The following is a 106903-nucleotide window of genomic DNA, read 5'->3' on the forward strand; positions in this document are numbered from 1 at the left end:
GACTTAGGGCAGCTGTAACTGATTGCAGTTGCCACTGCTAGTGAGATGCTAAGGTTTACTTTATAAATTAGGCAAAGGACTTATATTTGCTCCATGCCTTCAGCAGCAGCAGGCCATTCACTTTGATTTGATCCAGTTATGAAATGTCATCATTTCGACAATAAAGAAATGCTACATAAACGTTATCTTGCACGTTTTATCGAACCATCTCCGTTTCTAACTTTCAATATATTTAAAAAGAGATCTCTCTCTCATCTGCGTGCGGGGGCGGGGCCTCACAGACATGCTGCTGCGCTGTGCACACAGTTCTGCCGGTAATGAATATTAGGATACATTTTGTGAGGAAACTTTTCCACCAATAATTCCAATAAGTATTCCAAAATGTATTCACTTCAGGTTTACGAAAGTAACTGTATTCGGATTAGTTGTTTTTCAAATGTAACCCGAGCTGAATACAGTTAGGCTACTTGGTTTTTGTATTCTGATTACGTAACGCCGTTACATGTATTCAGTTACAACCCAACCCTGTGCACAGATCATCAGTCCTGTGTACAGATCAGTTCGATAAAGTCATGCCAAAACAGCGACATTTTACACGATAAATATGGGTTTAAATAGCAGCATTTGCCACGGAAGGCGAGTGGCAGCTACCGTAAACGTTATCTTACTCTGGCATCTTGTGGCAACTCCCGTTGAGCAGCGGCAGATGCCTCGGCAAGTTGTGGCATCTGTGGCATATGCCGGAAGTACTTGCCACAGCTACCACAGAGTAGCGGCCTCTGTGGCATATGCCGGAAGTACTTGCCACAGCTACCACAGAGTAGTGGCCTCTGTGGCATATGCCGGAAGGACTTGCCACTGCCTGCAGATGCCACGAAATGAGCCAGGCCCTACTGAATTTTAGTCGATACCGGTATGTATTGTTTTTGTTTTTGTTAAGCTTATTCGTCATGACCCCGCTGTGCAATGGCCTTTAAGCGGGTGTGCAGGTTCACTGGACTTTTCTTTGTGGATAAATGAGTCTGTTTTCATATTGCCTTTGTTTGGGTCCATGTGAGTCTGCAAATGTCAGGAGTTGGGTGCGTCTTTCAAAGGTATGTTCAGTGTGTATTTCATTTCAAAAGTGTGGTTGTTTATCTGTTTTTCACTGTGTGTGTGTGTGTGTGCGTGCGTGTTTTATTGTTGTTGCTGCCTCTAGCCTACATATATATCTTGTTGAGCTTTACTTCTTATCTGTATTCGTAAGTGTGGGTAGTAGATAGATGCATAGTTTTATCATGCTTTGTGTCTTTTAAAAAGTGTGTGTGTGTGTGTGTGTGTGTGAGAGAGTTAGAGAGGAGCAGCAGGAGAGTCATGGCTGCAGAAGCAGAGCAGCAGCAGCCTGATATCAGCTCCTGTTGAGTCTGATTACAACCAGCTAGAGAGGGGCAAAAAACTACTCATGAAAAGAAAGAGAAGGAGAGAGCGAGACAAGACTGAAGGGAGTCAAATGCAACAGAAAGAGTTTCGGCACGAGTGTGTGAGCTTCAGAGAGAAAATAAAACAGCTCCCTTTCACAAAGGGTGAAAGGGAGCTGTAAAAGAGGGGGGAGGGAAACACAAACGAAGAAAATCAATCAGTGCACTTACACACACTTAAGTAACTGTGTTACTGTCAGCTTTGTGCAGTAATCTGATTTCTTTGATGTCAAGTAAACAAGAAACCTGGTTTCCATAATTGGGATAAGGGGAAATTGAGAAACTTGTTTGTCTATATTTCTCCAGAAATTACTTCAGGGAAGGACAATATCAGTGACAGCACAGCAGTTATGCATCTAAGTTTGAAAATAAGGTAGTATAGTTCTACCTAAACACTAATACACGGCAGCCTGCATAAGTATACATCAGGTTTGACAGATATCTCTAAAATTCACTGTTTAAGAAAAAGTCCTCTCCACAGCGTGTAAACTATTACAAATAAATTAACCATGGTTCCAAAATAAGGTTGAGATAAGGAGAGAATACAAACTGCCAAAAAAATAAAAACAGTAACAGTGAAGAAGAAAATACATATTTTTCCGTTAATGTCAAAACAACTCAGGTCAAATTAAAGACGCCAGAGATGTTTCGCAATTTCTAACTGGACTAGAAACAGACATTTTTAGGCTTGAGAAGAGCTTTTACACCTAGTGATTAAAACATTTTGGCCACCAGTGGCTTACACTAGAAAAAAGGCTCATAAACGACTGTCATTTATTTTTGGTTCAGAGAGCAGGTGCTTTCAACATCTCAATGGCGTATGTGGAGTGCGATTAACGACAGTCGTGCTAAACAAGAGTCACGGGCAGTGCCTCTCGTAAGTTAACTTGGCTATGTGCAGGATTTTGTGTAATCATCCTGCTTGTGAATCGAGTTGACTTATCATTCTTTGAGAGTTGTTAAAAACGAGAGAAATTCCTTCTAGAAATCAGTTGGTTATAAGTTGAAAGCAAGTGCAATATTCACTCTTCCTTTAGCTCTGTTTTTGGTCTCCACCGACTCCTGGGAAAAATATTGGACTCTTTAGTTGCTTAATTCTCCACTATGTTCACCAGCGAGTTGCTTACTATGTCTGCCTGCAGTGTAATACAGAGTAGGTAGGGTCTTGGAGTGTGTTGTGGCTGAAAATGAGGGTGACGAAAGCAGCGAGAGTGATCCAAAAGTTGTGGGCTGTTAAACCAAAACAGCTGAAAGAGATACTAAACACTTGTAGAACTGAGTGGAACTGCAGTGTGGTGATAATCCCCTTTACATTTCCAACATAACCTCATTTCTTCCAGCTACCTTCTACTTTTTCTAAATGTGCTGAATGAAAGAGAGAAAAATGACAAGAGACAAAAAGAGCAAGTGAGGAAAGGCAGCAAGATATTTACAGAGTTTGAAACACAGAGGGCGAGATAAGGAAGAGAGAGATTCATGGGAAAGCAAGGGAACAGTCAGAATAAAGAAAAAAGGAGCGCGCCGGAGATGGAAGCAGGGAGAGGGGAATAAGATCAAATAAACGAGAGGCAGCGGGGGGAAAGTGAGAGTAAGAGAGAGAGGCTTGGTTGACACATAAAACAATGATGAGACACCTAGAGAGAGAGGGAGAGATAGGCGACTGTGGAGAAGAGGCTGTTGCTGGAAAGTGTAGATAGACACCTCGGAGGGAGGGAAGAAAGAAGCGACGGGATCCAGTGTGTGGAGGGGCCAGAGAGGAGGAGGAAGACAGAAGAGGGGGAAGACAGAGGAGGAGGAGGAGGAGGGGGAGCTAAAGAGGAGGGGACGAGACAAGCAAGGGAGGACCAGAGCGAGGAGAGAGAGAGAGAGAGAGGCAGATACGGAGGTCCACAGACAGCGGCGTGCAGAGCGCAGACTGGCCATTGACGCTGCAGTTGGATTGAACACACATGCACAGACACACACACCCCTGAGGAGTGTATGAGACATGCCCAGGCTGCTTTCCATGGACACACACACACTGGCAAGGCACCAGAGAGGAAATACAGCACATCCCAGAGCCTGAGGAGTCATGGAGAGCAGCATGTTTTTTGGTGAGTTTTTATTTATATGTGTTCACACGCATAATTTCATCCTCGTGTGTGTCCGCAGATTCCTCCATCTAAGAGTGTTTGTTTTGACTTGTTCTGGTTACTGAGAGCATGAACAGGAAAAGCGCTGGTTTATATTAAAGGCAAAACAGTGTGAAGTTACCCACTAGGGAGATTCTGTTATTTTGTGTATGTGTTCACTGCATGGGTTTTATAATAATAATAATAATTCCTTACATTTATTATAGCGCTTTATCAATGACTCAAAGCGTTTTACAGATACACACATTACACATATATGATACATGCAATGGTCAGATACTGTGGACAATACCCACAGGAGCAAGTTCAGGTGAAGTGTCTTGCCCAAGGACACACCGGCTTATCACAGTCAAATGCACAGTATAAGTGCACACTCCCCCCTCTCCTAGATGTAAAGGGGTTCCAGCCCGCCTGTATCTTGTTCTTGAAACTAAAAAAGATGGATGGGGGAGCCGGGTGATGTTACAGGGAAGTTGCACACTGAGGAATCCCAAAACTGTTGAATGAACCTGCTCCTCAGGTAACCCCCTTTGTGTTGCTCATGTTCTGGTTTATTGGACTGAATCCCAGGTGGTGTTGCTGCTGAGAATACAAGCTTCGGATTTCATTGTGACCAGCTGACTGTTCGTAGGAATTCAAGTCAGATCAGAGATGGCAGCACTGGGAGCCACTTGATATTCTCATCTGTATAGTATATTTACAGAAATCGAAGGAAAGGCCCCTTCCATTCGTTTTTTATGGAGGAGACTGGAGAAGGCTTAGGAAGACTTAATGCGCGAGTGGCTCCTCGTCAAGTGCTCTTCTCACGGCTGGTTTACAGTCACATTGGAGGAATAATTACACAGGGATCCGGAGCTCTGAGGGGGTGATTTGTTAAATGAAAAACAATTTTTTTCTTTTTCATCCCGGGGATTAAAGTGATCTGAAGTTACAGACTGTGGCTTGTAGTGCGAGAAGGATTTTCTCTTGTTATGCCATACACAGAGAAGGAGGGGGTTGGGGGGGGGGTGCTGGTGGCTTATAAATGAATAAGCTGTCAGGTGCAGAGACAGCTTCAGCCCTTTGAGAATCGACCGCCGACGTCAGTCAGGTGCGCAGCTTCTGGAAAGCAACGAATGGATGGGTTTGGACATTGTCCCATTTTTAACCTGAAATCAAACGAAGAGTTGGTGATGTTTCTTTTCATACGTTCTTTTGTCTGACAAAGAACCAACTTATCACCAGGGCTCAATGTGAAGCAAACAACAAGAGGAGTAAAGGTCACTGTGTTTGTGTACAGGAGCTGCATTGCTCTAACATTTATGAATCCTTAGTGCACAACCGCACTGCACTCCAGAGAGAAAATAGATGGTATCTGTTAAAAGATTAATAACACTGCTTGTTCAGCAACTCTGCATTGCTGCTACCTAATTGGAACACGTTTTTTGTTAAAGTAATTATTATCCGGTGATATATCATGAGACTCTTGACCTCGATGCCAAAATGGACAAGAATATAAACAGATCAAAAGAAAATGCTCCTCTTGCAAACATCAAAAGAAGGCCGTAAAAAGAGCCGTAACCCAGCAGGCTAATAGGTCTTTAGTTGGTGCTGCAATCATACAAGCTATTAGTGTTGTTTCGTCGAGGGCCCGGAGGAAAACGATCCGGTGTGTCTGGCTTTGTGGTCGGCGTTAAATGGCACGTAAACATATTTTTGGTTAACCTCAGATTACAGAGTACATAGGAAGTGATTTTTGGGTCTGGTTCAGAGACAGCTGTGTTTATTAGCGAGCCTCAGTCATGACAGCAGCAAAAGCTACAGTATGCTAATCTGGAGAGGAGTTATGCACCTCGGAGCAAAGTGCATGCTGTATGCCACACGCTTGTGAGATTTATGGGATTTCTTACGAACACAGAGTTTATCCTGTAAAGGTTAATTGGAAAATCAGTGAAAGTTTAGCTTAAAAGCAAAAAAAAATGCTTTAAATCTGTCATTTTTGCTCACTTTGTTCGATTTAATAGGGGTGAAATGATCTTATCCTCCTCACTGGAAGCGTGGTACTGATCTCAGAGCATGCTAAGGGCCGCAGAATACAATCAGCACACTCCAGGAAAACACAAAGGTGTTAATCACATCTGAAGCGCCATCAGCATACAAATTACTTTCAGAGAAATTCAGATTTATCTAATAATTGGATTTATGTTTGCTGAGGGAAAAGGAATTATGTGCCAGAGCAAGCTTTTTATTTGGAGGCTCTCCGGCAGTGTGGACTCTCAGTCTCTCTGGGCAGATCTTATCGGGGGAGCAGCCAGGTTCAGGACACTAAAAGGAGGCGGACGGTGGAGCAGAGCGGAGCAAGATGATTAATTATTAATGCCAGACGGCGTCCTCCAGACATCATTTTAACTCTCCCCCTCTCTCGACATGATGCCGCAGGAGTAAAAAGCGCTTCAGCCCCGATAAGGGAATCTTTCAGGAAGGGCAATGCAGAGGACAGCCGAGTCTGAAACACACCCCGATGTACAGTACACACATCCTGTCCAATGAACTGCTCGTATTGTCTTACACTGTATAAACTGCATCATTAAACACAGCCTCAAAGAGAATGGATAAACAAATGCCACTGGGTAAAAAACTTTCATCAATTTTGATCTGTTTCAAATGTTTCTGGATGTCAGATTTCATCTTTTTTTTGCATCGTTACACTTCTGGGCAAAGCAGGCAGAAAAGCAATCTTAAAAAGCCCTAGGTTCAGTTTGTGTCAACTGGTTTGTGGTAATTTAATTAAAATTGTGTTTTAGAATATACACCCCTAAAGCATTATATCATCTGACATGATAAGAGCTTTTAAAGCTGCGTTACTTTGTTTCGTTTGGCAACTCTGAGAGAAGCTGGAAAACATACGTTTAATATATTAATGCCTTATAAATTTGTTATGGGTAATGTGTTAGCAAACTGTTTACACATCCAGCAAACATCGAGGAACATTAACATTCATTTAGAGACATGTCTCTGGTGATGTGAAGACCGTAAGTGCAATTTACTTTCCTTCCAGCTCTGTTTTGTCTCTTTAGCTGCCAACATGTTTACAGGCTAGTCCCTGACTTTCACAAGTGGTGCTGGGCATAGAGTAGTTTTCGGGCTTTTTTGCTAAAAACAGCTGCCTGTGGTATCTGGAATTGATGCAGACAAGATCGGATTGAACAAAACCGTTTTTTAATATTTTAATAATATGCTTATATAGTGCATATTTAGAAATTAATTCACGTGCAATTAAATGATAATGCAGAAAAAGTAGTATTCCAGCAATGCATGCAGTACACAGAGAGGAGGGGTTGTGTGTTTAATAGGCAATCAGCTGATTCTTTCTGAAGCACACTTTCAGTTAAATCACATTTTTATGATACATTTTCTATTGGAATTCCTGGTGTTTGTTGGTTTTAAGCACTCTTTGGAGCTTTCTGTGTGGCTTTAAATAAATCTGTGGCTACAATTTACATAGGCAAACATTTCACAACCTCACATTTCACTTTTAACCACCACATACCTCCTCTCGGTCGCTGCATGAGAAGCTCATAGTGAGAAATTGTCCCTCAGATACGAGCCTGTAAAGAAATGAGTGCAGGGGGACATGGTACAGATGGGGCAATGACATATAACCAGGCTGTCATTTGAATTTATGATTTCTATTTGTTTGGCTTGAACTTGTTTTGATTACTTTGATTTGATAAATGAATGTTCCTGACTAAAAAACTGAATATAAGACTAGGCTAATGGCAAAACTGTCTTTTTTCCCACATTTCCACACTTAACTCCCAGGCTGCTCAGACAGTCTCTTTTCAGTTATTTGAATGATTGTCGCCTGCTGACCTTTCACTCTCCCGAGCCACTCTCTATGCAAAGTAGATGACAGCGCATGCCGTCGAGACTCAGGCCACACGGGGCCCTGCATCCTGTCGACGGAGTCAACATTTAGAAGCAGGCCACAGAACTCAAATATTAAAATGTTTAAGCCAAACTCAAGTCAAATATTGAAATCTCTAACAAAGTGATAATTACGGTTGCCATCTGTGCTTCTGTGCCAGAGCCTGCTGTAACAGGATTTTTCTGCATTAGTGTTGAAGCATCTTGAAGTCCGTGTGGAGACCAAGATCAGAATAGCAGCCAGGGCTAATTTCTCTGCTCTGCCTAATATTATTTTTCACAGATTTGCTGGTGATGACAGATGATCAGGCTGAAAGCGTTGAAACTGTTGCTGCAGGCTGGAATGTGACTTTTTGTTCAGGCATGTTTTTCTGGATTGCGATTGTTGCGTGTTATCTTTTACAAAGGTAGACAAAATAAAAATATGTGTGCCTTATTTTACCTCGAACGGGGGGTGGAAGGTATATGAGGTGAACGAGGTTAAATCCAGTGACAATTAAATTGAGGAAGTATAAGTATTACTCAAACACTATTTTACAACTATAGTATACTTCTCCTTCACCAACCTTCAATACTTTAAACCGCAATATTATTTGGCAACTATAGTAACTACTTGCTTTACAAATGTTGCTGTTTAGCCATGCAGCATCGTGTCTCGAAGAATGGCAATGATCAATTTCTTCTTTTCTTCGTCTGCAAGTGAGGACTTGTGATAGAAAGTTCATAAAAGTTATTCTTAGTCAGTTAGTTTTTTATCAGCCTTTTTTGGATCCTGTGGTTCAGTGGGTTCACTTCTTTTGTCCAGATGGAAATATCTCAACACGTATTGAATAGATTGTGACAACATTTGGGAAAAACTACGATGCCTTTTATATCAAAATTGTAATTTGTCCTCAAATGTGGTTTACTTCCAATCCCTGCTAAACTAATTCAGTGCTGAATAGCATATTCATTGCCCATGTGTGCTCTTGTGTCTACACATGGTGCGTTCAGGCACCGTTTTGAATGTGGGTTACCCTCATTTTAGCAGCTCTCAGAACCAAACATGGAGTCACTGTAGTTGCACATGAAATGGATGAAGTGTGTATAGTTTGCGGGAAATATAGGCAGGATTATATATGCTGGATTGTGCAAGAAACACATCTGTTCCCAGCACGGTTGTAGAATATTTTTTATTCAGAACATATGATCAACATTTAAAATGTGATGTTTTGTTAAAAATCTAACTACACACGATAAAAGAAAGTAGTTTAAATAGTTCTTCTTTGCCCAGGTACAACATTAAAAAGAAAAAGTATCACGTTACTATTATTTAAAAGGTACAGAAGGCCCAATGTACTTCTAACCATGTTCCTTTTACAGAAGGGACATTTTAAGTGCAAGATGAGTAGGCCTACTCATATGGAGTGTTTTAAGCTTATTCTTAGGGTCTGAATAGGATACTTCTTCAAGCGGCTACAGTGTCAATACAAAACACTTAAGACTGTAATGTGAAACTAATCATCTCTGTGTGATGTTTTTTCATAAAGGACTCCAGTCGTTATGACACATCATATTTCATCCCCTATCACTCAGCAAACCAAACATGACCCTATCGTAAAAATTCACATTTCAGTTTGTCAGTCTTCATCTCGCTGCAGACTAATCCCGCACATCAGCCCTGGTGTGTTTGAACGGCCTGTTTTGACTGTCGGGCCGTGAGTGCTGGATTTGGCCGGCGCGTGGTAAGGCGTGCTTGTGGGTTGACGTCAGGCCGGCATGTCGAGAGATGGCATGGTTGGATGATCCCTACAGAATGACAAGACGTGCCTCCACATCAGAGACGGCATGTGTTCTTTTTCCAACAGATGGCAGCGCTCCGCGACTGGAAGGCGAAGACAGAGTGGGAGAAGGGGAGACAGTCTGTGGTTTCTCCCTTTTCTCCTCTTGTGTTTATGACTTTTATTTACCCCTTACCGTAGCCTGGGGTCCAAAACGTGGCAAACCGTGTTTTTATTTGTCTCAAGACGGCGGTTTGATACAGTATCTGCCAGCGCTTTAGAGCCATGCTGGCCCAGAGTTCCACTGTTGTTAAATGTGCAGCAATAAAAAAATCATCCCTCTGGTTCTCATTACAGCTTCGTGAAATGGCTTCTTTAATTCCTAATGTTTTGGAGGGCTCTGACGGTTTTCTTTGCCTTTTTTTCATCCTGTAGTGTTGAAATCAGCCGTGTGCTGTTTCCAATTGTGGGTTTTAAAGCGCTCTGCTGGCATGGTGCACTCACATGACAATAAAAGTATTTACTTTGTTTTTCCTAGAGATGTGAAGGCCTGGCCTGCTTTGCCATTAACTCATCTCAGAAGACAAACTGCCCGTTGCAGTCATTCCACATCAGCTCTTTGTGGGGACAAGTCAGAATGAGAACATCTGTTTTGGAGAGATTAACATCATCACTGTATCACATAGTTATCATCTGCATCTACAATTTATTCCCAGTGCATTATGTGGGTCTGACTGTGATTTAAGAAACTAAATCCATAATTCTTGAGTCTTAAGTCAATTTATCACAGACACAATCTTTGAGCCAATGGAAACATTCTCCTAATCGTGGTGTTAACGGGTTGACAAACTTTAGAATGTACACATACTTCAATAATAGCTGAGATGAAAAGATTGACCTTTTTAATTTTGTCCAAACATCAGGCATTCAGCGTCAAAGCATGAAAACTATAAACTATGAATAATTAAGTTCTCAGAGTTTGTAAAGAAAAGAAAGACATTTATGTAGTCATATACTGATATTTTGAAATAAAACCATACAGAAATGCTGAAAAAAGGTGCAAAATCTCTATTTATTTATTTGAGCATGGAAATTCACTCTTGACCTTGTATAGTCTCAACCCCAGGTCTGACAAGTTATTCTGGAGCTTGCAACTCTGCTATTTAAAGCCTTGGAAAGCTCAGAAAACATAGACCTTCAGTTGATATTATTATGTTAAAAGAAATTATAAATGACATGAAAAAGCCTAGATATACCCAAAAATGAGGGAAAGAAAATGAAGGTATTGGGAGTTTGTGATGTATAATTACATTACATTACATTGCATTGCATTGCATTTAGCTGACGCTTTTATCCAAAGCGGCTTACAATAAGTGCGTTCGACCAACAAAATACAAACTTGAGGAAAACAGAATCATATAAGTATATCAGGTTTCATAGAGCAAAAACATTTCAAGTGCTACTCAACTGGCTTTAGATAAGCCAGCCCTTTATTAGTATATTAGTGCTTTGTTAATAGTTCTATCGCTCGAAGTGGATAATAAAAACCTTGTTATAAAACGATGTCTTTTAAATGATGGAAATCCTCAAATAGGAATGAGGTTCAAGGTTTTTCCAGTGTTGAAGCTTTAAAACCATCCAAATTGGAGATTTGGGGGATTTCCGTGCCTCCAGCTGAGGTTCAACCCACTGTAGAACATCTGAAAAGTTGTTTTTACTCCTGGTATTAATATAAATCAAATCAATACGCTGTAACTAATGTAAGGTATGCATACTTTGTCTGCCTTGTTAGCAGAGGAGTTACATACTTGAATGTATGAGTAATACAGATAAGATGTTACACAGTGCAGAGACACATTGTTTTACAGACTAAACAAACACTCTGACGGTTCACTTGGAAGATTTCGGCTCAGCTTTGTTTCCTGCTGCCATCTGCATTTCAATATGTTGCCTTTGCTCTGCCTCCTACAGGTAACACATGTCAAAATGGCCTCATGCCCACCCTGGTGCGTCCCACCCTGCCTGGCATCCAGACCTCACTGGGCATGAAGCAGTTTTTCCCGTTTCCATTGGATACGGCCGCAGCCATCAGCCTCTTCCAAGGATTCAACGCGGTGAGTCTCATCTTATTTGTCACATGATCTGCTGCTGCTTTATGTTCATGATTCCACATCTATTTCTAATATATCTCTGAAATATTCATATTTGGAGACATCTTTATTTAAAACCGTTATCACTGATTCAGCGCTGCACACAAAGAGCAGCTTCAAGGCATCGAGGTCTGACTTTCCTCAACCTCATTTTGTCAAGTTCATGCATCTCTCTTTTTTTTAATAATATATATATATATAAAATGCACTCTCTGTTAGCCTGGGTACATCTAATTAAATATGCTTTGAACACTTTAATGCAAGACTATAAAGAAAAACATAAAAGGAATATTTGTAATGGTTCTGACTATCCACTTTAGAGGAGTACATTTCCATCTGAGAGTATGTTTTGTTATGCAAATATGTATGCAATATATAGAAGTCTCTACTGTGTTTTTCTATTATGGCAAACACATCGTTTTTCCTGAGACGCATTTGTGGAAAATGTGCAATTATTCTCATAGCGCACTTACTCTCCTGCCAGTTTGCATATTCAACTTTATTCTGGAGATGTATTGACAGCTCTGTCTTTAGACTCCAAGACCAAAACTCATTAATAGTTATTTATATCTTAAGAAATATGGCTGCTGAATGCAACTCATCTTCTTATTCATCTCCACATCTGTTTTTAATTTAAACCCAATACAGAAATATATTTTGCTGAAAGCCAGTTGGCAATTTACTCTAGTCTAAAACATTTATTTTAAATGTGCAGACGGAGTAATGACTAAGTAAGCCTTATCTCTGTAAGACATTCTGAGAGCGATGAACGTTTGTAAAACATACTCCATGTTGCACTAATCTCCGTTTGGAAATTAAGGACAATGAGCAATTATTTGAAACAATGACTGAATAATTGTAATTTTTAAAGCAAGGAAGCCACATTTTTCATAGCTTCTGGAGTATTAAACACATTTTCAATCAGATTTGAACAAGCCATTTTAATTGTGTATTCACTATTCAGGTAAATCAAGATGGCCTGTTTTTTGTATTTTCCAACATTTTACAGATGATGAAATTGATGAATGGAAAAAAATAGTCTGCAGATTAGTCGATTATGAAAATAATAAACTCGGTGTAGCCCCGAACACAGTAGCGATCCCTTTCTGTCATGATTCATTGTTGATGTTGCAATATTAATGTTATATATTCATTTCTATGTCGTTATGTTGATGTGGAAAAGGATGCATCATGTTTAAAGATTTAAAAGACTCCCCTTATAGCTCATTGTTTTTTAAACAGGCATGGAGACAAACTCTATACTAGACCCTTTCTCCAGAATCGAGAACTGATGTTAACAGCTTTCTGAAATGCAACGCTAGCCAGACCTTATTGGATTTGCGATTGTTGAGGCACTACCTTTTTAAATGGAGCACTCATCCACTATGCACTTACTGTACCAGGACTCATACGTACACTCATATGGATCTATTGATTCTTCTTTTAAAAGCAGAAATATGAAGAAATATCTGGCCATGTGCAGCTCAATCCTTCAAGGCCATCAAAACAACATGATGACTCCTGGTAAAAAGAAAAACCCTGACAGATAAAAGTCTAAAAGCTTTTTTTGTTCAGTGTCTTCGTTTGAATGAATTACATGGATAGCTCAATTTAAAATCTGTTGGAAAAAACGGGTTGAAATATGGAGCACAGCTGGATAAGAGTGAGGGAAAAAACACACATGAAGGAACAAAAAGAAAAGTGGGGACATCAAGGCGAGAACCCCAGATAACCCTTGATGATAGATGTTTTGTGAGAAATGTCAGGAATACTGGTCCCTTCTCTCGCCCCGTCTAATCTGTATTTAATAGACTTGTCTTCGGATAATGAGTAATACACTGGGAAGCCTCCAAGTGGTGGAAAGCTGATACTAGATTAACACAAAGTAATCACCTCTCATTCTCTGTCACACACACAAACACACACACACACAGCATTCTTGCACTTTCCTCTCATTCTCTCTCTGTTTTCCTTTTTGTCGCTTATTCTCTCAAACTTTCTCACAGCTCCTGATTTATTTATAATCAGTTGTAAAAGCACAAGTTGACACCAGCCTCTGGTTTCAAACATAATTTATTGGTTTACACTCTGCGGGCTTCCACTTTATCAGCACTTTTAAAACCAGTGTAAGGGCGTTGTTTTAAGGGTACAACAAGCTTGTGGGTTGTGTCTCTTTATGTGTTATGTGTGGTTTCATGGGTGGGAAAATATGTTTTACAAATCGTATTATAACCAAGAGCTGAGATGTCAAATCAGTGCCACAGGAGAAAAGTCCTTGACTCAAATATTGAGTCAAGTTAAAGCAAACTTAGTGGCAACATATTGTGCCTGAAGTGAAAGTACAACCTTGAATCTGCAAGGATTTGTTGGCTTTCAGATCCATTGAAGAAGATAATAAATAAGGAAAAATATAAGAAAAGAAAGCCAGGAAGTTAAACATCTGAGAAAAAAAGCTAAAAAAGGATTGAAGGAAATCAACACATGAAGAAAGAAAGACAGAAGGGAAGAAAACAAGAAGAAAGGATTAAAAAACAAAACATAAAAGCAAAAATTGTAGGGATATATTTAGGGTTTGTACCGTTGAATGTAACATTTGTTTTCAACTATAAATCGAGCAGGCCAAGTGGAATTACTAAAATATCCTCAAGATTAAAGTATGCAAATAACTTTCTTGACTTTAACAAAAAACGTTCTTTCTGCCTCCACATATGGGTAATATGGCTTCAGTCAAGCAGTGTATCAGAAAATGCAGATCTCTGATTATAATTGCACACAGAAACCAAACAGCTGTTCGATTGACTGCAGCAGACTGTGATTTACGGCTGAAGTTAGTTTCCATCTGAACTCCCACTGACGGCACACTCTTAATATCTGCTGGAGATGAGGTCAGACATGCTTACGTGCCCTCAGGGCTCAATAAACATTTACACTCTTATTATAAAACAACATGAAATACTCCTATATATGATGACAGTTCTTCCATTAACACAATAACAGCACACTTCATCCCAGCAACACTCACATTATTGGATGTGTTTTTCACTTGTGGTGCAAAAGAAAAATAGAGAATACTAAAAGTGTGTGCGTGTCCACACCTGCATGAAATGGGACTAATAGCAAAGTCTCTTGTCGAGCTGTAGTGCAATCCTGTTCTGGACGCAGTGACTGACACTTCAAGGAAGTCTTTAGCCGGAGGGAAAGAAAGACTTTTTGTTATCCAACTGCATGTTCTCTCTCCCTCTCTCTTTTGTCCCTGGCGGGCCTGTTAATTCAAGACATAAAAAAACCCTTCATGCATGTAACTGCATGTGCTCAGAGACACACGGGAGTAAAAAGGTCTTTCTGGAGGCTCCAGTTTAGAAATAAAGATCATGGTTTGGCTTAAAATGGGTATGCAACAATTAGGTTACAGATATAAATGTAGTCATGATGTTGCCACCACTATGCGTCACTATTTTACTCTTGTTTCATCCAGACGGGACGTTTAGAATTCAGGCCAAACTGTTCGATATTGGTTTCATCAGACCAGATAATCTTGTTTTTCACGGTCTGAGAATCCTTTAGGATCCCGGCCAGCGCTCTTACAGCGGCCCGTCTCCCTGGTTTGTTCAGCACTAGGAAGAGTCCTGATTGTTCCAAACTTCCTACAAATAGAAATTAAATAGGCTGGGCTAATAAAACGCTTCATGCAGTATTTTCTCTGCAGCCTCCTTTAGATCTGTTCATTGTCGCAATTCTCTAAACTCTGCAGGATCGTCCCGTGACTTTGAGGCTTGTTCTTGATCTGATTTGTGTGTGTTTTCAAAACCAGCCCAGAGGTGGGAAGTAACTAAGTACATTTACTCAAGTACGAACTTGTACTTTCAATGTTATGCTACTTTGTACTTCTACTCCACTACAATTCAGAGGTAAATGGTGTTCTTTTACTCCACTACATTAATGTTGTACCTTTAGTTACTTTACTTGGATTAATGTTGTGAAATATAATCAACACTTAAATAAGACTTCAGTAACACCTGGAGTAAAGTAACTGAGTAAAGGTACTGTGCAGTATACAAAGTAATTAAAGTTGGCTGCACCTTTACCAGCTTTGATAACTCTTTAATGCATCAATAATTATATTACGTTCCCTACTGGGCTAGAGGAACCAAAGGGAAGCATCACAACCAGAATGGGATTGGTAATAATTATAAATGGCTTTATTATACCAGGGTGTAACAAAATGGCAGGCATGCAGCCTGGAACAACAAAAAAGGCCAAAAGAGCACAGGTTGACAAATAACCAAACAAAGGGAGGACTCTAACAAAAGGAGTCTAATGGCATACAGGGAAAATAAATACTAATATACTAAATAGAGAACGAAACAAAAACCTCACTTTAAAAGTGGTACAACTACCCAAAGAATCTACACAAAACACAGCTAAACTAAAAGGCAACAGTCACAAAATCCTAAGCTACTCTAAACACTAACTAAACTACTCTACACTCTAACTAAGCTACTCTAGACACTACTAATCACACAAGTTTAACCACAGTTAACAGAATTCTCTAAGAGCAAGTAGCGAGAGGCGTCTGTCCACATGTCAGAGCCTCCCGAATGATCTCAGTCCCCGCCGCCTTTGTACTCCTCCCCAGCAGGTGTGCGCCGGCTGTGCGCTGCGATTAGAGTGCTTCGGGCCCGGCGTGCTCCAATTGCAATCTTCAGGGGCGGACCAGGAGATGGCAGTCAATGACGGGAGGGCAACCACACAGCTCATTTACATAGAACACACACAGCTGAAAACACTCCGATGACCAGGAAGGCAGCAGCCGTAACCCTCCCCCCCTTAAAACACAAACCCACAGGTTTTGTGAAACTAAACACACTAACGAAACTCCTAACACACATTCTAACATCACTAAACAACCCTACCTAATAAGTTGCAAACCGATGCTTTGTCCAGGTTGAGTTTGTGATGTTAGTGTGTGTTATTCACACACACACTACATTAAGTAATAACACACACTAACATCACAAACTCAACCTGGACAAAGCATCGGCCAACACATTCTCTGAGCCCTTTAATGACGGGTGTCTACTGTTGTAGTCCCGCACAATCAGAGCCCATTGCAGGAGACGCTGATTGTGCTTGGACACGCTAGGGCAGAATATGAAGGGGTCGTAACAGGTAAACACCACAATTGGCCAAAGGCTGGGTCCAACATGAATCTTAACATGTTGTAGAGCTAACACCAACACTAGGATCCGATAAACGAGCTGACGTTCTCGGGTTACCGGGAGAGTCGAAAAGTCGAGAGGCTTGTCTGAGCCGGCGTGTTGCGCTTGTCTCACGACATCCTCACGAGGAGGAGCCACAATTTCTGGCTTCTCCTCGGACACAGCTTAATCTGAAGGCACCGGCACAATCACAGGATCAGACAATGGGACATCAGGAACACTTTTATTCGCCTGTGCACGGGTATGGGTAATCAGGCCAATACCTTTTGGCGGGGACATATTCTGCCGCTGTTCTTTACGCTTCAGCGCTGCACAGTTGGCGATGACATGTCCAAGTTGGTGACAGTAAAAACACTCCCTCCTCTCTCTTGTTACATCATACACATTTGATGGCTGAGTAAATGGTGTGGCAGACACACCGCGTGACCTCTCAGTAGATACAGGGGAAAACACAGATTTATGCGTTAACACATACTCATCGGCTAACACAGCAGCAGCAGAGAGAGAGTTTACCTTCTGTTCATTCACATACATAACAATGCGATTGGGCAAACATCTCTTAAACTCCTCCAACATAATCAATTCCTTCAGAGAAGAATAATCTGTAGCATTACATGAGGCAATCCACTTAGCGAACAACATTCCCTTTTTCCTAGCGAACTCTACGTGCGTTTGATCAGGACCCTTCCTATAGTGTCTAAACTTTTGCCGGTAAGCTTCAGGGACTAACTCATACACTCGGAGGATGGCAACCTTCACTGAGTCATACTGCAGGCTGTCCTCTAACGTGAGAGCCCCAACTGCTTCCTGAGCTTTTCCATATAATTTGCACGTTGCCATCAGAGCCCAAACTTCAGCCGGCCACCGCAACGCTGTAGCAATGCGCTCGAACGCACCAAAATACGCATCCACTTCAGTCTCAGAGAAAACCGGCACTAACGAGATATTTTTACTCACGTTGAAAGCAGGTGGATGAGAAGAAAGTGGAAGGCTTCCTCCGACATGGCCAAAAGCACCGGAGGCGCGCAGCTCGGAGTCTAGCTCCAGCTGACGTATCCGGACTTCCTTGTCGATTTCCAGCTTTCTTATTTCTAACTGGAACTGCCTGTCTTGCTCCCTGTCTTTAGCCTCCAACTGAAGCCGTGCGAGACGGACCTTGAGTCTACTCTCTTCCCGGGAATCTAGACTACCAGGAGACGGTGGACTATAGCGAGGCGGCGCGGACGGTGCTTGACACTGCTCGCTCCCCTCGCTGTCACTACCCTCTCCCTTAGCAAGGACATTAGGCACAGTGAGCTCAGCTTGTGCAGGCAGCACCAGCAAACCCCTTTCCACCAACTCATCCACTACTAAAGCCTTCAATTCTTTTTTTAATAATTGTTTTGCCACTGTGAGACCAAAATGTTGCGCAATCTCAAATAAGTCGTCTTTACGACACTGATCCAACTGCTCATATGAAGGACAGACAACAAAAGACTCAAAATCGAAAAGTGCCATACTCAGCTAAAACTGCACACAACCTTACCAAATTGTTTTAAGCTATATAAATACCACCTATAACCCCAGGAATTAATTAATGTATCCCGGATGAGCCCCCATGTATTACGTTCCCTACTGGGCTAGAGGAACCAAAGGGAAGCATCACAACCAGAATGGGATTGGTAATAATTATAAATGGCTTTATTATACCAGGGTGTAACAAAATGGCAGGCATGCAGCCTGGAACAACAAAAAAGGCCAAAAGAGCACAGGTTGACAAATAACCAAACAAAGGGAGGACTCTAACAAAAAGGAGTCTAATGGCATACAGGGAAAATAAATACTAATATACTAAATAGAGAACGAAACAAAAACCTCACTTTAAAAGTGGTACAACTACCCAAATAATCTACACAAAACACAGCTAAACTAAAAGGCAACAGTCACAAAATCCTAAGCTACTCTAAACACTAACTAAGCTACTCTAGACACTACTAATCACACAAGTTTAACCACAGTTAACAGAATTCTCTAAGAGCAAGTAGCGAGAGGCGTCTGTCCACATGTCAGAGCCTCCCGAATGATCTCAGTCCCCGCCGCCTTTGTACTCCTCCCCAGCAGGTGTGCGCCGCCTGTGCGCTGCGATTGGAATGCGTCGGGCCCGGCGTGGTCCAATCGCAATCTTCAGGGGCGGACCAGGAGATGGCAGCCAATGATGGGAGGGCAACCGCACAGCTCATTTACATAGAACACACACAGCTGAAAACACTCAGACGACCAGGAAGGCAGCAGCCGTAACAAATTATAATAAAAAAACATATAATATAAATTATTCTGAAATTGATCAATCTGCATAATGAGTACTTTTACTTTTGGTGCTATGATTATATTTTTATGTTATTACTTTTGTACTTTTACTTGAGTAATATTTTTGATTGCAGGACTTTTACTTGTAACAGAGTATTTCTACACTCTGGCACTTCTCCTTTAACTCAAGTACTTCTCCCACCTAGGATCCGTTGAACGAACCATAGTTGGACTGCGATCAGGTGTAGAAAAACACCTCAAAGATAATTAAGAGGCACATGAGCATAATTTGAAGTGTGCACAAATTAATAACTTACATGAATGAGTAAATTAAATGTGGTGAACATATGTTGATGGAATAAATAGAAAAACAGGCTGCATTTTTATCACACTTTCCTTCTCTTAAAAAACACACAAAGCAAGATGAAGATAACAGAATATTCACATGAATATCTCTATTAGAAATCTAAACTTGACTTACTTTAGATTTTCCATTGCCTAATTTTCACAGTTTAAGATAAGATAAAAAATAAACCTTATTAATCCTCATAGAAAATGCAGGTATCAAAGCAGCAACATAATAAATAAATGTACAATGTAATGTAACAATGTAATGGGGCATAAATACATATGTGAATAATTATGAATTTGATAAATATTTATTCAGCAGGAAACCGATGGACTGTCCACTTCAAGTAGGGAATGAGTCCTTACCCCAAGTGAAGGAGTTCAAGTATCTCAGGGTCTTGTTCTCGAGTGAGGGAACAATGGAGCGTGAGATGGGCCGGAGAATCGGAGCAGCGGGAGCGGTACTGCAGTCGCTTTACCGCACCGTTGTGACGAAAAGGGAGCTGAGCCAGAAGGCAAAGCTCTCTGTCTACCGGGCCATTTTCGTTCCTACCCTCACCTATGGTCATGAAGGATGGGTCATGACCGAAAGAACGAGATTGCGGATACAAGCGGCCGAGATGGGTTTTCTCCGCAGGGTGGCTGGTGTCTCCCTTAGGGATAAGGTGAGAAGTTCGGTCATCAGGGAGGGACTCGGAGTTGAGCAGCTCCTCCTTCGCGTCGAAAGGAGCCAGTTGAGGTGGTTCGGGCACCTAGTTAGGATGCCACCTGGGCGCCTCCCTAGGGAGGTGTTCCAGGCACGTCCAGCTGGGAAGAGACCAAGGGGTAGACCTAGGACCAGGTGGAGGGATTATATCTCTTCGCTGGCCTGGGAGCGCCTTGGGATCCCCCAGTCAGAGCTGGTTGATGTCGCCAGGGAAAAGAAAGTTTGGGGCTCTCTGCTGGAACTGCTACCCCCGCGACCCGACCACGGATAAGCGGGAGAAGATGGATGGATGGATGGATGGATAAATATTTATAAAAGTCTATGTGCAAGTGTGCATGTCAGTGTAATATAATATTCTATTGTGGAGAATGTAATAAACATGTAGGCCTTAGTTGGACACATCAGAGTCAGTGGCCTTATATTCATTTATGGCAGCACCTCGGCTTGTCCTGTTGATAAATATATCAGTGACAGATCTTGATGAAATTAATCAAACATGTCTGTTGCAATCACAGTTTTCGGGCTCTGTCTAACATAACATTCCTCATTTGTTTTCATATGATTAGGGAATAGATTCAATGTTTGCTTTATTTCTTTTTTTAGGGACAGAATGTGGATTAAGAGCAGCCAAGAACGAGAAATGATGACCAACCTGTCACAATGTATTACTTCCCTGCCGTTAGGAATTCAATGTATTTTCTCAACGTATAATGAGCAAATTAATCCTGCAACCGGAGTGAAATCCGTGAACTTAATCATCAAAATTGAACGCTAACATCAGAATACCAAGCAACAGAAAAAGTGAGAATGGGTTTTGCAGGTTGAAAACGCGAGGCGAATCTCTCTGCCTTTTTATGTTGTTGAAGGCGCTCAGATCGGACAGAATTATTTCAAAATGTTTTACCAACGAGGTAAGCTTGACAGAAAAACATAAAGTGAATGGTAGCTTTTATTTAATAGAACATTTTGAATGAAGGAAATCTCAAGTACCACACTCCCTCAAGGACTACTGTTTTTATCATGGTAAATACCGTGTTGTTTAGTCATATAGCTCTGGGTATCCAGCAACATTGAACACTATTCATCCTTTATTCATCATACATCTTTTCAACTTCAGGCATTTAGGGCGCTTGTACATAAACAAAAAAGGGCATAGAGTGCAAAATTGAGGAGTTAAACAACTAGCCTCACTCATATTGAAACCTTTAAACGAGCCTTCCCACACACTCAGCCCCGCCTGCCTGAAACGCCTCCATTGGACTCCTTTGTTTACTTCCATAACATAATGAAATCACTATGTAACACTTGCGCTTCTATTGGTCAGCGCTCCAACACATTGTATTTGATAGGCAAAGAGGCGGGACAACTCTAAGAGGTTGACCAATCACAACAGTGCCGACCAGCTAACCAATCGGAGCAGACTGGGCTCTGGTTTCAGACAGAGGGTGAAAAGAGGCGATCCAGCACAGGCAGTATGAGAACAATAAAGACCTTTTCGAACGTTAAAGTATGTAAACATGTCAAAGTAGAGACACCACATACAGTTATGAACCTGAAAATCTGAATATTGTGTCCTCTAAAAAAGCCCCTCCGTCTGATACCTGGGAACCTAAACCTACTGTATACTGTGTATGCTGTGTTGCTGTTGACCTGATTTGAAACTCAATGTGTTGAGGATGCCTTAAAGTTAATTTACAGCAAAGAGGAAAGGGGAAAGAAATGGGGAAAGAAACAGAACGAGAGCTTTGAAGAACTTTTTGGATTGCTCTGCAACTTTCAATTGATTCAGTCGTGGAAGAGTTATTGAGATTGCCACCTCGAAAGAAATGGAGCAAACGAGAGAAGAAAAAGGGGAGGAAAAGAGGGAGAGCTCAACAGGAACGGCTGAGTTTTGGAGTGTAATGACAGGGAAAAGTGAACGGGGCAAAAGTAGTTTTCAGTTTAACAGAGTGGTCGAGGTGTGTGTTTGTGTGTGTGAGTGTGTGCGTGTGTGTGTCTTTCTTTGGCCCGGAAAATAAGATCTATCTTGCCCGGAGCTTACATTTGTCTTGAAGAAACAATACAACCTCCATTTCCCCCTGCAGAGTAATCAGGAATGTGATTTATCGATTCTGTGCGCAGATCTGCACGCTGGGAAATTGCTTTGTAGTCCTGCAGCAGCAATGACATAGAGGCCTCCGTGTGCTCCCACGACAGCATCACAGTCCATTTAAATGTGTACCCACCCTCGCTAAGTCAATGTTAGCTTCGATGGCTGTAATGTGCTTTTCGACAAAGCACATAACGCAGTGAAGCCAGAGGAATCCTATTGTGCGTTCACGGCACTAAAAGTAAATATCCCATTGGTTTGTCCATGGTCGATGTAAGGTGACAGTGGAGCACTTCCAAGTATCAAATCCCCGAGGTGTTTACTGTCAGTCAGATGATGGGCTCATTGATGGCTGTTTGAAGGAACAGTTGAGCTCTGTAGGTGAGATTAACCTTGTTTTACGGGTCAGAAAAGAAACAGTTGGTGAGTTTTTCAGCGTGAAGTTTCATCTGCACCTGTGTCCAAAGCTCTCCATAGCAACATAAGCTGAGGCCCATCTGTATTGTAGTATTATGGGATGGCCAATTACCAAAGGGCCCAAAAAAACCGCCAAAAACAGTTTATCATGTATTTGAGATGTGTTTATATATTGACAATATGTAAGGTGAACATTTGTAATAATTATCACTTGACTCGGCTGCTTCTCTCGGCTCTTTGAAGCATTTTAGCATCTTTCTGCTCTACGATTGATTTTAAAGCCCTCAACATTACTGCTTTAGTTCTCGCTCAATGTTCTCATCATCTGTATTTATCCGATGATATGACCTTTTGAATTGCAGCTGAAAATCTAGAGATTCCCACTCCAAATGAGGGCTAATGTTGCTGTTTTTCTGCTGGATATGTGAATGGGCTGTTGTCAACACGCCTATAGCCGTAACACCTAGAGATGAAGTGATTAAAACTGGAAGCAATATTATCATTTCAATTTGTCTTACAATAACGTCAAAAAGTTATTATCCGATACCTATGGTATTGTTACATTATCGAAGAGACTATTCCGTTTAGTTGGATATCATCTAAGTACAATCTTTAAAAAAGGATCCAGCATGGTACAACTATGAACCAGCAGCTCCTTCTTCCCTTCAGCTTTTTATATTTATTTTTTACTTTTAATGTTGACTTTAAATGAAGAATGATCACCCAAATCATGCTCTGTGTGAAGATACAATAAAAAAGAACAAAGGACGAGTCGGGGCTGCTTTGCATACTCTCATTTGATTTACACATGTCCCATAAACATCTGATGGACTCAATAAAATGTATCCCAGTGGAAAGCGTGCGAGTGCACCAAACGACAGGAAATGATCAAAGCTTTAGAGCGAGCGGGACCACCACGCTGCTCCCCTCCAGCGAGTCACACCTGCTGGAGTGGAGTGGAGTGGATATCTGTCTAATGTGCAGCGCGGCGGCCCTTATCATTTAGCCCGTGCTCTGGGGCTTTTTAACCCCCTGAACTGAGTGGAAGCTTTATGTTGGCGGAGCTCGTCTCTATGTGTTCTCCCACGATAATATTTCACTCTCCCTGGATAGCTGCCAGCTCTCCGCGCTCTCTCCTGTGGAATGCAGAGATAATAGTGGGGAGCTCAAGATGATTTTTTATGGAGGAGCTTAGAGCCAGCTTCCCAGGCGAGTTGTGCCGATGCTACAGTCCAGTGTGTCATCCTTGTCTCTGTGACCTACTGGTACTCCACACCAGTCAGCATAACAACTTTAAAACTCCTCTGGGTGTTTGAATTCCGTGAAATGTCAACCACGGTGCATAACTGATGAACACAGGTTTGAGTTGAAGGACAGTGATGTGTATTTGTTTCTCTCCTGTGTTTTAGTGCACATAGTTAGAGGCTTGGATGTAGGAGAGGAATGGAAGATAGAAACAATCTGTTTTTGCTTATTTGCCATGTGCTTGAGGTTCTTTGAGGCGATAACAAAAATATGTCAGCTTTAAATCCCCATCTGCTCATCCTAAAATGGGGAAAACAACTCAATTTAAAGATTCAAGAATGTATTTTGTCGTTAAAAGCAGCACTTTATTTGATTTTAAGTTTGTGAGAGAAGGATGAGCAGCATTTCTGTAAACAACTTTAAAAGCAGCGGACCTAGACAACATGCATATATTTTGAGGTTTATAGAAACTGCCATCTGTAGTTCATTTAAAACTCATCTGAATGCACATGAGAATTACAAATAGCCAGAGTTTGTTAAGTTTAGGGCCAATTGTGGTTAAACCCCTGCTGAGTGGATGCAATTAAAATAGAACTCACATTAGGTAACATTACTCTAGATTAGACAACACACTCCAGTCTAGTTAACAGTTAAATACACTTTACTGTCAGATGTCAAAATGTGTGTATATTTCCTACCAAACACAAAAGTGCAGATAATTAAAGAAAGTAAGAATTATGTAAAACTGCTCCACGAGTGAAAGCCGTTCCGATCATATTGAAGAACGTTTTGCTTCCTTCACATCTAAAGGCTTTAGTTTGCACGAAAAAACCTGAAACTCATCAATTGGCAAGATCATAAGTAATATTTTTGTCTCACTACTGAAATACCGGATGGTTTTACCTTGTCAGGCTGCTGAAAATTATTAAACATCACTCTTTTATTCAAACCGTGACAAAGGGTTGTTAGTCAACATCTCTTTCCTTTAAAAGCTCACAAGCCAAAGAGTTGGGAAATGATTGCCCTGGATGACGTTGTGATATTATGGCTGGGTTCAATTTGGATGTTTACAGGAAGAGTAGTTCATGTTCATATTATTATCTTCTTCTCTCTCACGTTAACAGCCCGTCTCACTGGAGGCCTGCCGCTACTTAGCCAGAAAAGTTGTGGTTTGTCTTTGCCCATTGAGGCTTAACTCATCCGGGAATTGTTTCTGCCTGAAAGAAATGTTTATATCAGTGAAATATAACAAACTGCACATTGCAAACACATGCCATGTGCTATTACCCTTAAAGACAGCTGTGTGACTTTCCCAGAGCTGAACATACTCTGTCTCTGAAATCTGTCCCTCAGTAATCTCCTTAACTTTGTGTGTGTGCGTTGTGCCGTGTTTTAATGTCAAAACAAAACCAGCTGGAGCGTGAGTGCAAGGAGTTCGCACCTGCAACACCATTGTTCCCATAATGAAAAGCACACCGGTCCCAGAGGGAGAATTCAACTGTGTCTTTTTGAACGGAGACAGGGTTGACCCAAGGATTAATGAGAGTGACATACTCTCAGGACTAAGTCATGGTTTTGATGAGGCATATGAGGTCTATGGACACACCCTGCTTGTCCACAGTGATACTTCCGCTCTGTAAAGCTATTTTTTACCTATTGTTCTCACGAGTAGCATTTTTTGTCTTACACAAATCTGTCCCCTGTGTGCTCAGAGAACTCAAACGAGGGTCAACCATAAATCATTTCTGCTGCAAAGTCCTGTTAAGAAGTTGGAAGCCGCTTTGGAGTTGAGGAAAGTGGGCTAAAAGTTAGTTTGAATTCCTAGCTTTGCCTTGGGAAATCCATGTAGAGAAAATGTAATAAATGTCGTTGTGTTGCACTTTGAGGAGCACACAGAACCAGAAGGGAAGCCCCTCGAGTGGAGTTGATGAGTTTGTATCCTCTGTAGGCTTTTCTGTAGCAGATAATATGCATTAATATGTAAAACTAAATAAATGAAAATCAGGGAGTGTTGATAAAGAGCATGCGTGCTCAGCAAACTTTTCATGCATTAGGTGAAGCTAACGAATACTAACTTTAATGAAAGCAGGATAAGAAACATGATGACCCGCAGGTTCTTTGAGGAGAGTCACAAGGATACGTTGCATTGTTCAGATCGTGTCTGCAGGTGGCTCATGCATTTTTTCCATCTAAGGGCATTGATTTTTGAAAATCCAATAGATGGCGACACTCCTCGGGCTCCTCTCTCATTACCACGGTATCAGCCTTGTTTGATATTCATGGTGGAATATTATGAGAAGATAAATCGTTTAATCTTAGTTTCTATTGAACCCTGTCATGAGTGAGACACTCTCCTCCATCCTGTGGGTGTAGCTGGATCACTTCGATAGAAAATGATAGATTCGAAATTAGCCTGAGTGGGAATTTAACAAAAACACGATCGAACTCCATCCGCTTGAGTTTCACAGCAAGGACGATGAATCAGATGCAAAAACACTTTTAATGTCCCGACTTTTTTCGACTTTAAAACAGTAATAATAAAAGATGAACACATATTTAAAGCACATGATCCTTTCCTTAAACAAAATATTATTCATAAATATTGTATATTTTGTATCTATTAGTAGGATTTTTGAATATTTGCTTTACTGAAATCTTACGTGATGTTGATTTCTGTAGGTGGCGTTATACTTCTTTTTGTACAGCGTTAAGTGATAGGTACTAAAAACACAGTTTTCATAGATGTTCCTATGCAATGTCATCACTACTTAATACACCCATTTACAGATGAAACAGTTGTATTCGTTTATACGCTGTTTGTATGTGGAAGCTGGCAGTATAAAACATGACATGCTCTATGCAGTCCACTGCAGCATCAAATATGACAATATCAACTTTTTTTTCAACCAAATTGCGATTCATTCAGGTCACTGTGAAAAAAAAATCTAAAACAGTGTTAAATAATAACAGAACGAAAGCTTTCTTGCATTTGTTAAGTAACATTGTACAACAAATGCTGGTTCTATGGAGTATTTCATCTTGTTGTATCGGACCTTGGATGTTTTAAGATGGCAGATGTCAAAGCCTTGATTCAGTGGACAGGCAGGACTTATTGGCCACAAAGAAAAGCCTTTAATTAGTTTAATATTTATTTTAAACTGTCTATGTGGAAGCCTTGTAGCCAGTTTTAGCAGCATAACAGCCGTGCTGAATGTAATGCTTTAACGTTGCAGGAGGACCTGGTGCAGAGGGGGGCTACGGTGTTATATTGTTATCTTTTATCTCCGCTGAAGAGGGGAAGAGACTGTGAGGCTGCCAAATGCCTTGAGGGAGCTCTCCTAGTTTAATATTTCATCCTGATAGGGCCCAGTTGTGTGACAGGGGTCAGCGTTGAAGAGCAATGGGAAAATCCGGAGGGAACATTCATACCTGGTGAAAAAACACCATGTCTTTGAGAGGGCACGTGCAAAGAAAGCAGAGGAAGGAGGGACAAAAAGGGTCAGGGTTTCAGAAAATTGAGAAATAAATTCAAAAGGAAGAGACAAACAAGAAGTGGTGTCTGGAGTGGGGAGAGGGTTGAGTGTTGGAGAGTGGAAAACATATAAAGATATAAAAACAACAAGAGATAGCCAGTGAAAGCAAATAAAGACCAATGTTCAACCTTCCTCACAATAGAAAATCCATTTGGCCCATGCAGCACCTTTATTTTCATGTCTGTTTCTCTTCTCCTTCTTTTGGCACTCCATTTCTTTACTAGGCAACCTGGCTTAAAAGGAAATAATGAGACGTATGATGACGATGTACATAGTTGCTGGCTCCTCATTATTCTGTAATTGGACAGAAACACTAAATTTTAACAAAAATGGTAATACACTTACCTGCTTGAATGTAATGCCAAATAGATATATTTCCAGCTGAGTAGAAAAGGCGGATAACAAGTGTAATTATCTAGTGGAAACAGACTTTTCCTTCAAAGTTTGAGGATGATCGAATAAATCTTTCGTAACTCAGTTAGAATCGATAAAATATGGAAGAGGGTTTGAAGACGGAAAACAGATTTGATGAATTTCATTCAAAGCACAGACACTGTGAATGTTCCTATCCAGTGAAGCGCTCAACAAAGAAATCTCTTGTGTTTGCCTTCCTGTCTGTCACTGTTTCGGTCCTCGTGTGTGTGCCTGTTAGACTCATTGCACCCATTACTGCTCCTAATTGCACTCTTTAGAATACGTTTTCCAAATAAATCTAGTATGGAGATTTAAAGGGCAAAAACGTCACTGCATTTGGATTATTTAACTAACACTGTTATCTATTTTGTTATGAGTTTACTTTTGTTCGATATCCTTTCGGTACATTTCTCTTAGTGTTAGGGCTTCAGTCATACATTAAGCACTGGCTTTAGTTATTTAACGCTGATTTTTACCTTTCAAACAGCACAGTTCGGAGTCACCCTACATTTCATTGGCCTAATATCTTGATGGACACTCCCTGCTCACTTTCCTCACATATCCTAATGTTCTCTGTTTTTGTACGAACATCTTAAGAGCCTGTTATCGCTCATTATAAGCCAATGAAATCCCCCCCTCAGATTTGAGTTGCTAATTCTTAAAGTCCATCCCGTGTGGCAACAATCCACGACATCGGCTGATGATGAACTAACGCACTGGGTCAGGCGGCGGAGGTAATTGGGAGATACATAGGGGGGAGGATTACATTTGACAGGTCATTCATCCCACTTTAGTTAATAGTAAGTGAGGCTGACGGCTGTGAACAGAGCATTTAGACCTCACCAGTGGAGCCCTCACTGACCGCTCATTCACTCTTTCTATATGTGTTTTACTAGATATAAATGTATATTTTACAGACCTTGTAGCTAAAACAGAAAATATTCTTCAGTAGGCCTACTTCTGGAGCATGGGAAGAGAACACCCAGTATAAACACTCCATGCTTCTGTCATACATACATTTAAATATAGACTACATTGTATATAGTAGATCCAAACATAGGGGTCTGTTGGACAGGTATGTGCTATCCAGCGGCTCTATACACTTACGCCAAATAGTATGACATACACTTTTTCAAGAACTCATAAATGGGTATTTAAAATTGACACTGCTGCCGATGAAATACCTTTTATTTGAAATGAAGGTTTTGCGGTTGGTTTTTAGCTTTTGTTTGGGCTAATTTCTTCCGTTTTTTGTGGTTATTTCTCTTATTTCTATTACATTCCAAGTAGAACTTCAACATATCCTTATACACAAGATTTTATGATACATAAATTATATTGCGCTACTTTTTGTAGGTAAAACCGCCTTGCAAGATGACACAGGAAAGCAAATTATTTTTGACTTATCTGGAAAATTCTGATGAAATTCAGTTAAAACTATTAGAAAACTCTATAGACAGGAGTACAATCTAGTTGTTTCTGATCTGACTGCTTAAACACGTTACAACATCTGAAGAATATTAGTGTTCCCCTGAAAACAAATGAACCTAGAATTGTCTCACGTTCTCAGTGGCGTTTCTAGGTGTACAAAACTGGGGGGGCAGAAAGAGGTCGGGGGAGAGAGAGAGAGAGAGGGGGGGGGGACAGAGAGAGGGAGGAGAGAGAGAGGGGGGACAGAGAGAGGGGGGGAGGAGAGAGAGTGGGGGAGTGTCAAATTACATACTGAAGACCACAGGAGCAACACTGTGAGCGCATACATTTACGTACACAGCGTGGGGATGTCATAGTAATGCACCTTCATACATGGAGTAAAGGTCACCATCACAAAGTAATTCTTAACAATAACAACAACCGTAATGCTTTAGCATTAAAACACCATAGACTGTAAATATAAGGAAAACACAGACACTCATCATCGAGGTCACAATATCAATCGATCCAGCAGAGGCAAAACACAGAAGATCAACAAAATATATGACATAAATGAACTTACCAAAGCTGAAGGCTCACTTGAAAAGAAAAGCGGCACGGCGGTCCTTCCTCTGACAGAATGTGTCTATCACTTTGGGGATGAAGTCCTGTAGTTGCTGGATCAACTGGCTTTCAATTGAAAGCATGGCCAATGCGTTAAGTCGCGGCTGTCCCATGGTGTTGCGAGTGAAAGTCTTTATCCTTTTGAGGGTGGAAAAGTTCCTCTCTGACTCGGATGTCGTCATCGGAGTTGTCACTATTATTTTGACCAAAATAACAGTCTCAGCAAACGTTTCCTCCAAGTTGTTCTCGTGAATGGATTTCAACAGAGACAGGGCAGTGTTTCCAGTGTGAAGCTCACTGTGGCGGTAGAGCGTGGTCAGCTCAGACTTCAACTTCTCCTTGTTTCCCAACGCAGGCCACAGTTTCACGGCGCAGTCAAGCTCAGGTGTAGGAAATGACAGGACATGCTGTGGGAAGAATGAGCTGTCAACAAGCTTTGCAGCGATCAAATGGTCACTCTGTGAGAACCTCTGTTCCACCTGTGAGATGACTGTGTCACAAGCCTCCTTCATCACCGGCGCTGTGCTGCTGACTCGTCGGCCTGGCTCGTCTGTTCCATCATGAGCAGTGGCGGCCAATGCATCAGTTTTCTGCCTCATTTTCTGAACATTTTCCTTGAAACGGCAGAGCGCGCTGTTGATCCCAGGTGCATCGATGCTTCGTTTTTGCAGAGTGTTGTATAGAACATCCACTTCTGGCATAAGCAACGAAAAAAACTCCAGGAGCTGCATAAATGCTCGGTCCCGCAGTTTCTTTGACAGGCCGTATGCCTCACTTATGGTGACCGCATCCCATCCTGGTTGTGCGCGTATATGCTTCATACACTGAAGTAGTGCATCTCGGGTCTCCCAAACCGCGTTCACAGTTCTGCTTTTAAAGTTCCATCTCACAGCCGGTGGCCGTGGGATGCGTCTCTGTGTTGCCTCTGCAAGAGCTGCAACACGTTTTGGAGCACCGGAGAAAAAAGTGGAAAAAGCAGTTAGATCTGCAAAAAACCCCTTCAGGATGCTCATCCTTGCTGAACACAGTTGCTGCAGGGTCAGGTTCAGTTGGTGGGCGTAGCAGTGAACAAACTGAGCGTTTGGGTACGTCTCCTTCATCACCGTCTGTACCCCGCGCACGTTACCACTCATGACGGCCGCCCCGTCATAGGTCTGAGCGATTAGCTTTTCTTTCAGCTTCAGGGGTTCCAGAACAGCCTTGATGCTGTTAGAGAGACCTACACCAGTTTTGTCCTTTACTTCCACAAACTCCAAAAAACGCTCTGTAACTGTGAGGTCAGGCATAATGTATCGCAGCACAATCACCATTTGCGATTTACAGGAGACATCGGTTGTCTCGTCGGCCTGAACGGCAACAAATGATGTGTTGTCCACATGCTTGGCTATTTCCTCCCTGTACACATCATACATGCAGTCCAAGAGTTCATTCTGTATGGTGCTTGATGTCCCTTTGAAAACAAGTTGAGCTTCGTAGTGCCGTTGAAGCCTGGAATCGCCCTCACACATTGTCTCGAAAATTGACCTGAATATCCCTGGATTCAGAGAGTCCGCCGACTCGTTGTGGCCCCGCAGTGCTGTCTCACATTTCCCACACAGTTTAATACAGGTGATGATCCGACCAAGCACGTACCTGTTTTCTTCCACCTTCCTATTATGAGAATCAATGCCGCGTCTGTAGGCGCTGTCAATCTGAGCTGCAACATTCACCCTTCCAAGTAATCCCAATTTTACGGCATTTTCCAAATGACTGTTGCTGCTCTCATGCTTCATTGTCCTCTCCCCGAAAGATGCTTTAAGTCCTTGTAACCTGTCCTCGACCAAGTACCTTGATCTTCACCAAAAAGCAGGCAAGGAAAGCAAAAGAGGGAATTCTTCTGGATGCTCGCCGTTAGCCATTTATTTTTAGCAAACCACTCAGCGTTAAACCCACGTTTAACTTTGCCCGCAGTCTGGACCATTTGGAAATCCGGTGGATGGTGGGCACCGAGGCGCTTTACCTCCAGTTTCTCTCCGAGACTAAGTGTCTCAAATGTGTGCTCCAGTAAATGGTCAACTTCATTCATTTTCTTTCAGTTTTTTACTTCTTTTAATCGCTGGTGATGTTAGCTATATGCTGCTCTCTCGTCTCCTCTTCAAACTACACGTGACGTTTCGCAGCACTGCACACGTGAGTACTTACAGCCAATCAATTCTGAATTATGTGAGATGACGTATGGTGGGGATGGGAGCACTATGCCCCTACGATCATTATTTTTTTGCCACACACATTAAATAGAAAAATACTCTGAGCATGCGCAGTGTAGTTTTTACAATCACCGTTCACTTAGACTGTGAGAGGGAGGGGCAGGATCGGGTTTTGTCCCACATGGCTCTAAACAGCTCAAAACGGCACTCTAGACACTAATTAGAAGAACACAGACTAAAACAGAAATGTACAGACGAATCAGATTATTAAACATGACCTTAAAATATATTTTATATGTTTTTTTATTTATTTTTTAGTATTTTTTTGTAATCATTATTTGTAATACTTTCTTCTGACACTAGGTGGGGCTGTGCCCCACCTGCCCCTAATGACCCGCCGCCACTGCACGTTCTTCAAAGTGAAACTGTACCCACCACAACAATGAAAGCATCCGCTTACGCAGCGTCCACACGGCGTCGTGCGTTGAAGCTTGCCGGCGGGCGTGTCTGAAGCTAGACCAACAACCAATCACATGAATCTCCCGCCCCGAACACACAAGCACACGGTTGATTCGCTAGAGCAGGGGTGGCCAACCTGCGGCTCTCGAGCCGCATGCGGCTCTTTGCCTAGTTTCATGCGGCTCTTCAGTTCATATTGAATTTTATATGTGTGAGTTTGGGGGAGAGACACTGACTCCTGACTAGTGGTGCAAGGTGTACCGATATTTGAAAGGTATACCGCGATACCCTGCCGTTAAAAAAGTTACGATTCCTCCGTTTAAGAATGACGGTGAGAAAGCGCCGTTTAAATAAGAGCTGTGTGTGTTCAGCGCTCTGCTTCCACTCCCTGCACTGCAGCCGTGCCTGCAGTCCCGCCCCTCTCAAGTGCCTCCCCGCTCTCGTGCACGCGCTAGCTGCCAGAGCATGTGAGAAAACGAGAAGCATGGCTGCAAGTGGGAGTGCAACTGCCGCTGCGCCTCGGCTTGTTGACAAAAAAGACGCCAGAAGCGACATTTTGATGTATTTGAGCTATATCTCTGACAGTGAGGGCAAGCCTACGGACACCACGAGGCCTGTCTGTAAGAGATGTATTAATTGTATTTAATACGAATTCTTGTCATTTATTTTATTTATTGTTCTCATTGTTTAAAAGTGTGTGTTATGGTTCTGGTTCTGGTGTGAAATAAAGCACAATAATTACATTTAAGACTGTTTCCCTTTTTTTAAGAAAAGTATCGAAAAATAATCGGAATCGCAATTCTTGACTTGGTATCGAAACCAAAATGTTGGTATCGTGACAACACCAGCTACTCCTGACAGTTAAACCTGATATTTAGTAGGTCTGTTAAGTATTGAATGCTGATCATTCTGACGTAATTTGGCCGGTCAAAGTTGTTTGGGCTCGGATAAAATTGCTCCGTTACTTTCGTTCCGTGTTACTTTCGTCCCGTGTTACTTTCGTCCGGGCTCTCCCTACGTGTGTATGTGTGGTGTCAGGTGTCAGTATGAGAGGATGACAGCGCGTCTAATTTTGATGTGGCCCAAGAGCCAATCACAATAATACCTGCGATGCAGTGAACCAATCACCTTTTGAGGGGGGGAAAACCTATCGTTGATTAAACACTACTATCCAGTGTTTCCCATACCATTGTCTTGCACCCCGCCAACGGAGCCCCGCGCCCCCCCCTGAAATTCAAGGTGTTTAAAAAATATATATAATCTTTTTTTAAATATATATATAGCACCAAATTGCAAATAATCTATAACTACTGTCACTTTTCACATTGAACATGTGCTCTTTTATTAAATAAACTAAACGCTTTCATTTGAAGTTGTGAGTTTAGTGTTTTTGACCCTAAGAAACACTGATGCAATAATCAATAACAATAATCCACAGCTCTTCTCTCTGCTCCAGAGGATTTAAAAAATATATATCCCAATGCCACAAAAATGCATCAGTGACGTGGTTGAAATCTTGTCTCCAGAAAACAAAAAACAGAAACAAGCGGTATCAGTGACTGTGTGTTTGATGTGTCTCCTTGCAGTAACATAGAAAAAATGTGGCTCTTAACCTCTGACTGGTTGGCCACCCCTGCGCTAGAGCTTGTACGATGATTTGATTGGCTGACGCTTCCGTCGAAGCTTCAAAATTTGAACATTGCTCAACTTTTGAAGCGAGCAACACGAGCAAAGCGAAGCGACGCTCCCACAATGCAATTCGGCAAAGCGTGACGTCACCTCATTCAAAGTGAATGGGCAGAAGCGTTGAAGCTTCAACGCACGCCACCGCGTGGACGGGCCGTCATCTTGAAACACCTAAAGCTACCTGTGTTTATATCTCCTGATATGCTGAGTGCTGTCTCTTTAACCTCTTTTGAGAGGCATTCAGGTGGAAAATCAGGCTATGAAGTGATATAATTTGACACCAGCGCATGTGGTTTACACTCCTTCTCCTACCTGCTGTCAAAATGTGTTTCTTTTAACCACCAATGCCATGTTTTACAAAAATGTTGACTTCCGCTGTTTGGTTTATTCTTGCAGGTTCGTGTTCAAACTGATTTTTCTTTACAAATGAACAGAGAGGAGTATACATGAAGTCATACAGACAGGAGTATCATTTATTGGGTTGCATTTCTTGCCGTGATCATCAGGACTCATGGGGAAATCAAAGTCTGATGACTGACTGCAGGTCATGCTGTACTTTAAAGCTTTTCATATGTATATATATGTGTAAAAAAATGACTTATTATGAAGATTATTACAATTATTAGACTGCAAATCGACCACATGTTGTGAATAATGAAAAAGAGGCTTGAACAGCCATGATCTGCAGGGTATTACTGTGGGATCGCTATGTCACGCACTTTTTAATGGAGTTAATGAAGATACAAGTGCTGCCGACTCAGTTTGACTGATTGATTACAAAAACCCTGCTCTGTTACCATGGTTACCAAATGATTTGCATAAACATATACACACAGCCTTTGCAGTTTAATTATAAGATCAGCGGGTGTATTTAACAGGAGTTTTTCAAATAATTGTAAAATCACAAAAATAATCCTTCAAAAAGGAGCCACACTACACGGATTTGTTTTAAACAAACATGAAGGCAAAATATATATAAAAAGATTGTCATGTTGTTTTTGTAATAATATAGATTTTTTCAAGTGTGAGATTGTGTTTCTTTTTCTATCCAAAACATGAGCTGTATTGCTCTCAGTTGTGTTCGTAGACAGCACGTTTACACCTCCAAGATATTCTGATGATAATTTGTTTGACCAAATAAATGATGTATAATGAAACACTTTGAGTTATACTGTTGATGGAAAACCACCATTTTATGTGTTGCTTATAAGATGATTAACCAAATGCAGATTGGCTTTACTGACAAACAAACCATAACAGCATCAATAATTAACAACGAAGTGATTGTTATTGCGTGGTTGAAAGCAGGTTCTCTTATATGTCGCTTTTTGGTAGTAGAGAAAACATTTTGTTTACTGTGGGGTGTGACTTTCTGTAAAAAGTCAATAACATGCTTTCACAAACACATCACGTAACAGAAAACAAACCTACATGATGCAGGATAATTAACGTGTGCAAGTTGTAGGGAAACAATAATGCTCCTTCAAAGAGATTGTAATCTCCCCAGAAAGCATTCGGACAGAGGAATTAAACCAACATGTCACATAATTGATTATTTGAGCCTTTGTTGAGTATTTTAAACCCAGCTTGTTTGTTTCACACCAGCTCCTTCTGTCACACACAAGCCAATACCAGGGACGGTTGGCATACAAAAGCCTTGTGCGACCAAAACAGATAGCACTCAGTGTGTGTTTTCGTCCCTTTTATCAGCCGTCAGCCGGCCTCTCAGCTCATCACTGTCACATTATCTGGCAGCGCTGAGTGGGGCAGGGCGTCAGCGGCGGCTGCTGTGCTGAACTTTGAGACGGACAGGCCTTCTGTGGGCTGTCAGATAGTATCCAGCAAATGACCTGCTTAAACCCCTGTCGACACGCTGCCGACGTTTCCTCTGACAGAGACACTTCAGTGCGAATCAAAGACAGACAGAGGAATGAAAGGAGACACCTACAGACAGAGATCCGGGTGAAGGAAAAAATTGATTTACTTACATTGTTACGGTAACTGAATCTTCATGCATTTTTTCTCAGAAGGCCAACAAATCAAATTAACAATTTAAAAGTTATACTTTATTTATCGTCAAGCTTTTGAATTGCTGTTAATGGTCAAACACCTCTGAAATGTCATTAAATAATTAAAAAGCGTACATGAAGGCAGAAAGAGAAAAACATTAAAGGAGATTGATCCTCCTAATTCTAGGAAGCTAGACTTACCTTTTAAAGAACCCATTAAAAAAACAAAACAAGGATCCCAATGAAAGCTATTTCAAGCTTCATTATGCAACATGTACTTAAATAAATCAGCTAAGGCACACATGGCTGTCTTTGACACTGTGTGATACTGTGTTCACTTGAAATAGCTTTTTCGACTGTTTAGGATGTTTATGCGAGTACAAGACCTGTTCAAAAACACTGCAGACATTGCTTTTTCTTTAATTGCGGATTGGTTGTGTTCGCCATCTGCTCTCTGATCGTCTGCGGCGGCATTACGGTTACCTCAGCCTCAGGCGAGAGGGCTGTTTCAAGGCAGACAGCTCATCAAGATGATTGACAAGTCCTAGGGCTGGAAATCAACCAACTGAGTAAAAATTGCATATTAGTGCTTCAGGAAGTGATTTGAAAAATGACACTGAATGCACTGTACGCTGCTGCAGTCTTGAAATGGGCATGTGTGATATGCTTTGGCGTGTGTGTGTGGGTGTGTGTACTGTGTGTTTGGGCGTGCATTATATGTGCGTCGCGGTACATTTGCTCCGGCGACATTTCCGTCCCTAGCAGGCGTGGCCCTGTGGAGTGTGTAGCTCAGTGGGTGGGTGATGGGAGCTGGAGCATTGCAGCTGCTCTCTGCAGATGAGCCCTGAACATCATGTTTCAGAGCAGAGGCAAAATGCTATGTGACAGGGGGATTTCTTTGAAAGAAACATGGAAATGATTCACAGTAGGTGGTGGAATAATGGCGCTTAATTGTGGTTGAAATAGCGACACTGCCAATAATTGCACAGTGGAATATATTCTCACAGACCCACTTTATACCCGGTGATTAATGACATTGCCACGTACTTAAATCTCTGCTGATCACTGTGCAAGATTGTGCCATTGCTTGTGGCGTCGACACCACAGATCCATTTCACAGCATCTGAGCCACAGTGAAGGAGAAATAACATGCTTCTAGCCTAGTGCGTGCTTCTAAGAAGAGGTCATCTGTTCTCTCGTGGCCCAGATGTTTTTAACTGGCGTTCGCTTTCCAGAGCTGTCCCAGCAGGCTGCAGTGCGTCTGCTTCTCTGCTGTAGTGTTTTCCCCTTTGCCAGCGAGCCTCGCCAGCCCCATGTGTCAACCTCTACTCCCATCCCAAAAACTTGGGCGAGATTTACAGTACAAAGGTAGACTGTTGCATAACGACAGCAACCCAGTGTGTCAGGGCAAAGGCAGAGGAAAGTCCCCGCTCTGATATTGTAATGCAGCGTTTTCAGTGTTTTGTGAAAAGCTGCACATTTCACTGAATATATCATTATGTGCATTTCAATAGAGGAAGTGGGTGCTATTGCTTCTACCTCTTTGACATTGCCTACACATTCAATGCAGCCTGTTTCATAAGGCTGAGTGTGCACAGCAAGGTTACTCCCTGACATTAGCTGCTTTTAAATGCTCTCCTGTATAATATAGATGTTTCATTTTAGGACACATTTTCAGGAAATTATAATGTATCAAATGTGTTTCCCCAACTGTTAAGTGTTTTATATCATCCTACCTTTTAAAGACTGGTAAAGCAGTTACAGCTTTTATTATCTCTCGACATTCATGAGAGCTACAATTCAGAATAACTGCAAATTGCGCTTAAGCAGTAAGGTAAAAGGACCTGAGATGCCCTTTTCTCCACCTGCATCATCCAGTAGACCTTACATTCATATGGTCTCTGAAGTGCATTATCCATCATATGTGAATACATATAAAGTGCAAATCAGACTTGTTTCTTCCCTAAATCTGCATTGGTTGAGTTTTTTGGCCACCCACACGCAGTGGGAAATGCCCTAAACTGAATATATTATCACATTTTTGAAGCCGATATATGTCACGTGTTGGCAACCATTACCCAAATTACAGATCAAGTAGCCTAATTAGCATCCATTTAAATGTGTATTTCTACTAATGATAAGACCAATAGCCATTCTAATTGTGTCTCTGTTTGAGTATGAAACTATTCCTAAGTGAAATATCTGGAATTTAGCTGCAAAGTGTCCCACTAACTGCGTCTGGTGATGTTTGATGCTGAGCTGGTATAGTGCATTGGTTTGATCAGACCATTGATTGACCATTTAGCATTTACTAACAGATATAAATAAATGCAGTGTGTGGTTGTGTGTGTGTGTTCCTATGAGAGATAGGTCATATTAAGAAACGTTGGCAAATAAGACCACAAGGAGCTACAAGATGCTAAAAAGCGACAGAGAACAAATTATCATTCTTTCAATATATGACAATTAAAACATTAATTTCAGAGTCATTGATATCATATAATATAGAAACATTTGGTAAGGTAAGCTTTTTAAAAAATTACATCACTTACAACATCCTGTAAGCACAGTCAGTAGGGGCTTGGACTGTGAGCCGTAGGGTCGCCGGTTCAAGTCCCCGAACTGACCTAAATATGGAGTGTGGACTGCTACTTGGAGAGGTCCCAGTTCACCTCCTGGGCCCTGCCGTGGTGCCCTTGAGCAAGGCACCGGACAACCCCCTTCCCCCCTCACTCCCCGGGCGCTGTACAATAGCTGCCCACTGCTCCTAGTGCTAGACTCCTGGTACTAGGATGGGTTAATGCAGAGGCCAAATGTCACTGTGTGTGCTGTGTGCTCTGCATGTGTGACCATTATAGAGGGGTTTCATCCCTCCGATTCTATCTATTAAAAATATATTAGCTAATAGCATTAGCATGTAGCATCTGTCCTGGTTGTAGCAGTTTGATAATTTTTATCTTAAATAACTTATAGTTTCCCCGGAGACCAGCACCTTTTTTCCGGGTTACACGAAGCACACTTTGTGGATACAATCCTATCAGAAATATAAATGTGCTGCATAGCTGAAGCAAAATGCCATTCCTCACAACACATTTTATATTAAGTGCCACAATGGAGTATCACTGAGTATTGTTTGTGAACATATGCTCTGTGAGTGATTCATGTGAGACTCCCTCACTTCACTGACAACTCAATTGCTGTAATTGTTTAGCTGTGAGGGGAACATTTTATTGTAGCCAGATTTTGATTACATGTCTAAAAGCAAGTGCATTCATTCTGCCAGAAACGATTGATTGAATTAAATCTGTATAAGTTTAAGATTTTAAGATTTAAGATTTTTAAGATCCATTTAAGATCCCACAGTTACAGCTCACTTTATTGGAGACATGGCATACAGATGAAAAGGATACAAAATGTGTAGTGTACACTACATTCATAGATTTTGACTCTGTTGCTCAGTTAAAAATCATGAGTAATGAGCATTTATTGCACCTTTTGGCATTATTTCTGATGTCAAATTCAGAACCACATGAGTATAAAGGCCTCAGTGTACTCCATCAGAACGGTCAGCTGGTTGAAGTTCAGGAAATCCCATCTACACCTTGTTGAAGTCATATTTGGGCTGAATCAGGAAATGTATATGACTTTCTGAAACAAGCTATCTGACAGTCACACCAACTCCACACAGCAATTTATGGGCTGAATGCTATAGGTTTGAACTTCTGTCTCATTAAACTATCTACCATTCAGTCCCTCTAAGACAAGTCATCCTGTGTCCAACTTCTTGGTGGCCCCCTGACCGGCCTGGAGGGATGTGGGAGGCCGTCCGTAGAGCAGAGCTTCTGTCATAGCAACGTGTTCAAGGCTTCCCTGTTCCCACTCTTCAACCTCTTTCTTCTCTTTTCAAACTCTGACTTTCCTGGAATTTTCCGTTCCATGTTTTTACGTCACATACCCTTTAGTCGACCTCATAAGTTTACCTCCTCTAGAAATCACTTGACTCAGTCCCATGCCTGCCCAGCTGCTCCTCATTCAGCCCGTCACAGTGTGAATACAGAGACCCGTTTACAGCCAGTCTTTGCCAGATTGTCAATGTCTCCAAGCTGCTGTAGCGTTCCAGCCATCCCTGTCACCTGCACCTGATTACTCGCCTTCCTGCGTCAGTCTTCAACAATTGTTTGCCGGATTTCCATGCCTGCTCCAGGGTAATGTCGGTGAAAATCCAAATATCCGGAACAATTTCCAGTAAAGACCAGCAACAACAACCTCAAACATCACCATAGTTGAAACTACCTCCCTTTTAAACATTTGACTTTAATAAAAAAGGATTTACTGTACCCATAATGCATTGCATTAGACATTACAGGCGTATCCAATAAACAAATAACTCTGTGATTCTTTGAAACAAATAAAGGTCATTCAAAGCATGTTTTTGTTTAATAAAAACATGAAAATAATTATGGATGAAAATTATGGATGAATGAAAATAGGAAATAAGACAATTATCAGATAATCAGTATTATCATGTCAATTATATAATATCAATAAACAAAATGGATGTATCATATACATAAAGCATAAGGGTAAATGAAACCTTCATAGATGATTACTGCTAGTAGAAAAAAATAGTTTTCCAAAGGTCAATTTCTCAGAAAACTTTTTCAACCTCTGCATATAAGTACTTTGAAAACGGCAAATAGTAAAGAAAGAGCCGCAGTTCAGCCTAACGACGTCCACAGAAAGTGACAGCATAGTGCCTTCCTTCTGCAGCACAATTGTCATGGTGGATTAATCCTCACACACACTGCCGGCACCTTTTCTCCTTTTGCAGCCAAGTGGGGCCTATTGAGACACTTTCTCTGCAAGGTGGATGTGTTTGTTCATTCCCCAAAGCCCTGTCACCACTCACCACACACAGGGAGGCAGATACCAACCAGACAAGCAGCGTGCAGCAGAGCAGGAGCGTGCACACTCCTTGTTAGCCCAAAACATGAATGTGGAGATTATGTGTGAATTTAGGTGAATTTAAATTGCTTTAGGAAATCAGCAAACAAAAGCACAACACATTTTGTAATGTCAGTTGTTTTAGGGCAGTGGTTCCCAACCTCCTTTTTTCCCAAGAGCCCCCCCAAATGACTCCTGTTGGAAGTTGCGCCCCCCCCCCCCCCCCCCCTACAACTACTGTCACAAACTACATGAATGTGAAGTATTTTGTTAAAGGAGGATGAAAGCGTAATTAAGGAGCACTATTGGAGTGACTTTGATGGTTATTGGACTCAGGAGTAATTAATTTGGATTCCCGCTGTATGAAGAAATTAAAGGACGGCGCGGAAGTGGAAACAATTCACAAAGGGATTAAACTGTTTAAAACACATGCTCAAAGTAAGCCGGATTTTGGCGATGTGTTTATGTGGATTCAAAAGTCGTAAATAATCTACAAAATGGAGGAGACCGATCTGATCGGAGCAACTGTGACAAATAATCCAACTGAAACCGGCATGGACAATGACTGTTTTAAAAATGCGCTTATCCAGAAAAGCCCGGTTTGGACACTTTACGGGCAGAAGAAACATTTCTATCAAAGAAAGAATTATACATTTCTGTCTTTGTATGCCTTTAATAGCTACTAACTTGAATTGTTATTCAAATTAATTCATCAATTATTTTTTATATTTTATTGTAATGTAGAGACAAGGCTTTTAGTGACAATCATGTATTGCTTTAAAATTATATTTAAAAAAAAAAAAAAAAAGTCTAAATATGATATTTGGCCTCAAATCATCTGAGGCCTGGCGCCCCCCCTGCGATCTTTGGCGCCCCCCCAAGGGGGTCGCGCCCCCCAGGTTGGGAACCACTGTTTTAGGGCACCAAAAATGTATTATTAATACATCTGAATGGTGTACCATAGCAGAAAAAGGAAAAGATATTATGTAAACTTAAAATGCTGAAACAAAAAAATAAAAGCAATGTATGACTTCAATGGGAAGCTGTGACCGAGACATGCATATCATAGAGATGGACCAAAACAGTATTATACATAGAGTAGGTCATATTACACTGTGATCAACCTTACAAGCACATATTGCATTGTAACAGTGCCAAATTGTGCAACTAATGCCACAGTGATGAGAGTATGCATGACACAGGCCAGTGCCATTCATCACATTCATTTATACATAGGAGAAATTAAAGGATGTACCTGCTTACTTAAAACAACTATAGTAATAGCGTTTTTTATGCGTGAGACGCAAGGAATTTATCTTGCCAACAGGTATTTTCAGCGAAGCAACAGCTTGATATGGCTTGTGCCCCTCGACATAGAGCTGGGCTGTCTTCCAGTCGCAGCATCAGGCACAGTATGTCTTCACTGCAAAAGAAACAATGAATTCATTTCCTTCAGATGGGACTACAGATTGTTGGTCTATCTACAATTTGTTCCTAGCTCTTTCTCATAAGAAACATATGTCAATTGCTAGGCATGATACAAACCTTGTGGCACTTATGTCAAGTGGAAAAGGGAGTTGAAGAACTTATTCTCCTTGGATCTAGTGAGGCTTTGAACCCTATTTGTACCTTATTTATAGTCAAAAAACGTCTGCCATGGACAAAGATGTCAGCCGTTTGCATGTGGTATCCTTTTACATTGCTTAGATTATTATTGAGTTTTAGGCAGAATATTTGTTATGCATCACTGACTAATATGTATTTCACCAAATGCAAGAACAGCTCGGTATGTGTTTACATTTTTTGGGGACAACAATATAATACTATAACATTAAGGCATTAGCCAACTGTGGTCACACAGACAGAACTTGTTGAATATATCAATGTTTTTTTGTCTTTTCTGGGGAATTGCTGATAATAAAGAGATGCAAAAAGGCCTGCGGTGTAAAGTAATGTGCTCACTTGAGGGATTTTGCTTATGGCCATTACATTAAGGTCCCTTAAAGTTAAACACTGATAGAGAGAATGCCTTTAGTAACCAAATATTGAATTACTTCCAGATATGTCTTTGTCAATGTCAGAGACAGAAATCACCTGTTGAAGCAAAAGATGAATTGCCGGCGTTCTATAACGTTCCAGGCAGCATCTTTCCTCTTTACAGCCGAGTGATCGATCGAGTGGAGATTTACAGGTCAGTTGACAACTGTTTTAATTAGCCTCTCTCTGTGTCTCCCTCCTGCAGATGGACCCTGTGCAGAAAGCTGTCCTCCATCACACCCTCGGCCTCCCTCCCACCGCAAAGAGAAGGCATGTCTCCTGCAGCGTTTGCCAGCTAAGGTTCAACTCACAGGTGAGCCACTGCTCCTGCCACAAACACAGAAAACACCCCAAAACCACATTACAACCTACCTGCTCTGGTGTCAGTCTTGATGACCTTCACATAAATAGAATTATGTTTGGGCAGGTCATATTGCTTTCATTAGTAACAGTAGAAAACTGAGTAAAAACGTATACTGTCGTGTCCGAATCAGAAAACCTATATTCATCCCACTTTGGGGAAAGGTTATGGCGTCACAGCAGCAAGAGGGCAGAAAACAGGTGAAAGAAAAAATAATAGATGTACATTAAATACAAATGTAGGCACACATTATTAAGATTAATACAAATAAAAAAAGTAGTACACCTTGGTATAAAATAAATAAAGCAGCACTATTTAAAAAAGTAATTGAACATATGAAGTAATGTGTTTCAGCCATGCCAGTAGTGTGGCTAAGTGTCTGTTTGCCAGTTCCTATTTTCTTTGCAAACCAAAATATTCCAAAAACTAGCATATGGATTGCCAAGATTTTGTTCCAAAGATGTGTGGCTTGCAGAGGATGTATTAACTGAACTACGGTGTATCCCTTACATTTCCCTCATCACCAACTCAAGATGTTCATTATTTTATGACATTTCTTGGCAAGTTTTGGATGGATTGACACAACTATTAGCAAAGGCTAGAGTGATATATTACAGTTCACTCAGGGTGGACTGTAATATCTCTTGTGATTCTCTGACTTTTACTGCATAGCTATCATCAGTTCATAGATTGTGTCTGTCCATTCATTTTATTTGTGAATACCTAAAAACTCACATTCCCGTCAGCCACAGCTTTCCTTTGTTCTGGTGCTAATTTGTGTGATGAGCAGGGGCCTCTAGCACGGGAGCTCCAGCCGTTTAGTTGGTCGTCTGGTGTATTCAGGAACTCGTTGGAAACCATCTTTGTGTCGTTTCTTAAGTCTTTGTACATTTCAGGTCAATTCAATAATGCCTGAAGCTTAGGTCTGAATGGCTGTCGTCCAGAGCCTCTATGTTGCTTAGCAATACACAGCATGTGGAAAACCTTTTATCTTTTTAAATGAGTACTGAAATTCAGCAGTAAACATGTTAACGAGTACTGAAGGATTTAAGCTTGATACCAAACCATCTATTCCAACATTTCAAAATACGGCTGCCATTAACATTAGATGATCGCATCCTATAGAAGTTGCAATAATCAATATTATCGCAACATTCATGAACATGAAATGCCATCAATAGCATTCAGCTTTCCTTCTTTTTCTTTTTCAACTGAATTAAACAATGGGAATTAACGTTCATTTCAATAAGTTCTGAATTATTCAAACAGCATTATCCTATGTGTATTATTCACATGAAATCAATATTTCACAACATGCTCATAGTTATACATATTTTATTTATCAAAGTAAGAAGGGTGAGGGATATGAATACAAATAAAGAGATTAATGAAGATTTAATGACGGGTCATTGAGAGATAACATTCGAGAGTGAATCAGACAAAAGGTTGATGGAGAGTCACACAAAGTTAGCTGCTATTTTCCCATTGTATTCGGAGGCTCTCATTTGTCAGATGAACCAAAAGATGTGAAAAAACAAATCATCTCTGTGTTTGTGTTACTGTGTACAAGCCAAAAAGACACATTACTGATAAATATCAAAGCCGCAGCCATTATGAACGTGGAGGTGCAGGCAAGCCTTTTCCATTCCACAATCTCCGAACAACAACTAAAACATGACAATGAGTGATATAAGCAATAGGAAATGTTATTACCTTGAACCTCAGCATGTAAATAAACCATGTGCAAAATGGTCCATAAATGTCCCATCATATTTCCAGAGCAATGACAATTAGGCAAATATGGAGATTGTTCAGTGTGACACTTTGGTTGACAGCATGTCAGGTTTTTTTTGTAAAATACTGTGGTACAAATGTGTAGTGTAAAAGAAAGGTGAAGAGATTGTTCCTGTTATTTTACTGCAGTAAAGAGAGGCGCTCAACACATGTTTGACCTCACTTATTTTCCTATAGAGTATTCAGTAAATTAGCTACACAACTGTTTGTTCGTGTCAACAACGATATGGAAACCAAAATCTATATCTGCAATAAGTTATTATTAACAATAGCTATACTTGCTTGGACCACAAATGGTTGTTAGGCTTCTCAATGAGTTCCTGAGATTCTCAAAATGTGATGCGATCTAGTGGTTACACCCAACTGTAGTCAGACTGATGTGTGAAAAGACCAATTACACCATTTACAAAACAAAAGAACGGGGAAACACATCAGTGACCAGCCTGAAGCTACCCATTCATATTGAAACAAAGCACCGTCAGCTCTACGATGATAAAACAACAGTCAATGGGAACCGTTTTAAGTCCACAGGGGGTGCTTTTTTATGTAAAAGTCTCCAGCATGCCCCCCAATGGTGTTCAGGGTATTCACTTGCAGCTTTCTCTGGATTCATCCTGATCCACGGCAGCTTCATTCTGACTCGATCACAAGTCTTAAAGTTTCAATATATTGCATGAGCAAAACCGACTACAGGAAGGAGATCCTTTTACAAACTCTGTGTCTATCCTGAAGTATTTCCACAGTCATACGTGCACTCTTCAGTACAATAATGAAATGCATTGCGTTAATACAAGCTTGCTAAATCTAAGCGATGGACTAGCAGATGGGTTTCGATTTCCCTCGCATCTAATTTCCATACCATTTCCAAAGTAATCAAAAATATTTGAAAGGAAAATTACTGCTGCTGCATGTTGTTAAATCAGTAACATCCCTAAATAGCAATGTCATCGCTCTTTCATTAAGGGAGTAATCAATCTATTTCTCACACTGAATGTGTCAGTGATTACTGAGGATACGCTTATTATGTTTTACATGGAGAAATCTATATCCGTATATATTTACTGTCCATCAGCAGTTCATTTGAACACTTCATTAGAGAGATAGACTCTGTGTTTACCTGTCAATCATCAGGTGGTGCTGTGTTGAGCTGGGACCCCTCAGATACCCAGGCGGTGTTGTTTCTTTCTATTCAAACCACAGCTACAGCAGGAGTGAATCTTAATATGCTCCAGTGACAGTTTGTCATAAAATAAAACTTCAGCTTGGATGATGCAGAGCAGGAAGCCTGTGGGGTTCTGCTAAATACAGATCCAAGCTGCTCTGTCGGAGAGCAGAAAGTCTGTTTGTTAGACAATTATGTGAGTTCATAAACAGGAAAGCTTCTCTTTTTCAAACGATCTTAGTTTGTTGCTGCTTTACGAGATGCACGCATGAGTCAAGGTCATAAACTGGACTTACGTCTGTGATTTGTTGACAGCGAGTGAGTCACCAGATCTGATCTACTCCCTTAACAGGGAACTTTTCTTTATGTTTACATTCTATACGTCATGTTTTTAGAAAATTTTACAAGTTTACTTAACCGACCTATAGTTTACAAGATACACATCCAAAGGAGATTTCTAAGTCTACATTGTATTCAATAATTACAATTAGATGTAGACAATAAATGACATCCTATTTTTGTTTTCATCGTAGGATTTTTTTATGAGAGGACAGGAAGTATTTTAGGTACTCAAGAACATTACTCTAAAGATTGGACCAGAGTTAACATTAAACCAGTATCAGAAGGTTACTACCTTCTGATCAGGCTTTCTTCTACTCAAACCTCTTTCCCAATGTGAAAGAAAACCCACTTACACCTGGCTTTCGTTTCCAGTGTATTCAAGGGTATTTTTTAGGGATGTAACGATACCAAAAACGCACGTTACGATAATATCGCGATAACAAGTCCACGGTACGGTATTTATCGCGATATTGAATAATAAAGGGGGAAAACAAATTCTATTTTCTTTTTTTCAATAAAAAAATGTTTTACTCGGAAAATGTTTCTTTATTACATAATAAATCTGATTTGTACAGCATTTTAGTAGGATAGCAGTATTTTAAAGTGTCAAAAACAAAGTGACAGTAACAGACTGGAACAAGAAAAACTGTTTTTGTACCTATAGTACTACCAAACAAAGTAGGCATTTTCTTTGTGCCACTGCATCTCACAAATAAACATTTAATAATCAGACCCTGCAATAAAAATAAATCAAGTTTCACTTTAGTTTTTCAAGTAACTCAACTCAAACTCACTAGTCACTCACTCAGCATCATCAGACAGGTTTTTAGGAATATGAGAATGTCCACATTTCCAGGTATTTATAAGCTGGGATGTTTGGGCATTTACAATATCCCCTGCTCTGGAAAAAAATCTCTCGCTTGGTACTGATGTTGCTGGGACAGCAGTGGTCGCGTTAATCGAATATTTTATTTAACAATAACGGAAAAATCTGAAAGCAGTCTGTCATTTTGACAGATTAGAACAAACTCGGAACAGCGCCAATGTATCCCCGCAGCGAGGCTCTGGTGTTATGCCGTGTTATGCATGCCCTCCAAAAGGAAATTATATAGTTTCCAAACCGTACTTTGCCGTACAGATCAATACATGTCTGGGAGGTTTTGCTTTACGCTGTGCGCGCTCCTGCGAGGTGCATGCACACGGCATAACACCCCCCCCCCCCCGTTGACAGTTCACGAGCGTGCTCTCTCTCTCTGTTCAGACCCGACGGGTAATAAGGGATTATGACGGATATTTTACGATCCTGTCTGTCAAAATGACGGACAGCGAAAAAGTCTAACACCACCTCAGTGGGACGGAGAGATATGCTTTGGCCATGGGTGACAGCAGTGGGTCAAACTGTGCATTGTCTCTCCACCACTTCAAAAACAATACCGTTTTTGCCAAGAAGGTGAGGCTTATTGACAGGGCGAGATATAAATATACTGTTGGTACTTGTCAATGTCTCTAGGTGTGTAAATGTAGCCCTGTAAATACGATGTCCTTTTGTGTTCTGTTGTTTTATGTTCATGTTGTAACCTACTTGCTGCCATGTTGGACAGGTCTCTCTTGAAAAAGAGATCGATGATCTCAATGGGACCATCTGGTTAAATAAAGGTTTAAAACAAAAAAAAGTGTTTAAAATAATTTAAATAATTTTTTTTTTAAAATCGCGGTAGATTTAGTCAGTCTCACGACGACGGTATTGGGACGTTTATTTACCGCGATATTCAGTATATCGTTACATCCCTAGTATTTTTACATTGTTGCAACAACCACCAAGGGTTTTAGAGTTTAAAAGACACTGTATATTAAAATATATTTAAGAAATGAACACTGTTTACTAACACTGCTTTACTCTGCGTAATACATAAAATAATACTAGAAAAAACGAACTTAATGACATACACGTCTACAGTAGGAGCAGAAGTGGCTTTAACATAATGTAGTTTGAGTTTATAGTTTTTCAACACTCAAAAATGAAGCCCTGTTACAAGTCTGGACATTATAGAGGGGGTTACACAATATATTTTATAGATAATGGCACAATGCATTCATGGTGTTACAGGAGTGCACACAACAAGTGACTTGAAGAGTTGTATTAAGAGCTTAAGGGAGAAGTTCAAACCCTGGCTCCAACCGTGGTGAAATTTGGGTGTGAATATTGGCTCAATGTTTGTGTGTGATGTGTTCTTGTCCAAAGCTTTTCAAGCTTCAGACTGGCTGTAGTTTAAACAAGCACTGGGTGGTAAAGTAAGGGGTATAATAACAGAGCACATTTCATTTCTTTAGAACAATGGTCGCAAAAAGGCGTCACCAAATCACAAACAGTGATGAGCATAGTTTATATGAAGCCATTTTCTAAAGTTAAAAAAACACAAAGAACATGATAAGTCTGTGTTGTTTCATTGTCCGCGAAGATTGCACCAAAACACAGTTGTTTTGTTTGGGCTCAAGGATACACTGATTTTTCAACTTCATGATAATTGTTCATAGACATGATTCTCAACTCAAGACATTTCTGCTTCAAAACAATACAGAAAACATGTCTGTTTCAGTCAAACATAGATTTTAATCTGCTTGAGTTTTAAGCGCTGTGTAAGAAGTTAGCCCTTTGAACTCAGACATACTGTATGTAACCGGATAACTGCATACAATACATTCATTTTGTAGATACAATATTAGTTGTCATGCTTTGCTCGTATCAAATACATAACATACAGTGGGGCAAACAAGTATTTAGTCAGCCACCAATTGTGCAATTTCTCCCACTTAAAAAGATGAGAGAGGCCTGTAATTTCATCCTATGTACACTTCAACTATGAGAGACAGAATGGGGGGAAAGAATCCAGGAAATCACATGGTAGGTTTTTAATGAATTAATTGGTAAATTCCTCGGTAAAATAAGTATTTGGTCACCTACAAACTCCACTATGGCCAAGACCAAAGAGCTGTCAAAGGACACCAGAAACAAAATGTAGACCTGTACCAGGCTGGGAAGACTGAATCTGCAATAGGTAAGCAGCTTGGTGTGAAGAAATCAACTGTGGAAGCAATTATTAGAAAATGGAAGACATACAAGACCACTGATAATCTCCCTCGATCTGGGGCTCCACGCAAGATCTCACCCCGTGGGGTCAAAATGATCACAAGAACGGTGAGCAAAAATCCCAGAACCACACGGGGGGACCTAGTCAATGACCTGCAGAGAGCTGGGACCAAAGTAACAAAGGCTACCATCAGTAACACACTACGCCGCCAGGGACTGAAATCCTGCAGTGCCAGACGTGTTCCCCTGCTTAAGCCAGTACATGTCCAGGCCCGTCTGAAGTTTGCTAGAGAGCATTTAGATGATCCAGAAGAGGATTGGGAGAATGTCATATGGTCAGATGAAACCAAAATAGAACTTTTTGGTAAAAACTCAACTAGACGTGTTTGGAGGAGAAAGAATGCTGAGTTGCATCCAAAGAACACCATACCTACTGTGAAACATGGGGGTGGAAACATCATGCTTTGGGGCTGTTTTTCTGCAAAGGGACCAGGACGACTGATCCGTGTAAAGGAAAGAATGAATGGGGCCATGTATCGTGAGATTTTGAGTGACAACCTCCTTCCATCAGCAAGGGCATTGAAGATGAAACGTGGCTGGGTCTTTCAGCATGACAATGATCCCAAACACACCGCCCGGGCAACGAAGGAGTGGCTTCGTAAGAAGCATTTTAAGGTCCTGGAGTGGCCTAGCCAGTCTCCAGATCTCAACCCCATAGAAAATCTTTGGAGGGAGTTGAAAGTCTGTGTTGCCCAGCGACAGCCCCAAAACATCACTGCTCTAGAGGAGATCTGCATGGAGGAATGGGCCAAAATACCAGCAACAATGTGTGAAAACCTTGTGAAGACTTACAGAAAACGTTTGACCTCTGTCATTGCCAACAAAGGGTATATAACAATGTATTGAGATGAACTTTTGTTATTTACCAAATACTTATTTTCCACCATAATTTGCAAATACATTCAGACAATGTGATTTTCTGGATTTTTTTATTTTTTTTAGTAAAAGACACATGAAAAGTAATACAAATTCATAGGAAAGAAAATATCAGATTAAGATATTTTCTAATCATTATTTGTTATATTTAAAAGATTTGTTTTCCTCCATGCCATTGTTTTAGTAACAACAGTCTCCCTAAGGGATGATGTGATAGCACCAGGAGGTGCTATGATTGGATAGTTTGAAAACTGGGAGGACATCTTTTCTTAACTCCACCAGGTAGGTTTTCTTTGTTCTCTACTTTCAACAAGGAGATCCTCAACAACCCAACAAGTCAAAGGTTCCCACCCCTATTTAAGCAGCAGATCCCAGCTGCAAGGAGACTCTCATTAAGCCTCATGGTTGAGTTGAACCTCCTGGCACAATGGCAGTCAGCAAGCTCGTCAAATACCTTCTCTTCAACTTCAACTTATGGTTTTTCGTGGGAGGAATTGGTATTCTCAGTTTCTCTGCACTTGTCAGGATCAACAAAGCAGCCTTCCAGATCACAGATGAGCTTCTTCCAGCCGTAAACCTCCTGATTTTTGTCGGTGCCATGACCATGGCTTTTGGCTTCCTGGGCTGCTGTGGAGCTCTTCAAGAGAGCCTGCTAGCCATTTTATTCAAGGGCCTGCTGGTGATGTTCCTCATGCTGTTGTCTGTGGGAGTGTTGGGAGCCATATCGAGAACCGCATCTGCTCAGGAGATGTTGAAGGAACACATGAAAGATCTGCTACCGCTCAGCGAACAGCCGCAAGATTTTCAGGTGTCGTTTCAGATTGTGGAGGGGACCGGGTTCTGTTGCGGTTTCTTCGGTGGACATCATGATTGGGGAAATGCCAAAGCGGTGCCGCCCTCTTGTAACTGCAGAGACTTCACCAGAAACTGCACTGTTATGGAAGAACGTATTATCTATGCGACACCGTGTATGACGTACTATATGACGTGGTTGGACAGGGTATCAGTAACCCTTATGGGCATTGCGTTTGGATTTGGAATCTTGATGATCCTGGGCGTGATTTTCTCATCGATCCTGTTCTGTCAGCTGCGTGATGGAAAGAAAAGCTTCTTTCTTTCTTTCTAAAGTGTTCATCACAACGGAAGTTTACCTGTGTTTATCAAAGGACAAAGCATCCTGTTCGTGTTGAATGCTTTTCTACTGGGCTCTGCCTCATTCTACATTTAATTTTTTTCAAACCGTTTTTCAACAATTGTATTTAATATTTTTCTAGTTCTCTACCTGTGTTTTTAATTCTTGTTTTACTTTTATGTATGCACCACAACACCAAGTCAAATTCCTCGTACGTGTAAACCTACCTGGTAATGACCCTGTTTCTGATTCTAATACAAATGTTAACTGTGGAAAAAGCTGTTTTATTAAATGTAAATTGATAAATTGTAGGTTTCTTCATTTGTGTAAATCCTCACAAAGTAATACTGTTTTGTATGTACTGCCCTTAACTAACTGAATATTTAAAAAAGGTCAAACCTAGCTCCACCTCCAGTATAGTGTTGTTTACCCTTAAATTAATCAGCATTCACAACACATTTAAATGACAATAAATCAGCAATAGCAGCCATTGTTTTCAAAGCTCAGACAGGCCGTAGTTTGAAGTACCCTGGTGCGGATTATATCAATAATTGGAAAAGGTCAATTCTTTATATGTTAATTGACATTAAAGTCTAAAGAAAGTGAGATAATTGAGTGTGTGTGTGAATAAGATGAGACAAAACTGAATGTAACAATGTATCTTGCCAAGAAAGGGCCTCACATCAATTAAAGGAAACAAAACAACAGAAAACTTGAAGGCAAGATATTAACAGCACAGATCTAAAGTAAGGGGTGTTAAAAACAGAGTGCATTTCTTTAGAATTTTGTATGCAAAAAAATAATCACTACGCCATCACCACCACTGATAATAATAAGCATTGTTGCTTTGAAGCAATTGTCGAAAGCACAAAAAACACAAAAGCATAAGTCTTCTTTGCTTGTTAGATACATGTGCATCCTAAACACTGTTCCTCCTTTGTTTGGGCTCCAGGATACACTGATTTCTCAACTTTTACCAACTTTATGATTGTTCATCAACATGATTTTTAGCTATAGACAGCTCCCATCTGCTGCAAAAAAAACAATACATTATGTCTGTTCCAGTTAGACATAGATTTTAATCTGTTTGAGTTTTTAAACGGTTTACGATTTTAGACCTCAGGTGTCTTTGAACCCAAACACACTTTATTTACTTTTACCATTATAAAATGCTTAATCTTTTTACTTTCATTCTTATTTTTTTTTTTTATTTTTTTAAGTAATGGCCACATGAAAAGTAATAAATATTCAAAGGAAAATAACCTTTGGATTTATATATTTTCCTGTATATTTATTTGTTACATTTGAATGATTTCCTGTCCCTCTTTTTTTTCTTTAAACTTTATTTAAATGATTTGGGCAGTACATAATATACACAAGTTACATTAATAATACACACAACACACAATGCATAAATATGTAAATAACATAAACAGAGAGCACGTCTATGTTCCAGTGAGACTCAGTGCGGTCACAGACTCAAAATGTGTCCAGGGTTTTTCTTCTTCTTAGTTTGTTGATAAGTTGTCCCACATAAGGCGACCTTTTATGGCACATGTTTGCTCTTTATCTATTATTTGATCTAGTATATCTGTTAATCTATTCATTATTATTTTTGCTAGTATCTTATAATCAGTATTCATTATAGTTAAATGTCTGTAATTATCTATATCACATTCTTATCTATGTATTCTGTTACTGTATTAAAATCACCACCTAATATCCGCCCTTGCTATAAAAACAATCCTGGGATTATGTCCCTTCTTCCAATAATAGTTATGTCTTTATCTTTGAAGAAAATGCCAACTCCGTCAGCTCTATTCTCTCAGATGGATATAATACTTTTTCCTTTATGCCACATTTTACACACATCAACATCACTGGTGGTATTCAGTCTAAGTTCTCGCGTAAAGAGGAAGTAATAATTTGTGTTTAATAAATATTGAATTTTCCTTTCTCGAAAGTCTTTTAGACTGAACACCACGTGTATTCCAGGTAGCGACATTTAAGAAGCTCATATTGGTTTATAAAATGAACTATGGTGATGTATTTACATTTGCCCGTTTTTCATTTAAGTTCAAGTTTCTACTTGCAGGTCTCTTTTTTGAGACCTCAGACGGGACTTCCCCCTGAGCCTCCCTCGGGGGGTCTGGATATTCCGGAGTTGGTGAGAAGGACCCCGAGTTACTCTCAGGGGGCGAGTAGATGGGCATGCTGACTCGCTGACCAGCTGTAAGGCTGACAGGGCTGGAATCAGAGCTTGGGCTTTCGCTCGCACTCTCATATGATTGCTCATTTTCGCTTTCACTGTCAGAACTGTACTCACTCTCTACATCACTGTCAATGGTTAATCTACCCTCACCTGACCGGGATGGAGAGTCGTCTTCAGGAGTTGAAGGTTGTTGATCATCAGGGAGAGGGAGATCCTTGCTGGCAGGACGACGATCAGGCTGCTGCTGGGCTGAAGGACGAGGACCAGAATTTTTTTAATGTATTTATTGTCAAAACATTTAATATATTCATTACTATCGGGATGTTAAGAGCATTCCATGGAATATAACAAAAAGCGTTTCTGAAATAAATTACATACCCCACCTTTAATCTTTTTACTTTCATTCTTGTTTGTTTTTTTTAAAGTAATGGCCACATGAAAAGTAATACATATTCAAAGGAAAATAACCTTTGGATCTAGATATTTTCTTATATTTATTTGTTAGATTTGAATGATTTCCTGTCCCTCCATGCCATGACATTGTTTGAGTAACAACAGTCTCCCTAAATGTTAGTGTGATAGCACCAGTAGGTTCTGTGATTGGATAGCTTGAATAATTGGGAGGACATCTTTTCTTAACTCCACTGGTCAGTTTTCTCTGTTCTCTGCTTCAACAAGGTGATCCCCAACAACCTGAACACGCCCCCAACAAAGAGTCAAAGGTTCCCACCCCTATTTAAGCAGCAGATCCCAGCTGCAGGGAGACTCTCATTAGCTTCATGGTTGAGTTGAACCTCCTGGCACAATGGCAGTCAGCAAGCTCGTCAAATACCTTCTCTTCAACTTCAACCTTTTGTTTTTCCTGGGAGGAATTGGTATTCTCAGTTTCTCTGCATATGTCAGGATCAACAAAGCAGCCTTCCAGATCACAGATGAGCTTCTCCCAGCCATAAACCTCCTGATTTTTGTCGGTGCCATGACCATGGCTTTTGGCTTCCTGGGCTGCTGTGGAGCTCTTCAAGAGAGCCGCTGCCTGCTAGCCATTTTCTTCATGAGCCTGCTGGTAATGTTCCTCATGCTGTTGTCTGTGGGAGTGTTGGGAGCCATATCGAGAACCGCATCTTCCCAGGAGATTGTGAAGAAACACATGAAAGATCTGCTACCGCTCAGCGAACAGCCTGAAGATTTTCAGCTTGCCTTTCAGGATGTGGAAAGGACCAGTTTCTGTTGTGGTTTCTTCGTTGGACATCTTGATTGGGGAAACGCCACAGTGGTGCCAGACTCCTGTAACTGCACAGACACCTCTAGAAACTGCACTGTTTTGGAAGCACGTGAGATCTTTGCGACACCGTGTATGACGTACATTTTTACGTGGTTGGACAGATTATCAGAAACCCTCATGGGCATTGCGTTTGGGTTTGGCATGTTGATGATCCTGGGCATGATTTTCTCATTAGTCCTGCTCTGTCAAATGAATTCTGGACACACAAGTTTAATTTAAAATGTTCATCACAAGGCCTGAACTTTACCTGTGTTTATCAAAGGACAAGGCATCATGTTCATGTTGAATGCTTCTTTATTGGGCTCTGCCTCATTGTACTTTTTTGACTTTTTTATTTTAACCGGTTGTTTTGCAGTTATATTGCTTATTAAACATTTTAACTATGAACAAAGTATGATTTATTCATGGCAATTGCTAAATTGTAAGTCCAGAGTTTCTTTATTTTGTGTAGCAGATCTTACTGTACATAAATCCTTGCCAATTAATACATTTGTTTTGAGTACTGCACTCTGCTATCTGTGTTTTTTAAAAAGGTTAACACCTAGCTCCACCTTTTTAACTTTAATGCATGAGCAATGACATTATACTGTAGCCTTTGTTTTTTAGCAGATCGAAGTAAATGTTACTTTTTGCTGATAAAACATTACTACTAAGTATCATTTTCAACAGGGGACTTGTTTTCCCTGTTGGTTAAACGCACATGTGTGTTGGGTGGAATCAGCTTGGTGATTACATTCACCTGTCAACTCATCTGACTTCACTAAGTGGGGAGGAATCTGTGCTCTTTAAAAAGTGAGTTCTGAAAAGGTTTGTAAACAACACAGGTGTTGATTTTTCTAATGCTGAGTAAACCTTTCTGCATTTATAACAAATCATTAGTTTACTCAAGTGGGAAGATAAGGACTGCTGGTTTCAGACATGTATCCATAGACAAATTCACCGTTGTATTTGGATGTAACTAAAGTATATTCAGGGAAAATAATCACTCAATAAAACCAGGTGCTGCTTGGTGCCAGAGGAGGAAACATTCATAAAATGTTTATTTCTTTTTGGTATAGACTATCCTTACAATTCTACAGAACTGACTACACACCCTGGCATACACTCACGGAAACTAGGTCACAAAAATGTATGCCTGGCTAATATGGTGCTTAAATTCAGAACCACAAATAAAAGTGGTAGAAGACTCAAACTCCATAAATTAAAATGGGAAAATCCGCGCTTAAATACTCTGAGTAAACTATTCCAGAAATAAAAATGATTTAAGCTGGTAATCCTCCATCACATCAATGTTGAGCTTTGGAGATGCTTTTGTTTCAACATTCAATTTATGAGCATTTGTTGGAGAGCAGGAGTCAATGAAATGAAAAAACACATTTGTAAACTTTCATCCGTGTTAAGCTTTTGCTCTATTCTGAATCACCCTGACTACCGAATGGTCTGTTTATGGAAGAAATTGCTCATTATTTTTCCAATCACGTTGAGTTAATTTAATATAGAAACCAGAACAACAGGTTTTGGAAACCCCCCTTTTCTTAAAACCTAAAATGTTCCCTCTTTGTTCAGCAAAACATCGACCAGTTTGATATTGTAATTAATTTGTGAAACATGTGATTTTTTTTCAGTCATGTTGTTTTTCCTGATGGATTTGGAAAGATTTCATACATTTTAATTTAACAATTCAAGTTGGTCTTGTCTTCTTCCAAGACCCTGCCTCTCCCATTTACTGAGATTGTTTGACATATGTAGTGACGCAAAACCACAGACTACTATTAGTATTTAAAGTACCTTCAATTACATGTGTTCTTATAATCCTTATCCACATGCCATATTTTTTTATCATGAATTTGGGATTGAGAATATAATTTCCTAAATAAAAAAAGGAGGATATCTGATGTAACACGCAATTCTAAATAAAGGCACCGATGCAGGTTATGAAACGTTAAACTATGTCTTGCAATGATCTGATAAAGACTGAACCACTGAAGTTACAGCAAATAGTTTTCAGATGACCTCAAGTGTTAACCTCACCTCATCTATCTAATAAGCTAAAAAGGAAATTGACATTGGAAGAGTAGTAGGTTTTATTTCCTTAAGTAAAAAAAAGTGTATTAAATTATATATAACGGTGCTTTCATTCACCTGCATCCATTGCTTTTCCCCCCGTTTCCCTACATGGCTGTAAAGGTAACACTGACATATTATCACCTTCTGAAAGTGTTAATGGATTGACAAACTGTTGCAGATCCAGCAGACACAGACCAACACACTCATTCAAAGACCTGAGGCCTGTACTACGAAGCTGGTTCAACATAACCTGGATATGTTTGAGTTAGCCGGTTGGCCTAATCCAAAACATACGCGCTCTCGTTAAGCGGTCCTACGACGCGGGTTATCAAGTGGATCGCTCAAGCAGGGTCGGCGTCATGGGGGGTCATTAGCGGGCCATGCCCCCCCAAATGAGTCACTGTGCCCCCCCAAAGCAGGGTGGGCAAGCCTTGCCACTTTGCCGTTTTTTTTCTTCTAAATCATATAAGTGAAAACGTTTCCACTAAAAAAAAAAGAAATAAATAAAGAATACAAATATAAAACACAGCCTGAGCTGTGCTCACTGCTGCTCTCTGATTGGTGTGTTGCTTGACCAATGACCCCCGACCTTTGTTTTGTTATCATTACGTGGCTGTGTGTTTAGATGAAAGCCCAGTGGCGATCTGTTCATCTGTTACACTGATTATACAGTAAAGCCATCGAAAATAATATGATATACAGTATAAGTAGCCTACTTCTGGGTCTCTGTGTTTCATTCAAGCTCGGCTCTCTGTGTGTGTGTGGCACGAGCGCATTTTGTGAGTGCGCAAGCGGTAACGTGGAATGTTGATGTTAGCATCTGGTTAGCTAGCTATGCTAACGGATATAAAGAGCTGTTTCTACACCAATGTGGAGGAGAGTCCTCTCCTGTCAGACTGAGAGGATCTTATAACGTCAGCTCAGTGAGGTAAGGACTCTCTCAGTGTTTAGATAGTTCACTTTAGTGTAGGTTATCTCAGTGGGTCTCAAACGGTTTGCTCACCATTTATGTATTTGCAAGGAATACCTTTATATGATCATTATAGTTATTAAAGAATAAGAGAATAAATAAAAAACGGGTATGAAATACTATAGGACAGTAACACAAGAATACAGTTTACAAGGGGAGTGATTAGTAAAATATCCATAAAGAAAAAGTAAATCTGTGTACAGTTCTGTTTCATATGGATGCTGAGAGATGTAGGCTATCCATATATCTCCTAATGTTGCACTCAAAGTGCACCAGATTGATGCATTTAACTTTAATATTTTTTAAATAATCTTCCCGGGGGAGCATGCCCCCAGACCCTCCTAGAGGAGGTTAGGTCCACACCCACCTAAAACATGTTCACATGGATAGGATACTAAATACATTTGCACCCTTTTTATATTGTGGCCTATGTCCTTATATGTTTCTGTTTTGGTGGTCGTGCCACAACCGTGCATGTATGCACAAGTCATAGGTGCGCTATAAAATAGCACTACAATGTGTGTGAAAGACAATAGACTTTACAGCATGTTTTTTGAAGTTGCGTTGGTGTTTGTGTGGTGGTTGTTGACGGCAGTTTGTGCCCCCCCTTTGTAAATGATTGCCCCCCCATTCGATTTGTTCTAGAGCCGACCCTGCGCTCAAGCCAGCCGTGCCCTATCTAGTTAGGTGCGCGTTCACATGAAAGGGGTGGTAGCATTCGACCAATCACAAACATGGAGAAGCGTACTGACACCGCAGCGTCATACTTCCTGAATGAAAAGTGAACTTTAATATTAGTCAAATATGAAGAAGTTCAACTTTAAACATCCATGACTTAAACACTTTATCCAGGATAAAAGCCACATAAATGCACCTGCAAGGTGAATACAGCTGGCAAAAGAAAAAGTGTTTGAATGCGTACATTAACAGGTTCATGATTTCACTGCCCAGTTTAAGACTGACTTTAATTACATTTGACTCGAGTGTTTTCTCAACTTAATGTGTTGCTTAAAATAATACTGCATACATTATTAGGACCGGAAAAGCCCGAGTTTTCCCTGAAGTTAGCCCGCTAAGCGAAAATCCTGCTTCGTAGTACAGGCCTCTGGTCCGTTTGTCTAATTGTTTACTCGTATATCTGGCTTTGATGCAGCAAATACTCCACTATTGAGAGCTTTCTTGTTAAAAACAGAAACAGGCAAAGCTGATGAGTGTTGTGAGAATAAACCCAAACAATAAAGTTAAGGGCCATTAAACCAAATCGGTCCTTAGAGCTTAGGGGAAATTATGCATTTGTGGCCATTTTCTGTGGATTTTAGTAGCTTCTTTCACATCACACATAGTTATTTATTCCATTGTTAACACGGAAATAATGATCAGCGTGCGATGGGCGGAATCAGGCCATCTACTGGCACCTAAACCCAGGACAAATCTTCTGAAATCTTCTGTGTCTTATAGAGCTATAAAGGAATGGAACTCATTGAAAAAACTACCTTGCTGAAATAGAGTCCAGAGCCTCTTTCAAGAAGAGATTGAAGGGCCATCTACTAATGACTATGTACCCTTGTGAGCTGTGAACCCTAATTTAATTTGATCTCATGCTTTGTACTGGTGGGTGTCTAGTGCACTCATCCTTGGCTGAGATTGATATTGAAAGTGGATGAGATTGTTGATGATGTTGGAAATTGTTGATGATATGGGTGATGTTGTTAATGATGTCAGGAATTATATTTAGTTAAGACTTAACAGTTCAAATATCAATAAAGCCTGAGCACACAGGAGCACACCACAAGCACAAATGCAGAAGTCTCTCATCTGAAAATACCCCAAACATTGTGTTTTCAGGTACAAGCCCATTGCTCATAAGAAGCCAGTTTAGCAAAAATGTGTCAGAGCTTTTAATGGAAGAACTGAATTAGATTTACACTTCAGCTGACACTCAAATTCAGGTTTACTTACTGTGCCAAAACCAGTTCTCATGACTGTTGATTGATACATGGAGATTTACATGGTGACCTTTTAGTTTCCAGACAGCCCCTCTTAATCTTAAAACCCTCCGACTATGATTTTGTTTGATGTCTTTTCCCCCCTCACAGCTCACCTGCAAGGAAAACAAATGATTCCCTTCACAGTTTTAATCATGCATGTGTCAGCCTTGGAATTCAGGCAATTCTTTCGCTCCATTTCTCTAATGAAAGATGGATTTATGGCGCAGTTGCATTAAACAATCATTCATATCACCTGAGTCCCATGACAAAATATAAGTTATGTCTTCAGTACCTGGAGAGTGATGAATGTGGGTCAAAATGAATAGTTTCACGCCCGAACAAGATGTGCACTCAGTTTGAAAAAGTGACGCCTTATCCAAAAATGTTTTTATTGGAATGAACGGAAAACGTTTAAGCCCTTTTCGCAAACTACCTTTGCCAACAAAATATTTGAACTAAATGTATTCTCCCCACATAATTAATCTCTTTACCTGTCTTTCTAAATTAACCATTCACATACACTTGTAAGTTCACAATGGATATTAGATATTAGATCAATATTGGAAGTAAATTAAGATAATTTAAGTGATACCTACCTTAACTAAAATAAAATGCTTGAGCTTTGTCACAAATAATGAGCCTATTTTCTCACAATTAGACCAATCTTACCATTGCTTACAACCAGTAGAGGAATGTAACTACATAACTTTACATATTTTGGTACATGTACTTTACTTAAATATTACAGTTTAGGCTATTTTATTCTTCCACACCATTATATTTCAGAGGGAAATAAACAGCACCTATTTGACATAGCTGCTGGGTTATTTTTACATTAAAAACACATGACACGCTTCAGAGCAGTACCCACTACCCAGAAGTATACAAAATCACAAAAATTGGCTCCACATTGAGGAACTACAAAATTAAAACCATTGACAGTAAATTATAAAAATAGTAAACTTTTTATATTAATATACATTTGACGAAAATATCTATTTACATTTTGGAATTAGGAGTTTAATTTATACTTTTTGATTGGGGGATTTATTGGCATACATGGGCTATTTCCATGCTGGGTGTAGTCACAGTGATTGGTGATTGCGTTAAACTTATCAGAGTACTCCATCCCCCACGGTCTAAAAATAACTGGCTGTTCTTGCTGAAGAGGAACAAAAGGAAAGGAAAGGAATACTTCTTTGGTTAAATTGTAATGCAAAGAGGACCACCTGGAATGTGCTCTTTCAGCCTTTAGTGAATGTCCCCACTGGGGTCCATAAATAAAGATTCTTCCAAATGTCTTCTCGGGATGCGTGGTTGGCTTGCTTATTTATTCCGAGAGGCAATTGCATTTTTCCTGATACCTTCGTTCCTGCCACAGGCGAAGTATGCACGGGCATGAGCAAAGGTAAACAAGGACAGTTCAAAGTCTCTTCTGTGTGCCTGGGTTAGTATTTCCTGAAGGTGAAACTTAGTGGCGCTACGTGATCAGACTTTAAAACAAACAGCAGCTTCATAAATTATACATCGAGGGTCACACAAATATCTGAGTCACTTATTTCTTCATTGTTATTAATGAAGAAATAGGCTTCATAATCACATTGTCACTGTATTGACGTCTCTTAGTTACAATAGCCCGACACATTTGAAATGTTAATAACTATTCAGGGACTAATACATTTGATTTATTTATTTGTTATGGACATCAAGGCTTTTTTAAACAGATCCTTTATATGGAACAATTAATTATTTCCAATGGTGCTTTCATTATGTTAAATCCTTTTGGGTAAAAAGATAAAAACAACTGCCAAAACAAAGCATTTAAATGACTAACCAAGTACCTGGATTTATTAACAATTTTGTATTAGAAGATTTGTTTCCACTTTTTGCTGGACAGAAAGACATATCAAATGCTCCTCTAGTTCTCATATTATATTTCATCCTGGCTCTGTGTTGAGCTGCTTTCCCAGCGCTAAATCGAGCCTGTTATTTGTTCTCCTCACAGAGCCAAGCCTTGGCCCACTACAAGGGCACAAAACATGCCAAGAAGCTAAAAGCCCTGGACTCTCCGAAGAGTAAGCTCAAAGGCTCAGTGGTCACCAAGGAAACCACCAACCAAGAGATCGCCAAGGGCATCAACACCTCGCAGGTCCCCATCGGCACCGACAGGAAAGGTTTGTGTTTTCCTGCCTGCTGCACATTCCCCAACACATGTTCTTTGTTGTGGTCTTTTTATAGCTGCTGCCATTGTTGAGGATGATTGTTGGACCCCAAAAAAAACACCTTTTTGGCATTTTACATTTGCTGCACACAACATGCAATCACTTTAGGACAGTGTTTCTCAAACTTTTTCATACCAAGGACCACTTAACCAATAAAAAAACACTCGCGGACCACCTAACTCCACAAATATCCAAAATCGCATCGTTTTTCTAGAACAGATTACAAATCGCCTGAAAATGGTACAAACAAGTAACAGAAAGTGTGATGAAGGTGTTGTGCTGGGCTATATCATGCCATCAAAAGTGAAACTTTAGCTCGCTCCATTGCGGAGATATTCCCGCGAGAGTGCGGAAAACGTAAATGTATTTATTTATTTCAAATGTGAAATGTTACCAATATACTCACGGACCACCAGTGGTCCGCGGACCACACTTTGAGAAGCACTGCTTTAGGACCTGGATGGACTCACTGTTGATTAAATCACAGCCCTGTGTTGGCTGGTCTGCCAACGGCTGGCTGCTGACTTATTGAATTTGTAGAGTTGTAGAGAAGAATTAGGCAGGGCCTGATTATGCCTCAAACACAACGTTTGTTGGATTGTCCTGATCACAACCAGCACTGTAGGAAAAAACTAAGCTCCGTTATTCATTCTGTTTGTTCGATGCAGCGTCAAAATGCCATGTTTTCTGCAGTCTGAATGCAACTATACAGTATTGTGTTGAACACCCTCTTTGTTCTACTTTTGTCACCTTTTTATTTGTTAAGCTTGTACTTGCCATGCATGCCTTTCAGGAGAGACTTTCTAAAAGGGTGTGACATTATCGATTGGCTGTACAATTCACTGCAGAGACACAATAGCCATAGAGATCTGGGAAGGAGGTCAAGGTGGCAGCCAGTGGGGATGCTTTTCATCCTTTAAATGTAATCAGGTTAAACCTTCAGAGTTGTTGGAAGGCATGCGCTACACACTAGTTTGTTTGAAGCATACTGCAATCTTCATCTTGCTGCCACTTATATAACCGTCTGCTCCAGAAGTCATGCCTCCTATATTGGATTTGTACCTAGTGTTTGCCTTTTATCCCTTTTCCTAATTGCATTTGAGTTTTTGCACATTATTGTGCCGTGACCGTGTGTAACTTAATATTCATCACGTAGCAGACAGGTGGTTGTTTAAGTCCGCTTATCTTGGCCAGGTGTCTGACGAAAAACATTTCTATTCTCGGCGGGATTCCTACTTTAAAACATGTTGAAAAAGTAAGCAAACAAGAACTGCAACTTCAGTTACCTGACAGGAACCAGATGCAGATTATTTTAAATGATTTTATCTGCAGTGTTTCACATTGGTTCTGTGGAAGATAACATCTGCCGAGGAGCCCTGCTCTCACGGCCTCCTCCCCTTTAATGCTCTTTAAACTGCTTGTTATAATGTCATGAAATGGGCCAAATGAAAGTCTTCCCCTTCATCTGTAGCAATAGACTTTTAAAGGGATTGGAAACACATTGAGCCATCACACTCTGGGATTAATTTCACCTCTGCCCATGTCTTCTTCCAATGTTCCACACATTTTTCAATTAGGAGCACATTTCTGTAGCTCAATGTGCACCATGACCTATTTGTCAAGTCTGACCTAGTCCTGCTTAACGCTTAAAGGTAGCTTGAGGTGAAAACTGAGCCATTAAACGGTTCTGATGCTCTAAACCGGTCTTCATACGATGTCTCTGAAGGGAATGTTCTGGTTCATAAATGCTAAAAATATGAATATATGTTCTTCTCCTGAGTTCAAAGAGACAACCAGTATTTAACTTTACATATTCAACCTCACATAGGTCACAGTCTTATGGTATTTTAAGAGCTTTATACCTGGCAGCATTCTGTCTCGCATCCCAGAGTTACTAAGCTGCCATACTGTCAGACCGTTAAGTGGAGCAATTTGCACTTAAGCAACCCCTGAGCTAATCCGCACTGCAGTTAACCAACATTTACCGTAAGAGAGCTTTCAGGTGACGTTATGCTCCCTTCGGCGGCCATCTACAAGGTCTCGAGAGCCACTTTCACACATCCACTGCAACCCTGACATTATCCAAAAATGACCCGGAGGAGCTGTAAGTGAGAACGCAAGCACCCCAAACATTTGGACTGGACATCAAACAGTCTTTACCCGGCCTGTAACATAGTTTAGTATACGTCCGAAGTGCGATTATGCCCATGTGTGAATAGAACCGCTCATTCCCTGATGAATTCTCTGTTAGCGAATGAACGTGTTGATGGTGTTGTTTCCATGCAGCGTTTCCAAAAGCCGCTACGTGGCCGCGGTGTAGGCAGATCTGCGACCTTCTTGCCTCCTGCATGCTCTACGCCGGCTACGCAGACCCGGCCCCCTTGCCTAACATTTCGATGAAGTGAAAAAGCGACTGGCTATAGACTTCAAGAACATTTTATTTCAAAAACATTGTGTTCATACCACAATAAAAAGTGTGTATAACGATTGTTGGGTTGGATAGTTTGGCTTTAGAAGCAAATTCCAAACATTATACAATTAAAGAAGATGTAGCCTTCAGAACATTGTGTAGAGGTGTAGGGATGAGTAAGTGTTTGGTAGGATGAACGTGAACAATCTTGTTTAATGAGTGCTTGCTATATATATATTTTATTTTGCCTCTTTGTAATATGTTTAGAATAAATGAAATAAATATACATTTTCATTAAATATTAGATGCATAACTCCAGTAAACTTGAACCTTTCAAAGGATCACATTTTGCAGAATATATTAACTGCTAGCTCGTTTTCACTCATATAATAATAATAATAATAATGCATTACATTTTTTTTTATTAAAGCGCTTTTACAGGTGCTCAAAGTGCTTTACAAGTACACATTACACATATTAGACATGTAAGAGTCATTACTGCGGACATTACCCACAGGAGCAAATGCGGGTAAAGTGTCTATATATATATGTATACAACCACATTAAGGCTGAACTGAGGGGTGTTCATGTGCTGTGGGAACCCTGAGCGTTGAAGACTCAGTACCTAACTAGGCAGATTTGAAGTTTAAATGAAAGAAGCATACTACTAAACAATGTGCAGCAAATATGTTCCAACGGAAATGTAATAATAATGTAATTATGTAATTAATATGTAAATTGTAATCCCTGTACATTTTGCTGTATGATGTCCTTTTGTTGTTCTGTTGTTTATGTCTTCTTGTGGAACCTACTGCTGCAGGTCTCCCTTGAAAAAGAGATCATTGATCTCAATGGGATTTTACCTGGATAAATAAAGGTTTTGAATTGAATTGAATTGTAATGCATGTCCAATTAAGCCCAATATATTTATAGAAGCATACGTAATAATAATACGTTCATGACTTACTCCAACAACACAACACATTCATGACTGGAGTGCTTAACAGTATGATTTTTTCTGCACTAAAATAGTCATCTGTAATTCGTAGTGTACTATATCTGACATTAAACATGCACTTAAACACATTAAATACAGACGGAGAACTCAAGAGACCTTAAACAACAAGCCTTCAAAACCAAACAGACAAATAGCGATTAATCATTTCGGTGCCCTTAAAAACCCCCGGCACATTTCTGCACCATCTCACTATCATATCTACAGTGCACGGGGGCGGCGGATTGTCACAAATGGCACTGGGTAATGAATATTGATGTGCTCAGATGTCAGAGGAATTAATTGTCGAGCGGGTAAATGCTGCATTATCTGTAATGCTGAAATATTTGACGGTATATCAGAGGCACTAAACTGGCTCTAATGAAAGGCACAGTGCAGGGAAGAGTAATGGCCATATTGAGAGTAGGCAGAAACAACAGGGAGGGAGAATATTACCTTTTCAGACTTTCAATGGGTTTGTTTTTGTTCTAACATTACCAGAGAAAAACACATTTTGGTATGTAATCATTGTATTTCAAAACACAACATATCCATGCAGGGAACAATGCAGGGTAATTGCTCATTTTTCGTCACAGAAAGAAACCTGATTGTGTCAATCAGGGGCTGTTTGTTAACAAGAGGTCTACTCACTTCAGTAATAGTGGGTCTTTTTTTGGATCAGGTAGCTGTTATTTTGTAGGAATACACTGTACAACATTTTATGTTGATTTAAGGTAAACATTTAAGTTTTCTTGTGGTCTAAAAAAAAAGTTTTAAGAATTGTGAAACAGATAAATGAAGTGTAATGATCATTAAGTGTAGCTGTTTAGTTGCACATTTTTTGTTTTATATTGATCTAACAATGAACATGTCAATCTGCTCTAGTGGCCTTGTTCATATTTGGTGGGTGTCTGGAGATTTTAACTCTCAAACAGTGCATGCTGGGAAGTCTGCTATATTACATTAAAGACATAACATTGTTAGACTCGCAATGAACAGTTTAAAAGAAAGGATACAAATACATACCGAGTAAGACAGAGTTTTTTAATCTACACATTCTTCTTCCTTATCAAACCCTGGTGTCTACATTACCCACAATGCAACTCGACCACCAACAGTTCTAATTGTATGAAAATGAAAACTAGAAATGGAATTAATTGAAAGTGTTTACATTAAGCTGAAGCTTAGTGGATTCCTGTATGAAGGCATAATATTTTCTATGTGTTATTATATTGTCTAATGGAAGTCTCTGTAACAAGAGATGCAACAAAAACAAATTGCTAGAGTTAACATTAACAACTCCTTACACAACGTAATGGAGGTAAATCAAAAGTGTCCATTTAGTCCATCTGCTCAGGGCAGTTCAAGTTGTTGTGCAAAGAACATAAGTGCATCATCGGGGAATAATGAGTCTGCATGAAAGATGGTAATCATAGGGTCGATTTCATGAAATGCGCCGAGCATCCGCGTTCTTTACTCCACCGTTGAACTTGTGTGTGTTCTGAGATGGATGGACAGCTGGACACAGTGAGATAGTATAGATTAGCCGGGTGACTCAGCGGCCGCCTGTCAAGTTTATGTGTGTGTGTGTGTGTGTGTGTGTGTGTGTGTGTGTGTGTGTGTGTGTGTGTGTGTGTGTGTGTGTGTGTGTGTGTGTGTGTGTGTGTGTGTGTGTGTCCTTACACCAGTGCCAGAGAGTAGAGATAGAGGGGGAGGGATAAATGCCCACAGCACAGCCCGCCATCTCTCAGTTCCAGTCCAGTGCCTGAGGAAATGTACCCTGATATTAGCTATTAAAGAGCAGATTGTCAGGGGAGCCATGCCAGCACTGACAGCAGCTGGAGCCGGCTGCAGGGAGCCAGGAGGCTATCTGAGGCTTTTTCCCTCCACACAGCCTTCTTCCTCAGGTCCCCATCGGATGCCAACGCCCTCTGCCACCCTTGCCGCACCCTCTTCCACCCAAAAAAAAACAACTGGCTTTCTGTCTAACTTCGTAGCTGCGCACTGGGTCGGAAAAAGCGCCTACAGGCAGACGTCAGACAGGCAGCAAACCTGATGAGTGTGTGATTAGATTGGCTTTATACCTGTGCGATGCTTCAAATGTTCTCATTTGAGAGGATTTTGGATGCTGATGTGTAACTGAACCTTCCCAACAGAAATTAGTTGCAGATCATTTGCGCTCGGAGGAAATTGGAAAGAAAGAAATCAGTTCAAATTCGATTCAGTGACTCCTGCCGCTTGTAAAATATCTGATAATGTCGCTTTTTCCCCTTCAAAAAGAAAGATTATTGCAAGCGTGGATGCACACTTATTTGTGAATGCAAATTTCTTACCTTATCAATCTTTTATTTTAGGAATATTCAACTGTGACTGGTTTCTCATTTACTCGCTTGGAATACTGACAAGAAGGGCGGGGGGGGGGGGGGGGAATCATAGCCGTCGAATGTGATTTGACAGAACTCAAGAGCCATGAGGGATTTCTGTCCTTTAAGTTGTGACGGCATATAATAAGGCCCAATCATTTTAATTAAAGGGCTTAATCCAGCTTCATTGAGAAAGGTAATCAGATCTCTAGGGAGTCCTGTGATTGCCTGAAAGCCTAAGTAGAGTGGAAGGATTTCAGAGCGCCGTTTCTCGTCTATCGCCAAAGCAAATCTCTGGGGAGAGGTGTGAGAGGCTGAGTTACAAATGGAGGAATGAAAAGAGGCAGTGTCCTATCTCCAAGGGTCGCAGCACCTGTCCTGATCTTTTCTCTCTTTTGATTATTTCCATCTTTGTTGCCTTCACCACTCCTAGCCTCTCAATTTCTTGCTCTTTAATTGTGTCCCATACTCGATTACTCTTTCAATGTTATCTCTCCCCTAACCTTCTCACGTCCCTTACCCACCTCCACCCCTTTTCCTTTCACCCCATTTCACAAACGTTCAATGTTGTTCTGCTTCAAAGTTTGCTTACTTTCCAGGTTCACTTTCATTTAACTTTTCTCTTTTTCAAGCTCCATCCTTCCAAATCTATCCTCCTTTCTTCTTGTTGCTTATCCTCTTCAGTTACCTGGCCTTCCTATCTCTTTTTCTTTTTCTTTTCTTTTTTTCTGTCGGGACTTGCTTGCCCATACCAACTTTAGATTGATCACAGTCATTACCTCTATTAATGAGAGGGGATTGAGTTCTTAACTGGGCTTTGCAGAGCCAGTCAGGTCACACGGACTGGGGATACAGATGACTGGAGGTTTCCCAGAGTGGATGGCGTCCTAGGAAAGCCAAAGTACACTTTAATCACCTGCCCTTCCAATGGCAAATAGCTCTTTAATGACACTTTGGTAAATGGGTTCACCCCAACACAAGGGCAAAGACATGCGTGTCTTAACATGGCTTCACCAACCAGCCTTTGTTATAAGCAGGCAGACACAACCTTTTTTGTAGAGCAAAAAAGGTTGTGTCTTTATCTGCCTGCTGATCATATGTTAAGCTTCTTTGCTCGGTTAGACAGAGATTAAACAGCTATCAGCTCTGACTTGTGTAGTCCTTACTGACGATAGAATTAAAATAAATACTAGTGGCAAATTTGCCTGCATATGAAGGCCCATTTAGACAATATACTCTAATGACAGGGGTGGGTTCTTGATATGTTAAGCCTAGCTTAGAACCATGAAGATCTCATATATGCCAAACATTTTGTGTCAAAAGTGTCTTCTAACGACTCCAAAGCTGTGTTTACACGTCATTCAAATTAAATGTTTTCTAATTTTTATGGGAAATACAATAATTTGCTATATTGCTGTCGATTAGATGAGAGGAATGCTGATACTCTCAAGTCTGTGCGTTGAGATGGAGCCAAGAATCGATTAGCCTAGCTTAGCATAAAACAACATTTCTAGAGCTGCCCATTTATATTTCTCTGTTTGATCAGAAAATATCAGAAGTGTCCACTTGACCAGTTTGGGTTTTACAAGAGAGTTATGAATGTATAGGTGTTTCGCTAATTATTAGCTAAGCAAACATGGTGGTTTATCATCCTTGCACAGTTTTGACACCTATTCGATTTGTTGATAAATTGTATAGGCTACTGGTTTTAGCACACTCACTATTAAACGCTTAGCAGACACCATTCACTGATGGAGACAGAGAAATTGAATATCTCAGTAAAAAAGCCAGTCAGTGGAAGCTGATATATTCAAAATTGAACTTTTCAGAAGAATACATCCAATAAAAGCTTTGGAAGGTGTTTTCCTCTTAAATTCAGTCTCTGTGCTAAGATAGGCTCAACATATCATGGAGCCATCTGCTGAATTCATATTAAATAAATTGCTATTGATCTTCACATTCCACAAATCAAAGCAAATAAGCATATTGTCAAAATGTTGTTGAGTTTTCCTTAATAATAGCACCAAAACAATGTACTATTCCCCAACTGCTCGTTTCTGATCAGAACCCTGTGTCAATGCAGTCAGTCTGTTCCAGAGAAACATTATACTTCCCAGCTGCTTATAAATGAAAGAGGAAACATGAGGGCCATCTTCAAAAAGAAATGCGTCAAACACATCACGGCACCAACACATTATCCCTAACAATGACCAGAGAATATGCAAAAAGCAGTTAAATAACAATTCACAGGCAAAACATTGCTGGCTCACATCACCACCAAAACCTTTACTTGCACTTTTCTGGAAACACACACAGCCTGGTGTCCGTGCCATTGCAAAGCTGCCCAGAGAAGCAGGTGTGATGGCAGCTTTAAGCTCGTTGGTGAGCACGGTGAAATCGAGTGAGCTAATCTCTGTGATTTCAGGTTGTTTTGATGCCTGGCACACAAGAGCCGACTGGGGGTAGGTGGTTGCTAATTGCAGGGGACGAAGAGGTCGCTGCCGCTCTGCTCAAGGCATACACATTATTCATCAAGAGTGACAAGGTCAGCCACATCATAAATAGTTCACAGATTAATTATTGTTCTATTGGTAATGGCTTGGGCTTGATCTGACATGTTAATGTACATTACACTAAGGTCATTGATGTCGTTTGTTATTTGGGTTTAATAGTAACTGATGATATCAACATACCCGGAAAGATGTATTGCTTTCGCTAAAGTACAAATGTGGGAGTGCTGATGTCTTCTTTCCATTGTTTGTATCAATATTAATGTGATTTTATTAAATCTAAGAATAGCCGTTTTGGATAAGAAGATCTGTATAGATTTTCTGGCTCTTGCGTGTAGCGTATTCAGCCTTATCTCAATTTAAACAGAACATAAATTACGCACAACTAATAACTGAAGTCACTGACCCCCTTCTCAGAGTCCAGAGTCTTTAAATACATGTTCCAGTCATAGCATTGAGTGTAACAGCCTGGAATAATGGCCTTTTCATGCCATATGTTCTTCTTAAGATCAGTTCACAGGCAGTGTCCACTGAAAGCACACAGATAAACGGGTAGAGGTCAATTAGTTATCGCTACACAACATTGCATCACCAACGATCAATTCTCTGATGGCAACCTTAATCTATAGATGCCCTTGCTTAAGGTCATCTGGTCAGGTGATGGACAGATACTCTCCAGGGCACTCTAAACAGTATAAAATAACTGCTGCAGAAACACTGGGAGATTGAAAAAAGAAGCCGCTTAATGCACTCTTATTCACAATCCCATGAAATCCAGTTTATCATTTTAAATATAGAGATATTAACAGTACCTCCAAATCTGAGGCCATGGTTCTCAGCAGGAAACCAATGGACTGTCCACTCCAAGTAGGGAATGAGTCCTTACCCCAAGTGAAGGAGTTCAAGTATCTCGGGGTCTTGTTCTCGAGTGAGGGAACAATGGAGCGTGAGATGGGCCGGAGAATCGGAGCAGCGGGAGCGGTACTGCAGTCGCTTTACCGCACCGTTGTGACGAAAAGGGAGCTGAGCCAGAAGGCAAAGCTCTCTGTCTACCGGGCGATTTTCGTTCCTACCCTCACCTATGGTCATGAAGGATGGGTCATGACCGAAAGAACGAGATCGCGGATACAAGCGGCCGAGATGGGTTTTCTCCGCAGGGTGGCTGGTGTCTCCCTTAGGGATAAGGTGAGAAGTTCGGTCATCAGGGAGGGACTCGGAGTTGAGCCGCTCCTCCTTCGTGTCGAAAGGAGCCAGTTGAGGTGGTTCGGGCACCTAGTAAGGATGCCACCTGGGCGCCTCCCTAGGGAGGTGTTCCAGGCACGTCCAGCTGGGAAGAGACCAAGGTGTAGACCTAGGACCAGGTGGAGGGATTATATCTCTTCGCTGGCCTGGGAGCACCTTGGGATCCCCCAGTCAGAGCTGGTTGATGTGGCCAGGGAAAAGAAAGTTTGGGGCTCTCTGCTGGAATTGCTGGAACTGCTACCCCCGCGACCCGACCACGGATAAGTGGGAGAAGATGGAGATGGATATTAACAGTGCATCTGAAAACATCAGACTTGAATTTAATATGGCTTTTTACAAAACAGTATCTACCCCGAGTGAAAGAGTGCAAGTACCTTGGTCTTGTTCATGAGTCAGGGTGAGATAGAGCTCAACATGCGGATTGATGCTTTCTCTGCAGTTATGTGGGAATTGTAATGGACTGTCATGCTGAGGGGAGAGCTGAGAGTGTGGCAAGGCTCTTGATTTCCCTGCTGATGTTGACTTTCATTCAAAGAGTAGATGGGCTGCTTGTCAGGCCAAACACAAAAGAACAAATAGGCTAGTTGTTTCCTGACTGGATAGTACACATTATATAAGATGGCAAACAGTATTTGATAACCTGATATCCCCTTCCAGTCTTTTACTCTCTCAAGGTTTTTTTTCTGAAGTCCAAGAAGGAGAAACCTGAATTAACTTTTCACCATTCCTTACTTTAATCAAATACAAATTAATTCATTAATTCCTTCTCCTGCAATGCCTGGATCCCATTGGATCCATGTTGTGAAAATTCGGTAATTGTTTCCAACCTGGTGGAAAATCAGCTACTATGGCTTGCAGAGCCCTCAAAAAGAGAGCCCTTTCGAAATAATAGCCCTGCTCTTGAACCCTGTGTTGTCAAAGCGCTGTTAAATATACGTTTTCAATTACCAGCATCACTGTCATTTAGGCTCTACTTCGAAGCTCACCAACTCTGCAAACAATCTGGCATTTATCACACGTTTTATGATTCTGTTGCATATCACTGAAGCAAGCCACCCTATAGCTTTCCTCTTCATTTCAATGCAAATGTCATATTTGTGTCGGTTATCTACCACCTGCTCCTGTTCATTACTTTTCGAGATCTGCATTCAGGGAACTCAGCGAGTTTCGTGAAAGTGCAGCAAATTTCACAGTTGGAGTCAGTCAACTGTAAGAAGAGTCTAACAACAAGTATAAATGTGCCGCAAACCCATTTAAAAGGTTAATGGCTTGGATGCTCACAACACTGAAATACTTGACAATGCATATATTTACATACATTTAAAGCATTTAGCTGAAGCTTTTATTCAGAGTGCCATTGCAATAAGCTGCAATCCTTGGATGCTATTCAAAAACTCAGCTTGAATAAATAGACACCACTCAGAAGCTCTTTCCTGATCCTTCTTATCTAAAGGAGAGGCCATACTTATTTAACCACAGGTCGTAACAGAAAGATGGTTCCTAACCTTTCATGTCTTTTTTTTAACCTTTGGCAGAAGTGAACCCGTTGAAAATGTAACTCGGAGCTGTTTTGTGACGCCAACTGCCAACACCTCCACTGGGATAAATAAGGACCATATATAATAGCTCACAAAAATAGCATGACATAATTCACTATTGATTTGCTCTCGTAGCGGGATGATCTTCATTTCGTGAAGCTGGAGTGCAGAGAACTCCGACGCATTGGCATCGATCAGGCTGTGCTCCCAAGGCAAAATTAGATTTTCGTATATGTGGCAGCAAGTCCTCTGTATTCCAAACACTGACATGTGCTGTTGTTTTGTGAGTCAAATATATTGATCTGCTGCTGTCCCTTTGCCTAAAAATATCAGACATTTCTTTCACACCTCGAAGCTATTTGTGTTACATGTTAATGTGATCTCACACACTGACAATACAAGTCTGACTATTATCGGCTTCTTGGTTTGCTTGTGTTGGTCTTACTCTTTAATGAACTTTCCTGCATATCTAGTATTTCATCCCGTATTACATTTGTTTTAAATGTATAATGGTTTAATAATCAAAGTCTGTGGTAGTCTGCAAATTTGAGGAGACGGAGGGGAATAGATGAATGGGTAAAACATTAATCTATGTCAGTAACATCAAATACATCACAAACAAACATCTTTATATCCAAGCCACAATGTTTTACTAAACCTTACCAAGTAGTTGTCTTGCCTTAACATTACCAAGTAGTTAAGTTATGTCTTTTGGTGGATTTGTAAATGTTTCCGTGGTGTTGTGCATCTTTCTGTATTTGGTCAAATGCTGCACATGTGTTGTGTGTTTGGAGAAGATATTTTTTAACCCTAATGAAACCCATCTTGTTACTGCAATTAGATTCAGCTATTTATTTTAGTAAATGTATCTTTTAAATCCACATCTCAAAGTCTGTTTACCCACAGGTTGGTTGAACCTCACAATGATTATTTGCATCCAAGTGATGAATAATGCCATACGATTAAAATCACACAATAATCCCTCTCTCTGTAGATGTTGTTCCTGGAGCAATGCCCCTGCCGCTTTCTCCGGTGCTCCGATCGGCGCTACCCTTGGTATCCTTGACGACTCTCACAATGCCAACGCCGGCCCCCGTGGCCTCACCCATAGACCCGAGCATTATGGCAGCCACAGCCCCCGAGACTACCTCAGCTGCTGGAGGGGACTCAACATTAAACTCACCCTCAGAACCAGACCTGGAGCCTGAGGCCGAACCCGAGGTCGAGACGGATGCTGAAACAGAAGAGGAGAAAGCTCGTCGTCTTCTGTACTGCTCGCTGTGCAAAGTGGCGGTCAACTCGGCGTCACAGCTAGACGCTCACAACAGCGGTAAGAGACGTTTGCTAAATCTGCTGCAAATAAATGATAAACATCACTTGAGTGACTTCAGCAATTTAACCAAAACTGGAATTAAATTATTATCAACTACAAGTACGGCACGGCACTCCTTTGGTTCCTCAGCAACACACACGACAATCAAGTAGATCTGTCCCGGGGCTGGCAAGTTCATTAAAACTCAAATCATACACACACACTTACACAAATAAACACACACATGTCTGTTATGAGTCCAATTATGAGGTAAGTACTTGTTCAAACTAGTAACTAAACCTAACCTTGTTTTGTTTTATCTTTCAGTTTTCAACGTTTACCAAGTGTTTTAAACTGATAGTTATTTGGGAGAAAAACACATTTTCCTTCAAAACATAATTGATTTTGCAGTTTATTTGTGTGGGAATGTAGTTTCGTAAAACATGTCCCCCCATTTATTTAGAATAGCTTAAAACAACCGCTCCAGCAGGCTGCTAATTAAAAGGTCATATACACAAGCCTGATCAATATGAGTTAACATTGGACCCTCACTGCTTGGCTATCAATAACTTTGAGGTCACTTGTGTAATTTATTGTGGACTGCCTTCAATCTAGGGGATGTCAGTCTGTTTGTGTCTGCCAAGCACCTGTTTATAGATTGCTATTTGATTTGTTCTTTTGTTCAAACATTTAATTAAATGTTCATTAGTAATTGGACGAGGCAAAAACAATGGGACATTTCTGTGCATTAAGCCGTGATTAATGGATATAGATGACTTATTTCATATCCCCACTCGGTGTATTTGTTAATTAGGTATTAACAGACAGCCAATATACTTCAATAAATAAGACAAAGAACACTTCAACACTGATCCTAGGCGATTGTGTAGAAATTCAGCGATTAACTACCTTCTTCACATACAATAAACTTAACAAAAGAATATATTTCAACCCTGATGCTGGTGTGATTTTTCTTATGAATGGCAGCTGCTGCTCCTCTTTTAAGAGTGCTAGACGGCAAGAGGAGTATTAGCAGAGATTGGAAATGGGAATAAAAATGGTGTTTGCACTTGCAAGTTCAGTCACTTAAAGGCTGAGATAAACCTCAGTGCTAACAGTGCCCTGCGGGGACATCTAAGAGTGAAAGATTTGTGCAAACATGACATTTTTCCTGAACAATTTTAACAAGGTTCTTTACTTTTATCAGGGGCTTTGTAGATGAATCTATAAGTCTGACCTTCATACTTCCCACACCAGAAAAAGGGATAACAGATGTGAGCCTCTGATCTCACCTCTCCTTCAGGCAAGCATCTGTTTTGTGACGTTAATGTACTGACTGTGCTGCCTCTGTTTGAACCTGCAGGTACGAAGCACAAGACGATGCTCGAGGCCAGGACCGGCGTGGGCTCCATCAAGTCTTTCCCTCGGCCGGGAGTCAAAAGCAAACTGGCTCCAGTCGTCAAGTCATTAACGGGCCTGCAGAACAAAACGTTTCACTGTGAGACGTGTGATGTGCATGTCAACTCAGAGACTCAGCTAAAACAGGTGAGAGGGACACACAACAACATTAAAATGCTCAACCAATTCTTTCCTGCACACAAAGCATTTTTTAACTGAAGCTTTTATAAACAAATTCAAGCAAAAGGGAGATTAATCGATGAAAGGACATAGACAGGAATTGGACTGCATACAATCAAACTACTTATTACATTGTAATGGATTAACCTGGGTTATAGAGACACAAAAAAATAATATTTCACTGCATTTTCTCATTATCAGATATAACAAATGTGTTGCCTTTGAACAACTAGATAACAATAAGGGAAATAAGCTAATTTTGCATTATTCCCATTAAACTAGATGCATGGTAATAACCTCTTACTTATCTGTCATATTGAAAATGACTATGTCTGGCAAAAATACATTTCAGCCCATTACCCACATTGTCACAGTAAAATGAACCGATTGCAGACATTGTCATAATAAGCATCAGGACCTGAAACCAAAGCAACTTAATGTAATTCAGTCATCATTCATTGCTTTGCTTATACACTGTGACATGAGTAAAGAGAATATATGTATACACCCTTGAGTTGAATATGAACTCAACCAAATTAGAGCAGTGGTTTACAGGAAAAGAGAGGAATGATATGTAATGTAAATCTCAAAATGAAATAATACAGGGGTACATGTAGTAACTTTCCTCTTTTGATGCACCAACATTTCTTACTACTTAGCCTCAATGTGTCATCAAGCACCCAGTTTACAGAGTGCATGTGCCTTAATTGCACAAATAGTTTGCTGTTCATCTGTGAAAACCTTCTTATTAAGACTAATTTACTTCAGTGTCAGATTAAGCTTTTTGTTGCATAAACAAAAAAAAAAGCTGGGATACAAAGACTCACTGCCACTCGTGATAATATTTCCTTTCATCCTTTCATCACAGCTAAGATTTCCCTGTCTTTTGCAAAAACTCTTAAGAAATCTGGTAAAGCAAACATAACCAATAAATGAGGTCTCTCCATTATAAATAGACTTAACTGAGTCAAGTTTCTGCTAATCCCTTTCCTCTAATAAGACAAATATTTTCTAGTTTACAATATGTTCAGCAACATTAGGTTACCCTTGAAGGATGACATGAACTTATCTCTTAGTGATGTTTTTGAGGCCTGGATGAAAACTCTTCCTGGGTTTGTGTATCCTGGTTTTTGCTTTGGGGCACCCCGCAAATGTTCTTTCCTTGTAGCTGCTGATCATTCTGTCACAGAGGGAGTTTTATCTACAATACTAGAAAACGACTCGGTTTTGTCTGAGCTAACCTTGAGCTCCCTTACTGAAAATAGAGAGGCTTTGTATGAATTTTTCATGGAGGGGCTTTTACTGAGTACTTTTAAGACAGCAGTGATTCTCTGTGAAAAGAATCCAGCATGACAAATCTCCGTTAGAGCTTGAAACCAGAGGAACATTGCGATTTTTAAATCCACTGCAAGGACTTGTGACATTTAGACGCAGCCAGAAATCTGCCTTTTACTGTCAACATTTATCCATTTTGAATTATTTATTGGCTTGATGTTACAGAGGATTTCTGTGTTCCAGCCTCTTGTATTTTACCTGGTTATTCACATCCACTTTTCTCTCTGGTCTTTAAATATCAGAAAAGCTTCATATCTCTTGTGTATGACAAAATGTATTAAACATGAGCATATGTATCTGTCATATGCTAAATGCTTTCTGCACTGTACTTGCAGTGCCATAACTGCAGTAATTTTCACCATGGGTGGTTTCCGTCGCAATGAAACCTTTAGAGCTGTAATACTTTACGGCCTTGAGACAGAAGGTGTATTTTTAGTTTTGCCCCCACCCCCCTCCTCTCTGGGTTCCCACCTCAACGTATGATAAGCTATCTGCCTCAAAATGGCATCCACCCTGAGGCTGAGGTAACAGGCAACTGTAAAGCATCACAGCACCTCTGTAATAAAAAGATAATGAGGATTTTCACAGTTTCTCTTTGGAAAATCCAGAGAAAGATGCCACATCTAAAGTGGTGTTTCAGCATTGCCATGGAACTAACCTTCCTTTTGAACAACACTGACAAGCTATCACGAAATCTGATAAATGGATTGCTTTGGGTATTCGTGATCCCCAGAAGATAGATCCTTATTGTGTTGTTGACCCCCTGATCTTTCCCACAATCAATATAAACATTGGCAGATTGCCAAATGATGAGATGAAAAGAGGAAACTTTCAGATTGTAATGACCCCAGGGCCATATCTTTATTGTTATCAGGACAGGTTCTGTATTTTAAGTAGGTGGCAGCTAGGCACAACACTTTGTCCCCCAGTGTTGTTGAATACAATCATTTTATCAACCTGTACACTACTTGTTGCTGCCATGTATCAAATCTAATCTCATTGGGAAGCCAAAAAACTGTGATTTGTATCTTAAATGAAAGGAGATTTTGCAATTTGACATGATGAACAAAGAAGTTAGCTAACTAACATCGTAAACATTGTTTAATGAAGACTATATTGAAACTTGGAAGAGGACGCTACGCAAAGACTGTGTTTGCTGATTGATCTGTCTCTTTGTTCGGTTCAAATTAGATAGCTTTAATTTAAGGTTAGGATAAGATGTCAGATAGTGAGTTTCCTAAGAATTTTGATAAAGTTCCTTAAAGGTCACATGTCATGCTTTTCCGGTTATTACCCGTCCCCTTGTGTGTTATGAAGGTTTGTATGCATGTAAACGGTGCGCAGAGTCAAAACCCTCAAAGTACACCCTGTAGCGAGTAAAACTCTAACACAGAAAATACCTCCCCAAAACGCCTCGTTGGTGAAACGTCATCATCCATTTGATTCTTCCGGGTACGAGATTACGTAAACTAAGCACGTACCCGGAACTAAATGGACCAATCTGTGGAGCCGTTACGTTACGTTCGCGGAGCAGTTACGTTAAGCCCCCGCTGATTGGTTCAAATTGACCAATCCACGGACTTCCTCACACACTCAGTGCAGGCAGGCAGCTCTGCTGATTTCTCCTCCCTGGCTGCAGGCTGATAACAGACAGTTGGGATTGCGGCGAAATTCTCTCTGCAGACCCATTCTCACAGCGTTTATCAACCTTTTTCTTACTCAATATCAAGCCACACTTATTGTTTTTACTTCGGCTGTGACTTTGTGTGCTCAGGGTGAGTTTGGCTGTGTTTCGCTGTGTATTGCTAAACAAGGAAACCACACCTCCACGGAGCTCAGCGCGATTCACCACGTCCCGACCAATCAGAGCACACTGTGCTCCCAGGGAGGGTGGGGGCTGGAGCTATTGGAGCTACAACGAGCCGTTAAAGCAGTGGTTCTCAAAGTGGGGGGCGCGCCCCCCCAGGGGGGCGCAGAGGCATGACAGGGGGGGCGCGAGAGACCAGGAGAAAAAATGGTTATTAAAAACAATTTTTTAAAAGATTTTCAATTTAAAAAAAAAAAAAAAAAATCATATTTTGAAAAATTATTGATTCGAAAATAATATGGTACAGTACAATTACGTCTGGGTGTCTGTGTTTCATTCAAGCTCGGCTCTGTGTGTGTGTGGAACGAGCCATTTTGTGTGTGTGCGCGAGCGAGAGAGAGAGAGAACGCACCGGTACCGGAGATCGTTGTTGTTAGCTTCTGGTGCTAGCGAGGTACGCTAACGGATATAAGGAGTTTTTTCAACAACAAAGTGGAGGAGAGTCCTCTCCTGTCAGACTGAGAGACTCAGTGAGCTAAAGGACTCTCAGTGTTATCTCAGTGGGTCTCAAACGTTTTGGTCACCATTAATATAAATAAATTAAAAACAATTATGAAATACTATATGACATTAAAAAATGTATAACGTTTAAAAGGGGAGTGATTTGTAAAATATCCATAAAGAAATAGTAAATCTGTTTACAGTTCTGTGTTGAGAGATGTATCCATACTGTAGATCTCTTCATTTTGCTCTCAAAGTGCACCAGATTGATGCTTTTAACTTCAATATTTAAAAATAAATCTTCCCGGAGGAGCTTGCCCCCGGACCCCCCTATGTGAGGTCCACACACCACCTATAAAAATAGCACTTTACCCCTGCTTACTCCTATATGCCGTGAGCTGATTATTGAGCCTTCATTGTAACAGTTGCGGGTACACTGTGTGTATGCGTGGGGAGTCTTGCAGTAGAACATTCCACTGTAGCGCCCGGTACATTAATGGGAAACCCTAAATGTTTGAGCACCCTCTATGAAATGTCAAGCTACCCCACAGTACCCCCAAAATAAATATTTGGCGCCGCCACTGAGCCTGACTATTTGTGTTGGGGGGGGCCCGACTTTTTTTTTTCTCCAAAGGGGGGGCCTGACAGAAAAAATTTGAGAACCACTGCGTTAAAGGCAGAGAGTGAAATTCAGTGAATACACGTAGTTTACAGAGATGCTGTATGAGAAACAAATGTGAGTTTGGAAAATTGCACAATATAAATCTATTCTAGTAGACCTCAACAATGGAATTATGATCCGTGGAAATGGCCATGACATGTGTCCTTTAAATGTAGGGTTACCTTTTAGACACGATCCCGAACCACTGTCACATTGTTTTCCTCGGTGTGGCTGTGGCCAAATAGTTCAGCAAAGAGGCAAAAATAAGTGCATGTTCCAAATAGCTGCAGCCAGCCTGCTTCTCTTTTTACTCGCAACTGAAAACAATAGAGGAAGCAGTGCAACTGCTTGATTTCTGAAATAACCTTTACGTCTTTCCTGCCTCCACTTTCCTGGCCTCATTGGTTACCTCTTGCAACACCAACAGGGAACTTTCCTTCATTATAATGAAGTCAGATGTACTTTTACACTCAGGTATATGCAGACTTTAGGCATGAATATAGAGAGAGCTAGACACAGAAACCAATTTGTTGAACTGTTCTATTCTGTTTATACATTCATTCATTGTTATTGCTGCTTTAACCACAATAGAGTGACATCCTGAACCCTACCTGTCTATTGTCACCTGTCTGCAACATTCAAAACAAAAATGTCTGTCTCCTTTTCAGCACATCAGCAGCCGGCGTCATAAAGACAGAGCAGCAGGTAAACCAGCCAAACCGAAATACAGCCCGTACAGCAAACCGCAAGGACAGACGAACCAGCCGGTGAGTCACTGCACGCTTTAATCCTGTTATCACAACAATTACAATGACTCAGTTCTAAGAGCCTCTTTGGAGACAGACAAATCAACCCATGACAAACAGCTATTGTTTGATATTTGAGTTCAGTGTCATTCTCTTGTTCTAGTCACTCATAGGTCTGCGCCCATACCGATTACGTACCCCAAATGTTTGCTTTGTTTTAATAGGAGAAAACTTTGGAAAGAACTGCATGCAGAATTTTGGCTGTTTAATGTTTCTCTTTATCAGCTAAAAGTCCTGCACAGCTCCTCTAAAGTGTCTGTTCTTTGATAAGCATTCAATTTGCTTGACGTCAGCTAATTCAATAACATGTCAACTTTCATAAACGGTTCACCTGTTACCTGTTATTAAAGTTCACTGGCAGTGACAGTGGGATTTAATTTGAAAACTTGATATTTTATTGACAAAAATGGCATGAATCAAGGCTCCTCTGAGCCAGCATGCTGGAGGTGAAATGCAGACTTGGGTCGAATACTATTTATAAGTAATTGTAAATGTCAGTTTTGATTATTTTTGAGTAGCTCAGCGTGTGGTCTTCTGCATCAAGACCAAATTCATTTCAGGCAAGTTTTCAAACCACAGAATAAGATAAGTGAACTGAAAGGACTTTCTTAATGTTTTACTGAGTTAAACTTTCTGGTACTCACTGTCCTGTGCCACTGAACCCCGGCAGTCTCACACTCCAGGAGAATTGAATGCCACATGACGAGGATTGGTAGGATGCATAAAGGAGTCGTGTGGATTAAACGTGGGAAAGATAAAGGAGCGCCTGACTTTCCATCTTACAGAAGCTCCCAGAAGAAGGCATTAATCACACCCACTGTTTGCCGAGACAATGCGCGGGGGTTACCAGTGTGGGGGAAATGACTTTTTCTGAAACCCATCATTGACTGAGTTAACGGAGAGAAGCTTCTTTGATGAGTGGAGAGCAAAGAATGCCTCCCATAGGGTTACGATGCCTGAGTCAGTGATTGATAACCCATGACAGCGGCTGCCATCGCGGTGCTGTGAGACCGTAGATTTTCCATTACTGATACAGAAGATTAAGCCAGATAACTTTGATGACCTTTTCACCCTATTAGGCTGGTTCTGGAGGTTGAATGCTTTTTTCCCAGTTGTCCTTCTGTGGATTCTTGCATTCCTTCTTCCTTATTCTTTGTCAATGGACACTACTATGGATTTTGACTTTGAAATAGCAAAATTACGAAAATAAGCAGCATTTGTAAGAAAAAAAGAGGTCTGGAATTCCTTTTTTCCCCCTATTTTTTCTTATGTCTGAAGTGCTGGAACATTAGTTAAGCGTTTGAAAATTAGATGTAAAGAGGTTAACAAGTCTATTGGCGATCCAAGCTTTTGTGCCTCAGATTATGTTGAACACTTGGAGCAATTAGCATCTGATTTCTGGCACATGTAAAAAGTAAAACTTACATGTTTAATATAAATCATTTGCTGTGGCCAAATGTTTTCATTGCATTTACAGACCCTTAACTCTCTGATACCACCATGATACCACCCCATGAATGCACTGACTTGCTTGTAGAACCACGCTACACAAAGCAGATACTATATCGACATTTTAAAATTATATATAAAGAAAAGGCCCTGACAAAACAGCAGGGCTCTATTTCAGTAACTATTAACTACAGAAAAAAATCCAGCTACAGCTGACATCAAATCTTTGCTGAGCCTAACGGCCCATCTACACTACAGGCATCAACAAATCTTGAAGCTGGGCGTGTCTGAAGCTTGGCGATTTTTTGCGAGCAACGCGACCAACAACCAATCACATGAATCTCCCGCCCCCGACATACAAAGCAATAGCAATGTTAAAACGAAGTAAACTGGATATAAAATCCCCAAACAGGCGAAAACCTACCAGTTTCACCCACTGTCTCTGCCACCTCCCTCCATGCCTGGTTCCTCCGGTTTGTATCCCGGTAAATAGTTCTGGTCGTAAAGAACCGGGTGATTTGCTACCGTAATTTTTCGTTTGGAATATGAGGAAATGAACTGCGGTCTGGCTCTCCCAGCTTGCACGCGGTTTGATTGGCTAGCGCTTGTACTGGCGGGAATTGCAAAAACGGGATTTGATTGGCTGACGCCAGCTTCGAGCAAGCATCGAGCCTCAAAAGTTGAACATTGTTCAACTTTTGACGCCAATAGACGCTCGCGATGCTTGCAACGCCTTGCCATGCTACCCACAATGCAGTTCGGAGAAATTTGAAAATATCCTACGTCACCCCATTCAAATGAATGGGCGAAGCGTTGAAAGCATTTTTTGACGCCTGTAGTGTAGACGGGCCGTGATAATCATAAATAAATAACATAGTGAAAATAAATATATTGCAATGCTCAAAACAGCAGCATCCAACAGTCTCTAGTCCTAGGGTATTACATGTCACTGCATGCATGCACGGAGCAGCTGTAGCGCAGAGATCATCATATCCTTCTGTCTTGTATTACTTAACAAAAAAAAAATAAAAAATGGCTCGTTCGCGGACGCGGGCCGGCTCCCGTGGTTCACTTAAAAGAGCCGGCTCTTTGAGCCGGCTCGTTCCCGACCGACACATCACTAGTTTTTCGCCTGCCGTCTTGTCTGCAGACTTGTCAAAGCATTCATTTTTGTTAACCGGTATCAGTATGTTGTTACTTCGGCATCATTTTGAAACGTGTATTACAATTAAATCACGATAAAATATGTTCATTTTGTTGTAGTTGCCAGCGATTCTCTCTCTAGTTTAGCCCGGAAAGAATCTCGATTTTGGAGGGCCAGAAAAACTGTGAAAAAGTACCTGCTAGCCGGAACTACGCCTAGTGGAAACGCAACCAAAAACGGGCCGGGCACAGCACGGCACGCTTAAACCGCGCTTCGCGCTGTAGTGGAAATGCGCCATTAGTGATGTAATCAAAAATGTTTTGTCCAACCAACGGTACAAAAACCACAATATTTAATTAACATGGGGATCCTGGAAATAGGAATTGTTTTGCATTGTCCCTGAATAAGGGACTCCAGTTATTACTTGATTATCAAGATAACAGTTTATTAATTTCCTGCTTATACAGTTTAGATTAATTGGCAAATGATTTGTATGGAAATGAAATGGAAATGCAAGATTGAAATCAAATCCCCTTTAATTTTCACCCACATGTTCACAGGACTCGAAAAATATAATGTTAAGATGACATTTACCATTTGCTGACTTTTGCTTTAATCTGTAATGGCGAAAGTATTTCTATTATAATAGTTAATTTTAGCAGAATATGCAATCTTAATATAGATCTGGCCTTTTTGTTTACATTATTATTATTACTTTTATTTTATTTGATTGAAGACAGTTAGAAAAGACATGTGGTACAAGTTACAAATGTTCAACAGTTCAAAGCTACTAGTGTTCAGCTTAGTCTCTATTATTGTACATCAATTGACCAGCCATACATAGTTGATCTTACTTGAAGGCGTACAATATTTAAAGCACAATTATAACCAAAACAGACCATGTACAGTAGCTATAATTGTGCACAACCTACACATAGACTGTACTGACTGTATCTTGTTTCCCTCTGCAAGGTGAAGTTGTCCCTGGGGAAGGAGCGCTTGTGTCCTCTGAACACACAGATCATACCGGCTCACCTAGCGGCAGTGGCGGCCGCCATCAGCAACTCTTTCACGCACCGCACTAATCACATTACTAACCACGCCTCGACCCCTAACCTCTTCCAGACTCAGACCCTCCCCGCTGCACTGCTCCGTCCGGCTCCTGGTCCTGTCAGGACCTCCCACCCACAACTCCTCTTTGCCCCTTATTGACCTGTTTGACCCGGGGGGGGGATCTGCACCACCTCCTGTTAAGGATCAAAACATGTGCTACGCCAGGACCAGGCCAAGGAGTCGTGTCAGCATCTGCACTCCTATGCATCCGGAAACATTTTTTCCCAACCTCTCCTCACATGGATTATTCCACATTTAAAGCTAAACCAGGCGAAGCAATGGGCGCTCTCATGATGGATTAATTTCTCTGATCCCACTGAAGAGACCTGGGCTACAATATACATGCTTTCTGTGCCAACCTGCAACCCACGGATCACACCCGGACCCCTTACCTGGTTCTACATTGTACCGCAATAATGTATAAGACTAACCCCGTGAACTATGCAGTGTCTTTATTTCATGATGCAAGGCACAGTTTGAGCTACAAATAGGGAAGGGATATGCTTTTTTTTAAAGATACAGCGTGGCACTAAGATCATGCTTTAGTGGAGGATTACTGTCGCTCGTAATTTAAAAGGCTGTAACTGATAAAAGAGCGAGTAAGGCCCTCCTCAGTTCCTGTATGCACTTTAAGCCCCTACTCTGTTGATGTCTACATTAGATGGCTAGACTGTGTTAGATTGTTAGAGTATTTGTCGTGATGTGTGTTTTTGTATCTGTATATGTGTATGTGTGTACAAGTGCGTGCTCCTGCATGTGTGCTTGTCCATGTGAATAAGTATGTGTGTAATTGAATGTGTCTGAGCGTGTGTGTGTGTGTGCTTCTCATCTGCCATAAGCCATTCTAGTTGATATCCAGGACACATTGGGCCTCATTCATAAACATTGCAAACTCACAAAGCTGTGCACAAACTGTGCCATTTTTTTTTACTTTGTGTAATGTAATGTAACTGTTTTAGTTTTCATTGCTTTGTATAGTTAGCCTCTAAGGATCAGCTTTCCTCAGCAATTTCTAGTGCAAAAACAAATTTGAATTAATACCATTCGCATTGTGTTAAATACAAAAATGACCAATGTGCATGTGTCATGAATCCGTCTATAATTTGCCACACTTTTTTGTGTGCCAAGTTTCTATGCTCATATTGGTGAATGAGGCCCATTGTCACTGACCATGTCTCGGGCCAGAGGGACCACAAAGGTTTGTGTATAGTAACTGTCGGTGTGTAAAAGGTGAATAATTTCAAATAAAAAGAGTCCTTATTTGTTAATGCCGTGGATTCTGTGTAGTTTTAATTCAAATATATTGGGGTTGAAAAATATATATACATACAAATACTGTAAGGGTAATCTATCAACTGAAGAATATTAACTTTGTTGCATCAAGGAGTGCACATAAAGCAACATTTATCAGAGAATGTGCCTCTCAGATGCGCACACACACAGAGTACTACATTACAATTCAGAATATGTACTTCAAATTAGTAACTCAACTCCATTTTAACTACTAACAAAATGTGTTTTGAAGGATATGCATTCTCTTTGTTTGTATCGCAGTGTTTGTTTTACAAAGGCTTATCCGTAATTCTGATGTAAATATTTCTGTTGGATTCTATTAAATTATTTATTGTTATTATTCATTGTAATAATGTATTTAACTAGAATGAGCAAGCAGAGCAGACGTGTCCATTCATATTTGAATAACTGAATGACAGATGATCTATGGAATAATAACACGCTTGATTGTTTACTGCATTTATTCATTTTACTTGAGGAGACTGACACTTAACAGCATAACATGTAGGCACTGTAAGAAAATACACATCTGTAACAAACAGGTGTACATTTTGCATTTAGGGACTATTTTCATTTGTGGATGAATCCACATTAGGGGTTCTATTGAATACTTACAGCAGCAGGACAGTGTATTGAGACAAATTCAACTTCAGTGTAAGGCAAGGCAAGTTTATTTATATAGCACCTTTCAACACAAGGCAATTCAAAGTGCTTTTAAAAAATGAAAGACATTAAGAAAATGGCATTTAAAAACAGTCATTAAAAAGCAAAGATAAGAAAATAAACAATATAAGAAAAAAATACATGGATACAAGTTACAGTGCAGTTTAAGATATGAATAGTTCAATTAAAAGCAGCGACAAAAAGAAAAGTCTTCAGCCTGGATTTAAAAGTAGTCAGAGTTGCAGCGGATGTTAGTTGAAAGGAGGGAACACGTATCAGCCACAGTAAACACTGTGGCACCCTTGGCTGTTCAACGGTTTTTTGACAATAGAAGTATTTTACACAGAGGAATAACATTCATAAAGTTTGGTTACAAGAAAGAACACATCGTTAGTTTTGGAATTCTAATGGGAGTTGTTGACAATACTCCAATGCCTCTTTACTTTATTAGTATAGGTCTCTTGCATTGTTTTTCTGCATAGCAACATGGCAATCCTGTAAGTAATTATTTTCCATTGTGCACCACATTGATACATTGTGCACAAACAGATGAACAGAGCCCATCACCAGCCGATTGACGTAACCACGATAGTTACTGTACATGTTTCTGCAGTCAATTTCCTGTTTCTATCAAAATACATTTGACAAAGAGGCAGTACACTGTGGTTACCATGCAGAGGTTTCATCAAAAAACATACATGTGGCACACAACCATCAGTGCATACATTTACAAAAGAATTCACAGGCACTGATGCACACATAATAAATTAGTCTATGTCTGACATCTTAAGGCCCAGATGGCTTTTTTCCCCCCAGGAAATAACATCACTGACAAAGCAGCTCTGATCCGCCTTAACTCTGACATTTTGGAGGGACTCCAATTTACCACAACACCATAACTCATACGGCACATATTCAACTCAGTTGTTGAGTTTGTGAACTTTTCCATGAACCCTGAAGCGTATTCATCCATCCCTCATTTGCAGCACCCCCGAACTCCCCGACGCATGAACGATGGCCGTTCAGCCAGACGAGGGAGCTTCTTTCCACCGAAGGCTCGCTCTCCAAAAGCAATAGTGACTCTGTGGCCTCCATCTCGCTTCCATTTATTCTCAGTGTAGCAATGATCACAAACATCTGTATGTGGGAGCCTCTCTATCTGCGGTTCAGGAGAGCTATCAAGAGAAAAACACTGCCTGACTCCATCGCTGGCAGCGGGGAAAATGCTGTGAACAGCTGGGCGTTGAACTGAGCAAGCACAGGAATGAAGATTACTCCTGAGTGTGACTCAAAAAGGGGAAGAAAATGTAGTTCTTGGCTCCAGTTAATGTCAAGACTGATACTGAAATCAAGTTAACCTTAGCTGAACCATGTTTCAAGACAATGAATGTAAAAATGATGAAAAACAGCGGAAAATAATTGTCAGTCAGCTACTAAACAAAAACAAAAACAATAGGGAGTAATTACAATGTTTAGATTTACTTAACAATATAATATATCATTAAAAAATTACTACTTATCAAAATGAATGATCATTAAGCTGTGGAGGTGATTCTACTAACAATTGTAACAAATATAACAACAACAATAATAATAATAATAATAATAACAACTGTATTTTAGCATTTTCTTTTTTGTACTTGATGATAATCAATGTAATATTAAATGCATTATTAATAATATAAAACTAGAAGAATAAAAATAGGAAATACAATTTTGTTTGGGGATATACTTACTGTATATCTTGGAATTAGTCCAATTCACAGTTTCTTAGATTTCTTAAATGAAAGAGTAATAATCTGGATCAAACACTTTCACAGAGAAAGAACAAAATAGATCAAATAAGAAATAGATAAACAAAAAAATGGTAACTGTTCTTTGCAAATGCTGCTGAAGCATCCGTGTCAAGTCGACTGAAAATAATACCTTTTTGTTTTATTCAAAAAATCACAACCCCTTCCAGACAGAACAAAGCTAACATGAACAGGATGTCTCAATGTTGATTTGAAATTAAATGGCGATTCAGTCTGATCATCGCACTGAGAGCATGACTGGAATACAACTTTATAAAAATATGATTCTCACTTTTCAAATGCCAGCAATGCAGGCATGCATAATGAGTGTGCCAGTCAAGAGGTGCTGGTTTCCAAAAATTGCAAAGAGAGACAATAGAACGTCATTATTAAAACATGTTTTGTATCTTAAGAATCAGGAAAACTGAAATGGTGCAAAATATTATTTTGTATTTAATTCATTTTTAATGGGCAAAACCTGTATGTCATTACCATCAGGCCTGATGAAGCAGCACAGCTCGTTATGATCCTGAAATGGATTTCTTTCCCAGCGAATGCGTTGTCACGGAACTTGAGTCATAATTATGTGACATTTTCAGCTTGCGTGATCCAAAAAGTCCAGTCTTAGGTACATTTGACATTTACCTATGCACGGCGACATACAATGGAACAATGGAACAATGGAAAAAATGCATCCAATTATCTCCTTATTATCTGCTCGGCTATGACTGAATATCAACTACTGTAAAATCAGTAAAAACATCAACCCAAAGTTATTTATGACTGTTATTGGAGGAATAGCAGTACTGAACTTACAAGCCCACAGTTACATTAAAGAGCATGTCGACATCTGTTTCCAAATACTGGCCAACACATGACCTTTAAAGATTGCAGTTGGATATCTACACCAAAAGAAAGTGAGTGGATTGTTAAAAAGAATTACAGCAATGTTAACACATTCAGTGTTATTGAAATCAATTATGAAACCATTACATCTTGCTCTATATACACATCCATATGGTCTTCATTTCCACAAAACCCCTTGTTCATTTCACTGTACAGGAAGGAGATTTATAAGCAGACTACCTGCTTGTGTTGGCCAAATTCCATCCACTCTTCATTTTATGCTCTCTGTCACTGTAACATAAAAGAAGTACATTGCTCCTATTAGTTCTATCGAGTTGTTATTCATTTTTCATTACGAAACGGTTGAGAAAAGAAACCCCTAAAGGCTGCAGCACTCAGGCGGGATGTTGTAACTCGATAGGAGCTGCACTGACAATGCCCCCGGGACTCCTGGCAGGGCTGTGCAGGTCCAGACAGCCCGTGTCCATGTCCGTGTAAAAGCTTTGATTCAACATTATGATAAATGCCTCAATTAACATTCCAGTCCATTAAGGCTTTGACATTTTTACTCTTGCTCTTGGGCTCCAGCACCAAAAGATAAAGATTTAACGAGAGGGGAGGCTTGCAAAAAGTCACTGAAAGGTTTGCTCACCAGTAGCATTCTGAACACCCTGGCAGTTTTGTCAAGTGACTCACTGAAGCCCAAAATATGTAAGGGCGAAACATTAAGGACTACTTGAAAAACACCCACCCCCATACACACACACACACACACACACTGCAGTCAGCATGTCGTTGTGTCCCTGAAGACACTTCACCCCAAAGTGCTCCTTTGGGGATTGCCCACAGTATTGAGTATGTAAGTCGCTTTGGATAAAAGCGATAACAAGTTACATGTAATGAAATTCTTGTTTTTAGGGAGCTAAATTAGAACACATGCTCTTAAAATAAGTAAACATGACAATTCTTTCAAAAAACACGTTTTTATTAAGTCAGTCCATAACAAACAGGATCATTTATTAAATGAACAAAGCTCTTCAACATATATACATCCTCATAGAACTGACAAACATTGGACACAGAATTCAAGTTCTCTACTTTTTTGTGAATTCTGCCCATTCAGCTATTGCTTTTTTGTATGAATGAGTAAGGTCACGCTCGTGAATACTGTCCTTCAGTACCTCAGTCTGGATGACGGATAGGAGAGTAGCAACACATTTGGGGTAGGTGAGGTGGAAGGTGTAAAAACACCCCATCAGGATGAGTGGAGCCTCGTGCATCATTTCCCAAGGTAGGGTCATCAGTGGGATTTTGCCAACAGCCAGGAGGAGGTTAGTAGAGTCTAGGATGACTGGACTGGTGATGGGCCGTTTCTGGAGAAACGTATTGGGGTCCTCAGATGGCTGAGAGCAACAAAGTAGAGACAAAAAGTAGAAACAAATTAAACCTCAGGGCATATCAAGTTTTATTTCAGTTTAACTGATACTGACTCAGACTCACCTCAAGAACATGGAATAGTGCCTCACTTGCTGACCCAAGCTTTTTGGGTGGGGCAGTTGGGAAAGGAAACATTGAGGGAAGTGCCTTCATCAAAGCAATCGCTTGTCCAGCTGAAAAACAATATGGATACATGATCAAATGCATTGTGCTTGTTTTTGTTAGGCAATTTGACTTTGACATTAAGTGTTGTGTAACTGAAAAGTAAGCACAAAAGCAAAAAAATAGTTCTGTGCAGAGCCCAAGGGAGTATAAGCTAATCATGGAAAAACTGCTGTTGGTGAACGACAGTATGCGTATCCCTGAAGCGACATGAATCTTAATGTCACCTTGGGAAATTGTACATAAACTGGTGCTACTTTTTTTCCAAAATTGGCCTGAATGTTGCGCTAAGACAGAGAGCGTGGGATCACCAAAATCAAACGGTTCTCCTAGGGATATTGAATGTGCACAGCGAAATGAAAGAGTGAAATAAAAACGATTTCAGTTATTGGATCAGCAAACTGAAAGTTTGGCTGGATAGTGGGGGGGCAGCGGTCGGGGTGATTTTATAATATCCCTGACACTTTCACTGCAGGGGATATAAAAAGCACATCATTAAATAATGCAGCAAGCGCCAAATTTGCACACACCACTGAGAGCAATCGTTATAGTCGTCCACATCTGATGAAGTGTGTGAAAATCAAAGTCAAAGATATTGTGATGTTTTTTTTTGTTATCCATATCGCTCAGCCATACTTGGTGTGTTAAGCTGTTCATGTTTAAATGTGTAATGTGGCATGGATTGTTTGAACAAGTTTGGTGTGATAAATGAAAAGCACCACAACCTCAGAAATTAAGATATTGTTCGCAGTATTGCTTATGCCATAGACCAGTGATTCTCAAACTTTTTTCAATAGTGTACCCCCTTTGAAAAAACATTCAGCCATGTACCCCCTGATCAGCGCAAAAACAATTTGTTAGGGAAGAAATGCCTATATAAAGAGGTACAGTACAGTGCTGCACCATCGGTGTCTGATTTATTAAAACAACAACCTTGTAACTGAGAAACACTTAAATGCTACATTTCAAATGTTTAGAATCCATCACTAAATTCATGGCAAACCAATTTTAACATCATGCAATAACACTAAGACGACATTAGTTACATTGAACTGATCTTTTTAATAAGTTGTACTTACAATGTAGTGAGAAACATGGGCTTGTGCTTCACTGAGGATCTTTGTCATGCTGACAGGGAGGCAAACTGCAATTATACACTTCACGTTTTGAAATATGTGTAACTCTGTTAATATAAACCCACTCTGCTCAAACTTCGTTACATTTCCTAACATTTTTTTTTTTTTTTTTTAAATTAACATAAAAATAAATCTCACGTACCCCCTGCAGTACTCCAACGTACCCCTAGGGGTCCGCGTACCCCCATTTGAGAACCACTGCCATATATAATAAGAGACCAGATAACAGGGGAAAGAGACGTTCCTTGAAGGAAGAGGGAGGGGGTACTGAGTAGCTGGCAGCCCCTCCCAACAGTGTCCTCACTGCTCAGGGACCCCCACCTTGTTACCAGTTCCAGGGCAGTAACAGAGTAGAGATTGCACACCTACCTCAAGAGTCAATGTCATGCATATCATCAGTTATTCTGGTCCATATCCTTTAGGAGAGTGTGTTATGATGATTACATCATAACACACAGTTATCAGTTCATTTTTTGATTATCATTAAAAGAGATGTTACTTCTTGTTTGAATTGTGTCTTTTACTGTCTTTACCAGCTGGGAAAATAACTTAACCACAGAGCTGATGCTTGAAATTCTTTTGTTTTCTTCTTGCCATACTAGTGCTTAAAATAAGGCTTTTTAGCCTTGAAGTGGATGTTTTATAGACAGGTCCCTTGTTTCTAGTTAAACATAACTAAAATAAAGACAAAGTTGCTTATCAAGACAAGGCAAGTAACATTTACTTGAATTAAGTCAAAAAATCTTCCATATAAAGCACTAGATAAGCTATTTAAACAAGGGTTAACCCTAACCCTAACCCTAACCCTAACCCAAATCAAGACAAACTAGATTTATAATCTAAATTTAAGATTATTATACTTGGTTAGATCTGCAGTTTCACACACACACACACACACACACACACACACACACACACACACACACACACACACACACACACACACACACACACACACACACACACACACACACACACACACACACACACACACACACACACACATATTCACCTACACACATTACATTATAATGCATTTAGCTGACGCTTTTATTCAAAGTGACTTACAATAAGTGCAATAAACCATAAAGATTCAAACTAAGGACAACAAGAACCGTGCTGACATAATTGTACTTCAAACAAGCAATATCATTGTTAAGTGCAAAGTTTGTTTGCGATTATTAGCCAAGATACAGGCGAAACAGGTGGGTCTTCAGTTTGTAACGGAAGATATGTGGAGTCCGCTGTCCTGATAACGGTGGAAAGCTCGTTACACCATTGAGGAGCCAGGATAGCAAAAAGGCGTGACTTTGTTGAAGTGTACCTGGTTCCACTTCGCAGTGAAGCCGATTGGCAGATGCAGGGCGACGTGCACGTGCTGGAGTGTATGGTTTGACCATGTCTTGGATGTAGGATGGACCAGATCCTTTTACAGCATGGCAGGCCAGTACAAGTGTCTTGAAGTGGATTCTGGCAGCCACTGGTAGCCAGTGAAGGGAGCGAAGGAGTGGTGTAGTGTGGGAGAACTTGTAGAGGTCGGTTGGCACTTGCAAGCAGACCAGCCAGGAGGGAGTTACAGTAGTCAAGGGGTGAGATGACAGAGCCTCGACCACATAGTCGAAGCACTCACAAATCTGCCTATGCACACATACAGCAGAATCATTGTTAATATATATACATTTAAAACAGTATATATCTCTATATATATATATTGGGCAGCAGTTTGGTAGATTTGGAAGACATATTCATCCATTTTGAATATGACATAAACAGTCTTAATGTTGAACCCTAAATCAGATTATACATAAGAAGTTTGCCAATACTGGGCCATTGTTTTCAAAATGTTAAGGTATAAATTCTATCTCAGCTTTGCTACTAGCTGATCATCGGCTGCAGATTGTTTGTTACTGCTATTCAGGGGGTGAAGAGAAAGAAGCTAAATGTTTTGTAGTTTCATTTAAAGAGCAACTTGAGACATTTTTAGTTTTAAACACGCCCCCCTTTACAAATTCAAAAAATGCATTTGAACTCATACAAAGTCCACCCACACTCTAGGGGATTTCCAAACCACTAGCTGTTGAAGCCTCAAAATCACAAAAACAAAACAGTTAACACTTGGTTCCAGGACTGAAAATTGAAAACATAACATCTATAATATGCAGTAAACAAAATGCGAGACAGATGGTGACTTGAGCTGCAGTCAGGATTACCATACCGTCTTCATACTGATGCCTGTATATGACCCTCATAATCAAACAAGACTATCATTCAGGACACTATTTATTTATCGTTTTTCTTAATGCCTGTCACCACGTGTGATTTATGGCTGACTTCAACTAAACAAGTAATTTAATGCAGACCGTAAGCTCCAATGCATTTTCACAGGAGAGTACGTCATCAGCCATTTAAAAGAAAGCAGGATATTATTCTTCAGAGAAGTAATTTTTTATTTGAGTTCATTTTGTAGGTGTCATTGGTATTGTGAGCTGATCATTTGAGTGTGAAACAAATAATGTCAGTAAGAAAAGTGGAATAAGTGGACTTCAATTAATCCAAACTGAATGTATGCTCCATGTCTCCCTGTAATAGTTCTAACTATTCCAAGAAGCAAACATGATGTGATCCTCAGTGTGATTGGGTTTATTAACACACAGCTTGAGGAGTGTCAAACTGTCAGACGCTGGCTTGCATCTGGCTCTGAAAAACTCGGGCGCAGGACAGAACAGGTGTACATGAACAGAATGAGCGCAATCCAAAACATTTCAAGGACTAGTCTGACAGTTATGTTATCACAGTGCTCATGAATATAGACAGCATTGCCTGTTATTGTGACTCACACTAAGCAGCTGACACAGAAAATCACTCTCTCCGTCTAACTGTTCATCTTCCTTAGAATCTGATGGTGTTCGTAGTCCTCTAACCACAGTGGACAGCTAGTCACAAGCAATCGCTGTGTCTTCAAGACAAGTCCCAAAACAAGACGGTTAAAGGTAGTTCAACATTTTGTCAAATACATGCTGGAAAAAAGTTATTAAACCACCATTGACAGACCAACAGCGCAACCCATTAAACAGATTAATAGATTGATAGAAAACTAATTGGCAGAGAAATTGTTAAATAACCCTTAGTTCAAGCCTTATTCATTCTGTTTATTTAACTTGTCATTGCCAACAAAACCTTTTCCTTAGACATCAATAACTAAACATTGCTAGCAAAACTTATATTACTGCATCAAAATAAAATCAAGCTTTTTTCAGAGGTTTTGGTCCTTCAAAAAACCTTAAGCTAGTGCTGTCATGAAAAAACAATTCAAAAGTGCTTACTGTCTTAAAGGTAATATAGACTCAAATGATTATTAGTGAAGCATTCATCACTTCATGGACGCCTCAGTCAACGTACAGTATTTACTACTGCCGAGGTTATTTGGTGACCTTCCATTAGCATGCGTTACGGACTGACTTAACCTCTCCATAATCTCCTTGACAATATGACGGGCACATCAATTATTGAGCCATTAATTATTGTCTCGAGCAGATGTCACTCAAGTGAGACGGACACTTTGACCCTGATGAATAACACCGAGCTACAAACAGTGTGTCCGACCGTCCGGCCGTGAGCACTCGAGTGTGAACACAGGTGTGATACATTTCAAGGACGGGGAGCTAGTCAACGAAGAGCTTCTATGACAACGACTGACTCATATATCAGCCTATATGATGGTGTAAATACTTACACTGCTCCATTTCACTTTAAGGAACCAAGCAAGAACACATTAACAGATTTAATGTGGGCTATATGGAGGGAAAGTATCTGTAAAAGAGTTGGATATACTGGGTGAAAGATTCACTGGTACTATGCAATGTGGTGGTGTCTGGAAGATCACAATCTCTTAATATAACCTTCCTGGAGCCCTTCAGAGTGAAAACTCAGCTTAGAGAGTGATTTTATCTTCTGCTCTGGCTTATTGAGCTTATTTCAGTTAGATCAGTAGGTAGAGAGCTGCACTAAAGCTCTCCGAGTTCAGGCTTTTATTCCCTCTGGGGCCACCGACGCTCACTCTGTTTGCTCATTTATCATACTTGTGGTGCTTTGGATAAAAGTGTCCTACTTACGTAAAGGTAGAAGAGCTGAATTAATGGATGATACATTTACTGTTTGATAATTCCAGGTGAAACTGTGTTAGGGCATGGTGAGGTCTGGTGATATTCTCTATTTTTATATACTAAAGAAATTCCAAAAGAAAACCTATATATTTTTTGCTATTTCTTATACACTTGAGGAATTTGTCTCATTAAATGAAAACTCTGTATGAGAGACAAATAAGACACAACACATTACATTACATTACATTGCATTTAGCTGACGCTTTTGTCCAAAGCGACTTACAATAAGTACATTCGACCAGGAAGACACAACCTTGAAGAAAACAGAATCATATAAGTACATCAGGTTTCATAGAGCCAAACATTTCAAGTGCTACTCAACTGGCTTTAGGTAAGCCAGTCCTTTATTAGTATAAAAGTGCTTCGTTAATAGCTCTAACGCTCGAAGTGGAGTCGAAAGAGTTGAGTTTTCAGTTTGCGCCGGAAGATGTGCAAGCTATCTGCCGTCCTGATGTCAATGGGGAGCTCATTCCATCATTTTGGAGCCAGGACAGCAAACCCACGTGTTTTTGCCAATGGGAACTTGGGTCCCCCTCGCAGCGAGGGCGCAGCGAGTCGTTTGGCTGATGCAGAGCGTAGTGCACGCGCTGGGGTGTACGGTTTAACCATGTCCTGGATGTACGAAGGGCCAGATCCATTCGCAGCATGGTAAGCAAGTACCAGTGTCTTGAAGTGGATTCTAGCAGTTACCGGAAGCCAGTGAAGGGAGCGGAGGAGCGGAGTGGTGTGGGAAAATGTAGGAAGGTTGAAGACCAGACGAGCCGCTGCATTCTGGATGAGCTGCAGAGGTCGGATGGCACATGCAGGTAGACCAGCCAGGAGGAAGTTGCAGTAGTCTAGGCGTGAGATGACGAGAGCCTGGACCAGAACCTGAGTCGCTTTCTGTGTCAGCTGGGGACGTATCTTCCTGATGTTGTAACACATTGCTCTGTCAAAGTAATAGTATTTGGTTAAAGGAATACTTCTTGCATGGACCAACAATTCATACAAACAAATATTGACGTTTGTACTGAACTGAATTACCAAACACAGTATAAATCGATATAGTATTTGAAAGTGTAATTCATACTTAATACGTGCAAGCAGAACAATTTTCTGTACTGTTGCAGCCTTTGTTTAATAAAACGCATTGATTCAGATGATTCAGATTTCAATAACGTAGAGTGCATTGGGCTGGATAAGAGTCCCTGCCAGTAGGGGATGCCTTTTCAAATGTCAAAGGATACTATTTTAAAATAGCCTATCATAGCAAAGTGTTGTTTTAATATGTTATTTTTGTATGCACTGTAACACCATATGACCTGTATGCTGTCAAGAAGTGGGCCTCCGGAGAGCTGGGTGGATTAGATAAACATCAGGCACATAGTGATAAACCACAGGAGCTTATGAGCCGGGGCTGCAGTGGTTTGTCACCGTGGTTACCCTTCTTCAGCCTGCAGGTCATACGTGGATCAAATGTCTTACAGTCTGCAGCTCAGGAGTTAAAAGTTTCCAGAAGTGTCCCTCTCCCCCGTTCATCACTGGAACACTGCACATCATAACATCACGAGGAACATAACGGAAATGTTTTCTGCCGGTTGAGTCATCCATCCTGTAATGAGGCTGTCACCGTGACAACATGATGTCCCAGGGTTACCTGTGACAGACAGGACAGGTGACGCATGCCGCAGGCTATGGAGATCACAGCAGGCAACAGCCGTGACTTTCAGAAGGTCTAACCTTGTATTGTGCCTCAAATGCATGTAGGCAAACAGCACTTTGATGGTACCTGTCTGCTGGCATTTCAGCTCAGTGACAGCTAAATGTATAAAAGGTTGTACTATTTCATAAATTAGTAATCATTTCAAAAACATTTCCACATTTCTGTTTTGCTATTTTTTAAAATGACTGGGTAAATAATTCATCAGATGTGGCAGTTCTCCAAACATTCATATTTCTAAACACAAAGCAAAAGTTGTGTAGTGCCCAGCACAGGAAGTCATGCGTTTTATATCTTTGGCAGCACCAAGAGCACTTTTTTTGGAATACGTAATATGCAACCTGGTCTCACCAGAATGCATGACTCCATCACGACTCCTTAACACCGCATTGCGTGGTGGAGTCACGCACTCTGCTACATTTACGTGTCAGCACCACGCAAAAAAAAACAATGTAAAGTGAATGAGGCTCCTTTGTCGTGGTGCACACACGCATTTCTACAACGTCCCGCAGTGAGCTTTTATTCTATAAAACGTTTTTTAAATCGACTTTATAGCTTGTAGTAACTCACGGGAGGCTTCTTTTATTTTATTTGTATTCATAATAATTTTTATTTTTCGTCAGAATGTAAAAATTACATTAGTTACGAATTTTTGTTCTCAAAAAACAGTGCATTGTGTGTAATACAACTGTGATTTTTATTAAATTAGTTAGTTTTTAATGAAGGCCAGAGCTTCAGCTGTGTCAAATAGATTGTTCTCTTTAGTTAACGTTATTTACAAGATAATTATATTCCTATTTGATCATGTCCCCTTTATTGTATTACGAGCGTCCATTCCCATTGGATAACGGAGGATTTTACACCCGGAAGTAAGTATTCTCCTTACTGTCGATTGATTTTACAGTGATATCTGCACTACTCATCAACTCAAAAACACCAAATTATCCTTGTTAATTACACAACATTGATTGGTTTAAATTGTGTACAATGCTTTTGTATTTTTCCCCTTCGATTTCGGAAACACATTTTTTTGGAGTTTTTGGATGGCAGAAGACACTACACTACCCAGAATCCTCAGCTATCATTTGGGGCTACACCATGTGCTGAGCTTGACAAACCCCGTGATTAGTCCTCAAGCTCTGTTGACCTCCAACTGCATTCCATATAAAAAACGTTTCGTAAAAGATAAAATCATACTTTATTCAGCAGTGCTTGCTTTACTCTTTGAAAGTCATCACATGAATGCATTGTAATAAATGGTTTGGCTGCATTAAATATTACACATCTGTCGTAGTTCTTTATTTATCTACAGAGATCGGGCTTCAGAATAGACGGAAACTATTCTTTTACCGTTCTGTTTTAATTTCACAATAAAGTTAGTAGTAATAATTTGTTTTGATATTATTGTTTTGTATTAACTACTAGACCGCTGGGTCATGTTAAGACCATCTTTTCTGTCTTGCTGTGGGTTTTTCCCATCGCTTTTGTGTTACAAATATCAAAAACAATAACAAAATATATCCATCGTAAACTAAACCAGAACAGCAGTATATTTTATTTTGTTAACACTGTAAACTTGACAGTTTTTTTTAACCCGCACCACCTACTGGTTAAAGCACGTTATTACACGTTTAGAGTAATTGCAATGCAGGTAGATTATGTTGCTTTTTAATGACTGTTTAAAAATGCCTTTTTCTTAATGTCTTTCATTTTTGTAAAGCACTTTTGAATGTGTTATATTTGATGAAAACATTTAAATATTAAGAGTACATACAAAATAGTGGGAAAGTAGAAGGTCAATGATATAAATATAGAATAGAAAATATCAAGAAGATACTGTAAATAATATCTACAATAAAACAGTTTAGTGCCTGATAGGAGGATGTGCAAAACAGACACACTAATAAGGCTTTATTTAAACATTAAAGAATACTTTAGGTTAAGGTCTTCTTTTAAATAAGAAAAAAGCTTTGGAGGCAGACCCGGCGCCAGAACAAATCTCACACGGCACAATATATATCAAACAGCAAGGCCAACAGCATTGCGCAAAGACGCACACTTGTCGAAAATACATACACAAATAAAGGGCAACATAGAAACCACGTTTGAAACATTGTGTGCGTGGCAGCACAAACACTGGTAAATCACCAGCAAGGCACACTGGTTAAGGATGGCAGCTTCCTCGTCGTTGCACTCGGAGAGAAATAGTAGAGACGGAGACGATGAGCTGCTGTTAGCTCTATTATGGCATTGTGCATGTCGTGAGAGGTGTACGTTGCTGTGTGAGGAATGCTTTCCATTATTTTGGCCAACTCTGCATCTTTGTGCAGCGTATACTTAAACAGCGATAGGAAGAGCCCACTGCCTGACTCGGACATGCTGTGGAGTGAATCGTGGTCACCTCTGAGAGGGAGTTGGTTGACGGCTAAAAAAGCTATCATATCAACGACAGCTGACACGTAATAACAGCTCCGTGCCAGCTGATCTGCACCAAAGTACTCATTTCCTTATTTGTTTCCTCGCGTATCTGTCTCTCTCTCCACAAACACTCACATGAAATGTGTTATTTTGTTGCGGCATGTCTTAGCAGTCCTTTATCAGTCTGTAATGCGTGTTTCCAGTCGCCAAAACCTTTGACAGTAAAAGCCGCATCAGATGAAGACGTATTTACTTTAAACTGTCTACAGGGGAAACAAAAGGCTGCGTCTGCTTTTAACGAATATTGAAGCCATGGTCTGTTGTTGTACCATGCAGTGGCAAAAGTGCACTTCTTTCCTGAAAACAATCTCCCTGATAACGATCTCACCTGGTTGGATCATCTGGGGCTGTTGGTCTTTGAGCGGTTGCTGGCCCAATAATACCTGTTGATGTGCTGCGAGGTAGCGTCTGTAGTGGAGGCACCGGCACGGAGGAGGAGGAGGATGCTGGCGGGTGTGGTGCAGGGTGTGGCAACGCAGGCGGTGATGGTAGGGGCACAAGGAGCTGTGCCTCGAAGGACAGCGTTGGTGGCGGCCGCCTTGATGAGTCAAGGCTTGGGCTCGCTAACTCAACCCCGGGGTTTACCGAGGTCAAGCTTGTGACATTAAGGCGTGCTGCTGCAACGGCAGGTGCAGGGTCGCCAGCAGCACCATCGGCTGCAGCTATTTCATCGCTATTTCGTTTTAATAAATCCTTAGACCTTTTGAGCCAATTTCTGATGTCCATTGTGTAATTCAAACATAAATGGGAGTCTACAGAATGCACAATAAACACATCCAGAATAGGCGGCAGAGTGTGACGCTGTGATTGGTCTAAATGTGGACGAATCACAAATCACAACAGACACATGAATTTATTTGACGTAGCCTGCGATTTTTTGTTTTAGTTACTATCTGACATCACATACATCGTAGCATAAAAGTTCACAGTTTATTTATAACAAAAAAAATTAAAAAATATATTTTTTAATTTTTATAAATAATAAAAATCGTGTTTATTTGGGGAGGGCAATAATGTCAAATGGGAGGGCCTGGCCCTCCCTGGCCCTCCCACGGCGCCGGGCATGTTTGGGGTATCTATCTACAGATAAATATTAAGCCTGACAAAGTACTTAACGTCTAATATATTGCATGGCTTGTTTTGGAACTTGACAATCAACTTTCCTGCAATGTTAACTATGTTGAAGCACTTATTTTAACCGATATTATACACATGTATTATACTCTTATAAGATGTATGTAGATAGTATAAGAAATGTGCAGAATGACAGTTTAATGGTGGAGGTACACACATATTGATAGATGTCTTGTAATGCACTGTTGAGGAACCTGTGACCCAAGTTTTTCATTCATTGCATAACTACACCGTAGTTGTGTATATGATATGTCAATACACCTTAGAAAATCTTGAAATCTTGAAAGGGATGTGCAAAATAGCAATTATATACAGTCTTTAATGAACGATTAGAGAATAAAGAGTAATGAATATGCTTTATACGGATCTGCAGATAAATATTTAGTCTTCTCAAGCACCAACTATCAAATATCTCTTGATTGTTGGCACTTGACAATCACCTTCACTGAATTTGACTCAGGTGTAACTAAAGTCTGATTTAAGGGTTGTTTATATTTCACATCATTAATCCAAATCTGTAAAGTAACTAAAAATAAATGCAGTGGAGTAAAAATACCAGGTTAACCTTAAAGAAAGCCCTCAGGATAATAAAAGACCCCCATCACCCCAGCCACAAACTGTTCTGTCTGCTGCCGTCTGGCAGGCGGTACCGCAGCATCCGGACTAAAACCACCAGACTCAGGGACAGTTTCATCCGACAGGCCATAAATCTATTAAACACCTGAACTTAGAAACAACATCCATAACATTCATCTGGCTGCTACTTAGAAATTATTTATCTACTATATCATATTCCAATCACTTGTATATAGACTCTTATTGCACTATTTCCCTAGTTTTTCTGTGTATCTGTTTTATTGTGCTGCACTGTTGGAGGAGCCTGCGACCTAAGGGGGGGGGGGGGGGTGATGAGTAGTGCAGATATCACTTACTTCAGGGTGTAAAATCCTCCGTTATCCAATGGGAACGGACGCTCGTAATACAATAAAGGGGACATGATCAAATAGGAATATAATTATCTTTTAAATAACGTTAACTAAAGGGAACAATCTATTTGACACAGCTGAAGCTCTGGCCTTCCTTAAAAACTAACTCATTTAATAAAAATCAGGTAATATGTGGTAAGCGGAGCAGTTGTCACAAAACTAGATGAAAACATGTCGTAAAAATGGTCAACGCTTAATTTGATGACTGATGAGATGACACAGTACCAAGTGGACCCACTTTTCTCCAGATGTATTTATTCTGTAAGTGATGTTTTATCAGTGCAGGAAACACTTGCACAAATTAGACACTTGTTGTTGCACTCAGCAGGTCATCTTCAGTGTCAATGATCCCAATATAGACATGTGCTTTGAAAGATTGATTTTGTTTCAAATGTAATGTTAAATCAAAAATAAGCAAGAACTACACTGTGAAATATGAAGGTTATTTCCTAACTAATGCTGCATGCTAGCGCTAAAAGTGTTTAAAGGCCACTGTGAGAAGTTGATATTAATCCAGTGGGTCAACATTTTAAGTGCAATTCTGTCAGTTTTGTAAGAGATTGAAAGGGGGATGTTATAGTCTGGGCTATTTTCAAAACAGACTTTTTGTCTTACTGATTGTAATATTGTGGATAAAGTGCACTGCTGCCCTCACGTGGCGACCAGGATGAAATGCAGTTACAAGTATTAAACCCTGAGAACTTGCACCCAAGATGAGATGCCAAGTATCTGGCTTAGTGTACATCACAGAGCAGCAAACTAAGTTTCAATGGATGTTTCCTTCTGCACTTTTTTTCTTGCGACAACAAGGCATGTTTGTTTTTTTCTTTGAGGGAAATAGTTTTTTTGAAGCTATTGTTGGCCTGTGGAAAAATGTAATCATAAGAAATGACTCTGCAGATAGAGCCATAAGAAATGAATGCAACTGATTATGTAATGTTTAATGTTGTTTTTATAGGCAATAATTTAAGCTTTGCTAGTTCCAGGTTTAATATGTGCAATAAGTTCATTTCAATACGTTTTGCAATAAACATTGAACCAGTCCGGCCCTCGACTAGTACCGATTTTTTTATTTTTAGGCCGAAATTAAATCCACCAAGGGCCTGATTTGGCCCCCGGGCCTTGAGTTTGACACATGTGCTCTACATGAAGACTATCTAATGAGGTAACTGATCTATTACAACAAGGTTTTTTCCAGTATTGCTTGATCAGTGATGTATCAAATGTAATTATGTCTTCAGAAAAGGCCTCCAATTATATCGAAGGCTAAATGCCAAAAAGCTTCAAGTCTAAAAAAATCTGTACTTTTCTGCTCTAGCTGTGACCAACAGCCCTGAGTATTTATTTATCCTGTCGCCACCAAAGAAAGAGTCCAGTTAGAGTTATAAAACCTTTTTATGTGTCAGAATGTTTCACACTTTGCATGTGAACACTTTCTTACACCTTGTTCAAAGGCTTAGGACCAAAATGTCAAACTAACCATTAAATATTTTGTTGCCACTTTATTCCCTGCTTTGGCAGGCTGCACGAAGTCACATGCTGCCAAGTTAAAAACTAGATTTTTGCCAGGAAAATTGTTCAAAGGCTGGCTAATGGAGAGGCGAAGTCACGCCCATCTACTTCCGGACCATGGGACCCCGGAAGCGAAAAATGTACATTGAATTCAATGGAGAGAGAACACGTATCTTTTGATCCCGTTTGAATTGTGCCACGAACTACACATATGATGTTTGTCAATCTTAAACAATCATTTCCATGTCAAAAAAGTCACATTTTGTCGTAAAACTGCTGAAATATAAGACTATGAAAAATACGCTACTACAAAGACTACAAATCCCAAATCCCATTCTGGGTCGCGTAAGTGATGTCACAGGCATGCTCGGTGATTTATAATAAGACTCGTAATTAAAGCGAAGAAGAAGAAGATCTCATAACTGATTTATTCCCTCCAATAAATTATAGATCGCTAAAATAAATTCACTTTTACAAGATGCCTGTGTGATTTGTACCAGGTTGTAGTCATAAAGTGATCATACCACTTGCTCCTTCTATCGCTTCCCGTCTGATGAAAGGACCAGGAGTCGCTGGATCAGACATATCAGGTAATATCATAGGTAATATACATGTTGTGCATGGAACATAGTCAAGTTAGCTACCTAGCTAGTAGCGACGAGTAGCGAGCACGTTAGTTAGCATTACATTACTTAGCCTTGTCATTTTTAGTAGCCTTACCATGAAGTTATTATTTTATTACATGAAGTAAACCAAAATGTTAAACAGTAACCAAACATGATGGTAAGTATTTCGTGAAACTTTTGAAGAGTAGCCTACTGCGCCCTCCACCGGGTGCTAAGGAAGCAGTTCAGGGAGAGTCGAAGGCAGGCATGGAGCTTTGCATGACATTCTTCTGGACGTGTTTCATTGTGATGACAATCTGTTTGTTGGAAAGACAGTCGTTGTGTGCGTATTGAGAGAAAATTGTTAGAAGAGATAATTATTCAAAGTGTTGTTACTTTAATGTGTTGTTACTGACCTTTTTCTCTTTTATTTTCTTTACCTCACCTGTAACTGCTGAGACGTTGAGGAACATGCACACTGACCTGCTCTGGCAACCTGATTTCCACTGTACGTAATAGTATTTGGTTATGGTATATTATTTATATACATCAAAGGCACAATGCACCCCCCAGAGACACACATGTATTGAGTGTGATATTTTGCATAGGTCATGTGAAATCATCTTTACATACTAGAAAACTGTAGGAGCGGCAACTTGTTTTGAAATTGAATTTTTAATATCCGATAATAAAGTTGATCTGTTTTCTTTATTCTTCTCTCTTCCCAGCTCCATCCATCACCATTCTCTGTTCCTGCAGGTCCTGCTTGCTAATCAATGCTCATATTTTTTTACACAATTACAAATAAAGTCATTGTATTGTATGACATGAAGTTGTGCTTCATTCGGAGTCAATAATAAATTCATTCTGCCTTCAACTGCGCAATGATTGTGGACTGCACCGACATCCATGTAGCTGCCCCCCAGTAAGATGAACCAAGCAAAGAGGGTCACCATCATGCCCAAGGACATCCAGCTGGCCCGCTGCATCCGCGGAGAGAGGGCTTAGACTGACCTGAGACCAGCACACCCAAACACAACAGCTCTTTTAAGAGCCACATACATTTTCAAAGAGTTGCAATCCTACGTTATTATAATGATTAAACTGGTTCATGTATCACTTAGTTTACTGAACCGTGATGAATGAAAGAAATGAGTGAGGTAGTGGTTTACTGAAGTTACAAATACATTAATATATGAGTAACAGGTCAGTGTAAACACAAGCTTCTGTCAATTATGGATCATTCAAACTATTTATATAAAAATATGTAATAAAGTTCTAAAACAAGTATTCGGTATATTCCTTGATAGCTTTTGGAGAAGGTTGTTTTTAAGTTTACTAAAATCTATCGTTTCAACTGTTTCACTTTATAAAAAGGGAACAGGTGAGTAGAGCATCATTGAGTTTCTTATTCTGTCAGTAAATTATCCAAATGAATGTTTTTCATTATTTTAGTCAACCCTAAACAAATTGATTGTACCTTTTAATGATGACCTTACATGGTCGGCAAAGTTAAATTAACTTCAGAAAATCAAATCTGTTCTGAGAAAAAACTAATAAATGTTTAAAGATAGGAACTTGCCATCCCACTGAAAAACAGTCCGTAGAGATTTAAAGGCGTAGTTGTAGTTCAGTCCAACGTTTCATTTGGATTCATTTG

General features: G+C 40.3%; 3 protein-coding genes and 1 long non-coding RNA gene across 6 annotated transcripts; 3 read left to right on the top strand and 1 right to left on the bottom strand.

Moving 5' to 3' along the window:
- The first annotated feature begins 3301 nt into the window (after positions 1-3301).
- znf385d (zinc finger protein 385D) lies at positions 3302-86966 on the top strand. 3 transcript variants are annotated; one of them, XM_034211485.1, is made up of 8 exons: positions 3302-3550; positions 11227-11369; positions 43223-43330; positions 62357-62525; positions 74625-74960; positions 76306-76487; positions 81493-81591; positions 85196-86966. In XM_034211485.1, exons 1-8 carry the CDS (start codon positions 3529-3531, stop codon positions 85433-85435), a joined length of 1299 nt encoding a protein of 432 aa, XP_034067376.1. In that variant the 5' UTR covers positions 3302-3528; the 3' UTR covers positions 85436-86966. The 3 variants fall into 3 exon arrangements, with proteins under 3 accessions (XP_034067376.1, XP_034067377.1, XP_034067378.1); XM_034211486.1 differs by having other exon boundaries at positions 85202-86966; XM_034211487.1 differs by lacking the exons at positions 3302-3550; positions 11227-11369 and adding an exon at positions 35819-36024.
- Positions 50999-56308, top strand: LOC117543309 (tetraspanin-8-like). The gene is made up of 2 exons (XM_034211490.1): positions 50999-51104; positions 54827-56308. The coding sequence occupies exon 2, from the start codon at positions 54850-54852 to the stop codon at positions 55543-55545; it is 696 nt and encodes a 231-aa protein (XP_034067381.1). The 5' UTR covers positions 50999-51104; positions 54827-54849; the 3' UTR covers positions 55546-56308.
- Positions 51012-52139, top strand: LOC117543308 (tetraspanin-8-like). Its single transcript, XM_034211488.1, has one exon. The coding sequence runs from the start codon at positions 51128-51130 to the stop codon at positions 51824-51826; it is 699 nt and encodes a 232-aa protein (XP_034067379.1). The 5' UTR covers positions 51012-51127; the 3' UTR covers positions 51827-52139.
- A 3932-nt stretch (positions 86967-90898) lies between the features above and the next one.
- Positions 90899-91493, bottom strand: LOC117543176. The gene is made up of 2 exons (XR_004568530.1): positions 91432-91493; positions 90899-91334 (listed from the first exon to the last, which is right to left on the bottom strand). It is a non-coding gene; the product is annotated as an uncharacterized LOC117543176 (long non-coding RNA).
- Positions 91494-106903: the final 15410 nt, after the last annotated feature.

The sequence above is a fragment of the Gymnodraco acuticeps genome, unplaced genomic scaffold (genome assembly GCF_902827175.1).
Source record: "Gymnodraco acuticeps unplaced genomic scaffold, fGymAcu1.1, whole genome shotgun sequence".
NCBI lineage: Eukaryota > Metazoa > Chordata > Actinopteri > Perciformes > Bathydraconidae > Gymnodraco > Gymnodraco acuticeps.

Bases quoted from the DNA above. Each gene is read 5' to 3' on its own strand.
- LOC117543309 (XM_034211490.1), top strand. From the start codon at position 54,850: ATGGCAGTCAGCAAGCTCGTCAAATACCTTCTCTTCAACTTCAACCTT.
- LOC117543308 (XM_034211488.1), top strand. From the start codon at position 51,128: ATGGCAGTCAGCAAGCTCGTCAAATACCTTCTCTTCAACTTCAACTTA.
- znf385d (XM_034211485.1), top strand. From the start codon at position 3,529: ATGGAGAGCAGCATGTTTTTTG. The intron at 62,526-74,624 runs GTTTGTGTTTTC...CTCTCTCTGTAG, and splicing joins CATCGGCACCGACAGGAAAG to ATGTTGTTCCTGGAGCAATG. The intron at 74,961-76,305 runs GTAAGAGACGTT...TTGAACCTGCAG, and splicing joins GCTAGACGCTCACAACAGCG to GTACGAAGCACAAGACGATG.